Source organism: Tamandua tetradactyla, chromosome 2, assembly GCF_023851605.1.
Source record: "Tamandua tetradactyla isolate mTamTet1 chromosome 2, mTamTet1.pri, whole genome shotgun sequence".
NCBI classification, from domain to species: Eukaryota; Metazoa; Chordata; class Mammalia; order Pilosa; family Myrmecophagidae; genus Tamandua; species Tamandua tetradactyla.
The window spans coordinates 117,143,967-117,288,145 of record NC_135328.1 but is presented as its reverse complement, the minus strand read 5'-3'; the positions used below and the strand labels follow the sequence as shown (position 1 = coordinate 117,288,145).

The following is a 144,179-nucleotide window of genomic DNA, read 5'->3' as shown; positions in this document are numbered from 1 at the left end:
AAATATCCTTCAAAAATGAAGATTTGGGGTACACAGGTGGTTCAGTGGTAGAATGCTCACCTGTTGTCCAGGAGACCTGGGTTCAATTCCCAGACCATGTATCCCCTCCACCCCCTAAAAAAAAGAAAGTGAAATTAACACATTTTCAGCTAAAACAAAAACTAGTAGACCTACACTAGAGGGAGTTTTTCAGGTAGAAGGATTATAAAAACACAGAAATACAGAAGGAAATAAAGTATAAAAGAATGGCTTAATATGTAGGTAAATGTAAATGAGTTGATTGTATAAACTATATTTTTTGCACTTAAAATATATGGAGAATAAATATGTTTATATATATGTTTTATATAGTATGTGTAGAAAATATATGTAATATATGTAGTTTATTTTGAAGTACATCTAAAACACACACATGCACACATATAATGCACACAGCATTATATAGTACAAAAAGAGGGAGGGAAGTAAATGAAGTTGGAATATTCTAAAGTTCTTGCATTATCTAGGAAGTGATTAAAATGCCAAATTATGGCAGACTATAACAAATCAAGGATGTGCATTGTAATCCATAGAATATCCATTAAAATAACATAAGAATGTGTCACTAGCAAGCTAATAGAGGGGACAGAAAATAAAATAACACAATATATTTGATTAATCCAAAAAAAAGTCTTAATGTAAAAAGGAAACAAAAATAGATGTGACAAATAGTATGGTAATAGTTTAAACCCAAATATAGCAAGAATTCTATTCAAAGGCCTGGAGGCAAGATGGTTTTGCTGACATGTGGAGAGAGATCGAGAGAAAAAAGTGGGGCTAGATGGGAAGACAGTTCAGTTGTGAGAACAATGATTGTTAAAAGAGGCTAGAAAATAGAAAAAAGTATTAAGTTCAATTTCAAACGGACTTTCTTTTGTCTGCAAACCCGGAAGTTTTTAAAATATTATGTAATGTTCTAGTTTGAAAGCTGCCAGAATGTGATATACCAGAAATGGAACAGCTTTTAAAAAGGGGAATTTATTAAGTTGCAAGTTTACAGTTCTAAAACCTGTGAAAATGTCCAAATTAAAACAAGACTATAGAAATGTCCATTCTAAGGCATCCAGGGAAAGATATCTGGGTTCAAGAAGGTTAATGGCATTCAGAGTTTCTCTTTCAACTGCAGAGGCACATGGCAAACATGGCGGTGTTTGCTAGCTTTCGCTCCAGGCTTCTTGTTACATGAAGCTACCCTGTGGGTATTTTTCTTCTTCATCTCCAAAGGTCTCAGGCAACATGAACTCTAAAACTTTTTCCAAAATGGTTCCCTTTTAAAGGAACCAGTAAGCAACCCCACCTTGAATGGGTGGAAACACATCTCCATGGAAACCACCTAATCAAAAGTTACCGCCCACAATTGGATGGGTCACATCTCCATGGATAATCAAAAAGCTCCCACCCAGCAATATTGAATGCCAAAACATTAAAATATAACAAAGTTTTAGACTGACATAGGATTCATGGAATTAAGATTATTTTCAAACAATATGGCTTTATTTCCAAAATGCACATTACTTTTCAGAAATGTTCACTCCTCATTTATTTAGCTATTACATTTGCTTTAATCTTTTTATTAAAGATTTTCTCTCAATATTGAACATACAACTGCGTTTTGCTCCATCATAAATCAAAGAACAATGAAAAAGTAGAAATGTCACTGTCATTCCTTTATAATAGTTAAATATTTAAATTTATAAATTAAAAATATTTTCCTAAGTGGAAGAGAACAGTAACTATTTACTTCTCTTATTACCTCTTATATAATTATTAAGTACAAAAAAGGCTTCTTTATATAACAATAAATTCTAGCTCAGCCTACCAAATGGCTTGTCAAAGACAACCAGTAAAACCATGTTAAACTTTTAAACTGCCTAGATTTATATATACTAGAGCTAGCAATAACTAATCACGTGTCCTTCAAATTCCTTCACCAATGTTCATTAAATGCTAATTATTTTACATTAATTACTTTTAATAAATTCTCTGGTCATGTTTTAGTGGGATTTTAGGGAAGTGTTTATAGCACTTTACTAACCAAAAATTTTGGGGAACATTCTCCCAGTATTTGCTCTCTCCTTCTTCCAAAGTAACAAGAATTTTAGCCAGCCATAAGGTCACCTTGCTGAACATTTTCCAGCCTCATTTTAACTTAACATGCAAATTAATACACGCTAAACCAGAAATTCTCAAAAAAATTGGCTTCATGATACTATCAAACTCCTAGAAGAAAACAAAGAAGCATCTTCAGGAGCTTGTGTTAGACTTTACACCCAAAGCACAAGCTTTAACAAAAGAAAACAAGACAAATGAGAACTCATCAAAATTAAAAACTTTTGTGCCTCAGAGGACTCGTGCTGGTTTGAAAGGATGTATGTACCCTAGAAAAGCCAGATTTTAATCCTGATTCCATTTTGTAAAGGCAACCATTTCTTCTAATCCCTATTCAGTACTGTATGTTTGAAACTGTAAATAGATTACCTCCCTGGAGATGTGACTTATGGAGTCAAATCTTGATGTGCTCTTGCTGTGATCTTGAGTTAGAAGAGTGGTTGTTAAAATGGATTAGGTGGAGACATGTCTCCACCCATTCATGTGGGTCTTGAGTAGTTTACTGGAATCCTATAAAAAGATGAAACTTTCTGAAGAAAAGAAGAGATTGAGAGAGAAGAGAATGCTGCAGCACCACGAAGCCAAGAGTCCACCAGCCAGCAACCTTTGGAGATGAAGAAGGAAAACACCTCCTGGGATGCTTCATGAAACAGGAAGCCGGGAGAGAAAGCTAGCAGATGATGTGTTTGCCATGTACCCTTCCAGCTGAGAGAGAAGCCCTGACTATGTTCACCATGTGCCTTCTCACTTGAGAGAGAAATCCTGAACTTCATTGGCCTTCTTGAACCAAGGTATCTTTCCCTGCATGCCTCTGATTGGGCATTTCTATTGACTTGTTTTAATTGGGATATTTTCTTAGTCTTAGAACTGTAAACTAGCAACTTATTAAATTCCCCTTTTTAAAAGCCATTTCATTTCTGGTATATTGCATTCTGGCAGCTAGCAAACTAGAACAGGATTCATCCTGAAAACTAAACAACAATTTATACGATGGAGAAAATATTTGGAAATGACATATCTGAGCATGTGTATTATCAAATTTCCAGAATATAAAAAGAAATTCTTTTATTCAACAATAAAATAACAACCCAATTTAAAAATGGGCAGGGACTTAATAGACATTTCTCCAAAGAAGATAAACAGATGACCAAAAACACATGAAAAGATGCTTAACATTATTCATAACTGTAATGCAATCAAAACTACAATGACATACCATTTCACACCCACTAGAATGACTACTGTTTAAAAAAAGCAGAATTACAAGTGTTGGAGAGGATGTGGAGAAAAAGGAACACTCATTTCATTGCTGGTGGGAATGTAAAATGATGCAGTGCTGTGGAAGATAAAGTTAAGCATAGAATTACCATACGACCCAGAATTACTTGCAATTGCCAAAAGACAGAAGTAACCCAAGTGTCCATCAAATAATGAATGAATAAACAAAATATAGACTATAGCACAATGAAACACCATTCAGCTGTAAAAAAAAAAAAAAAAAAGAATGAAGCTCTGATAAATGTGATAACCTGGATGAATCCTGAAGACAGCATGCTGAGTGAAGTAAGCCAAACACAAAAGGACAAATATTGTACGATATCACTGATAGGAAATAATTATAATAAGCAAATTCACAGGGTCAGAATCTAGAATACAGTTGACCAGGGATCAGGGTGTGGATAGGGAATAGGAAGTTCTGGCTTAAAATGTATATAGTTCCTAATTAGAACAATGGAAATGTTTTGGTAATGGAGGTGGTGATAGTAGCAAAACATTGTCAATATAATTAACGGCACTGAAATATATATATATCTAAAGATGTAACTGTAATTTAAGGGATGACTGAGATTACTGAATCAATATATAGAAATTGCTTTTTTGCTTTCTGGGATATTGGAGTAGACAGAGGGAAATTCATAAAATCTCTAAATTGTAATCCAACTGCCTTGATCTCTGATAATGACTGTATAGCCTTTACCTTCTGCCCCTGTGACTGTAAAAACCTTGTGACTAACCTTCATTTGTACCCAGTTTTACGCAGTTCTTCAAACCTAAGCATCTCATAATCACTAAAGATTATATCCTAATGTTTATTAATGAAAGGTACTGACTGGTTCAGCCCAGAACTAACCCACCCCAAGTTCAAAGTTATCTTGTTAAACAAGACTGGATCCAACTAACATGGGCCCACCTGACATGCACAGTAACTTAGACTTTAATCTACAAGTCACGCCCATCATCATATTAGGGCCGCTATTTTCTTACATACGTTCTATGACTAAGCATAGAATCAGTTTGCACATGCTCAATAATTAGATCACATCTAATCATCTGGGGCCACTGTGCTAATTATCCTAAACGCTTCCCATCTTTTTCTCTAATAAAGCTATCAGAATTACTGCAGTTCAGAGAGATCAATTTTGGGCCAACAGGCCATCTGATCTCCTGTTAACATGCCTAATAATAACCTTTTTCTGTCTTTGAAACCCTGTTATCTCAGGAATTGGTCATTTGAGCACATCAGGCAAAATAATCCACCTACTTTGTCAAGTAACAAAGGTGGTTAGAAAGGGAAATTGCATATATGGTACTAGAATAAAAATTTTAAAAACAACCCATGGAACTACACAACACAAACAGTGAACCCGAAGTAAAACCATGGACTATATTTAACAGAACAATTATAAAACTGTGCTTTCAACAATTATAACAAATGTACCACCCTAATGCAAGGTGTTAATAATAGGATGGTATACTGGAATCCTGTACTTTATGCATGAATTATAAACCCACAATTTCTCTAATAAGAAAAATCAATAGAGAGCTGATAGAAACTATGGAAATGAGAGGAAAGGATATTAAAATAATTATTGTAACTGTATTACATAAGTGAAAAAAGTTAATTAGTAACATATAAAATATAACAATAACCTAAATCAAACTACAATGTCTAAAATGAAAAATTCATTGCATGAGTTAGTGGCAAATTCAACATTTAAGAATAAAAGACACATGAACTTAAAGATACCGCAATAAGAACTATCCAAAATGAAATGCAGAAATGACAATTAAGGAAAAAATAATTAACAGAGTAGTAAGCTGTGGAATAAATTCAAGGAGATAAACACATATGTAATTCATGTTCCAAAAGACAGGAAAGGGGGGAGAGAGAAAAACTTTTAAAATATAATGGCAAAACTTTTTCCTATTATACCCAAGAAGCTTCAACAAGCCAAAGTAAAAGTAACCTAAAGGAAAAATACATCAAGACACATCATAATCAAATTACCTAAAACCAGTTATAAAAAGAAAATATAAAAAAGCAGCCAGATTCAAAAAGACAGGTAACGTACAGAAAAACAAAAGAATGACAATTGAATTCAGAAAAAAAGTAAGTCATAATACAAATGGGTACCATGTTATTTACATCTGTTGAAAAGATCAGTGAATGAGAAGTTAATTCTTAAATTGTACACTGTTTCTATTTGGGATTATAGAAAAAATTTTGGTAACATGGTGGTGATGGTAGCACAACATGGTGAACATAATTAATAGGACTGAATTATATATTTGAATGTGGTTTAAAGGGGAAATTTTAGGCTATACATATGTTAGCCTAAAAATGTTCTTTCATGAATTGTAATAACTGTACCACACTAATACAAGGCTAATAATAGGGTGGTGTGCCGGGTTGAATTGTGGTGGACCCCAGAAAAGTCATGTCCTTTAATCCTCATTTAATATTGCTGGCTGGGAGCATTTTGATTATTTCCACAGAGATGTGACCCACCCAACTGTGGTCACAACTTTTGATCAGATAGCTTCCAGAGAGTTGCAACTCTCCCCATTCCAAATAGCTCTTGATTAGTTTACTGGAATCCTTTAAAAGAGGAAGCATTTTGGAGAGAGCTCAAGAGTCACGAGATACACAAGAGCCCACGCAGTCAGAGACCTTTGTAGATGAAGAAGGAAAATGCCCCTGGGGGAGCTTCATGAAACAAGAAGCCTGGAGAGTAATCTAGCAGACGTCATCATGTCTGCCATGTGCCTTTCCAGTTAAGAGAGAAACTTCATCAGCCTTCCTTCAGTGAAGGTAACCACTTCTTGATGCTTGAATTTGGAGATGATTATAGACTTGCTTTAAAATTGGGACATTTTCACAGCCTCAGAGTTGTATATTTGCAACTTAATAAATTCCCCCTTTTAAAGGTGTTCTGTTTCTGGTATATATCACATTCTGGCAGCTAGCAAACTAGAATAGGTGGTAATAAGCTTCCTAGATCTCACCCCTTCCCACTCCTGAGTCAGGGCTCATCCCCTGATCCCCTCCCAGCTGCAGCATTCTCACTCCAAAGCCCCTTACTGAGTTCTGACAAAGCCCTCACTTCCTTTATTGTAGAAGGAGGGTCCCCTGAGATGCCCAGAGGAGTCAGCTGGACTTGCAAGGGGCAGGCTTGGGTGGAAAGAGAAAAAAGACAGTGTGGTCTGAGGGGAGGAACCACATGAGACAGCACCACTGGGGCCGCAGCGCCCACCCAGAAACCCACACGAGCCCCGGGGCCAAGTTCCCAGCTTGCAGCAAGTGTGAGGAAGCGCTGCCTTCCTGGGCCTGAGGAGGCAGGAAGGCAGGCAGAAGGACTGGCCCTGGCAGCATGCGACAGTGGTGGGTGGGGTAGGGGCCAAGCAGGACTCCGAGAGGGCCGGCAGTGGGTGGGGGCATGGGAAGCATTACCCCATGAAGCTCCTACGGAAAGTCCAGCCACAGGAAGACAGAGAGAGCACAGTCCGCAGAGACAGGAGGGGAGCACCTGGAGGGCTCAGAGAAGACGAAGACCCTTTCCCTGGTCCCTGCCATCTGTCGGGGGCCATCCTCACATCTGGACTCACCCCACAATTTCCCAGGAGTCTCCCCAACCTGCCCAGCCTCCTGGTGTCTTCCCATCCCCAGCTACCCCCGAGGCCCCAGATCCCGGTCTTGTGAAGCTCCCCCTCTGTGAGGGTCATGATGGCGCAAAATCCTGGCCAGGTGATGGGGAACCCAGCCTAAAATCCCAAAGGGGAAGGGTGTGCAGCTGACCATGCCGTGCAGAAGAGTGGAGGGCTCCTGGGCCAGGTCCTCATCTTGGAGCTGCTAGAGCTGCTCCAAAGGACCCACATGACAGGCCAGTGGAGGCCCAAGACAAGTGTGGCAATTCCAGGACCAGGGACATGTCAGGGACTGGTCTGGGCACCCCCTTCCTCAAGCACAGATGGCCTCTCAGAGCAGGGGAGCCAGGACAGCCAGGGAAGCCCACGGGGTCCCCCTCTGCCCTCCTCCCATCTCCTGGACCTGCAGCCTGGCTGGAGGCCAGCGCAGACGTAGGTACTTACAAGAAAGAAATGCCACGAGGGACCCACTGACCACAATGAAGTCCAGGATGTTCCAAGGGTCCCGGAAGCAGGCCCCAGGGTGCAGCAGCAGCCCCAGGTCAATCATCTTTAGGAGAGAAACATGCCCTAGGGAGAGGAATATCCCAGAAAAGAGGCAGAGCCAGGCTCCACAGGGGATCTGTGTGGCCTGCGTCACACCCAACAGGGGAAGGGGACATAGCCTCTGAGGCCTCTGGGGAGTGACAGTACCCCACAGCCGCTGGTACACACATCCCTCAGAGGTGCTTGCTTGGCGAGATCCACTTGGGCCAGCTCACGGGACAGACCCTCAGGGGGACAGTGGTCGGAGGGACAGCCAGCAGGCTCTGATGGACCTGTGCATATCCTGCCCTGCTGGCCCTGGCTGGTGGCTCTGGCAAGCACAGAAACCTCTCTAGGGCTCAGGTTCCCAGTTCATAGTGGGGGAGCCGCCACGTCCACCGCAGGAGCTGTGGAGCACAGGGGCGCCTGCTCACTGTGCTGCACAGGCACCCCACCCTCAGGCACACCGAGGACCACCACGGAGCTCACCTTTATCACCATCTCGAAGGTGAAGACGCCTGTGAAAATGTAATCCAGGTATTTCAGAGCCTGGAACCAAAAGGAGGCTCTTCTCAAAGGCTGAGCCCGAGGGCCAAACCAGGGGCCCAAGGGCAAAGGTCTCGGAGTGGGGCGCCTTGGCTTAGGCGTCCCGCTGGATACAGACCCCTCCAGCCTCAGCCCCAGCTTGACCAGTAGCCCCCCGCCGCCCACAGGCAGCCCTCCAGGCAGAGTCCACAGGATGGGGTCCACACGCCCAGCCACGGGTCCTCCTCACATTGTTCCTGAGTGAGTCTGTGTGTACAGGGTCCTCGGCGGCCAGGGCGATGCTGCTCAGGGTGATGAGCACAAAGCTGACCATCTCAAAGTACCACAGGCTCACGATGTAGTGGCAGCAGTGATGGAGCCTGGGGCAGGCAAAGTTGGTCACAGCCCCAAGGCGGACCAGGCAGGGTTCGGGGCTGCACCCAAGCCCTGCTGCATACTCCCGACCCAAGGGATCCATAAGGAGTCCCCAGAAGAGGTGGGAGAAAGCTGGGGCCAGCTAACTCTACCTGCCAGCCAAGTCAGACAGGCCACTGCTTTGTGAATAAAGCTGTACTGGAATGTAAATACACCTTCCCATATGCTCAGCCCGAGGCTGCTCCCATGCCTGCAACAGGAGAGACCTCAGGGCGAAGTGACCAGCTCCCATCCTTTTCAGAGACAGGCGTCCAGAGAGGAGCCTTTGGCCAACGCTGTTGTGGAGAGCAGGTCTCACCCTAGGGCTTCCTCTGGTCCCACTGGGTGCGGCACCCCGCATGTGAGCACAGCCGCTATTTCAGCTGCCATCCCCTCCAGCTGCTCGCCCAGCAGTGGTGGATCAACCGCTCGCGCTGGACAGCTCTCCTGCTCAGTGGCCCCTTGGACCACCACCATCACATCCCAGGCCCTCACTTCCTTTGGCCACTGCCCTCTCTCTCCTGCTGCCCCTTCCCACCACGCTCAGCTCTGACCCACTGATCACCACCTGGCACTTCAGCTCAAGGCACTGCCCACGGTGCCAACCACTTCACCCTCATGGGAACACACTTCGCCTTCAGCTTCGTTCTGCTGATACAGAATGCATTCTGGGCTGATGGTCTTTCTCGCGGCTGTTTCCATCTCAAGCTCAGCTCTACCCCAAACTCAAACTCCTGCATCCACCTCCCCAAGTCACCCCCACTGCTCCATCTCACAATCTGCCCTTCTCTTATTAAGGAGACATTCTGGATGTGCCCTTGACATCTTCCCCTTCCACAGGTAATTTATCATCAAATCCTGGAGTTTTTGCCTCAGAAATTTCTCTCCAAACCTCTCCATCACCGCTGCCCTGTGCAGCCCTCTACCCTCTCTAACCTGAGACTGTGACAGCCGGCCAACGCCCCACCCCCCCACCCCCACACTGCATGCCTTCATCCTTGCAGCTCCTTGCTCTTCAAGAGTCATCCCAATCCCTGCTTCCTTCTTTGCATGTCCACCTTGCTGTTCCCTCTGCAAGAGATGTTCTTTCTCCTCTTTCACCTGAACCCCATTCACCCTCCAGGTTTCAGCTGGGAGAGCCCTGCCTCTAGAAAGCCCTCACCCTCAGTCTGGGTGATACACTGCTGCCCCCAGCACAGGCGCCTGCACACACCTCCTCACCTGCATGCCCTTCACTGCATGCCCTCCTCACCTGCTCCCTCCACACTGCAGTCAGTGCTGACAGCACACCATCTCCTTTCCAGCACTGCCCCACTTCCCACCTAAGTGGGCCAGCAGCAAATGCACGATGGGCACACCACTGATGAATGCAGATACATGGATGTATGTGCAATGTGAATACGATGCACATGTGCATGCCCGGGGTGCTGGTGCAAGAGGAAAAGGTGTGTGCGAAGGGTGGTGTATGCAGTGGGAACATGCCTGGGGTAGGACTGGCATTGCGGCTCAGGGCCCTGGAGCAAAGATGGATGAGCAGGTTCTGTGTACCTCCCAGAGGCCCCTGCATCGTGACCTTGGGTGCAACCACTGGGTAAGCTGAGGCTGAGATGGGGGCGCCTGCGGGTGTGGACATCAGGAGGAGCAGACGGATTGACCAGCACGTGGTTGCGGGCAGACCAAGGATCAACTCACAGGTTTGTGGGGCTCAAACAGAACATGGAGCTGTACGGGACGATTGACCGGGGGCCACTCCTCATTGCATCATCCGCGTCAACCTCCTTCCTCCCCTCTGCCTGGCTGTCCAGGTCCACGCCTCCACCTGCAGAGACACAGTTCACCCGGGGGAATGCTGTGTGGTGCACCCAAACTCCCGCCCCACAGGGAAGCAGCCCAAGTCTCACTGTCCACCCATCGCAGGGCATGTGGCTAACAGCCAAGCAGCACTGGGAAGCCCCCCAATACTGTCAGTGCCCCCTGGGTGGTGATGGCCAGGACTGGCCATCAGAGACCCAGTAATGCACCTGGCGAGTGGCTGCTGTGCTGGGAGGGGCAGCCAGGTAGCAAGCCCAGCACAGGGCACCTTGGGGGACAGAGGCAACAGCCCTCCTCCTGGACAGGCCCAGGGTAGGGGAAGGATGCACAGAGAGGAGGCATCTGCTGCAGCAGGGGAGCAGGTGGCCTCCCAGGCCCCATCTTCCTGTCCAGCCTGGCTGGACCTGCCGGTTAGGACCCTGAGAAGGGCACTATCATGCCAGGGAGCTGAGAGGGCTCTGACCCAGCATGCCAGCCCTAGGAATTCTCACTCCTTTCTGGCTTCCCTTGTCCCACACTTGGGCCTCTCAGCAGCTCCAGGCTCTGCTCCCCACAAACCAAACTCCTGAAAGTAAAAATGGCTGTGGCCTGAGCCATCAATCTTGGGGGTTGTTCCTATGAAACTTAACCCCGCAAAGGATAGGTTAAGCCTGCTTAAAATTAGGTCGAAGACTCACCCCCAGAGAACCTCTTCTGAGGCTAGGATGTGGCCTCTCTCAACCAACAGTCCAGCAAACTCACTGCCCTCCCCCTCTCTATGTGGGACATGACTCCCAGGGGTGTAAACCTCCCTGGCAAAATGGGACAGAAATCATAGAATGAGCTGGGACTCAGCATCAAGGGATTGAGAAAACCTTCTCAACTGAAAGGGGGAAGAGAGAAATGAGACAAAGTTTCAGTGGCTGAGAAATTTCAAACAGAGTCGAGAAGTTATCCTGGAGGTTATTCTTATGTGTTATATAGATATCACCTTTTTAGTTTAAGGTGTATTAGAGAGACTAGAGGGAAGTGCCTGAAACTATAGAGTTATGCTCCAGTAGCCACGTTGCTTTAAGATGATTGTATAATGATACAGCTTTCACAAAGTGTGTGATTGTGAAAACCTTGTTCTGATGCTCAATGGTACAGACAGATGAGTAAAAAATATGGATTAAAAATAAATAAATAATAGGGGGGAACAAATGTTAAATTGAGTAGAGGGACATACTAGTGGTCAATGAGAGGGAGGGGTATGGGGTGTGGTATGTATAAATATTTTCTTTTTTCTTTTTATTTCTCTTTCTGGAGTGATGTAAATGTTCTGAGAAATGATCATAGTGATGAGTATACAACTGTGTGATGATATTGTGAGCTATTGATTGCACACAAAGTATGGAATGTTCATACTTTAAGAATATTCGTGTTGATTGCTGATTGGTTTTATTAATAAAAAAGTTTTTAAAAATGGCTGTGGCCTTTGTTTTTTTAAGGTAGATTTTGTTTTCCCTGCCTAGCTTTTTTCTCACAATGATTTTAACAACCTGATACATACTTTAATTCTCATGGATGACAGAATTCTTGTGACCTTTTCTAGAAACTTCCAGCTCAGGGACACCAGGGAGACAGCACTGAAACTTACAGCACTTCCCAAGACTGTCTCATTTTCATTTCTTTAAAGAAATATGCAAGCACGGGTGCACAAGTGGTTCACTGTTAGAATGCTCACCTTTCATGCTAGAGACCTTTCTGAACCATGCACCACCACCCCCTTCCCCCCCAAAAAAGGAAATATGGAAGCACAGGGACTGCTCAGGAACTTTGGGGAAAATGGTGATGACCACTGGAGGCTGCTCAGCCCAGCACCCACTATGGGGACCAGGGCTACCAGCCTCCCCAACCTGTCCACCAGCCATGCTGAAGTCCTGCAGAGGGCAGCAGGGGATGAAGGGACAGGGGGGCTACAGAGAGTGGTGGGGGGCTGCAGAGGGCAGCTGCAAACAGCAGCGGTCACAGTGGCCCAGGCTGTTGTCTCCAGAGAGACAGGCACCTCCCCCCAGCACAGAGGCATTAAAATCTTCATTTTTGAAAGGGATGCCTTCAAATTTCTCTACGGAAAGTATGCTTTATATAACCTCCTGAGAAAACAATTTGGCAAAACTTAAAGTCCCCTAAAAGTATTCTTTGGTCTATTCATTTAATTTCTAAGACATTGCCTCCTAAGGAAATCAACTATGCACACAAAAATATGAATTCATGTAGATGTTTCTTATACGTTCTATTATGAAAACCAAAAAATTATAAAATGTACAGCCATAAAGACTAAGTAAAGAATGCAATATTTATATGAAGCACCATAATACAAAAACTGAAAATGCTTAGATTTTCAATGATACAGGAAAGGCTTATGATATGAGAAGTTTAAAAAAAGGATAGACTACATGCTTGTATAGCCTAGATGATCCAATTGTCACTATACCTTCAACATAAAGAAAAAAATTTCCACAATGATCATATTTTACTTTTAATTAAGGAACATTTATTATTCAAAAACAGACTTTTTCAAAGCCAATTCAAGGATAAACAAATAGGAAAAAAGAACAAGTCTGCACCCAACAAAGAACTCTGCTGCTCAAAAGAAAAGGGACAGGGGTACAAGGGTAGCTCAGAGGTAGAATTCCTCAGACATAGAATTCCTAAGAGGTAGAATTTCCACCTGCCATGTGGGAGACCGGGGCTCAATTCCCAGTCCATGCACTTCCCCCAAAACAAACAAACAAAACATTCAACAAATGGTGCTGCAATAACAGGATACTCACATGGGAAAAGAACAAAATGTAACCCAGGCAATACAGCATACCAAAAAAAAAAAGAGAAGAAGAGGGATAAAGATGCCAGACCTGAATGGAAATACTTCTCATGAAATAGATTTACTATCACAAAATCAAAGACAATTTATTGATTAAATCAAATCAGACCAAAAAAAAAGAGAGAGGATCAAAATGAAAACTGCAACAGACTAAATAAAATTCAATTTTCTATTCAATTCAACCTATTGGAAGTAGGTTATATAATTAAAAAAAAAGACTTGGCAGTAACAAAAATTAAATCACTGAAATAGAAGGCACTCTGTCAAGTTAAATAGGCAGAATCAGAGGGGGCAACAGAGAAAGGAAGTGATATTCCCTAAAAACAACCACATGTTCTGGATGCTTCATTCTTGTAACAACATTGGGTGAAATGTATTATTTTCCCAATTCTCCAGATTATGAAACTGGGAAGATGCCCTTCTACCAGCCCATAACACGAGTGGTAGAACCAAGACTCGAGTTTAGGTCAACATGACTTTCCAGGCCATAGTGAAGTTTAAAAAAGAAGCAGATGCCGGTCTTCAAGTCAGTCTCAGACTCCAAGGCAGCCGCAGTCCATGAGCTCCTTGAATGAAGGGCTGTTTTATTCAGCATTGAAACCCTCAACTCCAGCACAGAGCCTGGAAAAAGTATATATGTTGCCCTGAGCAGACTGACAGCAAAACCACAGAAGAGATGTCCTAGAGGACAGACACAGAAAGCCAAAGGGAGTGACAGGGGTATTTGAATGACAAAGAGAAAATAAGCAGAACAGATATTCAGAGACATACAGGGAAAGGTTTCTCAAAGTCAAAAACAAGGAAGGTTCCCCACAAGCCAGGTAAAGTTAGTAAGATGCAACATAATACCAGGACTAAACTTATCACAATCTTTTAATCCAAAAGGAAAAATAAATGATCCACAACAATAACTTTGGTGGAGAGGAAAAAAGGACTCTCACAGACCTGCCAACCCTCAGATCTCCCACCACCACAAGGGAACAGGCATCACTGCGGGCTCCAGGGTAGGCCCCCCACTCCAGGCCAAACACCGTCTCTATCGAGGCCCGTCCATGGCCCATGAGGAGGCCAGGCTAGAAGAGAAGCAAGTGGCATCCCGAGACACAGGTGCACTGCCACCCCGCCAGCCACGAGGAAGAGGCAACGGTCAGACAAGGCCACATACACCTGCCAGTGGCCGTGACTGACCAGTCATGCAGCCCAGGTCAAGAGCAATATGCATGACAAAAACTTGCTCTTAACTCTACTGTTAGATGCCAGAGGCATCCAAGTTGTTGTACTTATTCTTGGGGAAGGTACAATAACTCCACAGAGCATTTAAACATAAGTAGTGAACAGCCTAGGGTGACCAGGCTACCTTGTTCTAATTGCAAAGTTCTTATTTCTTTAATGTACATACAGTAAAGGTATTTTCCCTTCAGTTTAACAGCTCTGTGAGTTGAGACAAATGAAGTCAGGTAATTCAGGTCATAACCAGGATACAGAAGAGCTGTCTCACCTGTCCCCACCCCAACCCCTGGGAGTTACTGTATGATAGATCATACACTATCTATCCTTTTGTGTCTGGCTTATTTCACTCAGCATTATGTCCTTAAGTTTCATTCATCTTGTCATATGCTTTCGGACTTTATTTCATCTTACTGCTGCATAATATTCCATCACATGTATAAACCACATTTTGTTGATCCACTTGTCTTTTGATAGGAACTTGGATTGTTTCCATCTTTTGGCAATTGTGAATAATACCACTATGAACATCAGTGTGCAGATGTCTGTTTGTGTCACTGCTTTCCGCTCTTCTGGGTATATACCGAGTAGTGGTATTGCCAGGTCATAGGGCAACTCGATTTATTTTTCTGAGGACTCACCAAACTGTCTTCCACAGCGACTGTACCATTATACATTCCTACCAGCAGTGAATAAATGTTCCAATTTCTCCACATCCTCTCCAACATTTGTAGTTTCCTGTTTTTTTAATACTAGCCATTCTTATAGGTGTGAGGTTGTCTTGATCTGCATTTCCATTATAGCTAATGAAAATGAGGATCTCCTCATGTGTATTTGCTCTTCGGAGTAATGTCTGTTCATGTCTTTACCCATTTTATAATTGGGTTGTTTGTTCTTGGTGTTGTTGTTTAGTTATATAATTTCTTCATGTATGTAGGTTCACAAACCTTTGTCTGTCTGATACGTGATTTCTAAATATTTTTTTCCATTGAGTTGGCTGCTTCTTCACCTTTTTGACAAAGCCTTTTTAGGCATAAAAGCACTTTATTTTTAAGATTTCCCATTTATCTATTTTTGATTCTGTTGCTTGTGCCTTGGGTGTAAAGTTTAGGAAGCTACCTCCTATTACTAGGTCTTGAAGATGTTTCCCTGTGTTTTCTTCTAGAAATCTTATGATGCTAGTTCTTATAGTTAGTTCTTTGACCCACTTTGAGTTAATTTTTGTATTGGGTGTAAGGTAAGTGTCCTCTTTCATTCTGTTGTCCATTGCATATCACAAGTTTTGATATGTTATACTTTCATTAAGCTCAAGATATTGCTGTATGTATCAGAACATCATTCCTTTTTACAGCTGAATAATATTCCATCGTGTATATTTTGTTTATCCATTCATCAGTTGATGGACCCTTGGGTTGCTTCAGTGTTTTGACAGTTGTGATACTCTCTCTGGTTCTGTCTTTGCCAGAATGCCATATAAATGGAACTATACAGTAAGCAAACATTTTAGTCTGGCTGCCTCCACTTAGAATAATGCATTTGAGATTCACCATGTACTGCTTGTACCAACAGTCATTTTTTACCTATGAGTGGCATTCAGTGCATGAATGTTCCACATTTGTTTATCCATTCACCCACTGGAACACATTTGGATTACTTGCAGTTTTTTGGAGATTATAAATAATGTTTCCATAAATACTCAGGTCAGGTTTGTGGGTAGAAACAGGCTTTTATTAATTCAGGGTGGATTCTCAGGGGTAGGATTTCTGGAGCATATGATGTGTTCATGATTAACTATCATTTAAATTAAGTATAACTTACTTAAGTAAAATTTACCTGTTTCTATGAGTTTGGACAAACATGTACAACCACATAAACACAACTCCAATCATGATTCACAACTGTCAAAACACCGAAGCAACCCAAGGGTCCATCAACTGATGAATGGATAAACAAAATACACACGATGGAATATTATTCGGCTGTAAAAAGGAATGATGTTCTGATACATACAGCAATATCTTGAGCTTAATGAAAGTATAACATATCAAAACTTGTGATATACAATGGACAACAGAATTTAAGAGGACACTTACCTTACACCCAATACAAAAATTAACTCAAAGTGGATCAAAGAACTAACTATAAGAACTAGCATCATAAGGCTTCTAGAAGAAAACACAGGGAAACATCTTCAAGACCTAGTACTAGGAGGTAGCTTCCTAAACTTTACACCCAAGGCACAAGCAACAGAATCAAAAATAGATAAATGGGAAATCTTAAAAATAAAGTGCTTTTATGCCTAAAAAGGCTTTGTCAAAAAGGTGTAGAAGCAGCCAGCTCGATGGGGAAAAATATTTAGAAATCATGTATCAGACAGACAAAGGTTTGTGAACCTATATACATGAAGAAATCATACAACTAAATAACAACACCAAGAACAAACAACCCAATTATAAAATGGGTAAAGACATGAACAGACATTACTCCGAAGAGCAAATACACATGAGGAGATCCTCATTTTCATTAGCTATAATGGAAATGCAGATCAAGACAACCTCACACCTATAAGAATGGCTAGTATTAAAAAAACAGGAAACTACAAATGTTGGAGAGGATGTGGAGAAATTGGAACATTTATTCACTGCTGGTAGGAATGTATAATGGTACAGTCGCTGTGGAAGACAGTTTGGTGAGTCCTCAGAAAAATAAATCGAGTTGCCCTATGACCTGGCAATACCACTACTCGGTATATACCCAGAAGAGCGGAAAGCAGTGACACAAACAGACATCTGCACACTGATGTTCATAGCGGTATTATTCACAATTGCCAAAAGATGGAAACAATCCAAGTTCCTATCAAAAGACAAGTGGATCAACAAAATGTGGTTTATACATATGATGGAATATTATGCAGCAGTAAGATTAAATAAAGTCCGAACGCATATGACAAGATGAATGAACCTTAAGGACATAATGCTGAGTGAAATAAGCCAGACACAAACGGATAGATACTGTATGATTTTGCTATTATGATCTTGGTAAAGGTAAACTCAGAGGCTTATGATACAGAACATAGGGCACCTAGAGATACACGGAAGCTAGAGGTAGGTGAATGGTTAGCTAATGAGGTTGAACTTAAATGTAAGGGAATGGATAAAAATGTAGGCAAGTTTGTTAGTGGGTCCATAAGTAATATGGACATATTGAGGGTGAACATGATTGAAAGGGGTTGTATAGACCCATGTGCCCCACCAATTAATACTACAAATGTAAATAAGTTCTTGCATGAATTTCTTCAAAGATATAAATTTTGTACAAAGAGACAACAATAGAGAGGTAGGGGGGAAAGCTACTATTGGATGCTATGGCCTATATTTAACAGGAAGACATCAACAGTAACACAGCAATACCAGGGTAAATAATTGTGAGGTGGGACAAGAATTAAGGGGAGGTTTGGACTTTCTTTCTGATCAGGGTGTGTTCATCAGTTACTTTTCTCTTTGGAGCAGTGAAAATTGTCTAAAATTGAATGTTGATGATCATACAACTAAGTGAGGATATGTTATGTTTTTGATATGTTATGTTTTTGATATGTTATGCTTTCATTAAGCTCAAGATATTGCTGTATGTATCAGAACATCATTCCTTTTTACAGCCGAATAATATTCCATCGTGTGTATTTTTATCCATTCATCAGTTGATGGACCCTTGAGTTGCTTCGGTGTTTTGACACTTGTGAATCATGATTGGAGTTGTGTTTATGTGGTTGTACATGTTTGTCCAAACTCATAGTGCTTTTATGCCTAAAAAGGCTTTGTCAAAAAGGTGTAGAAGCAGCCAGCTCGATGGGGAAAAATATTGCTACTTACCATAGTTTGCCAAGCCCCAACCAACACCATTCCTATTAACCCTGAAGAATACCTAGGGCTCTATTTGAGAGTCTACAAAAGTTTCACGTACTAAAATGACTTTCCAGAAACCTACCACTCCCAGATGGGTTCCTAGGCCAGATGAGTCCTGAAATGAAGAGGGGTCAGCCTCTCCAGAACATCAACCAGCTCCATTCCCCTACCCCATATCATTGACCACCCTTTCCAACAAGAAGAAGTTAGAATAGGTATAGTCCAAATACTCCTACAGATTGGGAGAAGGATCAGAGGAGAAGGAGGAGTTATACAGAGAAGTACGATTTAACAAATCGTTTAACAAATGAGTATGATTACTGTATCATTATACTGATACTTCTTTTAGTACCAGTGTCTATGAACAGCTAGAAGGAAAACCTAAAATTGTGGAATTGTAACCTATACCAAACTCTGAAATCTGTTCTATAACTAATCATTATAATGTATTTGGAATTTATTGCTTTTTTGTATACATAGTATATTTCACAATAAAAATATTTTAAAAAACGTATTATATGCAGTAAAGTTTGTTACCTGCAAACTTAACCCTAAGTTTGGAAGTAGGTAAATGTGTAGCCCTAAATGCTTACATTAAAAAAGAAAGCCATATTCAAAGACCTAAATGCATACCTGAAGGAACTAGAAAAAGTATGGCAAACTAAATCCAAAGGAAGCAGAAAAAAGAAATAATGAATATTAGAGCAGAAATAAATTAGAGAATATAAACAATAGAGAGCATCAATAAAATCAAAAGTTGACTCTTTGAAAAGATCAGTAAAATCAATAAACCCTTAGCTAGACTGGCAAAGAAAAAAAGAGAATATATAAATAAAATAAGAAATGGGAGGAAGACAGCACTATTGACCCCATGGAAATAAAAAGGACCAAAGAGGATACTATGAACCACCATATGCCAACAAATTAGATAACCTAGATGAAATGGAAAAAATCCTAAAAGCACACAAGCAATCTACACTGACTAGAAAAAAACAGAAGCTCTGGACAGAGCAATCACAAGTAAAGAGATTAAATTGATCATCACAAAAACCTTCCAACAAAGCCCAGGACCAGATGGCTTCACAGGTGAATTCCACCAACATTCCAAGGAGAAGTAATATCAATACCCCTCAGTCTCTTCCAAAAACTTGAAGATGAAGCAACACTAATTCATTCTATGAGGTCAACATCAACCTAATATTAAAGTTAGAGAAAGATACTACATGAAAATGAAATTACTGACCAATTTCTCTGATGAATATAACTGAAAAAAATCATCAACAAAAATATTAGCAAATCAAATCCAACAGCACATTAAAATAACTGTACACCATGATCAAGTGGGATTTATTACAGGTATGCAAGGTATGCAACATAAGAAAATCAATTAAAGTAATACACAACATTAACAAAATGAAAGGAAAAAAACCACATGATCATCTTGATTGATGCAGAAAAGGCATGTGACAATATCCAGTAACCTTTCTTAATAAAAACAGTTTCAAAGATAGGAACAAAAGAAAACTTTCTCATCATGATAAAGGGCATTTATGAAAAAACCACTGCTAACATCATAGTCAATGGTGAAAGACTGAAAGCTTTTCCCTCTAAGATCTGGAACAAGACAAAGATGCCACGCTCACCACTTTAATTCAGAATTATATTGGAAGTTCTAACCAGAGCAATCAGGCAAGAAAAAGAAATGAAAGCATCCAAATTGGAAAGGAGGAAGTAAAACTTTCACTATTTTAGATGACATGATCCTATATATAATGAAAGTCCAGAAAAATCTAGTACAAAGCTCCTAGATCCTACAAAATGGGGGAAAAGAAGTGTAACAAATAAAATATCAGTGGATGAGAGATTTCAAATAGAATCAAGAGGCTACACTACAGGTTACTTGTACGTATACTGGAGTTGGACATTGCTACCTATCATAACTTGCCAACAACAAATTTAAAGAGAAGGAGGAGTCTAACAGAGAAGACAGGATTTAACAAATGAACAAAGTGCTGAATTATTATATTGATATTTCTGCTGGTCTCTAGTGTCTTAGAGCAGCTAGAAGAAACAACGAAAAATTGTGGAACTATAACCTACACCAAACCTTTTTTAAAAAGTTTAAAAAAAATCCCACCCAAAAAATCTCCTAGAGCTAATAAAGAAATTCAGCAAATTGTCAGGGTACAAGATGAACACATGAGAATCATTAGTGTTTCTACACACCAGTAATGAGCAAACTGAGGAGTAAATGAAGAAAAAATTTCATTTGCAATAGCAACCAAAGAGTCAAATATCTACAAATAAATTTAGCCAACAATGTAAAGGGTCTTATATATGGAAAACTACAAAACTTTGCTAAAAGAAATTTAAAAAAAAGAGTTAAGTAAATGGAAGGACATTCTAGGCTCATGGATTGGGAGACTAAATATTATTAAGATGTCAATTCTACCCAAAATGATTTACAGATTTAATGCAATCCCAATCAAAATGACAACAGTCTACTTTGCAGAAATGAAAGCCAATTATCAAAATTATTTGGAACGTTAAAGAGCCCTAAATAGCCAAAAACATCTTGAAAAAGAATAAAAGTGGAAGACTCAGACTTTCTGACTTATTACAAAGACTTTCTGACTTATTACAAAGGTTATTACAAAGCTGCAGTGGTCGAAAGGATAGACATCTAGACCAATGGAATCAAACTGAGAGGTTGGAGATAGACCCTCAAGTCTATAGCCAATTGATTTTGACAAGGCTGCCAGGTCCACTCAATTGGGAAAGAAGAGTCTCTTCAACAAATGGTGCTGGGAGAACAGATTATCCATATGTAAAAGAATGAAGGAGGATCCCTATCTCACACCATATACAAAAATTAACTCAAAATGAATTAAAGACCTAAATGTACAAACCAGGACTGTAAAACTCCTAGAAGAAAACATAGGGAAGCATCATAAGCACCTTAAGGATCTTGTGTTAGGCAATGGTTTCTTAAACTTTAACACCCAAAGCACATGCAACAAAAGAAAAAGATCAGTGGAACCTCATCAAAACTTAAAACTTTTGTACATCAAAGGACTTCATCACAAAAGTGAAAAGATAACCTATACAACAGGAGAAAACACTTGGAAACCACGTATCCAATAAGGGTTTAATATTCTGCATATATTAAAAAATCCTTCAACTCAACTATAAAAAGAAAACAATCCAATTTAAAAATGGGCAAGAGACTTGAATAGATATTTTCCCAAATGACTTAAAAGCAAGTGAAAATATACTCATCAGCATTAGCTATTAGGGAAATGCAAATCAAAATCATGAGATACCATTTCACACCCACTAGAATGGCTACCATTAAAATAACAGATAATTACAAGTGTTAGGATATAAAGAAATAGAACACTCATTTATTGCTGATGGGAGTGTAAAATGGTATAGCCACTGTGGAATAGTTTCGAACTCTTCAGAAAGTTAAGTACAGAATTACCATATGGCCCAGCATATATACCCACTACTAGGTATATATACCCAAAAGAATCAAAAGCAGGGACTTGAACAGGTATTTGCATGCCAATATTCACAGTGGAATTATTCACAATTGCCAAAAGATGGAAGAGACCCACGTGTCCATCAAGTCATGAATAAACCCAATGTGGTATAGGCATACAATAAAATATTATTCAGGATTAAAAAGGAATGAAGTTCTGATTCATGCAACAACACGGATGAACCTTGAAGACATTATGTTAAGTGAAATAAGCCAGATACAAAAGGACAAATATTGTATGAGCTCATTGATATGAAATAATTAGAACAAGCAAAACTAGTCAGAATCTAGAATATAGGTTACCAGGGGCTGGACTGGGGGTAGGGAATGGGTAGCTAATATTTAAATTTTATAGAATTTGGGAATAGATGATGGTGATGGTAGCACAGCATTGTCAATATAATTAACAGCACTGAATTATAAATGTGAATGTGGAAAAAAGAGAAATTTTAAGATATATATATATTACTAGAATGAAAATTAAAAGGAAAAACAAGACTGTACAACACAATGAACCCTATTGTGGATGATGAACTATAGCTAACAGTACAAGTATAAAACATTCTTTCATGAATTATAACAAATATACTTCACTAAGGCAAGCTGTTACAGGGCAGTGTATGAAGATGTCATTTTTTATGTATTTTATGCATGATATTTTTGTAAATCTACAAACTAACAAAAAGAAATCTATAAAAATACATAATTTTTTTTAATGTATAGCGTTTAGACCTCTACCTACTGTATGAGATCAAAAGCAGAAAGCTTTATTATGTGTAGAACCTAAATTTTCTGTTAACATTCAATCTAAATCAATCTGTCTGGATAGCTCATTTAAACAACCCAAACTCCTGGAGTCCAGAACAGGAATGAGACCTTGTAATTCTAGACAGCTTAATATAATACCAGGATACATCTCGGACTGTGGTGGACTGATAATTAAAAAGTATTGGTAGAGCCTCTTGAGGGTCTGAAGGAGAAAAAATGAAACTATTAAACCTCCCAACTGGGAAAACCCGGGTACCCTCTCAACCACTGAGGACTCCCTAGAAAATAGGCCAAGCCCTGGATTTTAAGGCTTGCCCTTAGGAAACTTATTTCTGTAGGGAAGAAGCTAAGACCACCTATAACAAGACCTAAGGGTTACTTCTGAAGGACCTCTTTTGTTGCTCAGATATGGCCTCTCTCGAAGCCCAACTCTGCAAGGAGAATCGTTGCTGTCCCCTCTCCATGGGACATGACATTCAGGGATGAAAGTCTCCTGACAATGTGGGGTGTGACTCCCAGGGATGAGTCTGGTCCTGGCACTGTAGGACTGACAACGCCTTCCTGACCAAAAGGGAGAAAAAAAGTGTAAGGAAATAAGGCATCAGTGGCTAAGAGATCAAATAGAGTTGAGAGACTATTCCAGAGGCTACTCTTATGCAAGCTTCAGTTAGACAGTGCTAATTGCCATGGTCTGCCAACCAACATGACATCTGTCAACTCTTAAGAACACCTAGAGTGCAAACTGAGATTATGAAGGTTTCATGTACAAAATTTGCTTTCCTGGAACACATAATTCCAAAGGGTTCTTAGGTCATAAATCCTGAAACCCAGAGGGACCAGGCTCTCCAAGATTATCCATTAATTACATCCCCCTATCCTTTAGTGTTGATACCCCTTCTCAATGTGAAAAAGTCAGAACATGCATTCCCTAAAGATCCTATAGGTTAAAAGAAGGATCAAAGGAGAAGGAGTTATAACAGACAAAATAGGATTTAACAAATGCATATAACTGATGAATCACTACATTAACACTCCTTCTAGCTTCCAGTGTTTTGGAGTAGCTGGAAGGAAAAACCTGAAATAGTGGAACGGTAGCCCATGACAAAGTCTGAAATCCGTTATGTAAATAACTGTTTAAGAGTACTCTGAAAATTATTGCTTTTTCTTTCATTTGTATAAATCTTTTATTTCACAATAAAAAAACTTTTTTAAATGTACAATTTGTATTTGGGATGATGGAAAGTTTTGATAACAGATGGTGGTGATGGCAGCACAACGATGTGAACATAGTTAACACACTGAGTTACGCATCTGAATGTGATTAAAAAAGAAATTTTGTCATACATACGCAACTAGAATAAATTTTTTTAAAAATCCACTGAACTGACAATGCAAACAGTGAACTATATTAAACCATGAACTATGTTTGATAGTGATTATGATAATATTTTCTCATCAAATGTAACAAAGGTACTACAATAATGCAAAATGTTAAAAATGGCAGTGAGAAAAATAAATAAATAATGGGGGATAAAGGGTAAAATAAATTGGGTAGATGGAAATACTGGTGGTCAATGAGAGGGAGGGATAAGGTGTATGGTATGTATGAGTTTTTTTCTTTTTCTTTTTCTTTTTTTCTCTGGAGTGATGCAAATGTTCTAAAAAATGATCATGGTGATGATGTGATGACATGTGAGCCGCTGACTATACACTATGTACAGAATGTCTGTGTGTGTAAAGATTAAACAATATTTTTTTAATGTGGGTGAGTATATGGGAACTCTGTATTTTCTCCATAATCTTTCTGAAAACTGACAAGTTCTCTAATAAAAAAAAATTATTTGGGAAGGAAAAAAAGGTTTTTTTTTTTTACAACTTTAGACAACCTTGTAACTCTAGAGCACAACTCTAAAGACCTATGACTGTGGTGCATCTTCAGCTGGACTGGACACCCACCTGGCACCCACTGCTCCCTCCTGCTGGGCCCCCAGCACCTCACCATGCACCTGGCACTTAGCCGGTAACCTACAAATCTTTTGGGAAGAGAAGAATAGAGCCTGAGTTATTTCTGGGCACCTGGAAGCAAGGGACAGAGGGACAGGCGTTGACAGCAAAGGCCTTTCTCTCTCCAGCTTGGAGTGACCACATCAGTTCACTGGGTGCCCAGGCAGCTGCCAACGGAGGAGGATGGGGGCCCTGCTGGAGCAGGGAGATACTCACTGGGGACAACTGTGCTCTCTCCAAGAGGGCCTGTCAGCATCACTGGGGTGTGCACAGTAGCACTCGGATCCGAGGACTGGCTGCCCATCCAAGAGATGTTCCGTTGATTGTCAGCATCCTCCGCCTGCTCCACCACCTTCTGGAGAGAGATGCTGGGCAGTGCGTGCACAGGGCCCATACCCATCATCCCATTGGCCTCCACGTCGCAGTGCAGCTCCCTGCAACCAAGAATGACATCCCAGAGTCATTCTTGACACTGCCCCAGACTCCTGTTCAGTCTGCAAACCCAGCTCCTTAGTCCCTTACCCAGACTGAGAAAACATTGACCACCTCCTCTGCCCCTCTGGCATTTCATAAAATTCTTATCATCTGTGCACTTCTGTGCCTTTGCATGTGGAAGGTGGCAAGAGTGGCATCGTCACACACGTGAGCAGCAAAGCCATCTGCAGGATGAAGAGGCCTAGAGTTTGCTGCTTCCTAAAGCCCAGGTTAGGCCTTACACTGACCTCCCAGCTATGCACGGGGCTTATAAGGACGGCTGGCTTAGCCAGGTCTCCTTGACCCAAAGTGCTCACAGCCAGGACCAGCCCACTGAGGCTACCTCCCTCAGGCTACTTCTTTCCCACCTATCGCTCCTCCACAGTGTTCCCTCATTTTCTCTTCTCCCTGACCACTTTATTCTCCTCTCCTACCATTCCCAAGTCAGGGCCTCCCAAGCCAGTCCCAACAATCTCTCCACAAGCCCTCTTTTCCTCCCGGGCTCTTTGCAATGATCAGACCCTTCTGCCAAGCTCCATACCTTAGCCCTGAAAGGTACCCGCAGACCACCGCAAGGGACAGGGCGGGCTGCCTGGAGGTCTCCACCCCACACCCGAGCTGCCCCACTGTCTCCCCGACTCGCCCCTGTGGGCCCAGGGGCTCACCTGGGCTGATGGTTCCGGCCGGCGTCTTGCTTCTCGCCCAGAGCCTCGCCTTCCTTCTCTGCGACCTCCTTCTCCAAGGAGTCATGCGCGGACAACGCCTTGTGCTGCGACCGGTGCCGCCGCGCGGGCTCCTCGGCGCTCTCCGCCTCCCTGGTGCCCGCCCGCGAGCCGCCGGGGTGCCGCGCCCGCCGCTCGGCCTTGGCCCCGGCACCGGGGACATCCTCGCCCCGCTCGGGCGCGTGCCGGTGGGGGCGGTGGCGCCGCGGCTCCTTTTCGGGCGCTTCCTCCGGAGAGCCCCTGCGGTGGTGGCGCCGGCCGCCCTCCAGGCCCGGGCCCGAGCCCCGCGCGCGCTCACCCCTGCGGTAGCGGGAGCCCGCGGCCTCCTGGCTGTGGCTGCGGCGCGGCCGAGGCCGCTCCTCCCGGGCACCGGGCTCCCCGCCCTCCGCCCTGGGGCCTTCGCTCCGCTCCTGCTCCCCCGCCGCGGGGGTCGGGGCCTTGTCCTTGTCACGGTGGCGGTGGTGCCTGCGGGGCGGGTCCGCCGGGGTGCACGGCGGCCGGGCGTGCTCGGCAGCGTCGGAGCCATCGGCACCAGGCCGGGCCGTGACCCCGTGGGAGCGCGCGGACCATCGCTGCTCGGCTCCACCACCAGGGCCCGGTCCAGGTGCGTCTTCATGTCGGGCCGCAGGTGGAGCGCGGTGGCCAAGCGCAGCCGCCCCTCAGGGTCCAGCTCGCTGTGGAGGCCTCGCAGCTGGCGCGCAGGTTCTGCAGCCGTAGCTGGCTGGCGCGCTGTTCCCACACGGAGCGCACCTTGGCCGAGTTCTGCTGCCTGCTGTGGGGAGGACGACGGGTGAGCGACGGGCACCTGTGCCTGCCGGCTGCCCCGCCGCTCTGCCTAGCGTAGAGAAAGCCGCAGATGGACACACAGCAATGGAGGGAGGGAGGGTGGTGCCAGGGAAGGAGGGAGGAGGGGCAGCAGGAGCCCTCAAGACCCCTCCTCAGAGTCGAGGCAGAAGAAGATCTAGAGAGGCCCACCCAGAGCTCTGGGGAACCGGCCTCCGAATGCCCTTCATGGAGTCCCTCACCACCCCCCAGACTGACTGCCTGCCTCTTCATGCAGCAAAATGGCACAGACTGGCTCCCAGGATTCACACCCTCAGCCCAGAAAAGACAAAAGGGGGGAAGGAGGGAGAGCACCATGCAAATGGGGCAGAATGATGGAGAGGCAGGAGGCAGCTGCCCTTTCCCAGCCTGCCAGGGGGACCTGAGTGGAAGGGCCCCAAAACGCAGCTATTTCTCCAAAAAGCACTCCCCCATATCCACCCCCCAGGAAAAAAGCCACAAGCCAGAAGCAGGAAGGCATTTGTGAGGGGGTCAGAGGAGAGATACGTCCTGATGTGAAGGAAGCCAGGACAGCCAGTCCCAGTGGAGCTGATGCGAGGTATGTGGTGTACCAGGGCACTCAGCACTGCCTGGTAGCCACCACTTTCAGGAGCCCAAAGTTGGGACTGGGGCAGGGATGGGGACATGGACATGCCCCTCTTGGCCACCGACGCCCCCTTTCTTTGGCCCACATAGAGCCAGCAACACCGGGTCAGCCCCACTTCCAGGCTAGTAAAGGTCCTTACCCCCTCCCTCACCCCATGTGTACTCTACAGCCCCAGTGGGCAAGGGAAGCCTTTGGCATCTGGCTCCTATTGAATAAGTCCCCCAGGTAGGCAACCCCAGCCCACGCCCCCCTTTCGGCCAGCATCACAGCCTTCAGCCTCGCAAGGAACTCTCCCAACTGGCACGCAGGCCTCAGTTCCCCACATTTCCCTTCGCCCAACCGTCGCAGCAACTCCAAGCCCCAGGCACTGCTGCTGTCCCCATGTTACAGAGCAGGGGACTGAGCCTATGGAGGGGGTATGTGCTCAGGGCCCCTCAGCAACGCAGTCAGGGAGCCGGGTTCAGGCGAAAGAGGAGAAGAGTATCTGACGGAGATGTGTGGTCTAGCCAGACCTGGCCACGCTGGTCAACAAGGCAGAGCCGCAGCCCAAGGAGGCCACAGGCAACCTGCAGAGGGCTGGGATAAGCTGGACCTCCAGCTGGCCCCTCCGAGGCTAATGAGCACCAAGCCTGGCCTTTTCTCAGAGAAGTCTGGGCTGCAGGGGTTTGGGAGCCTATGTCAGAGGGCACCTCACATGTCTGTACAGAACAGAGGAGTCCAGTCTGGGGGCCAGGCAGGGTAGTGTGTGGGTGGCCTCTCCGGCCATCTGACCACAGCCCTGGCAGGCATGTGCCACCCCAGGCCAGGATCTACTCGTCTCCCTCTGGAAGTGCAGCTGGGCCAGTTCCAGAGACTTCCTGCAACTGACCCACCTTCTGTTTCTCTGGCTTCAACCCACAGTCTGTCGCCAGTGGGAACCAAAACAGAGAGTCTGACTCAGTCATTCTGAACCTTGTGAAAACAGGCGGCAACAAAGAGGACAGTTCATCAAGCTTAAGGAGTGCCGAAGGGCTGGAGGCCAGACATTGCCTCAGGCCACTGAGTCCAGAAACCCATGACTATCTTTTGGGGAGGTGGTCTGCACGGATGTGGATACAAGTCCTGGGTTCAGCCACAGTTTACTGTGAGGAGCGGCGATGGGGCAACAGACAAGAGGCTGGAATCCCAGGGGTTGTGTCACAGGGCAGGCAGGGGCAGCCCCTCAACCCTTCGCCTGACTCTCCCTCCCAGCAGCACCCATAGCCTGGAGAGGCTGGGCTCTCAGCTGGACCGAAGGGTGCACAGCCTGGTAGGCTCTGGGGCAATTCCCAGGAAGCAAGAGTTGAGTGGCGTGAAGTGCTACAGCCAGAGCAGACACAGCTATCCCCACCGGGACCACACCACAGCTACCCTAGCCCTGCTCCAGCTGCATCCACCAGCCTCTTGGTGCCCTCACATCCCCAGAGACTGCCATCCAGATGCATCTCACTGGACATTTCTGGGCACACAGAGCTCCTCGAGCATCTCCCAACACTCTTGAATCCGCACGCCCTGCCTCCCTCTGTGGTTGGTATCTCAGTATCAGCCCAGGCCTACCCACTCCTGCCTTCCTGGGACTGCTCTGCCTGTCCTGGTGCTTGCTCTGACATAGGGCCTCCCATTCTCTGCCCCTGTCTAGCCAAGCACATGTCTCTCACCCTCTTCCCCTCCCCACCAAGTTCACCAGCAGCACAGAACAGACAAAGGCAGTGGGTCGCCTGCCAGCCTGTGGTACCGAGTCCCCCTTAGAGCCTCTTTCCAGAGGTCATGTGGAGGAGCCTCTCCACACCTTCCCAAGGCATGACATGCCGTATGGTCAGCTGTGCCAAGGAGGACAGCACCATGGCTAATGCAGCAACCTTAGGGCCTTGAAAGAAGCTGCAGCAGTTCCAAGCATGGCCCTGCTCCAAGGTCTCTTGCTGGGACAGCCAGTTCCCCTCCAGTGCTGACCACATGTGGCAGCTGCTGTGTGACCCACTGACACCAATGCCTGCGTCTTATTCAGCCATGTGAATTAGCTATTCAGGATCCAACACATGTCCTTACCCTGGGAGGGCACCCGGCCCCTCTGTCCAGGAGCCTGACCCTCCAACCACTCCTCACCTGAGCACCTGGTCTCCTCCTAAGCAGTCAGTCCTGGGGGATGAGCCAACTAGGAGCAGCTGCCCAGTAGGAGTGTCTAAGCAGGCAGCTTGCCAGCCAGGCTGGGCCACTGCCAGGGGGGCACCCCAGGGCACCTCTGGCCCCAGCTTGCCTAACACTAGCCTTCAAGTTGCCCAGCTGCTCTATGCCTCTGAAACAGAGGCTTCCCAAGAACCACAGGTGCAGTTAGGGAAGGAAGGTAGGGCAAGCAGGGCTGGGAGGGCCCACAAGTGTCACCAGTGAGACCCTGGCCAGTGCTATCTGCCACCACTGCCCTCTGAGGGCCCTTGGCAGGGCAAGCAGAGTCTCCAGCTCCATGTGAGCTACAGAGAGATGATGAGGCCAGCGGCAGCCTGAGCAGTCAACTCAGGAGAGGCAGACATGCTCAAGATACGAGTGATGGCACACGGACAGAAAGCAGACACAGGACAGACAACGCAAGTGAAAGAAGAGGAGGGGCTGAGCCAGGGGCATCAGGATGCCAGGATGCGGGAAGGCTGCCCGGGAGCCGCCCCGTTAAGCAGATGAGTCAGGGGAGGAGGGAAATGTTTGCAGTGTGTTCACAAAGCCACGTTGGGACATCGCAGCAGAGCGACTCATGGTGAGTTCACGCTGGAGACGGATGAGCTGTGAGATACAGTACCTCAAGCTTGCTTTACAAAACTGCACATGCAAGAAACAAAACAGAACACAGGTGAGAAGACAGAGAGAAAGTCCCAGGAAACACGAGGGGCATGCGCCATGCTGGGCTGGGCACATCCGTGAGAAAACACACTGCTGTGTCCTCTAGGCCAGAGGTGTTCAGAGGGAGAAGGCAGCCAGCTTCTTTCCCCACCTATGCAGAGAAGTTGAACAAAGCAAGTGAGCCCCACGTGTGCCAGCCAGAACACACAGCCAGCTCAAGCCTACCCCTGACTACGTGAGACGTGACTCCCAGGGGTGTGGACCTTCCTGGCAACATGTAACAGAAATCCTGGAATGAGCTGAGACTCAGCATCAAGGGATTGAGGAAACCTTCTCACCCAAAAAGGGGAAGAGTCAAATGAGACAAATTAAGTGTCAATGGCTGAGAGATTCCAAACAGAGTCGGGAGGTCATCCTGGAGGTTATTCTTATGCATTAAATAGACATCACCTTGTTAGTCAAGATGTACTGGAGAGACTGGAAGGAACAGCCTGAAAATGTGGAGCTGGGGAAGATGGCGGCTTAGTAAGACGCGCGGATCTTAGTTTCTTCTCCAGGACACCTACTAGGGGAGTAGAAACGATACAGAAAGCGCCCAAAGCCACAACAGAGATAAAAAAGACAGCGTACCCCATCCTGGAACGGCTGGCTGGCTGAGAGAAGCAGCTCGGGTGAGATCGCCGAGGCGCGCGGGCCTTACCGGGCGGGGTGGCAAGCGGCCGGAGTTACTCCCTTCCCCCTTCCCGGGCCGGCTGGGAGAATTGGAGAGGTGGTCCCCTGAAACCAAGGCGACTGGCGCCCACACCACGCACAGCCCCTGGACCAACTGAGAGAATTGGATCGGAAACCCCCAGGCCGCGGAGAACGGTGACCCCGTGACTCCCGGGGAACGTGCACTCTCTCGGGCGGGCCGCTGCCGCTGGCGCCCTCCCACCACGCTTGTTGCCCAGGGCCGACTAGGAAATTCGGACGGGCTCTTTCCCTGGCTGCAGCGACCAGCAACCCTCCCTGCGTTCGGATCCCGGGCCGGCTCAAGCCGCTTCGGCTAGCGAACCCCCAGGACGGCGAGAGTTTTCCAAAGTTTAAGGTCCCACAGCACCTTTTACTGGTGGGACCCGCAGACAAACGTGTGCCACGAGCGCCACCTACTGGGCAGGATAAGAAAAACAGAACCCAGAGATTTCACAGAAAAATATTACAACCTTGCTGGGTCCAACACCAAGAGAAATCTGAATAAATGCCCAGACGCCAGCAGCAGAAGATAACTGTCCACGCTCAAAAGATTGAGAATATGGCTCAGTCAAAGGAACAAACCAATAGCTCAAATGAGACACAAGAGCTGAGACAACTAATGCTGAATATACGAACAGAAATGGAAAACCTCTTCAAAAATGAAATCGATAAATTGAGGGAGGACATGAAGAGGACATGGGCTGAACATAAAGAAGAAATAGAAAAACTGAAAAAACAAATCGCAGAACTTATGGAAGTGAAGGATAAAGTAGCAAACATAGAAAAAATAATGGATAGCTACAATGATAGATTTAAAGAGACAGAAGATAGAATTAGTGATTTGGAGGATAGAACATCTGAATTCCAAAAAGAAACAGAAACTGTAGGGAAAAGAATGGAAAAATTTGAACAGGGTATCAGGGAACTCAAGGACAATATGAACCGCACAAATATACGTGTTGTGGGTGTCCCAGAAGGAGAAGAGAAGGGAAAAGGAGGAGAAAAACTAATGGAAGAAATTATCACTGAAAATTTCCCAACTCTTATGAAAGACCTAAAATTACAGATCCAAGAAGTGCAGCGCACCCCAAAGAGATTAGACACAAATAGGCGTTCTCCAAGACACTTACTAGTTAGAATGTCAGAGGTCAAAGAGAAAGAGAAGATCTTGAAAGCAGCAAGAGAAAAACAATCCATTACATACAAGGGAAACCCAATAAGACTATGTGTAGATTTCTCAGCAGAAACCATGGAAGCTAGAAGACAGTGGGATGATATATTTAAAATACTAAAAGAGAAAAACTGCCAACCAAGACTCCTATATCCAGCAAAATTATCCTTCAAAAATGAGGGAGAAATTAAAACATTCTCAGACAAAAAGTCACTGAAAGAATTTGTGACCAAGAGACCAGCTCTGCAAGAAATACTAAAGGGAGCACTAGAGTCAGATACAAAAAGACAGAAGAGAGAGATATGGAAAAGAGTGTAGAAAGAAGGAAAATCAGATATGATATATATAATACAAAAGGCAAAATGTTAGAGGAAAATATTATCCAAACAGTAATAACACTATATGTCAATGGACTGAATTCCCCAATCAAAAGACATAGATTGGCAGAATGGATTAAAAAACAGGATCCTTCTATATGCTGTCTACAGGAAACACATCTTAGACCCAAAGATAAACATAGGTTGAAAGTGAAAGGTTGGGAAAAGATATTTCATGCAAATAACAACCAGAAAAGAGCAGGAGTGGCTATACTAATATCCAACAAATTAGACTTCAAATGTAAAACAGTTAAAAGAGACAAAGAAGGACACTATATACTAATAAAAGGAACAATTAAACAAGAAGACATAACAATCATAAATATTTATGCACCGAATCAGAATGCCCCAAAATACGTGAGGAATATACTGCAAACACTGAAAAGGGAAATAGACTCATATACCATAATAGTTGGAGACTTCAACTCACCACTCTCATCAAGGGACAGAACATCTAGACAGAGGATCAACAAAGAAATAGAGAATCTGAATATTACTATAAATGAGCTAGACTTAACAGACATTTATAGGACATTACATCCCACAACAGCAGGATACACCTTTTTCTCAAGTGCTCATGGATCATTCTCAAAGATAGACCATATGCTGGGTCACAAAGCAAGTCTTAACAAATTTAAAAAGATTGAAATCTTACACAACACTTTCTCGGACCATAAAGGAATGATGTTGGAAATCAATAATAGGCAGAGTGCCAGAAAATTCACAAATACGTGGAGGCTCAACAACACACTCCTAAACAACGACTGGGTCAAAGAAGAAATTGCAAGAGAAATTAGCAAATACCTCGAGGCGAATGAAAATGAAAACACAACATATCAAAACTTATGGGACGCAGCAAAGGCAGTGCTAAGAGGGAAATTTATTGCTCTAAATGCCTATATCAGAAAAGAAGAAAAGGCAAAAATTCAGGAATTAACTATCCATTTGGAAGAACTGGAGAAAGAACAGCAAGCTAACCCCAAAGCAAGCAAAAGGAAAGAAATAACAAAGATTAGAGCACAAATAAATGAAATTGAAAACATGAAAACAATAGAGAAAATCAATAAGGCCAGAAGTTGGTTCTATGAGAAAATCAATAAGATTGATGGGCCCTTAGCAAGATTGACAAAAAGAAGAAGAGAGAGGATGCAAATAAATAAGATCAGAAATGGAAGAGGAGACATAACTACTGACCTCACAGAAATAAAGGAGGTAATAACAGGATACTATGAACAACTTTACGCTAATAAATACAACAATTTAGAGGAAATGGACGGGTTCCTGGAAAGACATGAACAACCAACTTTGACTCAAGAAGACATAGATGACCTCAACAAACCTATCACAAGTAAAGAAATTGAATTAGTCATTCAAAAGCTTCCTAAAAAGAAAAGTCCAGGACCAGATGGCTTCACATGTGAATTCTACCAAACGTTCCAGAAAGAATTAGTACCAATTCTCTTCAAACTCTTCAAAAAAATCGAAGTGGAGGGAAAACTACCTAATTCATTCTATGAAGCCAACATCACCCTCATACCAACACCAGGCAAAGATATTACAAAAAAAGAAAACTACAGACCAATCTCTCTAATGAATACAGATGCAAAAATCCTCAATAAAATTCTAGCAAATCGTATCCAAGAACACATTAAAAGAATTATACATCATGACCAAGTAGGATTCATCCCAGGTATGCAAGGATGGTTCAATATAAGAAAATCAATTAATGTAATACACCATATCAACAAATCAAAGCAGAAAAATCACATGCTCACCTCAATTAATGCAGAGAAGGCATTTGGCAAGATTCAACATCCTTTCCTGTTGAAAACACTTCAAAAGATAGGAATACAAGGGAACTTCCTTAAAATGATAGAGGGAATATATGAAAAACCCACAGCTAATATCATCCTCAATGGGGAAAAATTGAAAACTTTCCCCCTAAGATCAGGAACAAGACAAGGATGTCCACTATCACCACTGTTATTCAACATTGTGTTGGAGGTTCTAGCCAGAGCAATTAGACAAGAAAAAGAAATACAAGGCATCAAAATTGGAAAGGAAGAAGTAAAACTATCACTGTTTGCAGACGATATGATACTATACGTCGAAAACCCAGAAAAATCCACAACAAAACTACTAGAGCTAATAAATGAGTACAGCAAAGTAGCAGGTTACAAGATCAACATTCAAAAATCTGTAGCATTTCTATACACTAGTAATGAACAAGCTGAGGGGGAAATCAAGAAACGAATCCCATTTACAATTGCAACTAAAAGAATAAAATACCTAGGAATAAATTTAACTAAAGAGACAAAAAACCTATATAAAGAAAACTACAAAAAACTGCTAAAAGAAATCACAGAAGACCTAAATAGATGGAAGGGCATACCGTGTTCATGGATTGGAAGACTAAATATAGTTAAGATGTCAATCCTACCTAAATTGATTTACAGATTCAATGCAATACCAATCAAAATCCCAACAACTTATTTTTCAGAAATAGAAAAACCAATAAGCAAATTTATCTGGAAGGGCAGGGTGCCCCGAATTGCTAAAAACATCTTGAGGGAAAAAAACGAAGCTGGAGGTCTTGCGCTGCCGGACTTTAAGGCATATTATGAAGCCACAGTGGTCAAAACAGCATGGTATTGGCATAAAGATAGATATATCAACCAATGGAATCGAATAGAGTGCTCAGATATAGACCCTCTCATCTATGGACATTTGATCTTTGATAAGGCAGTCAAGCCAACTCACCTGGGACAGAGCAGTCTCTTCAATAAATGGTGCCTAGAGAACTGGATATCCATATGCAAAAGAATGAAAGAAGACCCATCTCTCACACCCTATACAAAAGTTAACTCAAAATGGATCAAAGATCTAAACATTAGGTCTAAGACCATAAAACAGTTAGAGGAAAATGTTGGAAGATATCTTATGGATCTTACAACTGGAGGCGGTTTTATGGACCTTAAACCTAAAGCAAGAGCACTGAAGAAGGAAATAAATAAATGGGAACTCCTCAAAATTAAACACTTTTGTGCATCAAAGAACTTCATCAAGAAAGTAGAAAGACAGCCTTCACAATGGGAGACAATATTTGGAAATGATATATCAGATAAAGTTCTAGTATCCAGAATTTATAAAGAGATTGTTCATCTCAACAACAAAAAGACAGCCAACCCAATTACAAAATGGGAAAAAGACTTGAACAGACACCTCTCAGAAGAGGAAATATGGATGGCCAAGAGGCACATGAAGAGATGCTCAATGTCCCTGGCCATTAGAGAAATGCAAATCAAAACCACAATGAGATATCATCTCACACCCACCAGAATGGCCATTATCAACAAAACAGAAAATGACAAGTGCTGGAGAGGATGCGGAGAAAGAGGCACACTTATCCACTGTTGGTGGGAATGTCAAAGGGTGCAACCACTGTGGAAGGCAGTTTGGCGGTTCCTCAAAAAGCTGAATATAGAATTGCCATACGACCCAGCAATACCATTGCTAGGTATCTACTCAAAGGACTTAAGGGCAAAGACACAAACGGACATTTGCACACCAATGTTTATAGCAGCATTATTTACAATTGCAAAGAGATGGAAACAGCCAAAATCTCCATCAACAGAAGAGTGGCTAAACAAACTGTGGTATATACATACGATGGAATATTATGCAGCTTTAAGACAAGATAAACTTATGAACCATGTAATAACATGGATGAACCTAGAGAATATTATGCTGAGTGAATCCAGCCAAAAACTAAAGGACAAATACTGTATGGTCCCACTGATGTGAACGGACATTCAAGAATAAACTTGAAATATGTCATTGGTAACAGAGTTCAGCAGGAGTTAGAAACAGGGTAAGACAATGGGTAATTGAAGCTGAAGGGATACAGACTGTGCAACAGGACTAGATACAAAAACTTAAAAATGGACAGCACAATAATACCTAACTGAAAAGTAATCATGTTAAAACACTGAATGAAGCTGCATCTGAGCTATAGGTTTTTGTTTTGTTTTGTTTTGTTTTGTTTTGATTTTACTATTATTACTTTTATTTTTTTCTCTATATTAACATTCTATATCTTTTTCGGTTATGTTGCTAGTTCTTCTAAACCAATGCAAATGTACTAAGAAATGATGATCATGCATCTATGTGATGATGTTAAGAATTAATGATTGCATGTGTAGAATGGTATGATCTCTAAATGTTGGGTTAATTTCTTTTTTTCCGTTAATTAAAAAAAAAAAAGAGAGAAGGGATAATTGGAGATGAAGGGATACAGACTGTACAACGGGACTGGATATAAAAACTCAGAAATGGACAACACAATACTACCCAATTGTAATGCAATTATGTTAAAACACTGAATGAAGCTGCATGTGAGGTATAGGTTTTTTGTTTTTATTTTTTTTGTTTTTTTTCTTTCTATTATTGTTTTAATTCTTATTCTGTTGTCTTTTTATTTCTTTTTCTAAATCGATGCAAATGTACTAAGAAATGATGAATATGCAACTATGTGATGTTATTAAGAATTACTGATTGTACATGTAGATTGGAATGATTTCTAATTGTTTTGTTAATTCTTTTTTTAATTAATAAAAAAAAAAATGTGGGTTCCACCATAAGTACATGGAACCTTGAGCAGGGAATGAAATTTTGTTGGTTTCTCCAGAGTGATGTTCCAATAAATCCCAGAGTGATTTGAACAGTGAATAAAAAGTATTTGCAAAGTCCTCTTGGGGGAATGGTGAGAAAGGGGGAAAATTCAACTTTTCCAAGTTGAATTCTTGATATTCTCACAAGCAGTGCAGACAACCAAAGCTATAGGCTGAGCCCCCAATCTCGGGGTTTGTTCATATGAAACTTAACCCCACAAAGGATAGGTCAAGCCTACTTAAAATTAGGCCTAAGAGTCACCCCCAAGAGAACCTCTTTTGTTGCTCAGATATGGCCTCTCTCTCCAGCCAACACAACAAGCAAACTCACCACCTCCCCTCTGTCTACGTGCGACATGACTCCCAGGGGTGTGGACCTTCCTGGCCTCATGGGACAGAAATCCTAGAATGAGCTGAGACTCAGCACCAAGGGATTGAGAAACCCTTAGAATGAGCTGAGACTCAGCATCAAAGGATTGAGAAAACCCTTAAATGAGCTGAGACTTAGCATTGAGGGATTGAGAACACCTTCTCAACCAAAAGGGTGAAGAACAAAATGAGAAAAAATGAAGTGTCAATGGCTGAGAGATTCCAAACAGAGTTGAGAGGTTATTCTGGAGGTTATTCTTACGCATTAAATAGGTACAACCTTGTTAATCAAGATGTAGTGGAGAGGCTGGAGGGAAATGCCTGAAAATGTAGAGCTGTGTTCCAGTAGCCATGTTTCTTGAAGATGATTGTATAATGACATAGCTGTCACAATGTGACTGTGTGATTGTGAAAACCTTGTGTCTGATGCTCTTCTTATCTACCTTATCAACAGATGAGTAAAACATATGGAATAAAAATAAATAATAGGGGAAACAAATGTTAAAAAAAAAAAAATGTGGAGCTGTGTTGCAGTAGCCATGTTTCCTGAAGATGATTGCATAATGATATAGCTTTCACAGTGTAACTGTGTGATTGTGAAAACCCTGTGTCTGATGCTCCTTTTATCTACCTTATCAACAGACAAGTAAAACATATGGAATAAAGATGAATAATAGGGGGAACAAATGTTAAAATAAATTTAGAGTGAAATGCTGGTGGTTGGTGAGGGCAAGGGGTGGGAGGGTAATGGTATGTATTCATTTTTTTCTGCTTTCTTTTTATTTCCTTTTCTGAATAGATGCAAATGTTCCAAGAAATGATCATAATGATGAATATGCAACTATGATGATATTGTGAATTACTGATTATATATGTAGAACAGAAGATCAAAAGTTACGAATGTTCACGTTTGGTATTTTTTTTTGGTATTTAAAATAAAAATTAATAAAAATAAAGTACCAAAAATGGTAAAAAGAAAAAAAAAAAGAAAGAATTCCTCTCTTCTGAGCAGAGAATAAACATATATTTGCAAAGTCCTCTTGGGGGGCTTGGGAGAAAGGAGGAAATATTCAGCTTCCCCATCTGGGGAATTTCTGATATTCTCACAAGCAGTGGGGACAGCCAATTCAACGGGCTGAGCCCTTGATCTTGGGGCTCACCCTGATGAAGCTTATTCCTGCAAAGGATAGACTAAGCCTACTTATAATTATGCCTAAGAGTCATACCAAGAAAACCTCTTTTGTTGCTCAGGAGTGACTTTTCTCTCTAAGACAACTCAGCAAGAGAATTCACTGCCCTCTCCCCTAGTAGATCATGACTCCCAGGAGTATAAATCTCACTAACTACATGAAACATGATTCTCAGGGATGAGTCAGGACCCAGCATCATAGGATTGAGAAAGACTTCTTAAAAGCAGGAAGAGAGGAATGAGATAAAATAAAGTCTCAGAGGCTGACAGATTTCAATCACAGTCAAGAAGGTATCTTGGAGGTTATTCTTATACATTATACAGATATCCCTTTTTAGTTTACACTATACTGGAGAGGCTAGAGGGAAGTACCTGAAACTGTTGAACTGTATCCTGGTAGCTGTGATTCTTGAAGATGACTGTATAACTATACAGCTTTTACAGTGTGACCATGTGATTGTGAAAATCTTGTGTCTGATGTTCCTTTTTATCAAGGGTATGGACAAAAAAAATGAACAAAAAAAATAAGGACAAATAAAAGTAACAGAGGGGGACTAGGGCTTAAAAAAATGGGGTGGATTACAATGCTAGTGGTAATGAGAGGGAGGGGTAAGGGATATAGGATGTATGAGTTCTTTTGCCCAACATTCAATCCACCAGGAAGTCCTAATAGTTGTACTTTCAAAAGACATCCACAATCTGATCACTTCACCACACCTACTACCACCACTTGGTCCAGGCCATTGTTGTCACTAATCTCCCCCTGAGCTGGTTATAATCTGTTCTGTACCCCAGAAAAGCCATATTCTATTAATTCTAATCCTATTGTGTGGGGGAAGACCCATTGTTTAGGGTAGAACATTTTGATTCGGTTGTTTCCACAGAGATGTGATCTACTTAGTTGTGGGTGTGACCTTTTGATTAGATTATTTCCACAGAGGTTTGGCCCCACCCATTTAAGTTGGGTCTTAACTTACTACAGTCATTAAAAGAGCTGACACAAAGAAATATTTGAGTAAAAGCTCAGACACAGATACTTGGAGATGCTTGGGATGCCGACAGAGATGCTTATAGTACCAACAGAGATGCTTGGAGAGATGTTAGAAACCACAGTCCAGCAAGTGTCGCTCTATACCTTCCCATGAGATGCTAAGCAAGCCAGAACCTGGAGAAATCCCGAAAGAGTAGCTAAGCGAGGTCCCACATATGCTCAGAGAGGAAGCCACTGAAATCAGAAACAAAGAAATGAACAGGGAACAAGAACCTCAGGTGCCAGACTTATGCCTTCCCAGCTGGCAAGAAATCTCTGATGCCATTTGGCCATTATTTGGAATCAAAATATCTTTCTTGAATGCCATAGTTTTGACATTTTTATGGTCTTAGAACTTCTAGTTTGCTAGCTGCCAGAATGCAATATACCATAAACAGAATGGTTTTTAAAAAGGGGAATTTAACCAGATGCTAGTTTACAGTTCCAAGTCTGAGAAAATATCCCAATTAAAACATGTCTATAGATATGTACAATCTAAGGCATCCAAGGAAAGATACCTTGGTTCAAGAAGGCTGATGAAGTTCAGGGTTTCTCTGTCAAGTGAGAAGGCACATGGTGAACACAGTCTCATCTGGAAAGGCACATGTTGAACACGGTCTGGGTTCCTCTCTTATCTGGAATAGCACATGGCAAACATGGCATCATCTGCTAACTTCTTCTTCTGGCTTCCTGTTTCATGAAGCTCCCTGGGAGACATTTTTCTCCATCTCCAAAGGTCGCTGGCTGGTGGACTCTGTTTCTTGTGGCTTTGTCATTCTGATCTGCTCTCTCTGATTCTCCCATTCTCCAAAATGTTTCCTCTTCTATAGAACTTCAGAAACTAATCAAGATGCACCCATATGGGTGGTGACACGCCTCTACCTAACCTAGTTTAACCACCACTCTTGATTAAATCACATCTCCAGGGAGATGATCTCATTACATTTCAAACATACAATACTGAATAGGGAATAGAAAAAACAGCTGCCTTTACAAAATGGGATTAGGATTAAAACATGGCTTTTCTAGTGTACATACATCATATCAAACCAGCACAGAACTGTGAACTTCTGACTTAATTAATCCCCTTTATTAAAGACAATTCATTTCTGGAATATTGCATTCCAGCAGCTTGAACAAACCAAAACAGACTTAGACATATTTTGGTACCAGAGAAGTGAGATGCTGTGGTTTGCAAAAACCAAACATGTTGAAAAGGCTTTTGAAATGGAAAAGGGGAAGATTCTGCAACAGTTGTGAGGAGCTTGACAGAGAAGGCCTAGAATACTTTTAAGAGAATGTTGGTAGAAATATGGACATTAAAGATACTTCAGATGAGGGCTTAGAAATGAGCAATGCACCACTACAAATTGGAAGAAAGGTGATCCTTGTTTTAAGGTTGCAGAGAATTTGGCAAAATTGAGTCCTGGTGCTAGATGGAAGGGAGAATTTGAAAGCAATGAGCTAGGATCTCTAGTTGAGGAAATCTTCAAACTAAATATGGAAATGCAGCCTGGTTTCTTGTAGCTTGGGTTAAAATCCAATAGAAAAGGGATAAGTAGAGAACTGAACTCTTGCGTACAAAGTAGCCAGAAATTGATGGTCTGAAAAGTTCTGAGTTTTCAGAAACAGAGACCCAAGCAGTAGCAGCAATGGCACACATGAGAATTGAACCAAACATGGAACCAGTCAGCCATGTCAGGACAAGTCAGGATTGGAGATTGGAGTTAAACAGAAAAGATCTCTGTTAAGTCCTATTGTCTGATGGATTTATCCCCTGTACATGCTAAACCAACATATTTTTTTGTGAAATCTGTATAAACAGAACCACTGCCAATCTGGACTAAAAGGGACAAATTGAAGGAAAAAAAAAAACTTTAGCAGTAAAACCATGGAAGCTAAGGTCTGAAGCCAAGAAATCTCAGACCAGGAGAAAGGACCTGCACATCCACATGGAAAGGGTGAGTGTACCCTGGAGGCAGGGGATATGTAGAAGAGTTTCATTTCCTTGAGTCTCAGAGGAAGTAGAGCACATTCCTGGAGCATTGGGCAGAGCCTCACTGCCACTCCAGTGATCTGAGAGGGTTGAGCATGTGCCTCAGAGACGGAAGAGAGTCAGAGTGCTGCACCAATGCTTGAAGGGGGTGGAGTTGATAAAAAAGTGGTCTTTGCAATGTTTCCCAAGGTTGCAAGCATCATTCCCACATTGCAGAGAACAGGGCCACTGCAGAAACCCTTGTAAAGGGTAGGAATGCTCCTTTCCCAAGCCCTGAGGATGATAAAGGGTCTGCAGACTTTGAAATCTAAGGAAGTCTGCCCTGCAGTTTTTTGGAAATGTTTGGGTCCAGTGACCTGTTTTCCTTCCAATTTCTCCCTATGGCAATGAGGATGTTCATCCTATGAGTGCCCCTCCATTTTGTACAGGAAGCAGACAACTTCTTCTAAGCTTCACAGGTCCACAGCCAGAAGAGAATTTTGCCTCAGGACAAATCATGCCTGTAGCTTATTTTGATGAGATTTTGTACTGTTTCTGACTTTCTATTATTACTGAAATAGTTTAAGGCTTTTGTGATATGTGATGAATATATTCTGTATATGGAAATAACATGCTTTTTTGGGGTTCAGAGGGTGTAATGTGCTGGTTTGAAACTGAGGGTAGAATGTGCTGGTTTTCTATTCTGTTAAAAAAAAAAAAGAAAAACCATGCTCTTTTAATCCTAATCCAATCTTCTGGGGTAGACCTAACATTTAGGATGGAATCTTTCATTGGGTTGTTTCCGTGGAGACATGTCACACCCAATTATGGGTGAGGCTTTTTTTTAAAGATAGTACATAATTTATTAAAATAGATATGTGATTAATCAAATTTTAACTCAACATATCCAAACATTCTTAGAAAACATTTTAAATGCAATGTCTAACTATGAAGTCGTAAGACTGACTTTTTCCTTTTTCTCATTTATTTTTTTGTTTTTGTGTTTCTAATTTTCATGCAATTTTATTGATAAAAAATAATTGTATATATTTATATATAAATAATATTATATATTCACATACCATGCAATTATCAAGAGTTCACAGTCAGAGACGTTTGAGATGAAGAAGGAAAATGCCCAGGGGGGAACTTCATGAAACAAGAAGCCTGGAGAGAAAGCTAGCTGATGTTGCCATGTTTGCCATGTGCCTTTCCAATTGAGAGAGAAGCCCTGAACTTTATTGGCCTTTCTTAAGTGAAGGTAACCTCTTGTTGGTGCCTTAATTTGGTGACAGGTGGCGGTCTGCAAGTCTACACAGTTTGGGTGCCTTAATTTGGACATTTTTATAGACTTCCTTTAAATGGATTTGCTGGCCTGGAAGAACAAAATTGAACAATAGTACAGTATTTTCCCTCTCTTTGCAAACAGGTGCAAAACTGGGTAAGAAAACCTCTCTGACTCTTCTACTCAGGCTAAGAAGGAAAAACATATACTCAAGATGAGATTTAATGATCTCCTCCTGAAAAAGTTCTGGATTTCTGTGAAACACTAATATCCTATGCCAACCATAGGAGAGTAATGAAATTTTGCAGCAGGTTTTTAACTTCCTATGTGCACAACCAAGCATCAAGAACCTTGATGCTTCCTAAAACAGCATCAAGAACAAGGTGGAAATCATCTTGCATCAGCTTAATATGAAATCTGTACATAGTTATCTACAAATTCAACAAAGCAAAAACAGGTTAACCTGGAGGTTATTCTTACACATTTTACAGATTTTCCCTTTTTACTTTAAGGTGTGTTAGAGAGCCTAGAGGGAAGTGCCTAAAAAATGTAGAGCTGTGTTCCAGTCGCCATGTTTCATGAAGATGATTGTATAACGATATAGCTTTTGCAATGTGACTGTGTAATTGCAAAAACCTTGTGTCTGATGCTCCTTTTATCTACAGTATGGACAGATGAGTAAAAAATATGGATTAAAAATAAATAATAGGGGGACAAATGTTAAAATAAAGTGGTAGATAGAAATACTAGTGGTCAATGAGAGGAAAGGGTAAGGGGTATGGTATGTATGAATTATTTTCTTTTTTCTTTTTATTTCTTTTTCTGGAGTGATGCAAATGTTCTAAGAAATGATCAATGATGAATACGCAACTATGTGATGATATTGTGAGCACTGATTGTATACCATGTATGGAATGTTTGTACGCTAAGAATGCTAGTGTTTGCATGTTGATTATCAATAAAAATAGTAAAAATAAATAAATAAAAAACAAATAAAAATAAAAGTAACTATAATTGTTTTCATTTTAGTTAACTGCTGTCATTTAATTGATGCTACATTTCATGCTTTTATTGAACTTTGTTATTTTTATAATGTCTAGGAAAATATTTTATATATACATATGTTTAGTATAGACAAACTGAAAAATATCATTTCATTGAATCCTCTGGAATTAGATACTTTCTTACTATTGTGTTTTGTTTTAGTTGAAAAAAGATCTAGCAGTTGTTTTGTTTATGGTAGTCTTTGTCTCATGTCTGGTGTTGAATTTTGTTTTTATTTGGTTTGCTTTTGGAAAATAAAGCTCTTAGAAATCATCACTTTAATTAAATATTCTAAATTTTTTAAAAAAAGAACACCTAGGGCATTATATAAGATTCTACAAAGGTTCCATGCACTGTGGTAACTTTCCAGAACCTACAATTTTCAGATGGGTCCCTGGGCCGGATAAGCCCTGAAATGCTGGGGGCCCATCCTCTCCAGAACATCAACAAGTTCCATCCTCCTATCCCATATTATAGACAGCCCCCTATTACATGAAAACGTTAGAATGGGCATAACCCAAATACCCCTAAAGAGTGGGACAGAAAGATCAAAGCCGATGGTGCAGTTAGACAGAGAAGGTCAGGTTTAACAAACAAGTATGATTGCTGAATTAGTATACTGCTAATTCCTTTAGTTTCTAGTACCTTAGAGCAGTTAAAAGTAATTACCTAAAATTGTGGAATAGTAACTCATACCAAATTCTAAAATCTGTTCTACAACTAACTGTTGTGACATATTTTGAAATTTATTGTTTTTTTGTATATATGTTATTTTTCACAAAAAATCAATTGTGATGATAAATTTCATATAACAGCTATATGGTGATATGTGAATGACTGATTGTATACTTTTTTTTTGGCTTTTAAAAAGGAGAATTTAATGAGTTGCGAGTTTACAGTTCTAAGGCCAAGAAAATGTCCCAATTAAAACAAGTCTATAGAGACTTCCGGAGAAGATGGCGGCTTAGTAAGACGCACGGATCTTAGTTCCTCCTCCAGAACAGCTACTAGGGGAGTAGAAACGATACAGAACAGCTCCCGGAACCATGACAGAGATAAAAAAAGACAGCGTACCCCATCCTGGAACGGCTGACTGGCTGAGAGAACCCGCTCCGGTGAGATCGCCGAGGGGAGCGGGTTTCCCCGGGCAGGGCGCCAAGCGGCCGGAGACCCTCCCTTCCTCCTTCCCGGGCCAGCTGGCAGAATTGGGCAGGCAGTGCCCTCAAGCCGCGGCGGCTGGCGCCCCCACCACGCGCAGCCCCCTGGACCAACTGAGAGAACTGGATCGGAAATCCCCAGGCCGCGGAGAATGGTGACCGGGGGGGTCCCTTCCAAACACGTGACTCCCCGGTCCGGCTGGGAATGGTGCACTCTCCCGGGCCGTGGTGGCTGGTGCCCTCCCACCACGCTTGGTGCCCCGGGCCGACTAGGAAATTCAGACGGGCGCTCTCCCGGGCTGCGGCGGCTGGTGACCCTCCCTGCGTTCGGACCCCCGGGCCGGCTGGCACTCTTCCAAGCCGCTTCAGCTGGCGAACCTCCCCCACGGCGAGAGTTTTCCAAAGTTAAAGGACCCACAGCACCTTTTACTGGTGGGACCCACAGACAAACGTGTGCCACGAGCGCCATCTACTGGGCAGGATAAAAAAAACAGAACCCAGAGATTTCAGAGAAAAATCTTTCAACCTGTTGGGTCCAACACCCAGGGAAATCTGACTAAATGCCCAGATGCCAGCAGAAGATAATGGATCACGCTCAGAAAATTGAAAATATGGCCCAGTCAAAGGAACAAACCAATAGTTCAAATGAGATACAGGAGCTGAGACAACTAATGCTGAATATACGAACAGAAATGGAAAACCTCTTCAAAAACGAAATAGACAAATTGAGGGAGGACATGAAGAAGACATGGGCTGAACAAAAAGAAGAAATAGAAAAACTGAAAAAACAAATCACAGAACTTATGGAAGTGAAGGATAAAGTAGAAAAGATGGAAAAAACAATGGATACCTACAATGATAGATTTAAAGAGACAGAAGATAGAATTAGTGATTTGGAGGATGGAACATCTGAATTCCAAAAAGAAACAGAAACTATCGGGAAAGAATGGAAAAATTTGAACAGGGTGTCAGGGAACTCAAGGACAATATGAACCACACAAATATATGTGTTGTGGGTGTCCCAGAAGGAGAAGAGAAGGGAAAAGGAGGAGAAAAACTAATGGAAGAAATTATCACTGAAAATTTCCCAACTCTTATGAAAGACCTAAAATTACAGATCCAAGAAGTGCAGTGCACCCCAAAGAGATTAGACCCAAATAGGCGTGCTCCAAGACACTTACTAGTTAGAATGTCAGAGGTCAAAGAGAAAGAGAGGATCCTGAAAGCAGCAAGAGAAAAACAATCCATCACATACAAGGGAAACCCAATAAGACTATGTGTAGATTTCTCAACAGAAACCATGGAAGCTAGAAGACAGTGGGATGATATATTTAAATTACTAAAAGAGAAAAACTGCCAACCAAGACCCCTATATCCAGCAAAATTGTCCTTCAAAAATGAGGGAGAAATTAAAACATTCTCAGACAAGAAAGTCACTGAGAAAATTTATGACCAAGAGACCAGTTCTGCAAGAAATACTAAAGGGAGCACTAGAGTCAGATACGAAAAGACAGAAGAGAGAGGTATGGAGAAGAGTGTAGAAAGAAGGAAAGTCAGATATGATATATGTAATACAAAAGGCAAAATGTTAGAGGAAAATATTATCCAAACAGTAATAACACTAAATGTTAATGGACTGAATTCCCCAATCAAAAGACATAGACTGGCAGAATGGATTAAAAAACAGGATCCTTCTATATGCTGTCTACAGGAAACACATCTTAGACCCAAAGATAAACATAGGTTGAAAGTGAAAGGTTGGGAAAAGATATTTCATGCAAATAACAACCAGAAAAGAGCAGGAGTGGCTATATTAATATCCAAAAAATTAGACTTCAAATGTAAAACAGTTAAAAGAGACAAAGAAGGACACTATATACTAATAAAAGGAACAATTAAACAAGAAGACATAACAATCATAAATATTTGTGCACCGAATCAGAATGCCCCAAAATACGTGAGGAATACACTGCAAACACTGAAAAGGAAACTAGACACATATACCATAATAGTTGGAGACTTCAATTCACCACTCTCATCAATGGACAGAACATCTAGACAGAGGATCAATAAAGAAATAGAGAATCTGAATATTACTATAAATGAGCTAGACTTAACAGACATTTATAGGACATTACATCCCACAACAGCAGGATACACCTTTTTCTCAAGTGCTCATGGATCATTCTCAAAGATAGACCATATGCTGGGTAACAAAGCAAGTCTTAACAAATTTAAAAAGATTGAAATCATACACAACACTTTCTCAGATCATAAAGGAATGAAGTTGGAAATCAATAATAGGCGGAGTGCCAGAAAATTCACAAATACATGGAGGCTCAACAACACACTCTTAAACAACGAGTGGGTCAGAGAAGAAATTACAAGAGAAATTAGTAAATACCTCGAGGTGAATGAAAACAAAAACACAACATATCAAAACTTATGGGATGCAGCAAAGGCAGTTTATTTCCCTAGATGCGTATATCAGAAAAGAAGAAAAGGCAAAAATGCAGGAATTAACTGTCCACTTGGAAGAACTGGAGAAAAAACAGCAAACGAATCCCAAAGCAAGCAAAAGGAAAGAAATAACAAAGATTAGAGCACAAATAAATGAAATTGAAAACATGAAAACAATAGAGAAAATCAATAAGGCCAGAAGTTGGTTCTATGAGAAAATCAATAAGATTAATGGGCCCTTATCAAGATTGACAAAAAGAAGAAGAGAGAGGATGCAAATAAATAAGATCAGAAATGGAAGAGGAGACATAACTAATGACCTCACAGAAATAAAGGAGGTAATAACAGGATACTATGAACAACTTTACGCTAATAAATACAACAATTTAGATGAAATGGACGGGTTCCTGGAAAGACATGAACAACCAACTTTGACTCAAGAAGAAATAGATGACCTCAACAAACCAATCACAAGTAAAGAAATTGAATTAGTCATTCAAAAGCTTCCTAAAAAGAAAAGTCCAGGACCAGACGGCTTCACATCTGAATTCTATCAAACATTCCAGAAAGAATTAGTACCAACTCTCCTCAAACTCTTCAAAAAAATCGAAGTGGAGGGAAAACTACCTAATTCATTCTATGAAGCCAACATCACCCTCATACCAACACCAGGCAAAGATATTACAAAAAAAGAAAACTACAGACCAATCTCTCTAATGAATATAGATGCAAAAATCCTCAATAAAATTCTAGCAAATCGTATCCAACAACACATTAAAAGAACTATACATCATGACCAAGTAGGATTCATCCCAGGTATGCAAGGATGGTTCAATATAAGAAAATCAATTAATGTAATACACCATATCAACAAATCAAAGCAGAAAAATCACATGATCATCTCAATTGATGCAGAGAAGGCATTCGACAAGATTCAACATCCTTTCCTGTTGAAAACACTTCAAAAGATAGGAATACAAGGGAACTTCCTTAAAATGATAGAGGGAATATATGAAAAACCCACAGCTAATATCATCCTCAATGGGGAAAAATTGAAAACTTTCCCCCTAAGATCAGGAACAAGACAAGGATGTCCACTATCACCACTATTATTCAACATTGTGTTGGAGGTTCTAGCCAGAGCAATTAGACAAAAGAAAAAGAAATACAAGGCATCAAAATTGGAAAGGAAGAAGTAAAACTATCACTGTTTGCAGATGATATGATACTATATGTCAAAAACCCAGAAAAATCCACAACAAAAATACTAGAGCTAATAAATGAGTACAGCAAAGTAGCAGGTTACAAGATCAACATTCAGAAATCTGTAGCATTTCTATACACGAGCAATGAACAAGCTGAGGGGGAAATCAAGAAACGAATCCCATTTACAACTGCAACTAAAAGAATAAAATACCTAGCAATAAATTTAACTAAAGAGACAAAAAACCTATATAAAGAAAACTACAAAAAACTGCTAAAAGAAATCACAGAAGACCTAAATAGATGGAAGGGCATACCGTGTTCATGGATTGGAAGACTAAATATAGTTAAGATGTCAATCCTACCTAAATTGATTTACAGATTCAATGCAATACCAATCAAAATCCCAACAACTTATTTTTCAGAAATAGAAAAGCCAATAAGCAAATTTATCTGGAAGGGCAGGGTGCCCCAAATTGCTAAAAACATCTTGAGGGAAAAAAAAAACGAAGCTGGAGGTCTCATGCTGCCTGACTTTAAGGCATATTATGAAGCCACAGTGGTCAAAACAGCATGGTATTGGCATAAAGATAGATATATCAACCAATGAAATCGAATAGAGTGCTCAGATATAGACCCTCTCATCTATGGACATTTGATCTTTGATAAAGCAGTCAAGCCAACTCACCTGGGACAGAACAGTCTCTTCAACAAATGGTGCCTAGAGAACTGGATATCCATATGCAAAAGAATGAAAGAAGACCCATCTCTCACACCCTATACAAAAGTTAACTCAAAATGGATCAAAGATCTAAACATTAGGTCTAAGACCATAAAACATTTAGAAGAAAATGTTGGGAGATAGCTTATGAAACTTACAATTGGAGGCGGTTTTATGGACCTTAAACCTAAAGCAAGAGCACTGAAGAAGGAAATAAATAAATGGGAGCTCCTCAAAATTAAACACTTTTGTGCATCAAAGAACTTCATCAAGAAAGTAGAAAGACAGCCTACACAATGGGAGACAATATTTGGAAATGATATATCAGATAAAGGTCTAGTATCCAGAATTTATAAAGAAATTGTCCAACTCAACAACAAAAAGACAGCCAACCCAATTACAAAATGGGAAAAAGACTTGAACAGACACCTCTCAGAAGAGGAAATACAAATGGCCAAAAGGCACATGAAGAGATGCTCAATGTCCCTGGCCATTAGAGAAATGCAAATCAAAACCACAATGAGATATCATCTCACACCCACCAGAATGGCCATTATCAACAAAACAGAAAATGACAAGTGCTGGCGAGGATGCAGAGAAAGAGGCACACTTATCCACTGTTGGTGGGAATGTCAAATGGTGCAACCACTGTGGAAGGCAGTTTGGCGGTTCCTCAAAAAGCTGAATACAGAATTGCCATATGACCCAGCAATACCATTGCTGGGTATCTACTCAAAGGACTTAAGGGCAAAGACACAAGCGGACATTTGCACACCAATGTTTATAGCAGCATTATTTACAATTGCAAAGAGATGGAAACAACCAAAATGTCCATCAACAGACGAGTGGCTAAACAAACTGTGGTATATACATACGATGGAATATTATGCAGCTTTAAGACAGAATAAACTTATGAAGCATGTAATAACATGGATGGACCTAGAGAACATTATGCTGAGTGAGTCTAGCCAAAAACTAAAGGACAAATACTGTATGGTCCCACTGATGTGAACCGACATTCGAGAATAAACTTGGAATATGTCATTGGTAACAGAGTCCAGCAGGAGTTAGAAACAGGGTAAGATAATGGGTAATTGGAGCTGAAGGGATACAGACTGTGCAACAGTACTAGATACAAAAACTCAAAAATGGACAGCACAATAATACCTAATTGTAAAGTAATCATGTTAAAACACTGAATGAAGCTGCATCTGAGGTATAGGTTTTTTTGTTTGTTTGTTTGTTTGTTTTTTGTTTTTGTCTGTCTGGTTGTTTGTCTTTTTTTTTACTATTATTATTACTTTTATTTTTTTCTCTATATTAACATTCTATATCTTTTTCTGTTGTGTTGCTAGTTCTTCTAAACCGATGCAAATGTACTAAGAAACGATGATCATGCATCTATGTGATGATGTTAAGAATTACTGATTGCATATGTAGAATGGTATGATTTCTAAATGTTGGGTTAATTTCTTTTTTTCCATTAATTAATAAAAAAAAAACAAGTCTATAGAAATGTCCAATCTACAGCATCCAGGGAAAGATACCTTGGTTCAAGAAGGCCAATGAAGTTCAGGGTTTCTCTCTCAAGTGAGAAGGCACATGGCAAACACAATCAGGGCTTCTCTCAGCTGGAGGGGAACATGGTGAATACAGCGTCATCATCTTCTAGCTTTCTCTCCTGGCTTCTGGTTTCATGAAGCTCCCCAGGAGGCATTTAACTTCTTCATCTCCAAAGGTGACTGGCTGGCAGACTGCTTCTCATGGCTATGTCATTCTGCTCTGCTCTCTCTGAATCTCTTTCATTCTCCAAAAATTTTCCCTTTTATACGACTCCAGAAACTTATCAAGGCCCACCCAAATGTGTGGACACAAGCCATCACCTAATCCAGATTAACAACCACTCATGATTAAATCACATCTCCACGGAGATGATCTGATTACAATTTCAAACATACAGTATTGAATAGGACTTATTCTGCCTTTATGAAATGGGATTTTGATGAAAACATGGCTTTTCTGGAGGACATGCATCATTTCAAACCTGCACAGGTATCATTCCCAGGATCTCCTCTGAGCTGTTGAATGTCAGACAGCTCAATTCAGCCATCGTAGCCCAGATGTCAGGATTAAGTGACTTTAGAGCTGTGATGTCTGTCTCAGGATGTTTCCTGAGCAGCAGTTTTGAAAAGTAGTCGACTCTGGGCATTCCAGTGAGCCTTTCCATACGGGAAGAAGGCAAATGGTTAGCAAAATACATGCATTGTGCAAAATGAGGGCATGGAGGTATGCCTGCTCTCCCATGGGTGAATGTCAAGGATCTGGGCTTCAGTGAGGTGGACATGTGCCCTCTAGAGTTTCTACAGCTCTGAGGCTGTCATGGGACCACCTGGACTGTGTCCTGTTGTTCAACCTTTTCTCTTCCTGTATGATATATCCTGACACCTGCACACCACCTTCTTCGAGTTCTTCTCATAACATGCCCCCTACCATGATTCCTCCATGGCCAGCCTCACTGGAACATTTTATGCTTTGGAAGAAGGACAAGAGTTTATCCATCTGAAAGACACACCCTCTCCTAAACCATCTATCCTTGCTTGACTTGTCTTTCAGGCTGTGCCTAGAGAAGATATCCTTGGACTATTCTACAAAGCTCATACTTTAGCTTCACCTTGACCTAGGCTGTAGTTCTAGTTTGTTGGCTTCTTCTCCTGGCTTCCTGTTTCATGAAGCTCCCCGGGAGGCATTTTCCTTCTTCATCTCCAAAGGTCGCTGGCTGGTGGACTCAGCTTCTCATGGCTATGTCATTCTGTTCTGATCTCTCTGAATCTCCCATTCTCCAAAATGTTTCCTCTTGTATACGACTCCAGAAACTAATCAAGATCCACTCAAATGGGTGGAGACATGTCATCACCTAATCCAGCTCAGCAACCACTCTTGATTAAATCACATCTCCAGAGAAATGATCTGATTACAGTTTCAAACATACAGTATTAAATAGAGATTATTCTAGCTTTATGAAATGGGATTTTGATTAAAACATGGCTTTTCTAGGGGATATGCATCCTTTCAAACCAGCACAGCTGTCGACAGGCTAAGCCATTTTTCTTACCTGTGTCTGATTCTGATTATAATGTGAAACCATGGGAAGGTGTCATGCCAAAGAGCCATCCTATCTCAATTCCATTTAATTTCAATTTCTTCATGGTGCTGACCCAGAAATGAGACAAAACAGGAATCTAACTTTCCACGGATGGCAAAGCCATAGCCAACCCACAAGAGTATTACTTCTTATAATGCTGTCATGTCTGTTTGCATGTCAGCTACTCGAAAACCAGCCATGGCTTTCACACTGATTATCTCACATCCACATGTTGACCCAGGAAGTAGATGGGAGAATGACCCTGTCGTGTAGGTGTGGGAACTGGGGAGACTCTGAGATGAGAGTAACAATGACTACACCATGGTCACAAGATTTCTAAGAAAGTTCATCTGTGTTAGAATTAGGTTCTCCCTCCTCATGGTCGGGGCCCAGTCTGCACCCAGGCCTTCCCAGGTAGCTGTGGGGAGTGATGTGTTGAGGAACCTTGGTCCAATGAACAGGATAGCATGTTTAAGGAGGATGAGCAGTTAGGAGTCAAGAGGGGCTTTCATGGAGGACATAACGGTTGAGAAGTTTCAGTTAAGTGGCTTAAGGAGATGACCTCACTTCCCTTGAGCTGCAGTCCAGTGGAACATAGAACCCTGGTAACCAGGCACCTAGATTCCACAACAGCCCACCACCAGGGTCATTTAGCCAGAGATGGTCGACAGATCAACATGTTCTCGTGTTGCATTTGTAGAGCACAAGTTTCTGGCATGAGAAAAGCTAGGAAGGAGACATTTTTCAATAGATGCAGGCGTTGGCCGAACCCTCCACCTCGTCGCCACTGTCAGTTAGTCAGGGAGTTCCCGAAGGTAAGTCAAAGTGGCCCAAGGTCAGACAATTCAGGAAATACTAGCATTGTCATCCTGCCTCTGCAGCCCCATATCAGTCCTGCTTTCAGTGTGAGGAGGAGTGAAGAACGGGTTCATCCACGGTCAGGTTGGAAAACCTCATGGGCATTTTTTGGTCACACCTGAAGTCATAGATGGCTGTTGGGAAGGCAAGTGGTGATGGTGAGGTAATCCCCATGCAACACATTAATCCTGGGCCCAAGAGTTGCCATCTCCTATCAGTGTGGACTGGGCAAGTGTGCAGACACCTGTCCACCTGATCAGGGTGGCAGGGATGGCTGGGGCGCCCCCCTGTGGTGATGGCCAAGAGGGCCCTTAACCTGGTCATCAGTGTGATCAAGTGAGAACAGAACCTCTTCTGTGTGTCTTAATGGACTGGGCACCCATCCCACCCCTCTGGTGAGAACCCCTGTACTCAAATGGGTATGTCACACACATACAGGGAATACTAATAGCTGGAGCCATGGAATTTCCATAAGTGTGCAGCAGTTCAGTGCCACCAATAGTCTCTTACCATGGCTGCTTCCCTGTTTTCTCCTGGCCCAGCTGTGAACATGCTGTTCTTTGGCCAGACTGGTGTCAGGGGGGCTAATGGAATCCCTTTAGTGATTTGATTTCCAGATGTCCAGTGCAAATTGGATTCCCATCGACATCAGGTGACCATTTGGGTTTGCTCTTTGCTGAGACTTCTGTTCAAGTCACAGTCTATGGGGGTCTTTCTCCCACCTGGCTCCTCCTGGCATTTGGCTTTTGCCTGAGCAGGGGTCACCATGGTTGCAGGTTCTCAGAACTCCCTTTAAGGCAAAAGACATTCAAATCTGGCTGTTGGTGTGAAAACAAAGATGTTTCACCATCTCTGTCTTCTCCATGCACTGCCTCTAAAGTGGGGAAGAATGAGAGGGGAGCAGACCCTTCCCCTCCATGTCTGGAGCAGAGCCTCCGCCAGAGGATGGAGGGAAGATCATAGACGTCCAGTGTGAATGGTTATGGCTTCTGTCCTGCAAAAAGTTGAGTCCCCCCTTGAAGTTTCCTTATCTCATGAATGGGGGTGGTTGGTGAGGATTCACAGGAATAAAGCGCTTTCCACACATTGCTACACAGCTTCCACTATTACTCAGCCCCCTGAATGATGACAAGTCTTCATGACTTCATAATTCCTTCACCAGAATTTTTATTTGGATTGTGGGATCTTTTTCTACTAGATGAATTTCTGCCCCACTTCTTGTGCCTAGGCAGGGGGTCCACGGAAAGGCAGGTCTGCATTCACCTCCGAGCCCTGCACCTCTCCTGGTTTCCCAGCTCCTTGGTTAACTACCTGCTACTGCTCTTCCAGTCTCAGGATGCAAATGTGTCACCAGTCCAGAGTGACCTGGAGGAGTACACCGGCAAAGTGGGAGCATGGGAAAATTTCCTGGAGCGCATGGTGGCAGCTGTCGAGGAGGGCAACCAGGCCGGCGTATCCCTCCTCGTGTTCCATTACTGGCCCTTCCGTTCTACCCAATGGGTCCTGGACCGAGTGTCCAAAAGGTGAGCACATGTTCATCCTCAATCTCGCAACAGCTCTGGATTGTATGAGCTGAATATCTGAAGGAGGTCATTGCAGCATCTTGCCTCCGTTTCCTTCTCTTGCTAGTGGGGTCATAGCAGGACCAACCTGCTGAGGTCAGAGTCAGAATTGCATGATGCAGACCTTGGAAAGTGCTTCCCCATGCCAGTCTCTCTGGAAAGGAAGCTCAGTGGGGAGGGCTTCTCAACATCTAGAAATTTCCTTTCCACGTCAAGAGGCTCTGCTCCTCCAAAGTGATCTTTGGAGTCCTGTATTCCCATTCGAAGGAGGTTTGAGATTGCATCTCAGTGCATTCGGTCCTCAGTGTAGCCTGAGTCCGGAATGCTGGGGGCTGGCAGAGGTGCCCCAGGCCTCACCAGTTATCTGGGAAGATGCAGCTCAGGGATCATTCATATATCTTCATCAAAGATCTATGGAGAATAATCTAAGGGCAAGCAATTTGAAAGGCACTTAGCCTACTTCATTGAAGGAAACTGCAAAGTGCTCGTGGCCTTGTGTTTGCCTGAGTCGGGGGTCCACAGTAGTGGTAGACGTCATCAGTCGGGACACAGCCAAGAAGGTACATGTGACACACCCATAACCCCTCTAGGTATGGCGATAGCTGCACTTTGCGTGACAGGGATGGAGGAGGCCAAGAATGCCTAAAAAAGTGAGTGAGGTCCGGGTGAGGAGAGAGGGGCTCCTTCCTGACAGCCCAGGATGGGACGTGGGGGCCGGTGCCAAGAGTGACTGGACAGGTCCCTGAGTCCATCTCATGATTCCCACGGGAGTGCAGAGATCTGGGCTCCATTCCCTGTAGGGTGACAGAACTCAGACCCATGGGAGAGTTCCTGGGGCACTGGGTGTAGAGTGCTCCCCGGGGCTCAGAGCCCACTCTAGACGCACCCAACTCTGCTGCCCCTCCACCACGCCAGCAGCACACAGACAAAGATCAGGAGGTGTGGGGAGAATGCAGCTCACACATCCACCTCACTACCCAGTCCTGTGAGCCTGGCTGCAGGTGGCTGCAGTGGGCTGTGCCCGTGCCCTTCAGGGACCATGACAGTGGAAGAGGAGACCCTCACATGGCTGGCAGAGAAGGAGGCATGACTTCAGGGCATGACTGCAGACTGAGGTGACATGATGGCTCAGGGGGACCTGAGGCAGGGGACATGCTCTGTTCCCTCATCAGGCAGTTGATGAAGCTCCTTCTGTGTACAAGTGCAGTGCCATTGAGTCAGCAGACACAACCCCTCCTCCTTCTCATGACAGTTCTGTTTCAGTGGGAGGGTGCCCAGCAGAGACAGACAGAAATAGAATGTCTGGCTGGTCTTGCCCAGGAGCCCCGCACCCGAGAGGGTGGTCACCAGAGGGCAGTGTGGCAGAAACGGTTGTTCCACACTCTGCGGCCCCGTCCACCCCCAGCATCTTCTCCTGCCTCCTGCTCACCTGGCTCCATGAGTTTCCTGATGATTTCTGCGAGACCTCACACTTTCCCAGTCTCAAACAGCTGGTGGCCTTCACCCAGATGGCACTGCCTGGGTCTACCCTGGAGAGGCAGGCTCAGCTCCTCCTCTCTGAGCTGGAGCCATCAGGGCCCAGTGAGACCCAGACACAGGGTGAGGAGCATGGAGGTAGGGATGGGTGGGGTGTAGAGGAGGAGGTGGGGGTCACAGGGGCAGAATCCCTCTTTTGCCTGTGGGCAGGAAGTCAAGGGGGACATTGGCCCCCTCCCCTGAGCACTTGCAATCTGGAAGACTTTCTGAGGGTGGCGTCCTTGGGGAAAGTGGTGCAGGTAGAGGCGGTACAGGCTTTTCTGGGTCGAGAAAGCTCCATAGAAAGCCAGTTCTGTTGGTGCATTTCCACCTCTTGGGGCTCTTATGTGAGACCCAGAGTTTCAAACCACTGTAGTGCCCCTTCAGGGCCAGTTCCATCGTTGGCAGCAGAAATCCTGTCACCTACAGAGCAAAAGGCACCTGTAACAGCGCCTCCAATGCCACCTACTGATGTGGAGCCACTGTGGCCTCCAGAGCTCCTTCCACCTTCTCCGACAATCATCACTCCAGCTCCAGAGAGGGAGGCAGCTCTGATATCACCTACCTGGCCACGTCCAGAGGCTGCATCATCCCCAGATCGGGAGTCGAAGCTGGAGACATCACCTGCTTTACCAGCAGAGCTGGCGGTGGCTCTGATGCCAACTCAGTTGCCACCCTCAGACCAAAAACCTGTGACTTCTCTTGATCTGGCACCTGCTGCCTCACCGCCTGAGGCACCCACTGAGCAGCAGGAGGCAGACCAGGTACCACCTGCAGTGCCATCTGTTGAGCTGCAGTCAGTGCCAGCTGTCACTGCACCAGAAGATCACTCTTGCTCCTCACGTGGGCGCCGAGAACAGGGGTTGAGGGAGCGGAAGGTCCCCGTCTTGGCGTTCCCTCCCAGGCTGCTGGCAGAGCAGCTCACCAAGATGGACGTGGTGAGCAACTGGACTCCTAAGGGGGGAATGCGATGGACCTTTTCTGGCATCTGCTGTCCCTGAAATGGCATTCGCAGACCTGGGGTCCAATGATCTGGGTCCAAATCCAACTCCACCATTTTCCACCCTGGTGATGTGGGCAAGTTCTTCATTCCTAAGGCCTCATATTCCCAGCTGGAGAGAACATCACAGGACACTGCCCTGACCATGCATGTCAGAGCACGGGAGTGCAGACAATCAACATCTTAGGACCAAGGGGAGCTGGTCAGAGACTGGCATGTTGCGGTTAAGAAGGGAATATCAGATGTGCAGCAGAGCCCAGGGCTAGCCCAGCCGTCTGTCCCAGTGGCCTCCATGGCCTCCACATGCATCAGACATGATGTGTCCTGGACATGAGGACAGGCTCCACACTAAGCTCCGGGATGTAGCAGCAGCAGGGGACATGCATGTGAATGAGATTAGAGGGAGTCAGGCAGCTGTCAGGAGCACAATGTACTCCCTGGGCTGCTTCCTCGGCATGTGGAATTGGAGTCCCCATCGTGATTGGCGGTGGTGAGGGAGGACTTGAGGAAAATGTAGCTCTCTCCTCCCAGCCAGCATAAGGGTCCTGGGTTTTGCAAATGCTGAGCACCTTCAAGGAGCAGAGAACCAAAGCCAGAGGCCCCTTCATGGCCCAAATCACAATGTCCACCTGCAAAGCTGCTGCTTAGAACACTGAGCAGAGGCCTGTGGATGGTGGGCTTTGCGTTGGGTGGCTCAAGGCAGTGTGACACTCCTGTTCTCCCCAGGAGCTGTTCAGGAAGGTGGTAGCTTTCGATTGTGTGCAAGCCATCTCGACCCTGTGCTCCGAGAAGGGTGAGGAGCACCTGGCGCCCACCATCTGCGCTGTCATCACCCAGATGCACCGTGTCTCCAACTGTGTAATAACCACCTGCCTCAGCGGCCAGAGCACGACAGCCTCGGACAAGGCCAGGATCCTGGAGCACTGGGTAGAGGTGGCCAGGGTACGCTGTGGGCGAGCAAGACCTCCCAGCCTCCTGGATCCTTGGTGTCACTCTTGGCTTTGATCAGCTCTCAGGATTGGAATCTGTGGTCTAAGTCACTCCGTGGACCCCAGCCCTGGGAATTTCCTGGCACAGTCCTTTCCTTGCCTGTCCCAGGAGTGGGGCACTCACTTCCTACCACTTCTCCTTCCTCAGCTGGAGCTAAAGCTCTCCTCCCTGAGTTTTGTCATGGGCTGGGCACAGGCTGTGCCCTTGGGGTGTTTCTGCATGTCAGGGTCATCCAGAAGTGGAGATGCCAGTTCATTCCCCCTTCTCAGCTCATTCCTTTCTCCTTCCCCAGGAATGCCAAGTGCTCCTGAACTTCGCATCCCTGGATGCCATCCTGTCTGCTCTATGGAGCAACTCCATCCAGCACCTGAAGCAGACATGGAAAGAAGTTTCCAGGTGGGCTGGCCCTCTCCATAGCAGCCCCTGGGGGAACCAAGGATCTTGCCAAGGGCAGGGCATTGTCCCACCAATGGCCTTAGCCCTGCTGGATGGCAGCACCTCCTGTGGCTGACAATGGAATGGGTGGGGGGTCTGAGTCCCCTTGTGACCTCAGCAGTCCTACCTACAAAGAGAGTGGCTGACCTGTCCGGTAAAAGCCAAGCTGTGGGGGAAACTTTTGAGGGTTTTCTCCAAGGCACTGCATTGCTTTGCCCAACCAAAATCAAAATGAGATAAGAAGCCATCTCATTTGACATGGGAAATGGGTCCCATATACTTTGGAGGGTTTATAGACCCTCAGTTTCCAACCCATTCATCCAGGCCATTGGGATCCCTGAAGTCTAAAATCAAATGGATTTGCACTCACACACATTCTTACCATCCCCCAAACATTCTGTTCTTTCTCCTCCCCAAAGGGACAGCATTGATCATTTGGAAATGATGAGCAAAACCTCCCAGAAAAGAGAATTGCCAGGCCAGGTAAATTGGAGGCAGGTGGTGGCATCATGGTGGGAATATTCCTTGAAAAATTCCAGGCCAGTCTTGTCTAGACTAAGAGGGAGAGGTATTTGTTTGGCTAGCCACTGCTCAGGGGCAGTTCGATGGCAGGAGGCACTGGTCCTTGGGTATGGTAGAAGTAGCTAGGCCATTTCAGGAACAGATAATAAATGGAAAGGTTTAGCCTGTGTCCTTCTCACCTGTAGGATTCTCCTCTGTTCCCACATGGGCAGTGACATATGTCCCAGCTAGGGATGAGAATTGCTTGGAAGATTTATGAATTTATGTCCATTGCTGTGTGGACATAAACAGTTCTGGGAAGAGGGAATTTCCTAAGGGGCTCCTTGGTGAGAACAACATCTGGCATGGCCTTGGGGAGCAATGGCGGTCAGAGACTCCAGTGGACTCAGGATGGCAGGACTGGACACCCACAGCTCCAGAGCCACCTCCACCTTCTCCCTGCATGACTCACCCACTGGGTTGTCGCTCACAAAGCATGAGGGTGGGAAAACCAATCAGTGGGCAGTGGTGCTGAGTGCTGAGTTGACTTCAGCTTGGACTAAGCTGGGCAGAGCCATTCACTCCTCCGACTCCCAGCAGGACCAGGGGCAAGTGACAGCCCTGTGGGGCCTCTGTTCCTCATGTGCAAATGCTGTGAGACCACGCTGTGCTGCCTTCCTCACAAGGGAGCCCACAGGGTTCAAGAGAGCACAGGAATGTGGTTGAGCTTTCCTCTGGTTCTGATGGGAGAAGGTGCTGGAGACAAGCACCCTTTTAACATTATGGAACACTCAGTTATCTGAGGCACATTTCATACCTGCACTTGGCACACAACACAGGAGACTCAGGGTGGCCAGCCAACTTGGTCAATGTCACACCACAGGGAGTGCTGCTCCTCGGTTGCCTCGCAGTCAGGGCTGACAATTGGTGACAGCAGCATTTCTGTCAACTGACACCTCCAGGCTGCACAAACCCCAGTCAAGTTGGTGGGCTGATGGGGTGAGGGGAGGATGGCTTCCCTGACCTTGTCCACCCTGGTAGGAGGGGATCTCTATGGAGTCCAGCAGGGAGGTGATAGCAAGGAGAGAGCAAGAGAGGCCACTATGGGAGAGAGTGAGGGTGCCTGAAGACACCGACAGTCAGGGTGGGGTTGGCATCCATGACTGTACAAGGCTCACTTCTTCTGGCACCACTGCTTTCTGTGCCACTGAGCCTGGGGAGCCTCCATTAGGTGTGCCATCGTCTGGACCCTGAGATGGAGGCTTGACCAGGTAGTATATAGGAGGCCCTGATTGTTTGCAGTCAAAGGAAGGCCTTGGCAGAGCCCAGTTGAAGGTGGATCTGGGAGAGATGGTTGAGCAACCTCATAGTGTTTTGTGATTTGCCAAGAGCCATCACTGGGAGGTGACAAGCAGTGCTCTTGCAGTCCAAGGGGTTGGAGGGGAACTCGGTAGGAGGTGGCTGGGGGCACCAGATGTCGGCTGGGTGAGGTCTGGGTGGGGGAAGGGGAATGAGAAAAAGAGGCTTCAGGGTGGGGGCCTTGGGTGGGTTCCAGCGGGCTTGGGCACTCCATCCCACACCTGATGCCACTGTTTTCCCCCAGCCCACTGTTCCCGACCTGTGGACGCTCCTGTCAGAGCTGGCCTCCCTTCAGTTAGCTCCCACGGACTCTCGGGAAGTGAGTAGGACTTCGGGCCAAGAGGAGGGAGTCGAGTCCCATTAGCATAGGGAAGAGAGCCCCTCCCTGAGCGCTGTGTTCTCAGCCCAGGGCCCAGCTCATCTATAGGAGCCCTGGGAGCTAAGGCATCATGTCCCCCTTCCAGCCACGGAAGCAAAGTTTCCCAGAAATCATAGGCCTTGTCCTTCCCCCGCATCCCCTCCTGGCTGAGCAGGACACAGACTGTCCCTCAGGTGTGGGCATGGGGAGAGAGTGCAGTCGGCCCCTCCATTGTGAGACTGCTGCTGAGTCCCTTCCTTCCTGATCCACAGTCTCCCCATCTGCATTCAGAGATGGTTAGGCTGGAAGGTCCCTATACCTCTGCCCAGGGCCCCCTGTTCTGGTGCCCAGATCCTTGAATAGGTCTGAGCCCTGTGACGGCTGGCCTGGCCCTGGTGACCCTTCCCAATAGTGCACAGAAGAGGGTGAGGGGGTGGGTCAGGGCCTTTTGGGGCCTCTGCTGATGGATCTGGCTTTGTGTCTTGCAGGGGAGATTGAGAAATTATGACATAGGATTGAAGGTAAGGAGCTGGGGGCATCACTGCAGGGTTGAGGTATGGGACAGATGATCTGAGGCTCACAGGGCATGACATCTCATTGCTCCATCCACCTTCAGTTTCTCACCAGGAGAGTGTTTCACAGAGACCAGGTAGAACTTCCCCACGGGGGCTGGGGCGGTGCTGGCATCAAGGACATTTCCCTGTAGGAGGGTCTGTGAGAATCCTGGGCTGAGATCAGGGAGGCCTTGGATGAGAGTGCAGGGCAGGAGGCAGCTCCTGTGACCAAATCCACAGATCCCAGCTGCAGCCCCACTCCCACCCAACAAGGCCACCCTGGCCTCTTCTCCATCTTCTCTTTCCCTCTGCCCCAGGAATACAAGGTCATCCCCAGGATCGAGCGCCTCCAGGCAGGATGCATCTATATCTACTTTCGGCCCATGGAGGAATTTAGGGCCTGGTTTGGGGCTGTGGAACAGCTCAGCATTTCTGAGTGGTAAGGCCAGGGCAGAAGGTAGCAGCAGCAGGGCCCCGCCATGAGCTGTGGCTTTCTGTAGCCTCACAGCAGCCCTCTGCCCTGTAGCTTCCATCTGTCTTGTGAGCAGGAGCCCCCGGCCCTGTCAGCCAGCAACATCCTTGATGCCCCAAACCTCCCAGAAGTTGGCAAGCCTTGGAGCACAGGGTGAGTTCCCTTTCCAGGCCGGCAGGTGCAGCTGCCTCGGAGCTCAGTGTCTTTTTGGACTCAGCATCGCCTCAGGGTGTCTACACTTTAGTATTGGGGACCCTCCTCCTCTCCTGACCAGCCCTGTGACAGCATTATGGCCCCATCGTACAGGGCCAGGTTGTGCCATGATGGAAATAGGAAATGCTGAGTGATCATTCTAGTGTCTGGGCTTCAGGGTTCCCGTGGCCTGCAGGAGCCCTTGGCAGGGTGGCCAGGGTGCCAAGGGCAGTAGCCATAGGAGGAAAGTGGATGGGTCCCTGACATCAGCCCCAGCTAAGGCACCCTTCTATCCAGCCCCCAGGAACTCAGTGCTGAGCCCAGCTGCAGCAGTGCCTCCCTGCCCAGTGTCCGGCTCCAGCTTGGGCGTGACCGCAGCAGTGGAGTCACAGCTGTCTCACTCCCCGGACATGAGGCCGATGCCTCCAAGTCTGACCAGGAAATGAGTGTGGGCCTCATCTCCAAATGCCCTGATGGCCAAGAAGAGCAGGTATCTGCCCATTTTTCTCCCTCAAGGTCTGTCTTCTGGGCCCCTTTCAAGTGCCGGCCTTCCCCTCTCCACACCCACAAAAGGGGTCAGGAGTCCTGACTTAGAAACAGATTCTCAAACCCCCTAAAGCTCGTCTTCAGCTGAAAGTGTCCCACAGGCTCTGGGGTTGACCCTGCTCTCACCGTCCTCCCACAGATTGGTGACTCGACCTTCAAATCAGATCACCCACAGCCCGGGGCCCCTCTGAGTGCCCACAGAGCCTCGAGCCCCCTGCAGTCCTACAGAAAGCAGGTGGACGACTCCTGCATCATCCACGTCAGCCTGGATGGGGACCATGTCAACATGCCAAAGAGCATAGTGGTGAGCTGGGTGGACAGCTGACCCCGGGGTCCCCTTGCCTGAGAGGCAGGAATGCAGAATGATTGACATGTTCTTTCCCTGCCCTCCTGGAACCACAAGCCTAGTTGGTTGAGAAGGACAGACAGCCACACAGATCCACAAGTAGTAAAGAAAGGTGTTCGGTGTCAGTCAGGGCCAAGGACAGTGGACATAGATGTGAGGCTTCCACCTTGAGGTGGGCCAGCCTGGGAAAACCTCACTGAGGCAGCCCCTGGAAGAAGGGAGGGAAAGAACCGCATGGAGAACCCCAAGCTCCACATGGGCCTGGCCCAACGGAGGCCACTCATGGGTCAGAGGTGAAGAAACAGGGCCCAGGGGATATGATTGAGGTCACGGAGGCCTCAGGGATTGAATTCCATCTAACTGCATGTAGGGGAGAGGCAGGGAAGCCAGTTAGAGGGTGCTGCCACCACCCAGGAATGGAGTGTAGGGACTGATGCAGGTAAGAGGCCATGAGGGGAGCAGATTCTGGATAGATCTGCTGATGGAGCCACCTCATCCCGACCTGCACAAAGACTGCCTGAAGTGCTGGATTAGACATATGCCCAGCTCTGCAGTTCAGTTTTAGACTGGAGTTTGGGTGGGTGTATTGAGATGTCGCTAGTATGACTCTTTATCTGAGCCCTGCCCAAATTCAGGGCTTGGCACTGGAGTGGGTCCCCTCAACCACCACATGCCTGGCACGCAGTAGACTTCTGGGCATCCAGCTCCTCTTTGTTGCTGCCACCCAGGCTTAGATTAGATGTCTGTTCTCAAAGTCACTAATTCTGTCATCTTTGAGTGGCCTGTTCAAGAGGACAAATCTCAGGGAGAAAAGAGATGCCCATGGAGTGGTGGGAGGAACTGGCCCCAAGTGACCACATCTGTCCCCAACACCCTGTTATAGGGTGACCTCTGGAAGCCAGTAGGAGCTGAGCAGGCCAAGGATCAGAGGCAAGGGGCTCAGCCCTAGGGCAGTGACCTGTAAGGGAGACATGCCTTTCTTGTAGGAAATGGGATGGAATGATTGGAAAGGGCCTTCCTTCCATGGAGGCCTATGAGGGGAACAGCAGAGGGCAGTGGGGCTACTCTACAACGAGACCCAACTGGGGTGGGTCTTTGAGCCCTGTGCTCCCTGCTGAGACAGCTCCAGCAGGGCCCTTGCCACTGCCCTTGTGGGAGCCAGCCCCAGAACCCATGTCCTGATGGCCTGTCCCCCGACATGCCCAGATCACCTGCCATAACAGGGCTCCGGCTGTGATCCTCAAAGCCCTGGACGAGTACCACCTGGATCTGGAGGCAGCAAAGGAATACAAGCTGGTGCAAATCATCTCACCAGATCGAAGTAAGTCAGAGAGCTGGTCCAGGAGTTTCTCTGTGAGGGGCTTCCTCAGCACTCTCCTCCTAGCCCCCGCCACCTGGGGTGTCTGCCCAAGACAACCTCCAAAAGGGAGATGTTCAGCATTTCAGGGTCCTCAGGGTCTGAAGTGTCTCCCCCTGTGACTTGCATCTCCTCTCCATGTGTCATCCCTGGGTGTGGCCCAAGCACTGGAGCCCTAGTGCAGACTGTGGGATTGAGATCCAAGACAAAGGCCTCTCTTCTTGCCCCAGGAGCTCTGCGGGCAGGGCACCCTCTAGCCAGGATGGGCTGAGTTGTGCATTGCAAGCAATCATGGGTCTGTGGACACCAAGAGCAAATATTGAAGTCCATGTTTTATGATGCCAAGGCAAAACAAAAGCCTCTTGATCCTCTTTGGAGTCTCCAGGGACCCAATTCAATATTCCCAGCAGTGACACGGAGCCAGGCAGCCTGGGGTCTGAGCCCATACAGCACTTATTCACGTGCTCTCTGCCTGTTTCTTGTCCCCAGTGGGAGAGGGAAATACTCCATGTGAGAGCACAGAGCCTCTCCATACCCTGTAAGGGTAACTTTATTATTATTTTTATTTTTATTTTTGGTGAGCTACTCATGGCTTCTCACCGATTAGCCCAGGGAATCAGTTCTGACTCCCAGATCATTGTTTCCTATGTCCTACCTTATCTTCCATCAGCATTTTGTTGAGATGAGCAGAGTAAATGGGACTGTGTCTTTCAGAAAAGGAAATCTGAGTTCCCACAGAAGTAGGCAGATAACAGAGGCAGGAGCAGGAAGTCTGATGAGCATTATGGTGCAGCACTCTCGAGGCTGGAGCAGTCAGGTAGCAAAGAGAATCAGAGCAGAAGTCAGTGCTCGCTTGAGGGACCTCAGGCCGTGGAGGACTCCCTGGTCCCATCAAAGGCCTGTACTTGGTCTGCCATGCCTTGGGCCTCAGTTACCCTTTCCCCAAGAGTGCAGTATTCAGGGACATCTGCATTCGAGAATGCTTCTTATAGCACCTACCTCCCCATCAGTGAAGGCATCAAGCACTTGGCCATAAGATGTGCTGGTGGGAGGACCCTCTGTTAGCTCTAGGCTGAGGTTGCCAGGGGTGCAGTCAGAGTCACGTGTTAACAAGATTTGTTGGCTTCAGTGCTTCTTGAGTTTTGCCCTTGGGCAGGCATCAGTCCAAGGACTCTTTGGTGGCCCTGGAGCTAATTGGGGGACTCATGTCTGTGGGAGAGTCTGACTTTGTGTGCTGCCCAAGGGGTGGAGTGCTTTGGGAAACCCCATAAGCACAGCTGACTGTGCCTCTGTCTGTCCCCACCAGGGCTCATCATTCCTGATGACAGTAATGTATTCTACGCCATGGACCCTTCAGGAAATTACCACTTAGTTCTAACAAAACCGACCTTCTGCGTGGTGAAGAAAAGAACACGCTCCACCCTTTTTCGCAGGAAGAAGACGGGGCTCAAGTGGTCAAGGGGCTGCTTCTAAGTGGCCCTGATGCCTGTCGGCCTTAGGGTCACCCTGCCTGTCTCCAGCTGGTCAGGTGGCTTAGCTGTCCCCAGTGGGAATAGGCCAGTCCAGGCAGCCTCTTCCCTCCCACCAGTGACCCGGGGCCTCCCAGCCCCAGGCAAGTTCCAGCCCTGAGCCTTTCCTCCTTCCTGGCATGACCCTGCCCCTTGACAGGTTCACCTGGACTCCAGATATTATATTGCCACCCTAAAAATAAAAGACGTAATTTTATATGAATTTTGAAGTCCATGATGGTATTTTGTTTTCATACTTTTATCAAAACCTTCCGGGGCATGTTAGCCTGCAGTATAGGGGCATCTTCCTACTAGTATAGGGCACTGAATTAGTGTAAAGCAGGGAGTAGCTCACAATTTTGCATCATAGTTATCATAGTAGAGAAGTTGACAGGGATTCCTAATGTCTTTGTCCTCCTTTATGCTCATTCTTTTAATGTAATCATAAGGCAATTTCCTCAGCAGATGTGGAAATTTTGGGCACATACAGGCCAAAATGTCTTATTCTTGGCTAGTAGAGAAAGTTGTTCCCGATTTAATGAATTCCCCAGCAGAATATTCCTTTACAATGGTAGTTTAACTTGCTGGCTAAGTAGGGCTTTTAGAGAGCACGGGTATGACTGTTTGCCCTTTTGCTAATACTTTAATTGCATTGGTTATTTATCAATGTTCTTCCAGAGATTTCAGGATTTTGGATCCTCATTATTTATTTATTTATTCATTTTTTAGCTAACATAGCTGTCACATTTGGTTTGGTCTCTCTCTCTCTCTCTTTCTCTTTCTCATTTTACTTTAGTTCATCATTTTGAAAACTGTCAGCCTACCACCTCTATATTATTATCTTATTTAGTTTTTGTACAAGCTTGTTATTATACTAGAGGTAGAAATCTGCATACTTCTATTTTCCTGCAACTTTAAGTCTTTTGTTTTTGTACCATGTGCTCCATTTCCACCACCATTTCAGGTAGTTCCTTTACATACACACTTAAAGGTCAGTTTGCACAGTTAAGCAATCCAGTGTCCTCTCCTTACAGCAAAGAAGCAGGCCTCCCAGATTACTCCTGCTGGACCCTACCCTCTCTAATGCTGTGGACCCAAGAAACAGAGGAGTAGAGAGCATCTGTGATTCTCTGCTGTTCTTAGTTTCACTTCCCTTAGATTTGAGCTTGAGGTTGGGGAGAATATTGGGGCTGGGTCTGATGGGATAATATTTAAAGCATTAGGGGGTCTGGGCAGGAGGTCGAGCTTGAGGAGGGGATGTGAGAAAGCAGAAAGGGTTTTTAGCAGCACTGCCAGAAACAGAGAAAAGTAGCCAGCACAGTAGAGGGGAGGAAACTAAAGCAGCCAGTGGAAACACAGGCTTTTCTTTCATTTTGCTGAACTAGTAGCTATTTGTCAAAATATCTCATTTAGCAAATAATATTTTTTATACAGAGAAGAATCTATTAGAGGATATCAGATAGTTCACAGAATCCCTGGGAGGTCTATAGAAGGCCATTCTGAAGTGCTGCATCAGGAAAAATGTCCAACCCTATGATGGGGACAGTTTCTGAGCCACTGCCATGGCTATCAGCCCCCTTGAACATGCAGAGCCAGTGCCAGGGCTCCTTCTCTGCAGCCCCTGCCAGGCAGAATACCTTGACCACCATGCTTACCAGAAGAGCAGACTGTCTTCATGTAGTCACTTCCTCATGGTGCCCACTTCTTAATACAAGGCTCCCACGGATGCACCTAAGTTGCAGAACCCAGGTCATGTTCCAGAACACAAGGGAGCCTAACACTGTGAATCTTCTTCCTACTATCTTGATAGGACAGGACTCAAATGTGAGAAATTATCCAAAATGTAGGGGCAGGGTTCCAGGGTGATGGGCAGCTTCTAATGGTCAATACCTGCTCTGAGCTACACTGTCTCTTAGGATTTGGGTACATTTGGCTTAATTCCCTGTGTCCCATCCTGTGTGATTCCAGGCCCCTAACCCCAAATTTGGTGCTTTACCCACCTTCTCCTCCTGTGTCTACTGTACCAGTTCAGTTGGCCCATACGTGGACCCTCTCTGCCCCTATCCCTTGCCTCACAAGAAATCCTGTTACATGTGTAGATTTCATCTTCTGGAAGCCTTGAGGAGTCACTGGGAAGGGCGGCCCTGTACACAGCCAGCCTTCCAGTCTCTCACTTCTATTACCTTCCAAAAGCCCAGGCTTCCAACCTATGCACTTCCTGCCTCAAGCAACCCTGTTGAAAGTAATAGCCCAGTCTCCCTCAATATTTAATGGAGAGCAGTCCACCTGGCTGGCTGCCCACCCCCATCCCCACACCCAATAATTCTGGCTGATTCCATTTTCTCCATCTTATAAGTTGCTGCCATTATTTCATTCATGCCATCATCTTCCCCTAACACATTGGGTCATTTTTTGAGAGCCTTGATTGTCTTCAAAGTTTCCCATTTGGTCTGAGACTAGCTAGACATCAGACCTTCCACTTGTGATCACATAAAGGAAGCAGCAGGAAGAGAGAATGGTTGCCATCTGACTATCATTTCATTTTAATTTGGGGACTGTTAACATTTCTCCTTGAGATAATTCAATTTAACTTGACCAAAACATCCCCACAGGGGCTAAGTAAATTTGGGGTTATTAGAGCGCACCCCTTTCTCTTAGAACAGAATGAGAGCTAGGACCAAAATCAGAAAATGTCAAGTGAAAAGCCATTCTTCACAGATATGCTTCCTCAGGGTTGACGGCCTGATTATTTTTCAGAATATCATCAGAAGAACCGGAGAGGAATAGTAGAGAATTCTTTTACCTGATGGCCAGAAAACTCCATATCAGCAGGCCTGACAAGATTTTAGCTTGACAAACAGATATGACATTCAACACAACTCGGTGGGAGTTCAAAGATCCTAGAAGGGCTAGCCAAGGCAGTCAGACATTAAACAGAAGATGGAACACAAAGAATCCCTGCTGGCACCAAGCCCTTCCCCAAGCTGCCATCCTGGTGTCATCCCGGTGTTCCCCTTTGAGACTCACTCTTCACATGCCCACTGAGTCCTTAGTTTTGGAGTTAGTTTTTGATTGCTGTGTAAGAAATTACCACCACATTTCAAACAACACAAATTGATTACCTCAGCATTTCTGCAGGTCAGAAGTCTGAGCAGAGTGGTCACGTACTCTGCTCAGGGTGTCACGAAACAGATCAAAGTGTTGGTTGGCTGAGAGCTAACTGTAGAGTTTAGGAGGGAAGCGCCCACACCTTCTCAGGCTGTTGGTAGACACAATTCTTGGTGGTTAGACAACTGACATCTTCCTTGTGTTGCTACTTATTGAACAACTTCTGCTTTTGGCCCCTAGAGGCCACTCTCAGAGCCCTGCCATTTGGTCCTCTCTATATGACCTCTCCTATCTCCAAGCTGTGACTTCACAAAGGATCCAGTCCCCTTTCCAGGCTCACCTGATCAGGTCAAGCCTATTCCAGACATTCTCCATACTGATGAACTCCATGTCAAATGAGTAGACACCTACTCATGGTAGTGACATCCCATTCAGTCATAAGTTTCTCATGCAGTAAAGGTTAGGAGACCATACAAGGATCAATCACCAAAGGATGTAAATAATGATGCCATATTAGATTTCTGTTTCCAACAGTATTTATAAGGAATACATTCTGGTGTGCCAAAAGTGGATGTCAGGAGACTGGAGCAAAGCATTGCTGGGATTATTTAAGGAAAATGGGGCAAATGTATTTTGCTGAACAGAAAAGTTGTTAGAAGAACAACAAAAAACAGTAGTAAGATCGTTAGGCTAAACTTAATTTGATGAGAGGCACTCTGAGGAGTGCTTCTTAGGAGCTCACTGAAGAAGCCTTCAGGATTGGATTCAGACACAAACTGAAAGGGCAGGTGAAACCTCCAATTACCAACCCCCCTTAACACTGAGGTGACCACTCTCTTACCAGTCTGGAAAAGTTTTCATTTCTTTTATGTGAACTCTCACCTCCTCATGTTTATTCAGAAAACACTTGCTTCACGGCCAGAAAAGTGGGTTCCTATGACTCTGCAGTTCCTACCTTGGCCAGTCCTGTTGGGTTCTAGCCACACTGAGCATTCTAAGCCTCTATTTAAGATGAAGCATTTTTGGCCAACAGATGCTCTGCTTAACACTCTCCCTTAGGCCTGCCTTCTCCTAGACTGATTAGGCCACAGCCTCTCCCCAAATCTGTCACCACCTCTTTTGCCGGCCTTCTCCAGGCAGTAGAAAAGCCCAGACTCTATTTTGTTCATGGAGCTGATCTAAGGTTTCCTCCAGTCTCCTCATTAGTCAATGAAGCAATAAACCTTTTCTTTTCTCAAAATAAGTTGTGACTAAAAGTGGCTTTGGTGCACATCAGGCTGATGAGCTCACTTTTGGCAACAATACAGGTCCAGAAAGTGCAACCATGGCTGGTTGAGAGTATTAGGGAGTATTTACCTATGTGAAAGGTGCAAAGGGTCAAGAGCAGTTACATATTTGGGATAACTTCACCACCTCTTCTGCCCCAAGGTAAATTCCTTGAGGGCAAATCAGTGTCCCCACTCACTCTCTAGGACTCACCACAGCACAGTTCTTACTCTGCACAAAGCAAAATCTCAACAAATAACTGCTATATGAATAATCATATGTGTACCTGAAATAGCACCTTGAGACACTATTTTGGCTTCAGTTGCTTTATGATTTGGACAAAACATCAAACGTAGGTGCTTTCTGAGGAGTGGTGTGTTCATGAACCTGCTCCTTCAATTTTCTCATTGCTCTTATACTTCCAAAGAAAGGATTTGTCATGTATTTCAAAGGTTCAAGGCCTCCCCTTTCAAAGGATGGTTTGTACCTCATCGTTCTTTCCTCCTTTCTCTCTCCGATTTCTCTTATTGTCCTAGCCCTCTAAGACTGTCTGTGCATGAGAATTCCCGAGTGCAGAGCACCTGGAGGCCTGAGTTAGAGATTCTGGGTCAGCAGTGTTCATGGTCCAACTACCAGGACCAGGGACAGGGCGGCAGGCACGGGGCCTTCCTGCAGGGACTGACTGAGCCCGCATCTGTGAACTGCCACCTCACCAGCCCAGGAACCTCTCAGGCCCCCCACCGCAGCCCGCACCCCCTCCCGCCCGCCCCCTCCCCAGCGCCCCCAGAGTCCCCCGCGTCTCCCCTGCACGGGAGCGCCATTGTCAAGATGGCCACAGCCGGGAGACTCCACAGAGGCGCCGCCATCGCAGCCGGGGGACCCGCTGAGGCCTCGCTCCTGGAGGCTGCCCAGGGGCCACCGACTGCCACGGGGGCCTCCCACTGGGGTCTGACGAAGCAGAGACCGGGCACCGGAGCAGGAGGCAGGCAGCACCGGAGAGGCCGGGGTCCCCGTGCCATGGCGGGAGCCTGGGGGCAGCGCCGTGTGGAGACCACAGCGGGCCAGGGGCGGTTTGGGGGTCAGAGCTGGTCCCCCAGGGCTCAGGGGCTGGGGGTGGCTGTGGTTGGCCGGGGGCGGCACTTTGGAAGTCAGTGGGGTCCCTGCTGTGGGCTTTTTGGGTTTAGAAGGTGTTTTATAATTGGGGTGTTTTTGTGGGCCCCATTGTTTTAAAAAACAAAGGTTACACATTCCTAGTTTCTAACAGTCTCTTACAAATTTATCAGAAAAGGATGAACGTATCAATGAAAAAAGCTTGGCAGAAGGAAACCTATCAGTAAAGAAGATTTTGCCCTAACCAGTAAATCCCAAAGAATGCGTGAATGATCCAAGGAGAAGTGAAAGCCAAAATGAGGTAACATTATTTTACTTACTGATTGAAGTAAAGAAAACTCAATGGTCATTGGAGATGGTGTGAATACAGTAAAAAAGATGCTTCCAGGTGCATAGGTCTGTGATAGATGCTTTTGGTAGCCCCTTGAGGGAAAGCAGCTGAGTGCATGAATCAAATAGGTTTGCTACCTCTTCTAATGAAAAATGTCCTCACAGATACATCCCTAAATGTGCCATGTCACTGTTCATTTCAGTAGTGCGTTAGAGTAACACAAAAGGATTGGAAATCTGAATATGAACTGTTAGGTTTTAAACTGTAGCCAACTGAAAAAGCAGAGAAACTGAGTCTGAGTTTAAAAAGTTTATTGTCCTGGGGCGAGGTTCCCGGGTCCGGGTGCTTAGGATGCGGGCCAGGGAAGTCTCGCCCCCCTAGGAGCGTCAGGGCTAGATATAGGCTGGCTAGTGGGGTGCTGATGATGCCTACAGGGCCTCCTGTGGTAGGTTAGGAGTTTCCCGCACTTTAGGGCCGGGGGCATAGCTAGGGGCCATGTGCAGTGGGCATAGCTAGGGGCCGTGTGCAGTGGGCATAGCTACGGGCCGTGTGCAGTGGGCATAGCTACAGGCCGTGTGCAGTGGGCATAGCTAGGGGCCGTGCACAGTGGGGGCTTTTGTTTGTCAGGGCAGGTCCTGATTGGCTGAGTTTGCACAGCTGTGTGCCCGGATGTTCACGGGTTTTAGTTTGGGTGGGGGCCTTCCAGCCAGAGGCTACCGGACCAGGCCTTACACAAACTAGGGAGGAAATTTGTATATAAGTTTTCTTAAGATGGAATCTTATGAAAGTATATTTAAAAGAGATGGCTTTTGCAAACTATTTTAATGTGTAAGAACATGCACATACTAATAACGTTTAGGTGAATTTTGTGCCATAAACAGCTGGATTCAAATTGTAAATCTTAGATGTTTTAAATGACATATAGTAAATACTATGTCCACATGTAAAATATCTTATTTGTTAATCAAAATATGTTGAAAAATAAGAAACTAAATATTAATAGTAGATGTATTCAATGATGGGATTGTGGGTTACTTTTAGTTTCTGCTTTTTGTTTCACAGATAAAGTATCTGTAGTGCTCATAGAATGCATTTGTGAAGTGAAAAAGATCTGTCTTTAGAAACATAATCGAACAAAATTGAGGTTAATTTTAACCCCAAAATACCATGCCACCTGGGCTTGAATTTATTTTTCTTTTCATAAGAAATATCTGGAACCCATTGTACTTTTTTATTATTATTGTTTTTGTATCAAGTAAACATTTTGCTTTAGTCTCACACATAAGGTAAAATTCTAAAATATTAATTACCATCTATTTTCGGCACCCTGAAGTAATGACATTCCTTTGTTCTTCCTCATGCAAAAACATTTTTTATATTTGTACATTTAGTCACTATCATTATACATTCTAGGCATTCCTAGATTATAACATCTCAGTCTTTATCGTCTATCTTTCTTTCTGATTTCATTTGTGCTCCCAGCCCTCCTCCCTCTATCATTCTCACATTCAGCTTCATTCAGTGTTTTAACATAATTGTATTATAGTTAGGTAGTATTGTGCTGTCCATTTCTGAGTTTTTACATTCTGTCCTGTTGCACAATCTGTATCCCTTCAGCTCCGATTACCAATATCTTACCCTATTTCTGCCTCCTGATGGCTTGTGTTACCAATGAAATTCTCCAAGTTTATTCACTAATGTCAGTTCATATCAGTGAGACCATACAGTATTTGTCCTTTTGTTTCTGGCTAATCCCACTCAGCATAATGTCCTCAATTTATTCTGTTTTACGGCTGCATAATATTCTATAATATGTGTACACCACAGTTTGTTTAGCCACTCATTTGTTGATAGACATTTTGACTGTTTCCATCTCATCGCAATTTTAAGTAATGCTGCTATAATCATTGGTGTGCAAATGCCTGTTTGTGTCCTTGCCTGCATGTCGTCTGAGTAGATACCTGGCACTGGTATTGCCGGCTCATATGGGAATTCTATATTTAGCTTTTTGAGGAACCGTCAAAATGCCTTCCACAATGGTTATACCATTTGACATTCCCACCAACATTGGATAAGTGTGCCTCTTTCTCCACATCCTCTCCAGCATTTGTCACTTTCTGTTTTATTGATAATGGCCATTCTGGTGGGTGTGAGATGATATCTCATTGTGATTTTGATTTGCATTTCCCTAATAGCCAGGGAAGTTGAGCATCTCTTCATGTGCCTTTTGGCCATTTGTATTTCTTCTTCTGAGAAGTGTCTGTTCAAGTCTTTTGCCCATTTTGTGATTGGGTTGTCTGTCTTTTTGTTGCTGGGTTGAGCAATCTCTTTATAAATTCTGGATACTAGACCTTTATCTGATATATCATTTCCAAATATTGTTTCCCATTGTGTAGGCTGTCTTTTCACTTTCTTGATGAAATTCTTTGATGCAGAAAAGTGTTTAATTTTGAGGAGTTCCCATTTCTTTCTTTCTTTCTTCAATGCTCTTGTTTTGGATGTAAGTTCTAGGAAACTGCCTCCTAGTATATGATTTATAAGATATTTCCCTACATTTTCTTCTAACAGTTTTGTGGTCTTAGGTCTAATGTTTAGTTGTTCATGCATTTTGAGTTAATTTTTGTATAGGGTGTGACATATGGATCCTCTTTCTTTTGCGTATGGATATCCAGTTCTCTAGGCAACATTCATTTATTTTCTTTAAATGTTTTTTGTTTTAAAATGTAACATACATACAAAGGAAAGAGAAAAAAATCAATGAATTTTGAAGCACACTTCAACAAGTAGTTACAGAACAGATCCCAAAAGTCAAATAATTATAAATATGAGATTCTAATAAGCAGAAATAATATTTTAGGATACCTAAACCAACTGTGATGTGACAGGAAAATATCTGGGATTCCTACTGGTGATAAAGTCACACATACTGTTAATACTATTGAGGTTTATTTCCTATGTTTTATATTTCAATTAGAGGTTAGTGAAAATAAAGATGCAATTTTTATCCCGTTCAAATTCATGGATACCCTGAATCCTTGGATCTCTTAGGGATGGAAAGAAAATTTTTGTGGACCCTAGGTTAAGAATACATGAATTAAAATTTGAAAGCAGGCTTCTTTAATATCAGCAAGAACAACTGGCAATCTTGATATTCATTTCCATTATTTCTTAGAGACACAAGGGTAGAGAATACAGTGATCACTTATTTAAATTTTGTATTTATAAAGAATAGAATTCCAATTAATGTTTTACTGCATTTAACTCCTACACTGATATACATAACAGTGGATGGCAATAAATTAACAACTCTCATGACAAGTCAATACTGAACAACAAAAAGCATAAAAGTTCTATAGAATGAGACTATTCATGTCCTTGTATATTAAACTACAGAATGGTTTATGATCATGATTATGAATCATGATACTGAATTCTCTCTGAATTCATAATTAATTAAATTTTATGTATACTGAATTTTAGAAGAAAAGGACTACCTATTTAGAAGAATACATTTGGCAGATGTAGTTAAATAATCAAATTTAACTATAAGGAGGTCTTTTAAATATATGTAACCAGAGTTTACTGATTAGCTATTTAATGTGTGTAGACATCAACAAAATAAATTTTTTTTGAAACACAAATTCTGATTCTAAACCCTCTTAACCTAGATAGCTGATGCAAGTACTATAGTAATTCACTTTGCTTATGGCTGAGTTAAAAGTAAATCATTATTCTTTACATATAATAGGAATTAAGATTACTAAAAATAGCACTCAAAATATGAAGATATTTCACTAAAATTTTATCCAAAGTCAAAATGAAAAGAATCAAGATTTTTACAATGTGAAACAAATAATATTAGATGTGCAAATTAATTAATTTTTAAAATGCTCTTGGATGTCAAAATCTGTGTCTTAACCCTAATTAATTTAATTGAGTTTAATAGTAAGCTATAACTTAACAATAGAAGAACAGAAGTTTATCCCACCTAGTTACTTTGCAGCTTGATTCAATTAAGTCATTTTCAAACTCAAGAAGGCTGGAAGGCAGATCATATTCCAATGGGGATGTCAGTCTTTTCAAGCATAATAAACCAACACAGAATTTTGCTCCCATCTCTTCCAATTCTTGAGTACCAATCTGTAAACCCTAGGAATAAAGCAGTATTACAGATGTAACTAGAAAATTTTCTGTCTTTTGGCTGCATTTCATTAAAATTATATAAAAGAAACATAACAACATTAAAAAAATTTAAAGTTTGGTATTTTGTATGGAACTAGGTCTCAACAAGTACGATGTCTTAACAATATACAATTATTTTAGGTCACAAAGGAAACCAAATGTCCTCAAAGACTATTTCTAAAATGTCTGTTCTCATTCACTAGAATGCAAACTATTTTCACTAACACTCTGGGAAGAAACAAAAGCCACTTAACTGTGAAAAAGATCTTTGTTGGTGGCTTTAAAGATGACACTTAAGAGCATCACCTAAGAGATTATTTTGAGAATTATGGGAAAATTGAAATGATTGAACTCATGACTAACTGATGCAGTGGCAAGAAGAGAGGCTTTGCTTTTGTAACCTTTAAGAATCATAACTCTGTGGATAAGACTGTAATTAAGAAATACCATAATTTGAATGGCCACAACTGTGAAGTAAGGAAAGGCCTGTCTAAGAAAGAGATGGCCAATGCTTCATCCAGCCAAAGAGGTCAAATGGTTCTGGAGACTTCAGTGGTGGTCGTGGAGGTGGTTCTGGTGGGAATGACAACTGTGGTCGTGGAAGAAACTTCAGTGGTCGTGGTGGCTTTGGTGGCAGCCAAGGTGGTGGTGGATGTGGTGGCAGTGGGAACAGCTGTCATGGGCTTAGTAATGATGGAAGCAATTTTGGACGTGGCAGAAGCTACAATGATCTGGGCAATTACAACAGTCAGTCTTCAAATTTTGGACCCATGAAGAGAGGAAACTTTGGAGGCAGAAGTTCTGGTCTTTATGGTAGTGGAGGTGAATACTCTGTGAAAGCATGAAACCAAGGTGGCTATGGTTGTTCCAGCAGCAGCAAAAGCTACAGCAGTGGCAGAAGGTTTTAACTATTTCCAGGAAACAAGGCTTAGCAGGAGAGAAAAGTCAGAGAAGTGACAGGGAAGCCACAGGTTACAACGGATTGTGAACTCAGCCAAGCACAGTGGTGGCTGTGAAGAAGACATGTTTTAGAAAATATTCATGTGTATGGGTTTAAAAAAAACCCCACAAGGGCTGTATTTGTGACTAATTGTATAACAGGCTATTTTAGTTTCTGTTCTGTGGAAAGTGTAAAGCATTTCAACAAAGGGTTTTAATGTAGTTTTTTTTTTACATCCATGCTGTTGATTGCTTAATGTAATAGTCTGATCATGATGCTGAATAAATATGTCATTTTTAAAATGTGCTGTGTAAAATTAGTCTACTCTGAAGCCATCTTGATAAACTGCCCCAACAGTATGAAGTTAGACTTCCTTCAGGGTGATGTCGGGTTCTATTCAAAATTCATTTATGATCTTAGAAGACTGCTCATGTGCAGAGAAGCCTTTTTGTCTTCAGAAACCTTGGTGTAGTTGAATTGACAGTTACTGTTGTGACCTGGAGTTCATCAGTAAAAAGGGTCACCCAATCAAACTTACAGAATTTCATTTGGTTATAAAAATGATTGTTGGCATATCCTATGCAATGTATCTAAACTGAATAACGGTACCAGTTAAAGTTATAGATGGGAAATGAGCATTTTGTATCATCCATTATCACATGTAATAAATAAACAATACAATATCCCCTTTAAAAAAAAAGCAGTCTCAGTGAAGAAAAGATTTAAAGGGTTATACATTTAAAAATCACACACAATATTCTAAATTTAACAAACTAGGTGCTTTAGGAGCAAATATGATGTGTTTATTTTTAAATGCACAAATGTATATACCTACATCTAATATGTTAATAACAGAAATTTTTTTAATAATGTACTTCTTGAACAGTTCTTTGTAAATTGCTAATCAGTATTTAAATTTATGTACTGGAATGCACATTCCTAAAATGATGGCTGCAGAGACAAGGTCGGGAAAGTGTACTGTGTTGGCGTCACCATTTCTCCTGCCTTCAGTCTCTGAGCTTTCTGCACGTCTCCACCAGGACCATGTTGGGGCAGAGCATCCAGAGGCTCACGACTTCTGTGTCCACAGGAGCCACCGTGAGGAGGGGCCTGGGAAGAATTTGCCATTTTCAGTAGAAAACAAGTGGCGGTTACTAGTTATGATGACTTGGTACTTTGGATCTGGATTTGCTGAACCTTTCTTTATAGTAAGAAGCCAATTGCTTAAGAAATAAGAATATTTTAGTTTTATTCATGAAACAGCTATGAAGAGGAGCATTTTTAAAAAGCACAGTCCTGAAATAGGGCTCAAACTCTGTTAAACGCATAGCATGTTGGATATGTTTATAAATAAACTTACTATATGAACCAAAAGAAAAATTATGACCTTAAAAAGACTCAAATAACTACGAATTTTGTAAGGAGTTTAGGCAAACTATTCACATTCAGATGATTAAATTCATTATTGCAAAGTACATATAACTAAGTATAACAAACCTATCATTTATTAAATACTTGAAAATGCTTTTAGTACTTACGGGAGGAAAGTCTTCAAATATTTTTTGTGGGTAGAAGTTCTGAGATGGTTTACCTTATACTTTCCTTGAACACAGCCACACAGAGTACTTTCCATGGTATAGCTTCTCTGTACTCCTATTTCTCTCCATACTACAACACGGGCTGTTGACTCTTTAGATTTTTCTACTACAAAACTACAGCTGCTCATGCAAAATGCTGGTGCAACATGACTCAGTATCTTAGGCAAAGTCTGTAAAGATAATAATGATAAAAGTAATTTTTTTTTCATTTTAAAAAATGCAATAAAACCACAGAGCAGGGCCAATTATAAGATGGGCTAAAGATATGAATAGGCATTTTCCTGAAGAGCAAATACAGATGGCTGAAAAGCAAATTGAAGGGAAAATTTTTTTGAAGAGAAAATTCAACTTCACTCATATCTCTAATTGAAGTCTGATTTGTTTATCAGTTTCTTTGACAATTGCTGTATGGAGTAATGCTGAGTTTCACATTTACTCTAACTCTGAGTCTTAGGCATCACTAGGTATCCAAAGTTCCATGGAGATACCAGGGTACACACATAGAGCACAGCATCCCTGAATTTAGAAATAACACTTAAAACTCAAGAATAACTTACTGCCCTAATTTTCTTACATGTATTTTCTAAAAGAGACCATGCAATATTTATCCTTTTGTTTCTGGTTTATTTTGCTTAACATAATGTCCATAAGGTTCATTCAAATCGTTGCATGCCTCATGGCTTCACTTCTTTCTGTAGCTGCACAATATTCCATCGTGTGTGTACACCACAGTTTGCCATTCCACTCTTCCATTTGTACCCTTCAATCACCTCCATCCTTTTACTATCATGAATAATGCTACCATAAACATCAGTGTACAAATGTCTATTAGAGTTCCTACTTTCAGTTCTTCCAAATATATTCCTAGTAACAGGACTACCTAATCATAGCATGACCCTGTAGTTACCCTGTGAATGTGCTACTTTACTGTGTTTTTTTTAAAGTCTTATGTACCCCAGAAAAGCCATGTTTTAATCCTGATTCAGTCTTTGCAGAGGCAGCCACTTCTTTTAACCCTAATTCATCATTGTAGGTCAGAAACTTTGATTAGATAAACTCTATGGAGCTGCAGCTCCAACAATTCCAGGTGGGTCTTGATTAGTTTATTGGAATCCTTTAAAAGAGGAAGATTTTGGAGAGAAACTCCAGAGCCAACAGAGAGACAGCCAATAGAAACTTCAAAGCAGAGCTGACACAGATGCCAACACTTGGAGAACAGAGACACAGATGTTTGGAGAAGCTTGGAGCCCCTCAAACGTGGCCATGAGATATTAAAATAAACCAGCACATGGAGAGAACCACAGGGAGCCAAGAGCTGAAAGGCAGGCCCTGAGAAGTGAAGTGAGGAGCCCCCACAGGATGAGAGACTGAAAAATGGGAGCCCAGGAGTAAGGGACCAGCAGATGCCACCTACATGACTTCTCCTAGACATAGTGACTTGCCATCTGACAGAGGTGTTTCAGATCCATTGGCCTTCCTTGAATTAAGATTATCTTCCCTGGATGACTTCCTGTGGACATTTTATAGGCTTAGAATAGTAAATTTGCAACTTATTAAATTCTCTTTTAAAAAGTCATTCCATTTCTGGTATCTCACACTCTGGCAGCATTTAAGAAACAAATACAATTACCCTCCAGAGGGACTCCACCCTTCTGCTACCCTCTCAACATTGAATAAAGATGACTCTCTCCACAGTTTCTCTTGGATTTGAATCTTTCTGTTTGTTTTATGTATTTTGTATTTGTAGATATCACTGAGATATAACCACATACCACATATTCTGTCAAAAATAAATCATCAATTTCTCACAGTATCCTCACATAGTTATGCAACTTAAGCATTAAGATTCCATTTCCTCCCCCACCCTAGACCCTGGTAACCTGTGTTCTAGATTCTGCCTCTGAGTTCATTTGTTCTAATTGTTTCAAAGCTGTGAGATCATGAAATTTTTTGTGTCTGGCTTATTTCAGTTGTCAGGATGTCTTCAGTGTTCATCCATATTGTCACGTATATCTGGACTTCTCTCCTATTCACAACTGAACAATATTCTATTGTATATATATACTGCATTGATCCAGTCATCATTTGATGGACACCTGTATTGCTTTCACATTCTGGCAATTGTGAATAATTCCTCCGTGAACATTGGTGTGCAAATATCTGTTCTAGTCCCTATGTCCAATGTTTTGGGTGTACACCTAGAAGTGGGATTACTGGGTCATATTGTTATTCTATACCTGACTTACTGAGCAACCACCAAGCTGTCTTCTGTACACCTGCATCATTTTTCATTTGTATTTATTTTTACTGAACTGTTTATCCCTTACCTATTCTTCTATCGATGTGCTCATCTTTTAATTATAGTGTCTACTATGTCCTACTACCTCTATTCTGTGAGTGTGATATAAATTGCACAATTTTCCTAGGGTTTGACACTTACTATTTGTCCCATGCAGATTTTTTTCCCATACAAACATTTGATGTTCATTTTTTCAAATATAGCAGTTTTCCTTTATGATTTTGAGTCATAGTAACATTGTAACATAGTAACATTGTAAAGAATCATTCTGTGTAGTCTTCTAGAATGTGATAGACCTTATTTTATAGATTCATATCTTTGTATGCATTTGAAATTTGTCCTATTCTAGGGGGTGTGGTATAGATGTAACTTTCATGGCCCATAGGGCCATCTAGTTATCCCTGTGACATTGACATCAGCTTTTCTCTGCTCATTTGAGATGTCATCTGTATTAGGAAATTGTACATATTTGTAGGATTAAGTCCCATCCTGGACGAGGTGGGTCACACTTTTCCTGAAGTAGCTCCACCAAATGTACCTACTTAACAATGGGGTTACACCCACAGGAAAGAATTAGATTTAAGAACATGTTTTTCTGGGGCACATTCAGCAACCTTTTTAGGAGTTTGCTTGAAACTCTCAACAGTAAACATACTAAGAGTCAATTTCCTAAGATATTTTCTATGTCACTTGTTCCTGGACCCTTCAGATTGACCAGAAATGTGCTGTCACAGGCCTCAGTGTCATTCAAGGACGTGGCTGTGGAGCTCACCCAGGAGGAGTGGCAGCTCCTGGGCCCTGCCCAGAGGACCCTGTACAGAGGCGTGAGGCTGGAGAACAACAGCCACCTCATCTCAGCGGGTAAGCACATTGTAGCCCCCCATGGAATGACTTCTCTTTTCTTCTTCTTCTTTTTTTAATATTAATTACATATTTTAAAAATTCTGTGTTCCTATTCACCAGCCTCTGCATAGTGAAACATAGGGGTCAGTGACACACAAGTCTCATTAAAGACACCCTCAAAATCTTAATGTTGTCTCCTGTTTCTCATCAAAACAGAAAGGAAATTAACCCAGGGGAAACCACGGGACTCTGAAAGTGATAGAAAGTCCAAGATCAAAATTTACAGAGTGAAAGAGTCACTGTGAATGAAGTTTTTCCTCCATGTGCAGTGGCTCTTACTGTGATGAGGAATATTGTTCTTTGCTGAGCATCTGTAGGTTAAATGTACTTGATCCTGAAGTAAACTCATCATAGTTTAAAAAAACTTAAAAATATAAATTCTGTGTGGTGAGCAAACTCAATGTGTATCAGAAAATTTACACAGGGATAATCCCTCATGACACCCTAAATGATCATAAGAACTTACTCAGAATTATTCTTCATTACTTAAAAGGTTAGTATCAGGAGATAGCCAACATTTCAGTATATATAAGAAATAATTTACCAAAATGAGATCTCTTTGACTATCTCAGAATATTTATCAAAATCAAGAAATTAACATTGATAAAATGCTAGGATTTAATAAGTGGAGCTTATTAATTTTTTACCTATTTTCCAAATAACACCCATTGCAGAAAAGAAAATCCAGAGCATTGCATTACATTCCGTTGTCATGTCTCCTTATTCTCCCTTAACCTCACACATCTTACCATTTCATTGTGTTTTACAACCATGTCATATTTCAAGAGTTTGGAGCATATTTTGTTTGGACTTTTCCTGTTTCCTTATGTTTAGGCATAGTAATGCACCTCTGGCAGCAGTAGCACAGAAAGGATGCTGACCAGGAGCAACATGCTGTCAACTCATCCTGTTGCAACTGATGTCAACTGGTAAGGAGAGCACCATTTTACCTTTTTTTTTTACATGGGCAGGCACCGGGAATCGAACCCATGTCCTCGGGCATGGCAGGCAAGCACTCTCACCTGCTGAGCCACCGTGGCCCACCCTATTTTACCTTTTGTATCAATAAATATCAGGTGATGAGATACTGTTGGTTAGACATCCTGCTGATTCTCAAACTTTCACCTCCAGAGCTAGCATCTATTCCTGACCCTTACCACGGTTGCCTAAGAGTGATCTTTTAAAATGTATTCCTTCTGCATTCATCAGCTGGCATTCTGTCATAAAGAAGAGTTTCTTCAGTTATCGCAAACACCATGGGTGTGAATACCAGGATATAATGTCATGAGGGTATATACAGTATAATTATGAGAGCTGTTATGTACAATTACTGCATTCCTCAATCTACTGATTAAATGAGCCCCTACTACTTTTAAAATGCAGGGCTTTTTTTTTCTGTTAAAAGCATTTGTGTGTATGAACAAACAAAATCAATGTTTGTAACTTTATTGGTAGGTTCCACCAACATTCCCAATTCAGACAAAAGCCTTAGAATTCAACAGTAACTATTTCCTTAACTACCTCCAAACATATATTATTTTCTGTTTTGTCTTCTAGATCCCAAAATATCTCTTCCCTTCTCTTTATTTCTGTGGCCACTGAGTCCCTCTCCTGGGTTTATTTCAACAAGATTTTAACTTTTGCAATCTTTGCACCTTTAGTCACACTCTGCAAAACAACCACAATGATCTTATGACCTTTTGTTATTTTCCAGTGTTGATTCATGTTTACAAAAAAAAATAATGTGAAAGGTTCAGAATTCCGACATACCCCTTCCCTCACACAAACTGTTTTCCCTACTGGTTTATTTTTCCCTTTTTTAATGCAGCTTCATAGAGCTATCCAAAATATACAATCACTGGCTCACAGTCTCAGCACATAGTTGTGTATACATTCCAATGATCAGTTTTAGAATATTTTCATTTAGTGTGGTACATTTGTTATTTTTTAAAATTATTTTTATTGAGAAATATTCACACACAGTTCATCCATAGTGTACAATCAATGGTTGCAATATAATCACATTGTTGTATATTCATCACCATGATCATTTTTTGAACATTCACATCACTTCAGAAAAAGAAACAAAAAAGAAAAATTTGATACACATCCCAGATCCCTTACCCCTCCCTCTTATTGACCACTAATATTTCAATCTACCTCATTTTTTTTACCCCTTATCCACCCCATTATTTTTTATGTGTCTCTCCATACCCAGGATAAAAGGAGCAACAGATGCAAGGTTTTCACAATCACATGGTCACATTGTAAAAGTTATATGGCTATGCAATGATCTTCCAGAATCAAGGCTACTGTAACACAGCTCAACAGTTTCAGGTTTTTCCCTCTAGCCACTCCAATACACCATAAACTAAAAAGGGTTATCTATATAATGGATAAGAATAAGCTTCAGTACAACCTCTTGACACTGTTTGAGATTTCTTAGCCACTGAAATTTTATTTTGTCTCATTTTTCTTTTCCCCCTTTTCATCAGCAAGTCTTTCTTAATCCCATGTTGCCGGGTCCTGACTTCATCCCTAGGAGTACGTCCCACATTGGATTCTTTCAAGAAGAAAAGAAATTTCTTCATGTAAGTATGGTGGCAAAGATGTGGCTATTTCCTTAGGTTGAATTGTAGGTGTGCAAGTAAAGCTGTTTAGAAATGAACAGAAATAAATAAATACTAGAGGCAATGTGGTGATAAAGAAGTACCTATTCACTGTTGGTCGGGAAGCTGAGAGGTGCAGCTCCTCCAGGGGGCAGTGTGGTGGCTCTGCCGGGGCTAAGGATGGGGTTGCCCTATGACCCTGCAACCCCATTGCTAGGTATTTTACTGGAGGAACTGAGAGTGGGGACAGAAATAGACATTTACACACTGTTATGTTTGTTACTGATGAACCAATATTGTTATTTATATTATTAGCTGAAGTCAATATTTCACCTTAAGACTCAATCTTTCTGTTGTAAAGTTCTATTTTTTAAAAAAATTTATTGTGGAAACATAATAGAAGATGGAATTCTCCATTTTAACCACCATAACCTATAGTATTAAGTGATCTTAATTAGACACAATGATAGTTTATAGGTACATTGCATTTGGACAAAGAGTAACTCGTACAAGCCTGACTTTCTTTCAGAAGAGCTAACATTGGACAAATGAAGTAACTTTTTTGACATTCCACAATAGATATTTCCAGATAATACTCTTTAAGAGAAAAGAAGTACACAATTTTAGCCCCTCAGTCCACTACTTCTTTGTTTTGGGGACATTTCAAGGCAAAACAAAGGAAAGTAAACTCGGTGCCAGCAAAATGAAGGAAAATTCAGGTAGAGGAGGGAAAACAAAATACAGAGTATGAAAAAAGTGAAGTAAGTGATAAATGGTTACAGGTTAAATCGATTCCCTGAAAAAGATATGTTAAAATCCCAACCACCAATCCCAAGACTGAGATCCAATTTGGAAATAGAATCTTGGAAGATGTGATTAGTTCAGATGAGGCTACCCTGAATTATGCTGGGCCCTTCATCCAATATGACTGGTATCATGGTTTGAAACACATATGTACTCCAGAAAAACCATGTTTTCACCCAAATCCAGTCTTGTGGGGCTAGACCTATTGTTAACACTGGGATACTCTGATTGGATTGTTTCCATGGAGATGGGACACAATTGTGGGTGTTGGCTTTTGGTTAAATGGAGACGTGACTCCACCCATTGAAGGTGGATATTTTAATAGTTTGCTAGAGTCCTTTAAAAGGGGAAACACTTTGGAGAAACCTCAGATGCAAATGCTTGCAGTGCTGACAGAGGAAATACTTGGACACAGGAAGAACCCAGAAGATATTGGCATGTGCCTTCCCATTTGATGCTAAGCAAGCCAGAATGCAGAGTTGTGTCTGGGAGGAGCTAAGTGAAGGCCCACATATGCTTAGAGAGTAGACCACTGGTATCAGAAGCTGGAAGCAACAGAACCAGGAACAAGGACCAGCAGACACCACCCACGTGTCTTCCCATGTAACAGATATCAGTATTTCTTGAGTCAAGGTATCCTTTCCTGTATGCCTGAGTTAGGTATTTTTCTGACCTTAGAATTGTTAACTTGTAACATAGTAAATTCCCTTTATAAAAGCAATTCCATTTCTGGTATGTTGCATTCCAGCAGCTTTTGCAAATGAAAACTGCTGGTGACCTTATCAGCAGAGAAACCTTAAATAGAGTTAGTGTGTTGGTTTGAAGCTTCAGAAAAACCATGTTCTCATAATCCAGTCATGAGGGGGCAGACCTACTGTAGGGTGGGACCTTTTGTTTAGGTTGTTTTCATAGAGGCATGACCCACCCAATTGTGGTGGGATCTTTTGAGTATATTATTTCCATTGAGATGTGACTACACCCATTCAAGGTAGGTCTTAATTAGCTTACTGGAGTCTTTAAAAGATCTGACATAGTGAGCAGAGAGATGCAACTAGACAGACATTTGAAGATGCTAAGCTAAGAGATGAAATCCAGAGATTGCCCCAGAGAAGCTAAGTAAGGTCCCACAGGCACTATGGAGAAAGTCACTGGAATCTGAGGCTGAAAGCAGCAAATTGGGAAGGAGTAGCAGATGCCAGCTATGTGCCTTCCCAGCTGAAAGAGTTTCTCCAGATGTCACCATCCTTTCTTCAAAGGCAAGGTATCTATCTCTGGATGCCTTAATTTGGACATTTTCATGGCCTTAGAACTATAAACTTATAACTTAATACATTCCCTCTATAAAAGTGAGTCCATTTCTGGTATATTGCAATCTGGCAGCTTGAGCAAACCCAAGCAGCCAGTAAGAGGGAGGCAGGGAGAGACGTCCATGGCATAGACCTAGACTTGGATTTCTGCTTCCAGGAGCCAAGGAAACCATGGAATCCAAGCCACTCATCAGAAGCCAGGAAAGAGGCCTTGGGATGGTTAGTTAGTGTATGTGTTAACTTCGACAGGTGATGGCGCCCAGTTGTCTGGCCAAGCAAGCACTTGCCTGATTGTTGCTGCATGGATATTTCATAGACTCGAATCACCAGTGAGTTGATTGCATCTATGCCCTATTGCATGTGAAGTCAACTAAGGGGGGTGTCTTCCACAAAGAGAGACGTTTAATACAATCACTTGGATGCTTTTAAGGGAGAAGTGATGAACTCAGCAGTCAGAAGAGAGAACTTTCATCTCTACTTCAGCCAGCAGGTAAATTCATTGAAGACCTTCAGAGTACCAGCTTACAGCCTTCCCTATGTAATTTGGAATTGTACCTCTGCAGTGGCATGAGGCACTTTTTAAAACCTCATACTATTACAGATATATTCTGTTGGTCCTGTCTCACTAGAAAACCCCCAGGGAGTAGAAAGTATTTCCAAGGAGCTCAGAGCACAGGTCATTGATGGAAAAACCAGGACCAAAGATATTTATCTTAGCCTGAGAACCCTAAGGGTCATCTACTCAAACAAAGCATCACAATTTATGGAGGTGGAAATTAAAGCCTTTCCTGTATCCTCCTTTGAGAGTGGAAGAGGGAGGAAGCTCTACATTTCTATGTCCACTTCAGGACCTCAAACTGGGTATCATTTAAATGTGTTCAATAAAGTAGAAGCCCTCAATTGTCACACTATGGAGAGCCATTAGATTCAGGACCAGCTTCTACACCTTGTGGCTGAGTCATATGAGTCACATTCTCCTGAGCAATGCTCTGCCCTTGACATAGGCTAATGCCGTGAAGGGCTTCAGCAAGACGCATGCCATAGAGAGGAGTGAACTTTCTGAACTCCAAACCCACACAGAAAAGTGAGTGCACTTATGAAGACAAAAACCCTGCATGTCATCTGCTCCTTCCCTGCAAGTGTTGCACACAGGTCACCACTACCCGTGAGAGACCCCATTTCAAGTCTAAAGCTGGTTGGGTTTCATGCAGACTGCAGAAATTCCTCAATTTCCTTTTTCTTGCCCTAGAAGAAATCGACATGGAACAGGAAGCCTCCTTAAAAGACTGCCTGGTATGATGGTAGCACAACATTGTGAATGTGATTAACAGCTTTGAAGTATATTTGTGAATGTGGTAAAAAAGAGAAATTTTAGGCCGTGTATATGTTACTAGAATAAAAAATAAAAGAAAAAACATACAATTGTCCAACATGGTGAACCGTATTGTAAAGGATGGATTATAGTAGAACAATTATAACAGTGTTCTCTCATGAATCATAACTGTGCCACACTACTGCAAGGTGTTACTAATAGAGTGGTACATGGGAACTGTATTTTTTTTAAAGTAAACATATTTAAAAAAGGACCACCTGGTAGGTACACCTGAGACATGGTGGGACTTCCTCTACAAAACTGATGTCAGCTCTCTCACTCCATGTTCCTCATCCCCGCCAGTCTACCATTTATTTCAGGGACCCACACATGACATGCTGCTGGGTTACCTCACATCAGGGCCTGATCAACAGCTTTAGTTAAAAACACTCTGGAAATGACATGGACTCTTGAAATCCCCAGTACAATTCTAAAATAGGTTTATTGTTCCCACTGTTAAAAATAGTGAAGTTGAGGGGATTTTCTCCAGTGAGGAAATAGCTCCAGTATTTTGATAGGGGTGTGAATGGCAGGGATGGATAATCAGGTAAAATTCAGCTAACTGTGGATAGATGCGTGAAAAAGTGGAGCAAAACGTTAGGGCTAGACTCTAGGTGGTGGATATACGGTGTTCACTGTTAAATTCTTCCAGCTTTTCGGTATGTTTGAAAATATTATGTAATGTTGGAAAAATTAATCAAACTCTGCACTTTAGGTTTGTACGTTACGCTATAGGTAATTGATATCCCAAAAAAGGAGTATTACCAGAGCTGAGGAGGGGATGGGTCAATAACGGAATGAAAAGAAAACAATACTCCTATTGGTTGACACATGTGATTGTTTAATTTTTTAAATATTTTTTAAAAGAAAAAAATTCCTTTTAATTTCCTGGGCAACTCCGGTTCTCTTGAGTAGATAGGTAAAAATTATCCTCGGTCTAGACGACTTTGAAGTAAAGGGCTGCTTTCTCCTTAAAATAAGCTTTTCTCGCCCGAAACGTCTCGCTCCTCCTACCCTGAATCCCGAGGAAGAAAACCCCCGTGGGCTGAGAGTTCCTGAAACAACCAGGACTGTGGAACCCACACCTCGACGCGGCCCGGGTGCGCCCCGCTCGGCCCCCAGTGCCCAGCCCGCCTGGACCTCGTTCAGTCCCCGCCGCTCCGCGCCCTGCGAACCTCCCGGCAAGACCCCGGCGCGCCCTGCACCCCGCCCGGCTCCAGCTCTGCTCACACACCTGCGCCCCGCCCCCGGGGTCCCATTCCCGGCTTTGCGCCGACCCCGCGAGCAGCCGGGAGCCGCTCCACCCCGTGCGCCCGGCCCCCCGGACCCGGTCCGCCCCTTAAGCCCCGCCAGAACCCCCCCCCGCCCCGCCCTGCGCCGCAGGTCCGCGACCCCGGCCCCGAGCGGCCCTGAGCGCCGGCAGCCCCTGGGTCCGCAGTGGGCGAACTGCCGGCGCTGGACGCCTCCGGGAAGCGGGTGCTGTTGGGCGCGCTGTTCCGGGAGCGCCGGGCGTCGTGGTCTTCGTGCGGTGAGTGCGGGCGGCAGAGAGAGCGCAGCGGGGCGGCAGGCTCAGGGTGCCTCCCCCGCCCGGGGTGCGCGTCGGGGCCCTAGGAGGGTTCGGAGCCTGTGAGGGAGGGTCCGCCGGGCCGGGCCTTTCCCGCCCACTAGGGGCTTGCGGGATGGGAACTGCTCTTCCCGTTTCCTTTAACAGGAATGGGAACCAGCCCCCAGAGCCGAGGCCCTTTTGTCAGGCAGAGGAGGAGCTCAGCCTGGATTGGGTGCAACCGGATTTTAATGCAAACCGGGCGCCTCGGGCACTCACCTCCCCCACTCCCCACCCTGTCTTGGCTATTAGCATCAAGCATGAAGAAATACTTGGTCCCTTCTGATCCTGGAGGATGTTATGTTGCTAATTTACCCTCTTTGCTCTGTTGTAATTTCAGCATTTTCAGTTTAATATCTGTAAGGAATATGTAGAAGATCTGGCCGAAATCTCCAAGAGTTTTTTAATAAGTTTTCTGAGAGCGAGGGGTCTCATCCCTCCTTCAAGGGAACCTTCTGAAAGTACCTGTGGTTTATAAGAAGGGCTGTGGATGTGTGTGGAGTGCACAGACACCCAGAGAGCCAGAGTTTTAGCTCCTCACCCCCTTTCACCTCTCCAGCACCTCCATAAAAGAGGAGAGACACCTTAGCAATGGACGTCTGTCCTAATTTATTCAAGGCTGCCTGCTTATAAACTACTAACCATGATAGTCCTTTTCATCTTACTTAACAGTGTGTTTTCAAATGTCAAAAAATAATGATCAAAAATATAAATTCTGGAAATTGCTGATGTACTCTTCCTTTTGCTTCTTTTTTTAATTTTGTTTCTTTTGTTATGCTCCAAATACTTGTTCACTGTAGGAAATATTATTTTATCTTAAAGGTGAAAATGTGTAGTTGTAAATAGATGTGCATATACCTTATCCTCATGACAGCTAGGTATCTATAGTTTCCTTCAGGCACATATATAAGTTTATCTCCAGGTAAGTTTTTGTTTTTTGTTTTAATATTTTTATTGAGATATCTTCATGCACATGCAGTCCATTCCAAAGTAAACAGTCAGTGGCACAAAATACCATCCCATAGTTGTGTGGTCATCACCATGATCATTTTTAGAACATTTCTATCACTCTAGAAAATTGCAAAGAAAAAACTTATACATCCCAGACCCCTTAACCCTCCCTGTCATTGACCACTAGTATTTCCATCTACCCAATTAATTTTACCCTCTGTTCCCCAATTATTTCATGTTTTATCCATTTTTTTTTACTCATCTGTCCATACCCTGGATAAGAGGAGCAACAAACACAAGTTTTTCACAATCACACAGTCACATTGTAAATGTTATATGTTTATACAGTCATGTTGAAGAATCAAGGCTACTGAAACACAGCTCAACAGTTTCAGGTACTTCACTCCAGCCACTCCGATACACGATTAACCAGAAAGGGCTGTATGTAATGCATAAGAATAACCTTCAGAATAACCTCTCTACTCTGTTTGAAATCTCTCAACCACTGAAACTTTATTTTGTCTCATTTCTCTCTTCCCCCTTTTGGTCAAAAAGGCTTTCTCAGTCCAATGATGCCGTTTCCTGTCTCTTCCCCAGGAGTCCTGTTCCACATTGCCGGGGAGATTTACACGCCAGAGAGTCATGTCCCACACAGGGGTGAGGGCAGTGAGCTCATCCAATTGAGCTTTGTGTGAAGGGACTGGGTAGCGTTTCTGAATCTAAGATCTGTGTCCAATAGAAGATGTCAACTGGAATGTAAAAAAAGGTAAAATTGTCTAATTAAATAACCCAACTTTTATAGCTTTTATTCTTTTTTATGTATACCTTTGGGGGAAGAGAAGAGAATTATTATCTATATCATTTTGAAAATCTTGGCAAAAGAATTGTCTAAATTAATTGAACATTTTAGCATATAATTCTTTGCTCTGGCTCATGCAATTTTGCTGCTTTAAAAGCCTGTAGGTAGCATTAGAATGGAATAAAAAACTTGGGTTGAGGGAAGTTGTATAAAACATATAATTTCTTTTCTATTTTTTAGTTTTTAAACATATATAATTTCTAATCATCTGTGTCTGTCCTTTTTTTTTCTTTGAAGGAAGGAAATATCACCATTATAGTGATTGGACAGTCATCCTGACATTATACTGAGGTAAATATTAACATTAAATCTGTTCCAGAGATAAAAATTTTATTTGAGACACTAAATATAGGTAAAATTTGCACAAATTGCATTAGAGGTTGTTACTTTTCTCTTATTTGTTCCTGTAAAAAATCCCAGCTGTTTTCTTTCTTTACCCTGTCTGCAACCTGACTGGATATTCTCAAGAAATCTGTGTTGATCCTGAGAGAGGAATTTATAAAAGATTGCGAATGAAAAGAGGTGAAGAAATTGCCCCTCAGGTAAGACATGACGTGTGTTACTTAGAAAAGCTGATGGTGTGTTTTCATGTTATACTCATAGGGGAGCAAATTCATAAATCAGACTTCCTTTTGTGATTCTAATAAGTGGTGTAGACAAATACACCAGGCTCTTAATAGGTTCCATTTCCTGGGTGTAATGACACAGAAGGCTGTTGTGAAGTTTAGTACCCCATTGTGGTCAGTGAGAGGGAGGGGTCAGGGGTTTAGGATGTATGGGTTTTTTCTTTTTATTTCTTTTTCTGGAGTGATGCAAAAGTTCTAAAAATGATCATGAGGATGAATATACAACTATATATAAATATATACATATATATTATACATATAAATAAAATACCAACTGTGCCAGAAAGGTGAGAGCAAGAAGGTCTGGGAAGGCTTTGCAGAGGAGGTAATGTCTAAGCTGTCCCCAGAAGGATTTAGCTGGGTGAGGACAAGGGTGGGGAAGCATGACAGAAAGTAGTATGTGCTAAAGCACAGAGGCATGAAAAGATGGGACTCGTGGCAGGTGGTGTCTCTGGCTGGAGTCTGGGAGCCAGTTGGGAGGTTGATATGAAACAACGGAGAGGTTGTGACCAACTGATGTCAGGTCTGGTGTGACAGGTCAAGAGGTTTGGGTTTATTCTGAAGGCTGTGAGGGAGTCAGACAGTGTTTGAAGTGGAAAAGAGATAGAGTTACATACACTCTGTGGAGGAGGAATTGGAGCAGGTGAAACGCAAGCCAGTGAGTTGGGTTGTGGTAATAGGCTAGAAAGAAATCCCAGGGCCTGCAATGGACGTGGAGGGAGGAGGTGGGTTTGGGGCCTATTCATGAAATGAAGTTGGCATGGTCCCTTGGCAGATTTTGTTAAAGAAAGCAGTCTCAACTGATGATGAGCTGGTGTAAACACAGTGTTTGCGTTCTCTCTGTCTCTGTCTCTGTCTCTCTCCCCGCCTCCTCCCCCTACTCTGTCTCTCTGTAACAGGACACATTGCCAGCCTTAGTTTTCTGTTTGTTATTCTCATGTGCTATTATGGAGACTCAATATTTGTAGGTTCTGCATATTGTTTAGTGATTTAGATATAAACTGCGAGTTTTCACTCTAATTAAATCTCACTAGTCATTTCCAAAATAAAGTTATAGACTTGTAAAGAAAACAGATGAATTCTAAGCAAAATAGGTGCTTATAATTATTAGAGAGTATATAGTAAAATCTTTTAAACTCTGTTGGCTTGTATTAAAGTACTGTATTTCCAAACAGAAAATTTTAGGTTTTCATTGAGTAGTTTTTAACAATACCTCAATGAAAAGTATAAAGGCATAATCCTCAGGATTAGTCTCAGAATAGTCCTACTTGAAAATTGAGACAGTGAAAAGATATTACATAATTATTATTTAAAATAACTATTTTGCAAAGACAGAGAATGAGGAAATAAAGCAGCTACAAGTCAGTAATGAATTTGAAAAACAGGAGTTTTGCACATACATAAATTCCAATTGGCAAAATTAGATTGTGCTCAAAAAACAAAGTGTTAAATTCTGGGTTGTGGGATGTTTTTTCTTAGATTTCTAAAATATCTGAAATGCTACATGATATCTTCTTTGGATATAGGAGGAGAATGTGTATTTCTGGGTTTTCCCTTCAGATATAGAATCCCATAAAACAGTACATTTTAGCCTTTTACTCAGGTCTCTAAGCTAATGAAGCTGTATTTGTTTATTGGTTTGATGATTGCCCAGCAGAATGTAGAATTGAAAGCAATAAAAGGGTTGGAAGGATGAAGGAAAATAATAGTTGTCTGGAAATAATAGGAAATCAGGTGAAAGTTTGCATTATCATCAAAATAAAAGCTAAAAGCAAGTCATGATCAGGGAGAGATAGGAGAAAATAAGGGTCAAGGAAAGTAAAGAAGTTGAGTTTGAAAGGAGCAGGGAGCTTTGTTCTGGACCTGACAATTAGAAGTGGAAGTAAAGTGAAATGTATTAGTTGCTGGGAGAACAGAAATAGAAAGACCAACAGATAAGGAAAACTAGAAAGGTAGTTATTCTAGTTTCCTAGCTGCTGGAATGCAACACCCCAGAGACAGATTGGCTTTTAATAAAAGGGGATTTATTTCTTTAGTCTTTCAGAGGAAAGGCACCTTGCTTTGGACTGAGGTTCTTTCTTATGTGGGAAGGCACAGGGCCATCTCTGCTGGCCTTGTCTACAGGCATTGTCTCTGGGTTTGTCAGCCCAGGCCTTTGGAGATGCAGAAAGGAATCACCCCTGGGAAAGTTGATAGAACCAAGATATTGCCAAATGTTCCTTGGGGACCAAAATCGTGGGTTCCAACAGCTTTCCCAGGGTGATTCCTTTCTGCATCTCCAAAGGCCTGGACTGAGCTGCTAGTGCTGAGATGAGGTATGCTGAGCTGCTTTGGCTGAGCTACATTAAGCTCCCTCTTTTAAGCACCAGCCAGTTCAGTCAAACATCATTCATTAAAGCAGGTATGCCTCCTAGCTGACTACAGATGTAACCAGCAACAGATGAGGTTCATGTACCATTGGTTCATGTCCACAGCCACAGAACTAGACATGTTCACTTGGCCAAGTTGACACCTGAACCTGACTACCACATGTCCACCCCTTGTCAACTTGGCAAGTATATGCATCACCCTAAATGATATTAAAGTGGCACAAATTCTCTTCTGGCTGTGGACCTATGAATCCCAAAAACAAGTTATCTGGTGCCAATATGCAAAAGAGGGATAGTCACAGAATACAGGTTTTCATTTCCATAGGGAGAAACTGAAAGGATAACCTGCAAGACATACACCATTGGATTCCAAAGTCTGAAAGTCATTAAACCTTCAGCTTTAGAAAGTGGCAGTCCCACCCTTTCCAAGGGTCTATTCAGTGGTCTACCTCTTTTCCATTCAACCTTGGGGTACATTGAGGAGACCACCTTCTTCTCAGCTCCACTCTCTCCAGGCATCAGGGCCATCCCTGGGCTCTCTGCCATTTCCGGAGCACCCGCTCAGCCCCTCCATGTGATGGCAGCCAGGCTCTCCCCAGTCCCCAAGGAGGCCTTTTCCAAGGCCTGAGGCTGCACAATTCTTCCACTGCAATGAGATGGGAGTCTCATCCTCTGCCCTCAGGGCAAACTCACCCTCTCCATGTATATGGGTGGGTCCACTCTCCTGGCCAGGTTTCTTGGCTTCAGATTCGAGCTTCCATGATTCTCACTGGCTCACGTCCACAGCAACAGAACTAGGCACATTCACCTGGCCACGTTGACACCTGAACCTGACTACCACAGTGGTAATAGTAGCTGTTGTAGTAGCTAAAGCCCAAAGCCTCAGTAGCATAACATGATAGAAGTTTATTTCTTATTCATTTTAAAGTTCAAGATGGTTGTTTCTCTTCAGTGAGTGTTTTTGCTCCAAACAGTGATTCAGGCATCCAGGCCCTTTCCATCTTGTGGCTCTGCCATTTTCAGCCCAAGGCTTTCAACCCAAGAGCATGGAGAATTGCTCATGGAGGTATTCAGGAGCTGGCGTGTAAGTGGCACACATCATTGCTTTCACATTCTGTGGGTTAGAACATAGTCACATGGCCGTTCCTAACTGCAAGGAAGACTGGGAAATAGAGTTTAACTTTGTGCCCAGCAAGAGGAAACAGATGTTGACCAAAATATAGCAGTCTGCTGTAGTGTCTCTTGAAAGGGAGTACAGACATCTATTAGTGGGTTGAGAGGTTAAAAGAGTATACATGAGGAATTTAGAAGGAAACACTGCCAATTTGAGAAATCTGTTGCAGATTTTTTTTTTCCTGTGGCAGAAAATGACCTGGATCTATTATTGCTTCTTCCTTTAAAGTACTGGTTCTTAACCGGGAATGATTTTGCTTCCTAAGGAACATTTGGTAATGTCTGGAGACATTTCTGGTTGTCACACTGAGGGTGACAGTGCATGCACTGCAGGAATTTCATGAGTAGAGGCCGGGAATATGCTAAACATCCTACAATGTGCAAGAATTAGGTGGCCCAGAGAAACCCTGCAGGAAGGGAAAGACAAGGAGAAAGTAAAATGGCTTACAAGAAAAAAAGCATTTTGTAAAGATACTAATGTCTTAACATCTTACAGAGTATAAAATAGCATTCAAGTAACATGAAAGTATAAAAACATTTAAAGTATAAAATTCCTAATATTTCAGGGCAGAGCCCCCATGTGAAGTCAGACATGCTCTTGGGAAGCGTTCAGAGCCTGTGGCGGGTGGTGACTGGCCCTCTTTTTGATTTTCAAGGAGACCCAGCTCAGCTAGGTGGAACCATCATCTTAGGTCCAGGTAAGCATCACAGCACAGGTTCAGCAGGTACATGGGCTGTGCATTTTAAATGTCCAGAGGCCACTCATTTCCTCCATGAAATAGCCACCCTAAGAAAGTGGGGACCTTGACATTCTAACAGCCAGGGTGTTGTGATTTCATAGGGGGCACTTTTGCTTTCAAAGATGTCTGTGTACTTTGATGTCTGTTTATTTAATGTAAGGTGCCTGTCATTCTGTGCCTGAGTGATTTTGAGTGTTTGAGAAAGGGAAAGGCCAAGTTGTGATTCTGTTGTGATTTATATATGGTTGTATATATAATATGTATATTTTTTAAGTTTTATAACGCTTTTTAAAAATGTTCAGTGAAGGTGAAGATTTCAAAATAGGGAAGAATCATCAAGAGCTTTTTTTTTACATCAATAGAATAATGTTACATATATATTAACTTTTTATTTGGCATTAAATAATTTGGCAATAAATAATAATTTCAAAGTTATAGGACAGCAGCAAAATGAATACAAACCCTATACAGAGAACTCCAGCAAACCCCCTCCGCCAGGTACCCAAATCTGCCAGTTTTAACATTTTGCCTCCTTTGCCCTGTTTGTCTGTCTGTCCATGTATCTATCTATTTTCTGAACATCTGAGAGCAGGTTGTCCACATTTTACTCCTTGGGACATAATACTTCCATGTATATTTCGTATAAACAAGCATATTCATTTATGTAACCTTAAGTGTACTTTATCAAGCTCCAAAAACTTAAATCTATAAAGTTAAGATATAAAGGTTACAATCTATATTCCACTATTTTCTTATGTCCCACTAATGTCCCTTTTGAGCCTTTTTACCTCCATTCTTAGCTCCTATTTGGTATCGTGTATTACATTTAATTGTCATTATCTCCTAAGCTTTTCTTTTTTTTTTTGTAGACTCATGTATTCAACATAAACCTTCCCATCCCAGCCCCCCCAGTACACAATGCAGTAGGATTAATCACATTCACTGTTGCAGGGTCTCCACCAGTATCCATTTACTGTAACTTTCCCTTCACCCCAGATGAAACCCTACACTCACTTTGCATTAACACTTATTGCCCTAACTCCCACCCCTGCTAACCTGTGCTCTACTTTCTGTCACTATGAGTTGCCTGTTCTCTAATAATTAAGCTTCTTCATGGTTACCATGATCTTAAATTTAACTCTCCAAGTTTCTAACAGTCTCATTTGCTTAGCTACCAATTTAACAACTTCAATACCATCATAAACTATGCTCCCAAACCCCTTCACCCACCCAATTCTGTGTACCTCGTATTACAAATTACATAGTTACACATTATGAGTCCCAGACATTGATTTATCATATCTTATGCATGTGCCTTTTAGATCCCATAGGAAGTAAAAAGTGGAGTTACTAATACAAAATACAATCGTACTGGTATTTATATTTGCCTATGATATTAATTTACTGGAGATTTTTATTTCTTCTTGTGGCTTTGATTTCATATCTAGTGTCCTTTCCTTTCAACCTACAGGACTCCCTTTGGCATAACTTGTAGGGCGAGTCTGATGGTGAAGAAGTTCCTCAGCTTTTGTTGTTCTGGGAATGTCTTAATTCCTCCCTCATTTTTAAAGACACTTTTGAAAGATACAGACTCATGGTCAGCTTTGGTTCCTTTTCATAATTTCCATCTCACTATTGATACTCTCTTTTTGCTCATCTGTCATTTCCCTGATTTCCTGTAGTTCTTTGTTCGTGTTTTCCTTTATCTCTTTGGGCATATTTAGCACCATTTTTTTAAATGTCTTTGTCTGGAATGTCCCAGGTCTGAGCAGCCTCGCTGGTGGTTTCCAATGCTTTAATCTTCTCCTTTGCCTGGGTCATCACTTCCTGTTTCTTTGTGAGTTGTACTCTTTTGATTAAACTTGGACATTTTGATGTTTTAATGCATTATTGCTGGAATTTCAACTCTGAGGCATGCATTCCTTAAGCTTATATCCCGTTAATGTTATGGCAGAGCTTTCCTTGAATGCCAGAAACTGACAAAAGAAATGAAGTAAGAAAGAGAGGAAAAAGAAAACACCTTCCCCAGTCTTTGCAGAAGGCCTGGGCAGGTGCTCTTCTTCAGTTTTTTTCCATACAGTGAGTCTGGAAATAGTTCCAGGCCAAGCCCTCCCTGGTCCTTTCTGCAGGTGTGTCTTGTCCTGGGAATGCTGGTTTGGTCCTAAGAAATCCCATCTACATGGATGTGAATGTCCTCTCTTCCCTAGGAAATATTTTCCTCATGGCCGTGGACACTGCATTGCTCATCCTACAGTCAGCAGCTCCTCATCCCAGGCAGCCACTTGCCTGCTCTCTGTATGGGGATCAGTGAACCACCTTCCATATGCAGAACCAGCTCTGGGAGGGTGAGCCCCATGGGCCATGGCCAGGCACAAATGTTCCCAGTGTGTACATGAAGGCTGCTTTGCTCCCTCTGAAACTGGGCCCATGGATCTGCCCTGGGTACCTGAGTGGCTCCACGCTAAGCTGGTGGCAGAATAAGGGATAGGCTGGCCTGGGTGCTGTGAGATCCCACCACTTTTAAGCCTTTTTTCTTGATTCCTGGCTGGCTTGCCCTGATACTGCAATTCTTTTTTTTCTATTGTATAGTATAACATATATGCAAGCTAAGAAATAAAAAAGCAATAGTTTTTAAAGTACTCTTCAACAAGTGGTTACAGAGCAGATCCCAGAGTTTGTCATGGGCTACCATATGATCCTCTCATATTTTTTCCTTCTAGCTGCTCCAGAATATAGGAAGCAAGAGGGCTATATTCCCATCTCTAGCTTCTATGTATCTCTCAGTCCCCTGTATTCCATATTATAAGCTTCTGATTCTATCTTTATGCTAGTCATAAAAGTGGACTCATATGGTATCTATCCTTTTGTGTCAGGCTAACTTCACTCAGCATTATGTCCTCAAGGCTCATGCATCTTGTTGTGTGCTTCAGGATGTCATTTTGTCTTACTGCTGCATAATATTCCATTGTATGTGTATTCCACATTTTGTTGATGCACTCCACTGTTGGTGGGCATTTGGTTTGTTTCCATCTTTTGGCAATTATGAATAATGCTGCTACAAACATTGGCGTGCAAATGTCTGTTTGTGTCATTGCTTTCAGCTCTTCTCGGTATATACTGTTGCTGGGTCATAGGGCAACTCGATATTTAGTTTCCTAAAGGATTGCAAAACAGTCTTCCATCATGGTTGCACCATTATACATTCCCACCAGCGGGGCAGAAGTGTCCCAGTTTCTCCACGTCCTCGCCAACATTTAATAGTAGCCATTCTTATAGGTGTGAGGTTGTATCTCATGGTAGTCTTGGTCTGCATTTCCCTTATAGCCAATGAAAATGGCCACCTCTTCATGTGCTTTTGAGCCATCTATACTTGCTCTTTGGAAAAATGCCTATTCATATCTTTAGCCCATTTTATAATTGGGTTGTTTGTTCTTTTGTTGATGAGTTTTATGATTTCTTTGTATATACAGGAAACCAAACCTTTGTCCAATATGTGATTTCCAAATATTTTCTCCTGTTGAGTTGGTTGCCTCTTCACCTTTTTGACAAAGTCTTTTGAGGTGCAGAAGCATTTGATATTGAGTTCCCATTTATCTATGTTTTTTGTTGTTGTTGTTGTTTGTGCTTTGTGTGTAAAGTTTAGGAAGCTGCCTCCTATTACTAGGTCTTAAAGATGTTTCCCTACATTTTCTTCTAGAACCTTTATGATGCTAGTCTTATATTTAGGTGTTAACTTTGAGTTAATTTTTGTGTAAAATGTAAGACAGGGGTCCTTTTCATTCTCTTGGCTATTGATATCCAGTTCTTCCATGCCCAATTATTGAAAAGACTATTTTGTCCCAGTTCAGAGCATTTGAGGACCTTGTCAAAAAAGCAGTTGACCATAGATTTGGTGGTCTGCTTCTGCAGTCATGATTCCATTGGTCAGTGCTTCTATCTTTGTGCCAGTACCATGTTGTTTTGGCTACTGTGGCTATATAATAGGTTTTAAAGTCAGGTAATATTAAACCTCCCACTTTATTCTTCTTTTTTAGGATGCTTTTAGCTATTCGGATTCCCTTTCCCTTCCAGATAATTTAGGTTGTTGGCTTTTTTAAAGTATTCAAAGTAGGTTCCTAGAATTTTGATTGGTACTGTGTTTAATCTCTAGATAAATTTGTTCCAGAAATGGAACAAAATGAAATAAGAATGACTGAAAGATAGAACCATTGATGTCACTGTCTGGCCCTAAGGACATCCTCAACTCATGAGGTCAATACCAGCCTTGTGACTGAAGAGGTGGGGTCAACTCTTCAGACCTTAGAGAGGATGTGGCCACCACCTGGTATTTCAAGAGGATGAGTCCTGGGGTTTGAATGGGGCAAAATAAAATATGATTGTTGTTTTAGGAAGAGTGAACTTGTACACAGTAAGAGTGAAATAGAGAGACGGCCATGTGATGGAGTCAAAGATTGAATCAGACTGCCAGAAGCAAAGGAATTTCATTGCCACCCATTAGAAGCCAAGAGAGAGGTATGTAATGCATTCTCTGCTTTAGGAGGAGACAAGGCCCTGATAACACATTTATTTTAGATGTCTAGCCTCCAGAAGTGTAAGACACAAAATGTGCTGTTTTAAGCCAGTCCATCTGTGGTACTTTGTGCAGCAGCCCCAGCAAACTCAGATGAATACTAAAGGTTTGTTCTTTGAAACAGCAATAATATTGGTGAACTTTTACTACAGTAACCATAAAAAAGAGACAATTCAAATGACTAAAAGCAGAAATGACAGTGAGAATATTACCCTCAACTATAACAACTGCGAATTAGATAACCCAGATAAAATGAACAAATTTCTAGGAAGACACAAACTACCTAAACTGACCCTGAAGAAATAGAAATACTGAACAGACCCAAACCAAGTAAGGAGATTGAATCAGTAATGTAAAACCTTCCAAAAAAGAAATGTCTGCAATTGCTTGACTTCATTGGTATTTTTCCTAACCTTTAAAGAATTAGCATCTGGCCCTCTCAATTACTTCCAAAATGTAGAAGATATGAGGGAACACTTCCTGACTCATTTGTGGGAGACCAGCCATTTGAAGATACCAGTACAAGCCCAAAATATTAGGATAAAATACAGACTAATATTTCTTTGAAATATTGATCTAAAATGCTCCATAAGTAGCAAATTCAATCAAGCTTCATTTTTAAGATATAATACACTGTTGTAAGGAGAATTTACTCCAGGAATAAAGGGTAATTCAGCTTATAAAAATAAGCTAATATGTACCATGTAAATAGGATGCAGGGAAAACACGTGATAATCCTAATTGAGACAGAAAAAGCATTTGATAGAACAACACCCATCCATAATAAAATCACTCAACATACTGGAGCTATAAAAGAAATCTCTCAACATCAAGAAGGACCTTAGTAAAAAACACATAGGTATCATTTAAAACAAATATTTTTATTGACAAAACTTCACACAGATACAATCCACACATGGTGTACAAGCAGTGGCTCATGATATCATCACATAGTTGTGAATTCATCACCATGATAATTTTTAGAACATTTTCATAACTCACAAAAAGAAATAAAACTAAAGGAAGAACTCATAATTCCATACCCCTAAACCCTCACTCTCGTTGACCACTAGTTTTTCCATCTACCCAATTTATTTTACCCCTATTATTAATTTCTTTGTATCCATTTTTCTTTACTCATCTGTCCATACCCTAGATAAAAGGAGCATCACAAACAAGGTTTTCACAATCACACAGTGACATTGTAAAAGTTATATCTTCATATAATTATCTTCAGGAATCAAGCCTTCTGGAACCCAGCTCAACTTTTCAGGTACTTCCCTCCAGCCACTCCAATACATCTGCAGGATAACCTCTTAACTCTGCCATGGAAAGTGCATTTTGTTTCATTTCTGTCTCACTCCTTTTGGTCAAGAAGTGTTTTTCAAACCCTTGATGCTGGGGCCCAGCTTTTCCTGGGATTTTTGTTCCACATTTCCAGGGAGATTTACACCCTGGGAGTTATGTTCCATGCAGTGGGAAGGGCAGTGAGTTCACCTGCTAGTTGGCTTAGAGAGAGAGAGGCCACATCTGAGCAACAATAGAGGTTCTCTGGGTGTGAAACTTAGGCTCAATTTTAAGTAGACTTAGCCTAACCTTTGCAGGAATAAGTTTCTTAGGGGCTGTTCTAGTTTGCTAGCTGCCAGAAAGCAATATGCCAGAAATGGAATGTCTTTTTAAAAGGGGAATTTAATAAGTTGCTAGTTAACAGTTTTTAGGCTGTGGAAGTATGCCAATTAAAGCAAGTCTATAGAAATATCCAATCTAAGGCATCCAAGGAAAGATACCTTGATTCAAGAAGGCTGAAGAGCTTCAGGATTTCTTTCTCAAGTGAAAGGGTACATAGTGAACATGGCATCATCTGCTAGCTTCCTTTCCTGCTCCCTGGGAGGCATTTTCCATCTTCATCTCCAAAATTTGCTGGCCAATAGACTCTCTGCTTTGAGGTTCTGTGACATTCTGTCATCCTTCTCTGCTTTCTCTGAATCTCACTTTTATAGGATTCCAGTAGAGTAATCAAGACCCACCTAGAATGGGTGGAGACACATCTCCATTTAATCCAGTTTAACAACCTCTCTTGATGGAGTCACATCTCCAGAGAGATGATCTAATTACTATTTCAAACATACAGTACTGAATAGGGATTAGAAGAAACGGCTGCTTTTACAAAATGGGATTAGAGTTAAAAAATGGCTTTTCTAGGTTACATACATCCTTTCAAACCAGCATAGGAGCAAACCCCAATGTCAAGGGCTCAGTCTGTTGATTTGGTTGTCTCTATTGCTTATAAGAAAAAAAAAGCACAGTGGTCATCTTAAATGGCAAAAAACTAAAAACTTTCTTACTAGCAAGAAGATGGCAGAATAAGAGGTTGAGTTCACCCCAGCTACAATGAACAGCTAGGGAAGTGACAGAAAATGACTGGGACATCGATTCCAGGGTGTAAGTGACCTGGGAATGTATTCTATACCACTTAGGATGGCCCTGGTTGCAAAAACTGAAGAATTGAGACACAGAGAACCAGAGACCAACCAGCTAGTGCAGAGTCTAATGTGCCCCTTTTCAAAGAAAGGCCCGGATCCCTGAGGAATGCAGAGACAGGGAGCAGGGACTAGGAAGTAAGCCAAGCCATGTTTCTTGAACATGCTGCACCACACATGCTGTTGCTGCCCTGCTCTTCCCCCACACCCAGGCATCTGAACCCATCACCTGCCCATTCATCGCCCACAAGCATGCCTACCTCAAAGACCCCACACATCCTTACCCCACACAAACCTACTCACCTGCCCCAGAATGACACACCTCTCCCATGCAAGTGCACAGTCTCACCCCACCCCTCCTGGGAACTGTGAACCTGCCCCCATCCCCCTCCCTACCCCTGTAGGTAGTCACCTGCACATCAAGTCTGCATGTGCTCACCTTATAGCCGGACAATATCTGCCCAGAGACCGTAGAGTTATGCGACCCCCCCAAACCATGTACATGCGTACATCAGTGTCTGGCCTCCCCTGACCCACACACATGCATGCGTGTATCTCTGCCACACCCTCCCAATTCTGGGCAAGTTCAGTCCTGTGCCTCCAGCCCCACCCCATGTGAGTGTAACCCCACCCCACTGGCTGTGAGCTCTGCACACATGCACATAAGGACTCCATTCCCAGATGCATACACACTACCACCCTGGCCCCCAGACACATGCATATGCATAGCCACATCCTGCTATGCACCCCCACATCTGTGCACCAACCTCTTGAAACCTGCACACCATTAAATCTGCCCTGCACAAGTGAAGGACTTTGCCCCACCCCCTGGCACAAGCGCCCTGCTCCCACACCTGGCAGATCCTCATGTGCATATCTGTGCCCCATAGCCCCTGCCCTGCACATGCATGACCTTCTTCCCCATCCTCCTGCAGCTGTACACCCCTGTTAGGGACCCGCCCACCTGATATCACCAACACCTGACCCGCATCCTGCAACCCCCATGACCTGTGCCCCCACCCTGCACACTTGTGCATCCACATCCCAGCCCCCCATGGACCCCTACCCCTGTAGAAGGACACACCTGTACCATGTACTACCTGGGCCTCATGCCAAGCCCTGTGTTACCCACAATCCCCACACTCCATGTACCCACCCACATGCTGCCCATGCACCAAACCCCATGTGTCCACAAAGCCCCCCCTTCTGCCACCCTCCACACCCTACCTCTGTGTCCCCCATGTCACACCCTGCTGGTGTGTGCCAAGGCCCCCACAGCTCCCACACTCACCTCCACAGCCCAGTGCCCTGCACTCCAGGCTCACAGGCACCAGCATAGCATCCCCAAACCATACCTATGCATGTGCTGCAACCCATAACCACATGCATGTGCCCCACATCCTGCTGCACATCCATCCTGCAAATGCAAAGCTTTAGACTACTGAATGAAATCAACTTCCAAAGGAACCCTATCAAGATATTTGCACGTCTCAAAAGCCACAGAATTTCACTAACCATATGAAGATGCAGAAAGATAGAGCCCAGCCTAATGACCAAATAAGACAGCAGAGGAGATACCGACTTTGGAACAACTAATCAAAGTTGTTCATATAAATCCACTATATAAAGTAAATGGGAATGACATAAAGGAGATCAAGAAAACACTAAAAGAGCATAAAGAGGAATTTGAAAGAATGAATAGAAAAATAGCTGATATCATAGAGGTAAAAGATGCTGTAAACCAAGTAAAAAATATAGTAGAGATACAAAACAGCAGATTTCTAGAGGCAGAAGAAAGAACAAGCAAACTAGAGGATAGGAGAACTGACTTTGAACATACGAGTACATGGGGAAAAATGGAAAGATGTAAATTGGAGTTCAGGGAAATTATGGACAAAACAAAGTGCACAAATAAATGAATCATCAGTGTCTCAGAAGGAGAAGAGAAGAGTAAATAGCTAGAGAGATTAGTTCAGCATATAATGGGGAAAAACATCTCAACCCTTTTAAAAAACATAAATATGCAAATCAAAGAAGCCCAGTGAACTCCAACTAGAATGAATCCAATTAGGCCTACTCCAAGACACATACTAACCAGTCTGTCAAATGAAGATAAGCAGAAAATCCTGAAAGCAGCAAGAGAAAAACAATCTACTACATATAAAGGAAAACATACAAAATTGAGTTGGGACAACACAACTGGTGCTGATGGTGGCAAGATGGTAGTGAATGATGTATTTAAGATTCTGCAAGACAAAGACTTCCAGTTAATAATTCTCTACCCAGCCAAATTGTCCTTCAAAAGTGAAACACTTAGAATGGGCATAGCTCAAATACCCCTAAAATGTGGGTGAAAAGATCAAAGCTGATGGTGGAGTTATGTAAAAAATGTAGGGTTTAACAAATGAGTATGATTGCTGAATTAACATATTGATTTCTTTTGGTTTCCAGTATCTTAGAGTAGCTAGCAGTAAAAACCTGCAATTGTGGAATTGTAACCTATACCAAACTCTGAAACCTGTTCTATAACTAATTGTTGCAATGTGCTTTGAAATCAATTGTTTTTTTGTATATAGGTTATTTTTCAGAAAAAAGAAAAAAAGTTGATTGTGATGATAAATGCATAGCTATATGATGATATCGTGAACCATTTGTTGTGTATTTTGGGTGATTATATCATATGTGAATATGTAATATATGTCAATAAAAGTAAAATAAAAAGTTATGAAAATGTAAAAAAACTTTCTTACTGAAATTATAGAATACACATGGATGCCTGCTCCTGCCAATTCTATTGAACATTGTATTGGAAGTTCTGGGACAAGGAATTAGGCTAGTAAAGGAAATATATGGCATCCATATTGGAAAGGAGGAAATTAAACTTTATTCCCCAATGACATGATCCTTCTCATAGCAAATCCAAAGAATCCACAAGAAAACTAACTATTAAAAAATGAAGTCAGCAAAGTTGGAGCCTACAAGATAAACATGAAAAAATGAGTTGCGATTCTGTACACCAACAAAGAACAAATTAAATGGAAATAAAAATTCCTTTCACTCTAGCAACTAAGAACATGCACCAATGAAAGACTATCTTAAATAGATAAAATGAAAGTGAAACCTGTTTAAGGGAAAGTAAGTTTGTTTTTTCTTCTCCAAGGAAGCTCATATGATACTGAGTAGGGCCCAATTTGCCAGAGACTGAAATTTGCATCTATATAGAGGTCAAATCCACAGGACCTTCAGAAATCCAACAACTTAGAAGACTCAGTCCCTGCCTTCAGCTCCCCCAGCTCTGCTTGTGATCCCAACACAGCCCTGGTCAACTGAGCCCGGAGGAGAACTGATTGTGTACCTGGCCCTCCCTTTCCCCTGCCCCCTGTCCCCACCTTCTCCCCTCCTTTCTCCCTCCATTCCCTCCACCTTCTCTGATGCTGCATCTCCAGGACCTCCCAGACTTCTGTATGGCCCTCTATAAGAGCAGCACTCTATGTCAAAGAGGCAAAGTATAGTAAAATTTATAAAGGGGACCGTGAGTGCACAGATAGGGCAGTTCCAGGAAAAGTAAGCTCTACAGCCAGAGAGACACCAGTAAATACCAGTGCTTCCACAGGAGCAATGGGCATGTTCCTCATCTGAAAAGGAGGGTGTCAGTAAAACTGCCTCATGGTGTCATTCTCAGAGCAAAGGTGATGCCTGTACGTCATTCAAAAAGCAGCATCCATCAGCCAGTGAGCTCTGGAGATGAAGAAGGAACATGCCTCCCATGGAGCTTCCTGAAACAGGAAGGCAGGAGAAGGAAGTAGGAGATGAGGCCATGCTTGCCATGTGCCCTTCTAGATGAGAGAGGCACCCTGACTGTGTTCACCATGTGCCTTTGCAGACGAGAGAGAAACTCTGTGTTCACCATGTGCCTTCTGACTTGAGAGAGAACCCCTGAACTTCATCGACCTCCTTGAACCAAGGTATCTTTAGCTGGATGACTTAGAATGGAATTTCTATAGACTTGTTTGAATAGGGACATTTTCTGAGCCTTAAAAGTATAAACTAGCAAGGTTATACTTTTAACCTTTTGAAAAGCCATACCGTTTCTGGTATACAGCATTCCTGCAGCTAGCAAACTAAAACAGATTTTGGTACCGGAGAGTGGGGTGCTGTTGCTGCAGTTTGCAAATACCAAAGATGTTGGAACGGCTTTGAAATGGATGAGGGAAAGGATCTGGGAGAATTGTGAGACCCTTGAAAGAGAAGGCCTATAATGCTTTTTGAAGAGACTGTGGGTAGAAATGTGGACTCTAAAGATATGTCTGATGAGGCCGTAGACAGAAATGAGGCATGTGTGATTGCAAAGTGCAAGGCAGGAGATCCTTGTTTTCAAAGAGCAGATTATCAGGCAGAATGAATGAGTGGCTTGGTCTGGAAGGTAGATTTTAAATGCCGTGAACTAGGATCTTTAGCGGAGGAGATCTCCAAGTGAATGGTCAAAAATGCAGCCTGGTTTCTCCTCACCCCTTATTGTGAGATGCGACCGGAGAGAGATTCGCTGAGACCTGAACTCTTGGGTATGAAGCAACCAGAAGTTGATATTGTGGAAAATAATGGGCTTCCAGGAATGGAGACCTCTGAGAATAGTGCTCCCTTGTGAGGATGGCACCAGTCAGGCTTTTCAGAGAATGCCAGGATCGGACATGGAGTTATCCAGGAAGGATACGCCTTATGTCTGATGGGCATGGTCCAAGGCTACTGCCTAGAAAACCAACGAGAGGGTTGTGGGACCTGTATCAAGAGAGCCACTGCCAGGCTGTAATGTGGGGTCCAGACAAGGGACCTAATGGATGAAAGAAAACTTCAGAGGCAAAACCATGGTGGCTGAGGTTTGAAGTGAAGCAGCCTTGGGCCAGGAGAGTGGACCCACCCAAGCCCATGGAGAGGGTGTGTTTGTCCCAGTGGCCAAGGATGGGCCTTCCACCTCATTGCAGTGGAAGTGTCAGTCAGCCTCAGGCCTTGCCGAGAGTGACGCACATTCCCTGGGGTTTGAGGAGAGCCTGGCTGCCACCACATGGTGAGGTTGAGCATGAGGCGTGGAGACGTCAGGGAGCCCAGGTGCAGCCACCATGCTGCGAGAGGGTGGTCCCAAAGAAAAGGTGTTCTCTCCAGTGTTCCCTATGGTTGCATTTGGAGAGAGGCAGACCTCTGCATAGGCCTTTGGAATGGGTGGGACTGCTGCTTTCAGAAGCCCCAAGAGGAATGACTCTCAGACTTTGAAGTCTAGTGGACTTTGACCTGTAGTTTTCTGAAACCACTTGGGTCCTGTGTCCCCTGTGTTCCCTCCACCATATGGGAATGCATATGTGTATCCCAAGCCTGTTCCTCCTTTGCATGTTGGCAGCAAATGACTTGTCTTGGGTTTTACAGGTCTGAAGCCAAAGGGTAATTTTGCCTTTGAGAGACCGTGCCATAACTCACTTTGATAGGAGTTTGTTCATTTCTAACAATGTATTTCATGTCTGTTGTTATCGAAATGGTTTCAGGTTCCTTAATATTGTTATGAAATGAATGTATTTTGTATATAAAGAAAACATGTCCTGTTTAGGGTCCAAGCAGTGGAATGTGCTGATTTGAGATGATGTATGTGCCCTAGAAAAGCTGTGTTCTAATTTTAAATCCCATTTCATACAGGCAGAATAATCCCTATCCAATGCTGTGAGTTTGAAATGGTAATCAGGTCCTCTGCCTGGAGATGTGATTCAATGAAGAGTGGTTATTAAGCCAGATTGGGTGACGACATGACTCCAGCCATTTTGGTAGCTCTTGGTAAGTTTCTGGAGTCCTGTAAGAGAGGAAACATTTTGGAGAATGAGCGATGCATGGAGTGCAGAGGAGAATGACATGGTCACTAAAAGCAGTGTTCCCCAGCCAGCTTTTGGAGATGAAGAAGGAACATGCCTCCCAGGGAGCTTCCTGAAACAGGAAGGCAGGAGAAGAAACTAGTAGATGAGGCCATGCTCGCCATGTGCCCTTCCCTTCCAGATGAGACAGGGGCCCTAACTGTGTTCACCATGTGCCTTTGCAGATGAGAGAAAAACTCTCTGTTCACCATGTGCCTTCTCCCTTGAGAGAGAACCCAGGAACTTCATCGACCTCCTTGATCCCCAAGGTATTTTTCCCTGGATGCCTTAGATTGGAATTGCTATAGACTTGTTTTAATTGGGTCATTTGTTCAGCCTTTGAACTGTCAACTAAAAACTTATAAAATCAGCCTTTTGAAAAACCATTCCATTTCTGGTGTATTGCATTCCTGCAGCTGGCAAAGCAGAACCGATTTTGGTACTGGAGTGTGGGGTGCTGCTGCTGCAGTTTGCAAAGACCAAAGATGTTGGAATGGCTTTTGAAATGGATGAGGGAAGGATGTGGGCTAATTGTGAGAACCTTGACAGAGAAGGCCTGGAAGGCTTTGAAGAAACTGTTGGTAGAAATGTGGCCTCTAGAGTTACCCCTGATGAGGCAGTAGACAGAAAAGAGGCCTGTGCGATTACAAACTGGAAGAAAGGTGATCCTTGTTTTCCAAGAGCATGTAGTCGGGCAGAATGGCCTAGTGGCTTTGTCTGAAAGGTAGATTTCAAATGCCATAAACTTGGATATTTAGCATGAGAGATCTCCTCATGAAATATCGAAAGTGCAGCCTGGTTTCTCCTCACGTTCTAGTCAGATGTGACTAGAGAGAGATAAGCTGAGGCCTGAATTCTTGGGTAGGAAGAAACGAGAAGTTGATGTTCGGGAAAAGTATGGGAATCCAGGTATGGAGACGCCAGAGAGTAGTGCTCCCTGTGAGGACGGAACCAGTCAGTCTTTTCAGAGAAAGCTAGGATCGGATGTGGAGTTCTCCAGGGAGGGTTTGTGGACACACCGTTTGTGTGATGGGCATGATGCAAGGCTACTGCCTTGAACGCCAACGAGAGGGCTGTGGGACCTGTACAAAGAGAGCCACTGCCAGTCTGGACTGTAGGTTTCAGAGAAGGAACACCGTGGAAGAAAACTGAGTTCAGAGGCAAAAGCATGGAGACTGAGGTCTGAAGTCAGGAGGCCTGGGGCCAGGAGAGCAGACATACCCAAGTCAGTGTAGAGGGTGAGTTTGCCCCAAAGGCCAAGGATTGGCCTTCCACCTCATGGCAGTGGAAGCGTCATTCGGCCTCAGGCCTTGCAGAGAGTGGGGCCCATTCCCTGGGGTTTGGGGAGTACCTGGCTGCCACCACATGGTGGGGTGGGCATGTGCCACAGAGATGGCACAGAGCTTGGGTGGACCCCCATGCTGGGAGAGGGTGGTGCCAAGAAAAATTGTTGTCCCCAGTGTCCCACAAGTTTCCCTTTGGAGAGAGGCAGACCTCTGCAGAGGCCTTTGTGTTGGGTGAGCCTGCTGCTTTCAGAAGCCCCACGGACTAGTGACTGTCAGACTTTGAAATCCAATGGACTTTGTCCTGCAGATTTTCGAATCTGCATGGATCCTGTGTCCCCATGTTCCCACCACCCTGTCGGACAGCACATGTGTATCTCAGGCCTGTTCCTCCGTTGTATGTTGGCTGCGAATGACTTGTCTTGGGTTTTTAGAGGTCCCAAGCCAGAGGGTACTTTTGCCGTTCAGAGACCATGACATAATGAGCTTTGAAAGGACTTTGTTCATTTCTCATTTTGTGTTTCATGTCTGTTGCTAGCAAAGTGGTCTGAGGTTCCCTGATACTGTTATGGAATGCATGTATTTTGACATGGGAGGAACAGGTCCTTTTTCAGGTCCAAATGGTGACATGTGCTGATTTGAAGGGATGCATGTCCCCTAGACAAGCTGTGTTCTAATTTCAATCCCATTTCAAAAAGGCAGAATAATCACCATCCAATGCTGTATGTTTCACACTGGAATCAGATCCTCTCCCTGCAGGATTTCATCAGGTGTTTTTGTTTCGCTCGATTAGGTGACGGAATGACTCCAGTCATTTCAGTGGGTCTCGGTATGGTTCTGGAGTCCTGTAAAAGAGGACACATTTTGGAGAATGACAGATGTACAGAGAGCACAGCAGAACGACCTGGCCATGAGAAGCAGAGTCCACCAGCCAGCGATGTTTGGAGAAGACGAAGGAACATGCCTCCCAAGGAGCCTCCTGAAACCGGAAGCCAGGAGAGAAAGCTGGCAGATGACTCTGTGCCCACTGTCTTTCCATCCAGATGAATGATGCACCCTGACCGTGTTCACCATGTGCCTCTCCAGACGAGAGAGAAAGTCTGACTGTGTTCCCCATGTGCCTTCTCACTTGAGAGAGAAACTGTGTACTTCATTGACCTCCTTGATCCCCAAGGTATCTTTCCCTGGATGCCTGAGTTTGGTATTGCTATAGACTTGTTTTAGTGGGGTCATTAGCTCGGCCTTAGAACTGTAAACTAGCAACTTATTAAATTGGCCTTTTGAAAAACCATTCATTCCATTTCTGGTGTATTGTATTCCTGCAGCTGGCAAAGCAGAGCCGATTTTGGTACTGAAGCATGAGGTGCTGCTGCTGCAGTTTGCAAACACCCAAGATTTTGGAATGGCTTTGGAGATGGATGAGGGAAGGATGTGGGCTAATTGTGAGAACCTTGACAGAGAAGGCTTAGAATGCTTTGAAGAAACTGTTGCTAGAAATGTGGCCTCTAGAGATCCCTCTGATGAGGCCGTAGACAGAAAAGAGGCATATGCAATTGCAAACTGGAAGAAAGGGGATCCTTGTTTTCCAAAAGCATGTAGTCAGGGAGAATGGACTAGTGGCTTTGTCTGGAAGGTAGATTTCAAATGCCATGAACTTGGATATTTAGCATGAGAGATCTCCCCATGAAATGTCGAAAGAGCAGCCTGGTTTCTCCTCAGGTTCTCATCAGATGTGACCAGAGAGAGAGAAGCTTTGGCCTGAAGCCTTGGGTAGGAAGAAACCAGAAGTTGATGTTCGGGAAAAGTATGGGTGTCCAGGAACGGAGATGCCAGTGAATAGGGCTCCCTGTGAGACGGAACCAGTCAGTCTTTTCAGAGAAAGCCAGGATCGGACATGGAGTTCTCCAGGGAGGGTTTGTGGACACGCCGTCTGTCTGATGGGCCTGATCCAAGGCTACTGCCTTGAAAGGCAACGAGAGGGCTGTGTGACCTGTAGAAAGAGAGCCACTGCCAGTCTGGACTGTGGGTTTCAGAGAAGGGACACCATGGAAGAAAATGAAGTTCAGAGGCAAAAGCATGGAGGCTGAGGTCTGAAGTCAAGAAGCCTCGGGCCAGGAGAGCGGACACACCCCAGCCCTTGGAGACAATGAGTTTGCCCCAAAGGCCGAGGATGGGCCTTCCACCTCGTGGCAGTGGAAGCGCCATTCCACCTCAGGCCATGCAGAGAGTGGGGCGCATTCCCTGGGGTTTGGGGAGAGCCTGGCTGCCACCACATGGTGGAGTGAGCATGTGCTGCAGAGATGGCACAGAGCCTGGGTGCCGCCCCCATGCTGGGAGAGGGTGGTGCCAAGAAAAAGGTGTTGTCCCCAGTGTCCCACAGGGTTCCCTTTGGAGAGAGGCAGACCTCTGCAGAGGCCTTTGTTATGGGTGGGCCTGCTGCTTTCAGAAGCCCCAAGGTCCAGTGACTGTCAGACTTTGAAATCCAATGGACTTGGTCCTGCAGATTTTCGAATCTGCTTGGGTCCTGTGTCCCCTGTGTTCCCTCCACCCTATCGGACAGCATGTGTGTATCTCAGGCCTGTTCTTCCTTCATATGCTGGCAGCAAATGACTTGTCTTGGGTTTTTAGAGGTCCCAAGCCAGAGGGTAATTTTGCCATTCAGAGACCATGCCATAATGAACTTGGAAAGGACTTTGTTCCTTTCTCACTTTGCACTTCATGTCTGTTACTAGCAAAGTGCTCTAAGGTTCTTTGATCCTGTTACGGAATGAATGTATTTTGCACATGGGAGAAACAGGTCCTATTTCGGGTCCAAACGGTGACATGTGCTGATTTGAGTGGATGCGTGTCCCCTAGACAAGCTGTGTTCTAATTACAGCCCCATTTCAAAAAGGCAGAATAATTCCCATCCAATATTGTTTGTTTCAAACTGGAATCAGATCTTCTCCCTGCAGGTGTGATTTAATCAGACGTTTTTGTTTAGCTCAATTAGGTGATGACATGACTCCAGTCTTTTCAGTGGGTCTCAGTATGGTTCTGGAGTCCTGTAAAAGACGAAACATTTTGGAGAATGACAGATGCAGAGAGAACAGAGCAGAATGAACTGGCCACGAGAAACAGAGTCCACCAGCCAGCGATGTTTGGATATGAAGAAAGAATATGCCTCCCAGGGAGCCTCCTGAAACAGGAAGCCAGGAGAAAAAGCTCGTAGATGATGCCGTGCTCACCGTGTTTCTGTCCAGATGAGAGATGCACCCTGACCATGTTCATCATGTGCCTGTGCAGATGAGAGAGAAATTCTGACTGTGTGCAGCATGTGCCTTCTCATTTGAGAGAGAAACCCTGCACTTCATCGGCCTCCTCGATCCCCAAGGTATCTTTCCCTGGATGCCTTCGTTTGGACATTTCTATAGACTTATTTTAATTGGGACATTTTATTGACCTTAGAACTGTGAACTAGCAACTTATTAAATTCCCCTTTTTATAAGTCTTTCTGTTTCTTGTATATTGCATTCCAGTAGCTAGCAAACTAGAACATTTATCATTTAGAAAATATTATTTAGTATTAATAATGTCACATTTATTTCTGTATTTTGACTAGAAATTAAGAAATGATTGAAGTCAATATGTAAAATTATTAACAAAGATATTTTCATATTTTCTGATTTTATTGGTGAATAGAATAAGTTCATATATGGAAATAAAATGATTATCTAATATCTTAAGATCTAATTATCTCTCCAGCATCATATATAAACCATAACCATTTTTGGCACAATTTAGAGCAGAATGTTTCCAAAATTTACTTCTGTAGAATATGAAAAATATTAATTGCAAGTTCTAAAAGAAAAATATGAAGACATGGAGAAATATGTGCTTGAAAGGATGGAAAACTAGTTGTACCATAAAATGGCATAGGGAAGATAATCTGGTAGCTATCATTCAAGTAGTTTAATTCTATTTTTCTTCTGTTAAATGACATCCATTATTTGCACCTTCTTTAGTTTGTTTGAGATTTACTTAATTTCACAGATAGTATTTCTACTAAAGACAAAGAAGTTTCCAAGTGTTGTAAGATGTATGAATGTGAAAGATGAAAGGATTTAGTAAACAAATGATTTTCAGAAATGCAATGACTTGTTAATACAGTAAGTAAAGCAACAACGTCAATACCAGTGTAAGTATTGATACTGTGTGCACACCTACCTGCTTCAGAAAATAACTGTTTCTTCCCTTCCAATCCTCAAAATCATGGGGAAGACCCTCTCTTTGAAAGGAGATATACATGAAATATAAAGAGAAGAGTATTCTAGGAAATGTAGGTTCCAGTTTCCATCCGCCAGAAAACTACTGAATGAGACTTGGTTGGAAGTGATCGGACCTGGCAAAAGATAACCCATCTCATGAAGATACATCCTTATGTTACCTGTGGTGTGTTTTGTAGAATTTTTATGCTCTCTTAATATAAAAGAATCATCAATGGAAAATTCTCCATGGAATAGAAAAACAAAAAACTTTCAGTGTTTCTCAAGAAAATTCTAATTTTTTCTTGGAGTTTTTCTATTCTAAATCCCAAGGTTACTTAATTACTATATAGGGAATGCTGGATATAACTGAATAGAAAAGGACAAATAAGTTCAAAAATTGCTTTCAAACCCTACCTTTGCTTTAGTAAATATTGTGCTGATAAATTGTTTCAGTTTTTCTAGATATGTTAAATAGTTCTCGCATGACAAGCTCAGATGGAAAAGAACAGAGAGACTGGTTTCCAAGCACATCATGTAAAATACTCTTAGCATATTACAAAAATCTTTGGTGAAGTCTTAAATGTGTAGCTAGCTATAAAACATGGCTGACAGAAACCCAGGCACTGTAGTGGATACTTATCAATTTTTGGCTCCCGTACTTGCTTTCTGTTTGAAATGAGGTCATTTTATGTTTGAAAAATGCAGTTATTATTCCTAGTATCTCCTTAAGAGGGCAATGGGTCATCTGAGAATTTAATATATAGATAAAGCACTTATAACTCATTGTGGCACATGAAAAGCACTCAGTGAAAGTTTTTCATTTATATCACATAATCTCAAAGACCTTAAAATCACCCCTGCCCAAACTAAACCCCCATCATCCCATACACAGCCAGAGAGTTCATTAATAACCAAATTCAATTCTTAGGAATGCCATATTTCTCTCAGTTCTCCAATATATAGAAAAAAATGTCTAGGTATATTTTTGGGATTAGAATGCTCATAAACCTTTAATAAAATGTGTTCAATTACAAAATGTACAAACAAAGAATAATTGTGATGAATATTTCGATATGAGAAAGACAAAAGCACTTTCTTTTTTTTTTTTTTTTTTTTAAAGAGAGAAGGAGGAAAGGAAGGAAAGACAGAGAAGGAAGGAAGGATGGAAGGAAGGAAGGGAGGAAGAAAGGGAAACATTTTTAAACATTTTCTTGTTTTATTATATTTTGTTTGTTTGTTTGTTTTTTACATGGGCTGGGGCCGGGAATCGAACCGGGGTCCTCCGGCACGGCAGGCAAGCACTCTTGCCCGCTGAGCCACCGCGGCCCGCCAAGCACTTTCTTTATATATTTAAAGGATGTCTCTGTGTGAGTATATATATGTGTGTGTATTTTACATTGCATGTGAAGTATATGCATGTATATCGTTTACATATATCTTGTCAATTTTAAAAATGAGACCTGATATTCAGTAAATTGATGGAGTCACACACATATAGTTCATTAAATAAAATGTTTCTCCTTATTCATAATTTTCTAATATGATGATTCCAGCAAGAAAAATGAAACTGTGCATTATGGATCAAGTCACACCCCTCATTATACTAATGTATAAAATTCAGGACACTTATCCTCAAAATATGAAGCATTTAATGTCTGCCGTGGACCTGGTACTGTTCCCCAAGACTTATATTACTCAATTCACTTTATACTCACAGAACCCTACAACATGCTTGCCTTTATCATGCCCATTTTGCAGATGAGGAACCAGAGGAAAGAAAAAGTAAGTAACATATCTGAAGTCATTGATAAGTGGTGACCCAGAAGAAAACCCACTTACTCTGGATTCAAGGCAGCAGCTGTTGAATTTTGCCATGGGATTTCACCAGTGCAATTTTCCAGCTCTGATGGAGTTAGCTGGGGTTGGTAACTGAGTGCTTATGTGACTGATTGTTATTTTTGTTTGCTTGCTCTCAAGTGAACAGATTTGCTAATTCGGGCAGTTGAAGGACAATGTAATAATTTTGCTCGGCATACATAAGGGAACAGAGGAGCAACAAGGGGCTTTTTCTCTGAGGACAGTGTAGGTACAATGATAAATTGTACCAAACCTCTGTAGTAGGGCACTTTGTACTTAACCTCCTTAGTTCATTGGTAATGTAAGACCTTAACAGTAAAGGAAGATGAAACTGTCTGGATAATAGTTGTGCAACATTTTTTTACATAAGTAGAATTTTGGTGATATTTTGAGGTAAAATATTAGAGGTAAGCTAGACAATGTCTAGTATTTCTGAAAAGGAAATAGAGTATAATTCTAAGCCAGAAAGTTTCAAATGATAATAGACATGATGATAATGCTATTCTTATGTTAATACCTAATTCAATTGACATCATCAGCTATTCTTCAGCAGCAACTAAAGGTAATGCGATATATTACTCTCATAATTTTTGAGTCAGCATAAATATAAGTGCAATTGATCAGATCTTTAATAATAGTTTTTTCTATTTACCATATCTCTTGTGCTTGATACCATGCATTTTTCAATTTCTTCAATAACAAGAGAAGAAAAGTTGCCTCAAATAACATGGGAATACAAAATATATCATATGCATAGTCATGGAATACCTTCCAAATGGACAGAGATGAGATTTATTTCTTTAGTTCTCTATTCTCTCTGTGGTTTCAAAATAGAATTACACTGAAAATACTTAGTAGCAAGAAGTTTGAATTTATTAAATTAAATATTTCATAAAGTTGTTATGTTCACATGGAGAAAATAGATACTTCACCTCAGGGGTGTTTTAACATCAGTGAATGGATATTTGATAGATTTATTATGCACAGGATTTAAAATGTACAAATTAATTAGTTGAGATGAAAATTGATAGCCTATGAGCCTTTGATATTCAGAGATCCTACCAGTTATTGCAAATGAATAAATTGACTCTGCGGATCAATACAAATATTGTTTGAAAAAGTACTAAAATATATTAATTGTATATCAATAAATTGATGAGAAAAATATTTTCACAAAATTATTGGGCAGTATATGAAATATAATTTGTGAAAATCATTTGAACAACATAAAGTCATATTTTTAGTTAAAACTGAATCCACACTGTGTGACTATGCTTACCCATTCACATTTGGAGTTGCAGTTTCACACACTGCCAAGAACAAAATTTTCATTTTCTAAAACCTTGCCACTCTAGAGGATGGTATATCAAGATAGTTTTTGAAAAGAATGAACAGGCAATCAAAAGTAATACAAACTCCAAAATTCTTATTGATTGTCAAAAGACTCTTCATGATTCTGCAAAACTATTTTTGTAGGGAAAAGAACATCAAGCTCACAAATGACTAAGGATATGATGAGAGTCTTCTAATAATAAACAATTTTGTATTCCTTGTATTTTATCTAGTTTGCATCTGCATTTCTCTCATTGTCACAAGTGCCACTGATTCAGAATATCTGACACCATTCCTTGTACAAAACTCTAGACTCATTCATTTCCCAGACCATGTACCCCCTCCCAAAACAAATGACTCTACTCAATAAAGCAAGTTTACTTAGAGGTAACAAAATTAATTCATTCTCAGGAATCCAACTGTGCTGTATGTCTGCTGTTCTGATTTTCTTGTCTAATGCACTTTATTCTCTCCTTCCTTTACTTTGGAAACAAAATGCATGTAGCTTCATAAGTACTGGGAATAAAGACACAATATAAGAACAAATTTCAAAGGAATCCTGAGTCAAGTACTTTTTTATCTTTGATTGAGTTGACTTCCTGTTAGAAACTGCTCCAATAGGTGAGATAAGTTCTCAATTTTCAAACCATCATCTGAAAATAAAATGGAAAGAAGTCATGTATATTGTTATTTCTAAAATAATATTTGTTTTACATTTTAATTGCATTTTATCTTAGAGTATTTAATATGAATTTTTCAAACCCAATTCTGAGTAAAAAAACACTTCATTGAAATACAAATCAGAACTCACAGATTTTGAGCAGTCAAGCAGAAAAATGAGTCCACCATGGTTTGAACAATTTTCTAGTGATAAGTTATTTTGTGTTTCAATCTGTTTTGTTGGAGGACTAATAATTGATATATAGGCTTTCATGAATTGAAATAAATATGTTTCATATAGTGCAGTAATCTTATAACCCAAAGGACTTCCTCAATGTCATTTATTTGTAACTATATAGAATGTCTTCAGTAGGGCATCAGTAGAGCATCTTTCCAACCCTAAGAAGGTAGTCAGTCTAGTCAGCGGAAAACAGTGACTGATTACACTTTTCAGGAAAGAGGCTAGTGTTCTTTTGTGTTGAGTGAAATTCATTTTTTTAATCTGTCTTAGATGTTGTGTTTTATATAATCCAATTATTTGAGAAACATCTTGAAGAATGTTATGCCCATACAGTAGCAAAATTATCCAATCTACTCACTTCATTCTTACTTCCAAAAACTAGCATATGTGTCAGTACAGATTCTCTCATTTTACCCCTCTTTAGACTAAGCTATTTCTCCTTGGACAAAGTAATTTTCTCCCTTTCAAACAGAGCTCTTTTGAATTAAGCACAGATGAAGTACATAACCAAGCACTCTGAACAAAGTATATCACTAATAGCAGATTTTGCTTGTCTATTTGTTTATATTGTTTTGTAGTTTGTCATATTATCAACAGTTTTTTGAGTATGTGGATTCAAATTACTGACCCTCACACAGCAGGCATCTGGTTTGATACTGGGCTTTTCCTATCCCCATTTGATGGTCTTGTGTTTTCAACAGACAAGTTACAAAAACTGTAAAGAAAACATTATACATCTTTATTTCAAAGTAACAAATGCTTGAACAAGCTTTCTCTTTTAAAGTGCACATTAGAGAAGATGCTGAGGAAAATGGAGGGAAACTTAGAAACATTTAGATGTGATTGTATTTCTGGTTCCTTAACTTGCTGTCTAAATATGCAAAATTACTTGATCTCCCTGAAAAGAATGAAGTTGGCACATTGTACAATGAGCATTGAACCAATATGGGAATGAACTAAAGATTTTGTCTGATCTCTCTAGGATAATGAATTAGGAAGAAGAGAATGGGGAGATGGACTAATCAAAGCACTGGAACTGACTTTGTTCTCCTGGGGCTATTTCACCACACACAAGCCCCCGGTCTCCTTTTTTCTCTCATCTTCTTGATGTTTCTTGTGGCTCTTTCTGGGAATATTATGTTGATTATTCTCATTTGTCTGGACTCCCAACTCCATACGTCTATGTACTTCCTTCTCAGCCAACTTTCCATCATGGACCTCTTGTACAGCTCCACTATTGTCCCCAAGATAGCTACTGACTTCCTCTCTGGGAAGAATACCATTTCCTTCATTAACTGCAATTCAGCTCATTCTCTTCACCCCCCTTTTTGGATCAGAGTGCCTTCTCTTATCAGTCATGGCTTATGACCACTATGTGGCTATATGCCACCTTCTCCATTACTTCGTTCTCATGAGTCCTACAGTCTGTGCCTCCATGGTGGCTGGGGCCTGGTTGGGTTCTCTGCTTAATGCCTTGGTCCATGTCATATATACTCTGAATCTCCCTTACTGCACCTTCCGAGAGATCCATCATTTCTTCTGTGAGATCCCAGCTCTCCTGAAACTTGTCTGTGCTGACATGACTCTTTATGAAAATGTGATTTATGTCAGCTGCATTGTGTTCTTACTCATTCCAATATCTGCCATTATGGCCTCATATGGGAAGATTCTTTCTTCTGTTTTGAGATTAGGATCAACTTTAAGGATGAGAAAAGCTTCAACAACCTGTTCCTCCCACGTGATTGTTGTTTCTTGCTTCTATGGAGCAGCCATCATCAAATACTTTCTCCCTAAAACCTATCATACCACTGAACAGGATGAAATTGTTTCTGTCTTCTATACTATTGTCACCCCCATGCTCAATCCTCTCATCTACAGTCTTCAAAACAGAGATGTGGCCAGAGCCCTCAGGAAAATTCTGGGGAGGTAAATCTCCTTAAAAAGATACCTATTAAGAAAAAAAACCCTGAAAGAATGGGCCTCATATACAGAACGCTATTACTGTAACAGATAGCCAACATAGAAAAGTTAATGCAACTATGTTATAAAGGCAATTTAGAGATGAATTCACAATCTACTCTGAGTAAATTTATATTAGGCCAGGCCCCTCCTTCTACCTGAGCCTCATTTGCACTTCATAGAACTATTAAATGGAATAATTTGTGTCAGAAGATACCCAAAATTTGCAGGTGCTTGCAAACATTAGGGAACACAATTTTTTTTTTATATTAGACAAGAAGAAATATGCATAACCAAGGCAGTATTGGCTCTGCTGAATTTTACACTTCTTTCTAAATACTACTTTAAAAAATTATGACACTGCTAAAAAAACACTAAGAATAAAGTGCTCATGAAATAATTTTCAAACTCTTCATGTAACTTAATTTTGAATATGGCAAAAGACAGATATTTCTTCTGTTCTCACTGTTTTTTTAAAAATGATATCATACTTTCTAAATAACTGGTAGGAGCACACATTTTTATATTATTTAATAATACTTTTCTAATCAACTACAGAAATTTAGCTCAATTATAAATAGCAGTCTACTTAAAATATTTTCTATTGATTGTTCATGTTGTTTCTAATTTTTATATAATAATATACTCATACACATGCAATATGAGTATCATATAAAATTATACATGTTTCCCTATATGTATATAGGTGCAAACTAATATACATGTACATATACACGTGTTATATGTATGTATGTATAGCACTCCAACTTTTAATGTAATTTTTCCTAATAAATATTGTAAAATGAAAATAATGGGTCCAAGAATATCATTTTTTCTTGATATACATTTCCCAATTAAATTTTAATTAGGTACATTTAACATGTAATAAATAGATGTATGTATGTAAGCATGTGTGCTTATGTTAGACTATGTATGAGTAAATTCAGTTCATAACAAAATAAAAATATACAGATTTACACTTATAATTTTCTTTATTAATTTTTTAAGTGAAAATGGACCATGTTAGAATTGTAATGAATATTTACTCATATAGTTTCTTACCATTTTTAATAAGCTCTTTCATCTTTGTTTATGTCTTCTAGCATCCTTCTTTGGGAATCTTTTCATAATTATTTATATTTATATGCTAATTCTGCTCTTCATATTTTCCTGTATATTTTGTGATTTATTTTAATTTACTTTTAAAGAAAAAGTTCAATCCATTATCTCCCTTATATTTAAAATTTTTAATGTCTATTGTACATCTGAATTTATGCAAAATTAATTTTTACATTTTGACTATAAGGGTATCTTACTGTTCCTCACTTTTGTTTGATAGTTCTATTTTCTCATTGCAATGGTCAGACTTTTCCTTTTAAATTTATCTTTCTTATCTATCACCTTCACCCAACACTAAGGTATGAATTTCTATATCTAAATAACCACTTAGTTTTGCAGCATGTATTCAGTAATCAATAAATTGCCTCTCATTTTAAAAAGACAATTATAGGATTTTATGTTCACAGGTAGAAGTGGATCACAACAATATAAAAGTTGTAGAAATGTTGTGCAGTTTTACCAATTTTTTAAATTTTTACATTTTATATTCTTTTCAAATATTTCATATTGCTCATGTCTTCTTCTATGTTTCATCAGATTCAATCAATGGCTCACTACATGTGTGATAATTGGTCCTGTGGGAATTTTGCAGAAAATGATTTTTCAATGCATGACTCCAATAGGAGGTGATTTTTAATAAATAGGAGCAAAAATAATTTGAAATATATTTAAAACAGTGTCTTTGTAAAAAATTATCATACTATCATCTTTGGCTTCATTAAATCATTATCTTTCCTCACATTCATCAGATAGCCAATATCTTAAAACTGTAATGTCATTCAAGTAATAATAGCCCAAATTACATCAAATGATGTGGATTACATATCTCCTATTCTTCTTTCTATCATACCACAGAAAAACCTTCAACTCATGTAGCAGGATATCTGGATCCTCTAATTTAATGCAATAAAAAGAACTAACTGGGAACATTTGAACATATGACATCTTGTTGCTGCATCTCTCATTATTCAGAAAATGCCTCTCCTCTGTTTCCATGAGGGGTTTTGGCAAACCCGTTCATAAGAGAAACCTAGCCCATAGTGAAAAGCCAAAACATGTTACCTAGGTTAGCCAAAACATCTATTCTATCAATCTAGCCACAATAACTGGTCTAATAGTGGGTATATATTCAATTCAGGATGATTTTTTATGCTTCCCTGGAATTTTCATAATTTAAGCTATATGGCAAATTGGGGGTTATAATTTCATTACCAGGGGAAGATCTCTTGTTAAAGACTTTGTTTAGCCCTTCAAATTATTTGAAAACCCATTAAGCCAGCATTTATAATTGTCAGTGTTCACATACAAATATAAAATTTTTAGTGAAAAGTCCTCCAAATCTTGCAAAAATGAATGATGAGTAGACATCTGTTACTCATTCAGGAGAGGCGTCCAACCATTCAAGACCCTCCTCCACATTTTGTTCATGCCTATCATGAGCTGGGACTCTGTGGACATGGAATTTCCATTTTTTATCTTTAATAATAATTGCTTCACTATTTCCTGAGGAATAATTCATGAAGTTTAACCCAATTGTGGGTGTGGCCATTTGATTAGAAATGTGACCACACCTATTCAAGGTAGGTCTTGTTTAGTTTACTAGAGTCTTCTAAAAATGGAACATTTTGGAGAAACCTTAGATGCAGATGCTTGGAGAGGAGAAACAACAGAGCTCGCAGAGCCAACATGAGACCCAGATGTTTGGAGATGCAGGGCCCAGCAGACTTCATCTTGTGCCTTCCCATGAGATACTAAGCAAGCCAGAAACTGGAGAGAGCCAAGGGAAGAAAAGACGAAATCCAGCCTGGAGTTGCCAAGCAAGGAACCCACTAAGGAAACAGAGGCAGAAAGCAATGGAGCCCAAGAGAAAGGGAGTAGCAGATGCAAGCAATGTGCCTTCCCTGGTGGCAATGTTTACCCAGATTATATCAGGCTTTCTTGAGTAAAAGTAGCTTGTTGTTTGTGTCATAGTTTGGACATATTTGCTGCCTTACAAATGCTAATTTGCAACTTAATAAATTCCTTTTCAAAAGCCATTCCATTCCTAGTATATTGGATTCCAGCAGTTTTAGCAAACTAATACAATGCATGATACTAAGTTTGATAATGTTGCCACTCTAATGGGCTCCTCTGTCTGATGCACATGAAAACCAATATGTGACATTAGGATTTTGGGAAGAAAAAGCATGTATTTGTGAAATCAATGAGCAAGGAGATTTGATGCAAGTCTCAGATCTCTCTGAGTTGCTAAATTCATGGCTTTTATCTGCCAATTTGGGGGTTGGCTTGGGGACAAGGGAAGTAATTGGATAATATGATGGGGGTCTCAGGGACAGTTTCTAGGAGGCCACACACAATTCTGTCATGCTAAAACATACTTATATTTGCATCACATTTCACAAATATGGTGGTTAAATCTCTGCCGGGGGTGTGATTCTTACTATTATAATGTAGCAAAGGAACTTTCATGTCAGGAATGTAATTACTACACCTGTACTTGGGGTTAAAGGTAGATAGAGCTGTTTCTGCTGGGGTGGTTAAAAACAGAAACTCATCCTGTAGTGAAGCAATTTCTTATAAATGTACATAATGTTGTGGGGGTTCTAAGAAAAGGGAAGTAGAAATTTCTATCAACCAGAGAATAGAGTATGCTACCCTGAAAATTGGACTAGCAAATGTCAGTTTAAGTGGAAATTATGCAAGTTAGCAAGGCATGGTTTTTCTATTGCTGTTGCTGTGTTCTGGAAAGGGGTGGTTATACAATACCTACTGTATTGAATTTTTTCCCTTAAAAACTATGATTAAGTTTTAATCCCCAAACATCATGAAAGTAGGGAATTACTGTATTTCCCAATGATTCTGATGCTAGGTGTGTACCCCCAAAAAACTGAAAACAGGGATTTGAACAGATATTTTCACACTAATGTTCATAGTGACCTTATTCACATTACTGAAAGATGGTAGCAATCCATCAATCAGTGAATGGATAAACATTGATTGATGGACAGATGATGGAATATTTTTTCAGGCATAAAAAGTTATGAGCCCTCTAGCATGTGTCATCAAGATAAATTTGAAGACACTTTGTTGAATGAAACATGCCAGATCAAGAGGACAATTATTGTGTGATTTCACTAATATGAAGTAATTGTAATAATCAATCACATAGAATTAGAATCTAGAACATAAGTTTACTAGGAGATTGTGGTTTGAGAATGGGGAGTTAATGCTGAACATGCACAGAATTTCTACTTAGGCTAATTGTCAAGGTTTAGACACAGGTGGAAGTGATGATACCACTTTATTGTGAGTGTAATCAACAGCATTGAAATGCATAGGTGAAAGTGGTTAAAATAAGAAACTTTAGGATGCATATATTACTAGAATAAAAATTAAAAGAGGAGACAAATTTGATGACACAGTGAAGCCTATTGTAGCTGATGAATCATAGTTAGTAGTATAAGAATGTTCTTTCATGTATTGTGACTAATACTACTAATACACGATGGTAATAATAGCATTGTAAAGGGGAAAAATACACCTAAATGTAAACAATAGAGATAGAACTATTTTATAATCTTTCATCAGTTGTAACAAAGGTATCTACTGTTAAAAAAATGGTGCAACTTATAAAAAATTGTTACAAATATTTCACACCAATGCAAGGTATTGGCCATAGCGTGGTGTATGGGAATTCTGTATTTTATGTGTAATTATTTTGTAAAGTCACATTTTTTTCTAATAAAACAAAGATAGCAAAATTATGCAGTTGAAAGTTGGCTGCCTTTCCTCTGGAGAACTATACATTTTTAATGAAATAAATTCCCTTTTATTAAGAGCAAATCCATCTCTAGTGTTTTGCATTCTGGCAGCTAGCAAACTAGAACAGATTTGGTACCAGCATGGGGTGCTGCTGCAGTTTGCAAATACCAGTCATGCTGGACAAGTTTTTTGGATGGATAAGGGGAAGATTTTGGAGGAACTGTAAAGAGAATTGTGGTAGTTAGATTCAGTTGTCAACTTGACCAGATGAAAGTGCCTAGTTCTATTGCTGTGGACATGAGCTAATGGCAGGTGAGCCTCATCTGTTGCTGATTACATCTGCAGTTGGCTAGAAGGCAGGCCTGCTGCAATGAATGACATTTGACTTAATGGGCTGGTGCTTAAATGAGAGAGCACAATGTAGCACAGCCTAAGCAGCTCAGCATTCCTCATCTCAGCACTCGCAGCTCAGCCCAGGCCTTTGGAGATACAGAAAGAAGTCACCCTGGGGAAAGTTGTTGGAACCCAGGGGCCTGGAGAGAAGCTGGCAGAGACCATCCTGTGCCTTCCCACATAAGAAAGAATCTCCATGGAACATTAGCTGCCTTTCCTCTGAAGAACTAACAAATCCCCTTTTATTAAAAGCCAATCGGTTTCTGATGTGTTGCATTCTGGCAGCCAGCTAACTAGAACAAGAATGATGGAGAAGTCCTGGAGTGCTTGAAGAGACTGTTGGTGTAAAGAGAATCACTGCCAATCTGGACAAAGGAGGACACAAAAGGGACAAGTTGGGGTTTGCAGGATGAGAACCATGGAAGCTTGGATCTGAAGCCAGGAAGCCTTGGGCCAGGAGAGTGGACCCACCTGTGTACACGGAGAGAGTGAGTTTGCCCTGGAGGCAGAGGATAAGTCTCCCACCTTGTTGCAGTGGAAGAGTTGTGCTGCCTCAGGTCTTGGAGAAGGCATAACATGCTCCTTGGGGACTGGGGAGAGCCTGGCTGCCACCACATGGAGGGTTTAAGTATGTGCCCCAGAAATAACAGTGAACCAAGGTGTGGCCCAAATACTTGGATATGGTGGAGTCAAGAAAATGGTGGTCCTCTCTATGTCCCCCAAGGTTAATTCTGAAAGAGGTGTGCCACTGCATAGGCCCTTGGAAAGGGTCATTCTGCCACTTTCTAAAGCCAAAGGATAAATGACTTTGAGATTTTGAAATCCAATGGAGTTTGCCCTGCAAATTTTTTGAACTGTTTCAGTATTGTGACTCCTGTGTTCCTTCCAATTTTTCCCTATGGGAATGAAAACATGTATCCTGTGACTGTCCCTCCTTTGCATATTGGCAACAGATAACTTGTTTTGAGATTCATAGATCCACAGCTAGAAAATAATTTTTTGCACTTTAATATTGTTTAAAGTGATGTGTGTAATTGCCAAGTTGACAAAGAGAGAACATGTGATAGTTAGGTTCAGGTGCCAACTTGGCCAAATGAAAGTGCCTAGTTCTATTGCTGTGGACATGAGCCAATGGCAGGTGAGGCTCATCTGTTGCTGATTACGTCTACAGTTGGCTAGGAGGCATGCCTGCTGCAATGAATGATATTTGATTTAATTGGATGGTGCTTAAATGAGAGAGCTCAATGTAGCACAGCCCAAGCAGCTCAGCATACCTCATCTCAGCACTCACAGCTCAGTCCAGGCCTTTGGAGACGCAGAAAGGAATCACCCCAGGCAAAGTTGTTGGAACCCAGAGGCCTGGATTGAAGACCAGCACAGATCACTTTGAACCTTTGTGTGTAAGAAAGAGCATCAGTTGAAAGTTGTCTGCCTTTCCTCTGAAGACCTATATGTTTTAATGAAACAAATCCCCTTTTATTAAAAGCCAATCCATCTCTGGTGTTTTGCATTCTGGCAGCTAGCAAACTAGAACAATCACCATGATCATTTTTGGAACATTCGTGTCACTCCAGAAAAAGAAATAAAAAGACAAAGCTCATACATCCCACACCTTTTGCCCCTCCCTTTAATTGACCACCAGTATTTCAATCTACCCAATTTTTACCCTTTATCTGCTTCCCATTGTTTAATTTTTATCCTTATTTTTTGCTCATCTGCACATACCCTGGATAAGTATATATAAATATATATATATATATACTATGAAAAAATACATGAAATTGTAGCCAAGTGTGCGTAAATACATGTCTTGTAATTCATGATAGATGTGTTTAATTGCTAATAATGTATAATGAAGTTTGATCATTTTCCTTACCTTCTAGAATAATTGTGTTATATTTTGGGATTGTCCTTAAGTTAATGACTCTAAATTTAAAATACACATACATGCAAATGTATTAATTCTAATATTTATAGCAGCATTTAGACTAATGAGCAAATGGAGAAGTAAAAATAGGACAAATATAAAATATTTCAACTGTAAAATGAGGGAAATATGCTATAATTACTTTGTCAGTTCAGATTCACCTAAAACACATTGTTACCCCAAATGGAAGAAATGCTTTTCCTTCCTGCCTCCTTTCTTAAGATCTAATGCCATTTATGTAATTAAGACAGACTTCCAAATTAGAACTTCAATTGAAATTAATTTTCAAGAAATATGTTGAGGAATGACAGTTTTTATGCAAATTATTTTACTACTAGATTTATACAGAATGCAAATTCCTTTCCTAGTGTATTATAATTATAAACAACTCCAATATATAAAGGAAAGTCCTTAAATATGAGGGAATTTTAAATAAAATTCATTCAAACTATGTTATGAAGTGATCCCAGGAACTTTGGTATATTTAAGAACTAGTTTAAAATCAATACATACATAAATTGAGAGCCCCATATTTTTTCCTTAAAAAAATTATCAATTCAGGAATTATTTTTATAATTATTTCCATTATAATATGAACTCCTCTGGTTTGTATCATAATCCACACATATTTCATTCATTGTGAGGCTCCACATTTCCCTTTTATTAAGTTATTTGCATAAAGTTGATTTAATATGTTATGTTTATATTTAATATATTATATGAAGAACATTTATCAGCATGGATTTAAATGGTGAAGTATGTAGATTTTACAAAATATTTTAAAACAGTTGCAGAAAAAGGTACAAACTTGCACCATTCCAAAAATGTTCTTGAATATTACTTTGTGTCACACATAATATAAGTTGGTAAGATTAAAATAAGAAACAAATGGATTAATTCCACCCTCTCGATTAATAATGAACATAGTTACTCCAGGATCATTCTCCTTCATGGAGCTAATGCATTAGACTGTCAAACCATGGAACTATTTCATTGCAACGTGGTAGCTTCTTAGCCCCATTATCCTTAGAAGACTTATAAGATTCAAGCTCAATATAAGAGTGAATAAATCTTGTGTGTGTGTATATATATATATATATATATATACTTCATACTATTTTATAGAAAGCATTCAAATGAAATGATGTATTTTATTATATTATATTATTTACCCCAGAAATACCCCAAATCAAGGATATAAGCATGAAGAAAAATTAAACAATGCACTATCAGATGGCACCGTGTTCACCATGTTTGCTTCCAGATGAGAGAGAATCTCTGTGTTCACCATGTGCCCTTCCACCTGAGAGAGAAACCCTGAACTTCATCAGACTTCTTGAACCAAGGTATCTTTTCCTTGATGCCTTAGATTGGACATTTCTATAGACTTGTTTAAATGGTATATTTTCTCAGCCTTAGAACTGTAAACTAGGAACTTATTAAATTCCCCTTCTAAAAGCCATTCCATTTCTGGTATATTGCAATCTGGCAGCTAGCAAACTAGAACACCCACCCAAATGTATATTTTGTCACCTCTGGGCCATCAACAGCCCTGACACTCACAGATACTGGTTTTTATTTCCTATGTAGGAACACTGCATACTTAGAGTACCTCTTCAGGTATGGACAGGAACCTGTACTGTAGCATTCATCATTCCTAACAACACTTAAAGCCCCAAGAAATAGCCTCTTCCAGGCAATTACCTAATCCTTTCTCAAAACCTCACTTCAACCTAAAAAATGGAAAACAGGAAGTTCTTAGAAGGTCTGGAATTTGGATTTCATGCTCATGATAATCCTATCCAAGAGAAACCTGGCATAGGACACACCATCTACTGTAGTCTGTTTTGGTTTGTAGGAATTCCAACATTATAATGGTCATTTTAAATATCTCCCTCACACTATCTCTAGTGACTTTTACTTGGATGGCCGATTCTGGTAGTAGGGTTCCCCTGGAGGAGCCATAACAATGTCATTTTTTCCCCAGAAAATACAATTCCTGCACTCACAAAGGAGAGGTAGATCAGTATCATATTTCCCTGAGGAGACACAAAAGATGTCAGTCTTTCCAGGGAAGTCTTCTTTTTTGACCTTCTCCTGCCCTACTCAGCAAATGACACTGTTCAGCTTACTGTTCCTTACAGGTCTCAGTTGATATTGTCATTTAATTCTCAGTAGACTGCACCCCTGCCAGGGTCATGATTGATACAGAGGCTGCAGAGAAAGCAGATTGAAGTGATTTCTGTTTTACCAGAATTAAGAATAATGTTCTTAATTCTTTAAATAACAGTCTCAGCTTGTGCTGTCCTTGGCCCCCACATTTCTTGGGAAGGAGCAACTCTTCATTCTGTTCTCTGCAGACTGGAAAAATTAGGTACTCTTAAGCAGCCCTACTTCTACCCCTGCCATGTGAATGTTTAAAGCAAAGCCTGAGGGTTTGTTTTATAGATAGTGTCTATATTCTAGAACCACACATACTCTTTGAGGCCAATGGAATAAAAGTTTATTTGGTCTGGAACTGAAATTTTCTGTAATGCATAAACTAACTCAACCTATCTGTATAACTCATTTGAACAGTTGAAACACAGGGAGCCCAGAATAAGTCCTTTAATCCTATATAGATAATTGTATTTCCTGGATACATCCTAGAGTACATTAAGCAGATAATCAAAAAGTGTTAGCAAAGTCCCTTGAGGGACAGGAGGAAGAATATGGAACTATTAAGCCTTACTGTCAGTGAATCCCCTGATACTGTGCCAAGCTTAGCGACACCCAAATCAATAGCCCAATCCCTCAATCATGATGCTTAGTCTTGTGAAGTTTATGTACATAGCAGAGAAGCTTAGACTACTTATAGGCATGCCTAAGAATTAATTCTGGAGGACCTCCATCAGAACTCCTGGTTTTGTTCTTGGCTACATTGTAAATTTCTCTGTTTGGAGCTTGTATTCACCAGTCCAAATTTGTTAATGAAAAGTCACAATTGGTGCCTGGCCAAGTTCCCCTCCACTTGTTCCTAGGAGAGAGAGCTTCTGCTTCCCACCAGAGAGTGACTCCCATGTCAACCTTCAAAACCCTTGGGGGAGGGGAACTAGCCTACACAGCATTGAAGTATTTACTCACAGCTCTTCACAGTGATTTATCATTCTCTTTCTTACAGTCATTCCTGGCTGATGTGCTTCTGGTCTTTGAAGTCCCCTAAATGGTTGTTTCAGACACTTAATGAATAGTTGCTATCTATGTTTAGAGGATAGAGTAAATTCTAGAACTCTCTACACCACCATCTTCATAGTCTCTTCTGAATCTTGACGATCTGTTTTTCCAACACTATCATGTGTAAAGATCTTTAGGGTTGGGACTATATATATATATCTTTATATCATCCATACTTAACATTCTTCCAGGAACTTAATTAGTAATTTTAAAATGAATAAAAATAAATTATTTAATGAATAGTTAGATAGATGTAAGTTGGCTTTCTCTGTAAAATACAATATGTAATTACAATTTAAAACATAATATCAATTACAGTTATTGAATATCAAATTTGAATTCTCTTCTTTGGATTGTATTTAAATCAGAAGAATAATTTCATTGCTGTTCAGCTTCTGTTTTTTCTAATATTAAACTTCAAATCATCATGCATTTTAAAGAACAAAATGCCAGAGAGGTTACAATTTGCCTTATGGAAAAGTCATCTGCCTTATGCATTCATCTAAACAGTTTTCTTAATAACATATTAACTTTAAATTAATTCTCATTAAACTTGAGCATACTATACAGGATAATCTTTTATGCTTAATTTTCCTTCTGATTTGCATACTGTAAAAGCTGAAATTCGAGGTAAAGAAAATTCCAGGCTCTTTCCTGCCCCACCCCTTTGTTGTAGCCTCCCATATTTCTGGGATTGGTGTGTGGATTGGTGAACTGGAGACAGGAATGTGGGGGTTGGGGTGGGGTGGCATTAAGCCCTGAAGAGGGACCAGGTATTTGGGTTGGACCATGATTGCAGGCAATGTGGAAGTGGCTTTATTCAGACATTCAATTTTGTTATTCCTCATGAGGAGAATTAGTTCTTTTATGCTTGTGTTCATTGTTTGAAATTAGGGAACACTTTGATTTGGATAATGTTGAAATATATTGTTCACAATCAAGCAAAGCAGTGAAGGGGTTGACTACATTCTGAATTCACATCATTTATATGTAGCATCATAATTTAAGAAACTGTGATAATAGCAACATATAAATGATCATCTGTTGTGGGGTGGAATGTTTCAAGAATGTCTGTTAACCCTGATTAACATAAAACAGAGATTATTCAAGATCTCTGTTTCTTTATTGACCCTGTGTTTAGATATTCTATTCATTATAAAGGTTGCTGTACTGGAGTCTCCAACTACTACTGTATTGGTGTGTATTTCTCCCTTCAATGTTGCCAGTGTTTGGTTCATGTATTTTGGGGCACCCAGGCCAGGTACATAAATATTTATGATTGTTATTTCTTCTTGATTAGTTTTTTTCTATTAACTCATAGCGTCCTGCCATGTGTTTTTAACTCCTTTACACTTTAAGTCTTATTTTCTGATTTTATTATACCTACACTCATCTTTGCTCACTGCTCTTTGCATGGAATGTATTTTTCCAAACTTTCACTTTCAGCGTATTTTCATACTTGGGTCTAAAGTGAATATCTTGTAGACAGTATATGTATGGATCCTGTTTTTTAAATCCATTCTGCCAGACTTTTGATATTCAATGTAATTATTGTTAAGCCAGTAATTTATTCAACCATTTGTTTTTTGTATTTGATATGTCAAACTTTATTGTTTTTCTTTTTACCCCTTAGTTACACTTACAAATAATCTTCATTTCTACACTCTACTCCAAACTTCTCCTCCATCTCTTCCTGTCACCTTCTAGCACTCTCTTTTAATATTTCTTAAACAGTAGATCTCTTGTTTATAAATTCTCTCAGTTTCTGTTCTGTGAATACTTTCAAACTCTCTCTTTTTTTTCTTCAGGCAATTTTATTTCAGGAGGAAGCAGAGCCACCTGGGCAGCACTTCAAGTGGGTGAGAAATGTCTGCCCTGAGATGTCAGGGGATACGGTTTTTATGGTTTCAGGGTAGGGAGTTGGGGGTAGGAGTTAGGCAGGTTTTCATTGGTGGGTTTTGGGGAGTTGGGAGCCTTCTGTCGGTGAAGTTTAAAATTTAAGTGCTGCCTTAGTTATGAAGGGTTGTGGCTTTCAGAGGGTGGATATGGAGTAAGGGAGTTTACTGCAAGAATGTATCTGCCAGAAGGTGGAGGTTGAGTAAGGAACTTTACTGTAAGAATGAATCTGCTGGGTGCATCTGTTAGAGGGTGGAGGTTGAGTAAGGGAGTTTATCACAAGAGGGCAATTTATGGAGCATGAAGGAGATGTGAACTATCATGGATTGGGGTGGGAGGAGCTTTCTGAAATATTTGCCGGGGGTAGCTCACATAATGGGGAAAAGGGTCTCTTCCTCCAGGACTTTCTGGTCTTTGGTAATGGAGGAGTGGAGGTGACAGTCCATTTTCTGTAGCTGCTTCTGGCTGATAATGGGGCATAGTCAGCCTAAGGGGAAGAATTTGTGGGGTGTCCAGATGTGCCATAGCACAGGAGAAAAAAAGTTTCTACTACTTCTCATATTGGGAGATCTAATTCATGTATTATTGAGGAGATGCCTTGGGACAGGAGAACAAGTTGTTTCTGCTCCTTCTCATATTGAGAGACATCATTCATGTTTTTTTGAGTTATTGACCAGATGACTTGGCATATGAACTTGGAGAAGAGCTATAGGAGACAAGGATCAAAGAGAAGAACTAAAAATATTACTAATGGTGTTATAAGGGATACAAGAAATAATTTTAGCAGTGAAGTGAAATAGGAAAGAAATGAAGATAGCCACAGTTTGTTCCCATAATTAGCACCTTGGGCTTTTTTAATGGTTTCTATGTTTTCTCTTAAATTTTTAAGATTTTCTTTTACCTACCAAGTTTTATTAACATAGAAACAACATGTCTCATTTATGATTGCACAGGTACTTCCTCCAACCACAATGAGAACATCTAATGCTCTCTTGTTTTATAGAACAACTAAAGATAGACTATCTCTTGTTGCTGATTATTAATAGCCCCTATACTTGCATTTCAGGATACTTGTATTGAAAAGAATGTTAATAACACACAGAGGGCAGTGCAACAGTGGTTCAGTGGCAAGAATCCTCACCTGATGAGCTGGAGACTTGTGTTTGATTCCCTGAGTCTGCCCATGCCAAAAACCAAACCAAAAAAATACATTGTCATGGTCAGGTTCATGTGTCAACTTGGCCAAGTGGTGGTATCTGCTTGTCTGGTTGGGCAAGTGCTGGCCTGTCTGTGGCAATGAGGACATTTCATAGAATTAAATCATGATCACGTCAGCTGCATCCACAGCTGATTCCATTTGTAATCAGCCATTTTTTTCACGCAGACCACATAGTTCTTCATGCTTACCCATTTCATAATTTCAAAGCCATTTCCACATTTTTATGTGTTTGGATAGCCACTACCCACTTTCTAATATTAAAAAACTGTCTTAGTTTCCAAGCTGCTATGCCATTACCACATATCAGGACAGTGTAACAAAAGTAATTTACTGGTTTATGGTTTCCAACTCTAGAAGTATTGCTTCCTTAGGTTTCCTGTCACATGACAATGTTTTCTCCTTTCTCTTCAAGATTCTTTTGGCTGCCAGCTTTGTCTCCACTACATGTTCTTTCTTCATTAAACCTCCAGGGATAGGTTTCATTCCCAAACTTATTCAGTTGGATTGCACATTAACTAAAAATAACATCTCCAAAAGGTCATATTTATAATGCTTTCATATCCACAACAATGGATTAATAATTATGAACATCCCACATAGGGGGAAATGATTTAATCTTTCACAAGTGTGAAGTTTTATGTTTATCTAGATAGGAGTTAGATTATGTTTACTGTTCCTGTAGTTATTAGAGGCTAACATTTCCTCTGATTTCCTTGACTTTGGTAACCTTATTTTCTTTGAGTTTCCCTAGGTATTTCTCAATTAAGGACTGAACTGTTATTTTACAGGAGCTCACCAAAGTCCAATTATCATGCCATAAATAAGTCAGGGGTATGTTTATTAAAACACAGAATCAAAAATAAGCAACACCAAATATTAGCAAAATATTTAAAATAAGAACAAGTTTGTATTGCTGAGCAGTATTTCAATAAATATTTTATTGTACTTGTGAACCACTTTTATTCAGTTAATTAACTTTTAGAAAATGAAAGAAATTTATTGATTATTAAATTCAAGCTTCAAAACTGAGTAGATGAATATGTTGATACAGAATTGCATACATTAGAGCAGGCTGAGGCTGGATATGGAAGGTAAATTTATAAGAAAAAGACAAAAATCTGCAAAGAATTAAAAAATGAACAAATGTGCAATGATGAAAAATTCTTATGAAAAATGAAAATTACATAAATTCAAATATGTAACAGATGATATCATTAAATTATAAAAGAGCTAATGCATTGGTGATTTTTTCATAATAAATGAAAATAAATCAGTCAAATATACATGAAAATAAGAAAAACATAAGTAATACATAGATAAAAGTCATTATGAAAAGAGTTCCATAGAAGAATGTTACAATGCATAAAATTTCAATGATACATAACTGGATAAGTAAATATTTATTACAATTCTAGTGAGCTCAATTTTTCACTTCAAAATTAATTTTTAAAAGAATAAGTATAAAGGAGTATATCTTAAAGTCTGCTGTGAACTCAGTTTGCAAACACAAAGTCTTACATAAACTTTCATCCTTAAAAACAGTAATCTATTTGATATCTTAATTGTACATAATGCATAAGATTTAATTTGGAAAAATATAACATGAGAAACAATGATTTTCTTATTTTTTCACATTTGAATATTTTTCTGGAGAACTTACAAAAGAAAGGGAGTGATATTTATACATACATATATACAAACACATGTATGTACATTTACATGCATATTTGAATATTGATTAATATAAACATGCATATATATCTGAATAAATTTTTACATGTATACCTATGTCTTTGTATATATAACAAAATATTTACAAATCTGAAAAGATTTGAACAATGAATGATGCAATATTTTAAGTAGATTACTGTGTATAACTATACAGGGTTATACACAGTATAACCAGTAGATCAAGTAAACACTATTGAATAATAGAATATGTGTGCTTCCAACAATTAGTTAAAAAGCACAATATCACTTCCAAAATAATTGGTAAGAACAAAAGAAAAATATACATTTCTGGAACACATTAGAAAAATATATTCAAAATTAAATTTTACCTTAATAGCTGCAAAATTATGTGCAAGTTATTACTAATGTTTAATTTTAATGATGTTGCAATGTTGAAATTTTGCTATTTAGGAAGAAGGGGTGTGAAATTCAGCATAGATTCAATATTGCCTGGCTGGTGCATTTTTCCTCTTGTCTAATATCAATATTCATTTTTGCTCCCTATCTCTGCTGTTCTCCAGGGAATTCCTGGAAACTGGCACCTGAACAGGGATCTGAAGAAGGGAAGGTTCCAACTGATTGGAGAGGATTGTGTCACACCACCAAGACCCAAAGGAGGGAGAGTCTGGACTCCAAGAACTTAGTAAAGTTTTGTTCTGGGAATTTGTTAATCAGGGTTACAATGGGGCAAAATACTTTGCATGCTGAATATGAAACTTTGTTGTATGCTTTGTTAAGGGCAAATGGAGTGAAAGTTAAAAAAAGAATAAAATCACAGAATTATTATGCTTTATTCAGAAATATTGTTACTGGTTGCTGGAAAGAGGAACCTTAAAACTTAAACAATGGCATGAAGTGATAAAGGAATTAAAAAAAGGTTTATACACAAGAGGAAAATATCCCACTTGCTGTCTGGTCCTTATGTAATATGATTTCTGCAATATTAAAGCCACTACAGGATAGTAGCTTAGGAAATGAGAGCGATAGTGAACATAAGAGTGATAGGCCAGCTAATGCTGCAGATGAAATAAAATGGGAGGAAAGGGCAACTTGTCTTCATTCTGATGAATTCCCACTTTTACCATCAGTTGAAATGTTGTCTAACAAAGACATTTATGTTGGTCAAAAGGGGTATTGAGCATCCTCCTCCTTTTGTACCAGCTGAGTTCACAGGAAGCAAATGCCCTCTGTGAGTTTCTATAGTAGTACCTCATGAACCTGTAGTTTATTTCAGAATTAGACAGCAAAATTAGAAGGGGATGCTGAAGCTTATATGTTTCCTATATAAATTACTGAAATTCATCCTAATGCATGGTACCCTGAAGGTGGTCACCAATTTAAGCATAAAATTTATTTCAAAAGAATGAAAAGCTGCCTGTTTTCAATATGGAACTTCATCCCCATTCATGATTGGATAGTTAAGGGGATTAGAGCAGTCTGAAAGATTAATTCCATGAGATTGGGAAGTGTTTGCTTGTGCTGCCTTTACTGCCTCACAGTTTTTACAGTAGAAAGCATGTTTGCTTGATGAGGCCAATCAACAGAATGCTAGAAATGCTGGTGCCCGACCTCCTGCTCCTGTAATGGCAGACCAAATTATGGGAACTTGTCAGTGGCAGGAATAGGAGCTCAACTGCAATTTACTGATATGGCTATTGTTCAGACATGTCTTGCTTCAATTCAGGCATGGGAGCAAAGTATTCCTCCTGTTAAAAAGAGGGAACAGTTACTCCCTCTTTTGTGAAAATATTGCAAGGGAATAATGAGCCTTGTATAAGAATAGAATTAGCAGCAATCATTCAACTAATAAGAGTTAAACCAGAATCACTCAATTTTGTAGCAGATTCACAATATTCTGGTTACTGTCACTTGTAACATTGAAATGGTAATGCTAAATACTGATGAGTCAGAATTAGGCCAATTGTTTAAGCAATTACAAGACACTATTCAACAGCATATCAATAAAATTTTTATCATCCACATTTGATCTCATACCCATCTGCCCAGAATAATATCAGAAGGTAATGATAAAGTTGATAAATTATTAATTGGAACTGCAGAAGCTTCTAAGTGGCATAATCTTACCCATTGAAATTCCAAAAGTTTACAACAAAAATTTCACTTAACTCATGCTCAACAGGTTATTCAACATTGTCCCACTTGTTGTCCCTTACGCTCTATACCATTCACATCTGGAGTAAATCCATGAAGATTACAACCAAATGAAATTTGGCAAACTGATGTCACACATGTCCCTTCATTTGGGAAATTAGCTTATGTTCATATTTCTATTGGTATGGACCACTTTCTGTTCTGGGTGGCTTCCACCTTTTCAGTACTATGGGGAACATACTTAGTAGCGGAAACATCTGGTAGTTCTGTGTTTGACCAGCAGGACTGCTTTTAGGTCACCCTTACATGTTTGTACTTGCTGAGTTGGAGGGAACCCGAGCATACTTGTCAAGGTAATGGCTGGCCATCGGTGCCCTGTCTACCACCCATGCACACCCTCTCCTCCTGCCTCGTTAAGTGGTTGCCTAGCCACCCGCAGCCTCTGCAGCAGCCGGGAGGTCACCACCTCATGTCCATGGCTCCCAAGCTCACTACATCCTGATTAGGCTCCAGCTTGCCAACATGGCTGAGCAAACAGGGCCTTCCTGTACAACTGACAGCTGAAGTTTTCTCCCGACAGAAACATACTGTGTTCCATACTTCCACAGCCTGGCAGGAAAATTGAAAGGGAAGATTTGTGCAGGAAGCGCCTCAGTGTCCGAGCCACTGCTGTGGCTCATTCTACCAGACCTTGGTCTCCTGATGCCGACATCACTCCTCTCCTCCCCCACAGCCACTGCCATCTAGTCCTGGAGGCTCCATGCCAGTTGGGACTGATGGCCAGGCATGACATTCTAGATGCTTCTCTCTCTACATTCCTTCATTATTCAAAACATAAACCAAATTCATGTTTTTCCCCCGAAAGAGCTCTTTTCCATGAATCGGTCTCAAGATTCTAAGGGTCATCTTTTAATTTTCCTTTATTTCCATCTTGCACCAATGTTAGTTCTGTGGATTCTTTCTCTATAATATGTTTAGACTCAGCTGTGCAGCCTGTCTCTGCAGCCACTACCCCAGACCAGCCTTGAAGTCTGTGACAGGATGGCCTGATAACGCTCCCCAAAGATATCCAGGTCCTAATTCCTGAAATCTGTCATTGTTACCTTAAATTAGAATTTAAGATGTGTTAAGAATCGAGCAGGGGAGGGATCCTGATTTTCTGAGTGGGCCTTAAACTGGATCACAAGTGCCACTGTAGGGGAGAGGCGGAGGAAAATGTGATGCAGAAGATAGCAATGAGACCATTGATGTGAGGCATCACACCGCAGGCCTTGATGATGAAGGTGGGGCCACAAGCCAAGGAATGCGAGGAGAAGCCAAGGAACAGCTCCTCCCCTAGAAGCTGTCCTCTGGGGGAACTGCAGCCCTGCCAACACCTTGATTTTATACAAGTGAAATTGATTTTGGACCTCTCACCTCCAGAATTGTAAGAAAATAAATGTGTGCTGTTTTAAGATAACAACTGTGGTAATTTGTTACAGCAGGCATAAGAAACTAATAAACCTGTATTACTAAAATGGCTTTTCTGATTGTCCAATTGCTTGACTTATCCTACTCACAGCTCCCTGACAATGTTCCAAAAGCACTGTTACTTTACTTCCCTGATGAACTCTTACTTTCACCAAAAACCAACCATCCAACCATCCATCCATCCATCTAACAAACCAATCATTCAACCAATCAAACAAATAAAATCTTCAAACAGATCCTTTCTTATTATTCTTTACTATCTCTAAAGGGTCTCCTCTCCTATTATTCTGTCACCCCAGCTCACACTTCTTATTGAGGTAAATTCTTTTTATATTCTCTAACTTCCTTAACAGCTGTTGAAGTATGAATCTGAAGGATGAGCCTTAGAGAGGTTATGTCACTTACTAAGCCTCAGAGCAAGTAATCGCCACAGGCTGGGTCTGTGCCCAGGTCCATTCTTTTCCAAAGTCTTGGAGTTTCACCACTTTACGGTACCAATTTCCTAAGCATGTCCTCTTCCCAGACAGTTTCTCTAATTGATTCCACATCCACCCACCCATCCGCTCAAGCGCTGCGCTGGGCAGCCACCACCTCAGCACACAGTGGGAAGGCGTCGCCACGGCACATGCAGATGAGGTGGTCTGCCTGGACAAAAAGCACAGCCTCAGACCCCTCTGTGACACTGAGCAAATCATCTGGCTGCTCCTCAGGCTACTCAGAGGAAAACAGGGCTAAGATATCTACACCTGAGGCTGCTGTGAGGGTTAAAGGAGATAAATGCACAAACAGCAGTTAGAAAAATGCCTCAAAACCATTGACTATTAATACAATTATACACAAAGGAAATCTGAAAATAATGCAAAAACACAATACCCTTAAATGGAGAATGAGGCAAGAACTGACTGTCATATCATTATTATTTATTGGTTCAGAAAATACATTTGATCATCTGGAATATAAAGTATAAAAGTGTGAAAACGGAGAAGCATGATGCCATGGAGTGGGTCTCCAGGGACAGCCAGCATGAGTTTAGCATCATCCCTGCAATTTTAATTCTCTGATGACCAGGAATGAGGAGTTTCTTAGATGTTTTGCATATGAGGTCTGGCACCTACAGAGATGCAAAACTAAACATCAGGTTCAATGTGCTTATAAGATTTAAGATACGAACTAAACTAAATAGAATTGTGCAAGAATTGTGCAGCTTACAGGTGCTCTTCAAATGTGTACCTTTAGGTCTTCCTGTTTACAGCATCTTCATTTTCTGTACACAAGTGTGTCAGCTCCTCTTTTTGAGGACACTGACCTGTGCATGTAAACTGTCTAGCTGTATCCCTGGCCTCTATTCATGGGCTGCTAACAGCACCTCTCAGCCAGTGGCCAGCAAAACTGCCTCCACACACTGCCTAATGCCCATGTGGGCACATAGCTCCCAGGTGAGAGCCACGGTTGGAACTCTTCACCAGGCTGTGCTTTCCTAAGGGCCCCTTCTTGAGTTCCTCCTGATGTGGTCCATGAAGCCATAAGCCTCAACCTGCCTGGGTTTTCACCCATTCTCTCTGCCATGATGACCTCCAGGTTTTGGGCTCTAATGTCCCTTCTGCAGTGGAAGAAATGCCATCAGCAATGTTGGCGTTGCCTTGGTTTGTTACAACTGGGTCAGCCTCAATGGCTTTAGCCTCTCTGGGACCATGGGAACATGGGTTCTTCAAATGTTTGTGGAGGTGGGTGGAGAAAGAGGCCTTTGTACTTGGCTGGGCCAGGCCTGGTGGGGCCAGCCATGGGGCTTCTCATCAGCTGCTCTCTAAGTCAAGTCCTCTCCTCCCAAGTCCCACTTGGTCCCTGTGATGAGCTTCTGAAGCCAACCCCAAAATAGTGCTATTCAAGCCTCCTTAGCTGATTGCAAGCACCTATAGAGGGGATTTTTGTTCTTACCTATTGGGACATGGAATTTGCTCCCCTATTCATTTACCTGGCAGCACAGTCTCACAACACAGCCATGTGTCCTTTGGCTTTGAAGTCAGGTCTTGGCTTGCTGAATCTGAAATGTATGCCCTGGGGGAGCTTTGTTTTCTCCCTAACAGTCCCACCTCATCAGCTTTAGAAATCATCTGAAAGGGCCACCCTTTTCCTGGGATTGTCCCCCGCTACTCTGGTAGGATCTGCTGCCTCTCCACTGGCTGTTGTAGCATTGCCAACAGTTCCTACCTTTTTGAATGGGAAGCAGATAATAAAGCTGAGAAGCCCCTTTGGCTGGCTTTCAATTTCTAGTCATCAAAAACCAGTGACTCAAACTCGTAGAGTCAGAATCTAGAATACAGGTGACCAGGGGACGGGGTGGGGACAGGGAAAGGGAAATTAAGGCTTAAAATGTGCAGGGCTCCTGCCTGGAATGATGGAAATGTTTGGGGGATGAATGGCGAAGGCAGCACGACATGACGAGTGCAATGAGCAGCGCTGAGATATATACAGGTCTGAACGCGATTATAAGGGGAAATGCTATAAATGGTAATAATATATATATTTTTAATCCATGGAATGACTGGACACAGTGAACCCCAAGTCAAACCATGGGCCACAGTTAATAGCAAAATTATAAAACTGCTTTCATGAATCGGAGCAAATGCCCCACACCGGTGCCGGGTGTTGGCAGCAGGGTAGGCTGTGGGAGCCCTCTGCTCTAGGTGCCATGCTGTGTAACCGCACAGGTTCTCTAATAAAGAAAAAGCACCAGACGCAGTCCCGGCTACTCCCGGGTGAGCACAGAGACCAGGAGCCTTTCCTGGCAGGCGCCCAGGGTGGACGGCCCCTCGCCCGCCGCCCGCTCCCTCCCCTCGCGGCCGCCGGGTGCCCAGTGCCATGGGCACCCCTTTTTCCCTCAACCACTGAGGTCACCGCGGGACCCGCGAGCACCCGCTTCCCTCCCACGCCGCATCACCCCGGCTTCAGCCGAGCGCCAGGTGAGGGGTGGGCAGGAGAGGAGGGGCGGGAGGTGGGCGGCGCGCTCCACGCGGCCCCTGGACTCAGGGCAGCCACCGGGGGCGGTGGGTATGGCGGCGCCTGCACCCCAAACTCTCCTCTCCCAGGCCCTGTGCATCGGTTTCTGTGGCGGCTGGAACGACTCACCATGCAGGGGGTGGCTGCAGCAGCTGAACTCTGCTCTGGCAGGGCCCTGGAAATCGGAGCCCAAACTCCAGGCATCAACACACTTGCACTTCGTCCCACGCTCTCGGGAGGAGATGCTCCTGCCCCTCCCGCCTCCTGGGAAAAGGTACTCCTGCCTCCTGGGAGGAGGTGCTCCCGCCCCCCCCACCCCCACCCACGGCTTCCCAGGAGGAGGTGCCCCCGCCCCTCCCGCCTCCTGGGAGGAGGTTCTCCCTGCCTAGGCTCCCAGGCTCCTTGCCGCTGCTCCAAGGAGGCATGTGATGGTGTTTAGGTCCACCCATGTGGCAGTCCCGTCGTCTAAAAGCCTTATCTAATGATTTATCTGCATCTGCAAGGGCCCCTTTTCAGAGTATGGGGTCATTATGTGTTCCAGGGACATGGATGTGATGTATTTGAGTGGCCGTGATTCCATCTACCACAGAACAGGCGGCACAATTTACAGGCTAGTCTTTCTTGGAGGGTGGAACTAACAATCCTCCAGGGTTTCTCCGGGAACTCTGCCATCACCCCCTGCTTAAGGTCTCTCTGCAACCCCATCGCCCTTTGGGAACATGGCCTGTAAGGAAACTTCCCCTCAGCTCTGCTCTCTTCTTTCTTTCAGCCACATTATTCCAGTTTCTTAAGTGTCCCAAGTATCTTCCTGCTTCTGGGCATGAGGACAGTCCCTCCCCACTAATTCTGCTTAACTTCTGCTCATACTTCCCATCTCAGCTGAAATTCATCCTTTCTGCAAATATTTGCCAAGTCCCAGCTGTCTCATGCTGGGGATACAGCATCAATCAGTAGACAGAAGACGTGCCCTCATGGAGCTTAGCACTGGTGAGGAGAGGTCAACAAGAGCAGGAGAGCTCATGGGCGCTCTGTGGAGGATGGAAAGGGGGCGTGGAAGTGAGAAGCTTCTTCATCCTGGTGGTTGGAGAAGGTCTCCTGGGGGGCATGGCCCTGGGGCCAGTTGTGGGCAGGCCAGACAGCAGGGAAGGTGGCGCGACTAGAGCCAGTCAGGAGGGCAGACCGAATGGGAGTTGGGGGCTTACTCTGAGAGTGGTGTGTGCTGCTGAGGGGGTGAAGCAAGGGCACTGGTGTCATCTGATTCATGGCTTTAAAGGCCTCACTAGCTGCTGTGTGGAGCAAGGTTTCAGGCTAAAGTAGAAGTGGCAACCACTGGACCATCCAGGTGAGAAAGGCTGGCAGCTTGGACGAGGGGGTGGTAATGGAAATGAAAAGGAGAAGGATTTGGTGTATGTTGTGGGGAGAAAGTACACAAATCTTGGCGGCGGATTGGACAGGGTGGTGAGTGAAGAAGGTGATGCTGGCTCAC

At 42.2% G+C, this 144,179-nt stretch overlaps 1 protein-coding gene, 4 long non-coding RNA genes and 1 pseudogene across 23 annotated transcripts; 5 read left to right on the top strand and 1 right to left on the bottom strand.

Annotated features, from left to right (window-relative positions):
• The first annotated feature begins 53,245 nt into the window (after positions 1 to 53,245).
• LOC143673728 (ral guanine nucleotide dissociation stimulator-like) lies at positions 53,246 to 66,394 on the top strand. Of its 8 annotated transcripts, none has more exons than XM_077148607.1 (16): positions 53,246 to 53,449; positions 54,822 to 55,015; positions 55,645 to 55,704; positions 56,460 to 56,653; positions 56,999 to 57,507; positions 58,296 to 58,511; positions 58,852 to 58,955; positions 59,414 to 59,477; positions 61,099 to 61,173; positions 61,701 to 61,733; positions 62,084 to 62,205; positions 62,293 to 62,391; positions 62,728 to 62,920; positions 63,116 to 63,280; positions 64,546 to 64,643; positions 65,394 to 65,976. In XM_077148607.1, exons 1-16 carry the CDS (start codon positions 53,312 to 53,314, stop codon positions 65,713 to 65,715), a joined length of 2,586 nt encoding a protein of 861 aa, XP_077004722.1. In that variant the 5' UTR covers positions 53,246 to 53,311; the 3' UTR covers positions 65,716 to 65,976. The 8 variants fall into 8 exon arrangements, with proteins under 8 accessions (XP_077004722.1, XP_077004721.1, XP_077004724.1 ...); XM_077148606.1 differs by having other exon boundaries at positions 54,373 to 55,015; XM_077148609.1 differs by having other exon boundaries at positions 53,246 to 54,495.
• Positions 66,395 to 71,863: 5,469 nt separating this feature from the next.
• On the top strand, positions 71,864 to 89,145 carry LOC143661648 (uncharacterized). 5 transcript variants are annotated; one of them, XR_013164770.1, is made up of 8 exons: positions 71,864 to 71,972; positions 81,756 to 81,882; positions 82,759 to 82,853; positions 84,420 to 84,515; positions 86,802 to 86,973; positions 87,075 to 87,134; positions 87,897 to 87,937; positions 88,998 to 89,145. It is a non-coding gene; the product is annotated as an uncharacterized LOC143661648 (long non-coding RNA). The 5 variants fall into 5 exon arrangements; XR_013164773.1 differs by having other exon boundaries at positions 81,731 to 81,882; positions 86,894 to 86,973; XR_013164768.1 differs by having other exon boundaries at positions 81,731 to 81,882.
• LOC143661634 (uncharacterized) lies at positions 75,899 to 80,576 on the bottom strand. Of its 3 annotated transcripts, XR_013164763.1 has the most exons (4): positions 80,353 to 80,576; positions 80,137 to 80,232; positions 78,663 to 78,892; positions 75,899 to 76,151 (listed from the first exon to the last, which is right to left on the bottom strand). It is a non-coding gene; the product is annotated as an uncharacterized LOC143661634 (long non-coding RNA). The 3 variants fall into 3 exon arrangements; XR_013164765.1 differs by lacking the exon at positions 80,137 to 80,232; XR_013164766.1 differs by lacking the exon at positions 80,137 to 80,232 and having other exon boundaries at positions 80,495 to 80,573.
• Positions 76,761 to 78,516, top strand: LOC143661626 (cytochrome c oxidase subunit 7C, mitochondrial pseudogene; annotated as a pseudogene).
• A 271-nt stretch (positions 89,146 to 89,416) lies between the features above and the next one.
• Positions 89,417 to 114,128, top strand: LOC143673727 (uncharacterized). Of its 6 annotated transcripts, none has more exons than XR_013170551.1 (8): positions 89,417 to 89,544; positions 91,168 to 91,336; positions 91,667 to 91,720; positions 91,850 to 91,971; positions 100,726 to 100,849; positions 109,067 to 109,201; positions 109,461 to 109,544; positions 111,352 to 112,762. It is a non-coding gene; the product is annotated as an uncharacterized LOC143673727 (long non-coding RNA). The 6 variants fall into 6 exon arrangements; XR_013170552.1 differs by having other exon boundaries at positions 91,126 to 91,336; XR_013170550.1 differs by lacking the exon at positions 89,417 to 89,544 and adding an exon at positions 113,542 to 114,128 and having other exon boundaries at positions 90,509 to 91,336; positions 111,352 to 111,732.
• Positions 114,129 to 129,238: 15,110 nt separating this feature from the next.
• On the top strand, positions 129,239 to 136,886 carry LOC143661618 (uncharacterized). Its single transcript, XR_013164738.1, has 3 exons — positions 129,239 to 129,401; positions 133,077 to 133,123; positions 136,636 to 136,886. It is a non-coding gene; the product is annotated as an uncharacterized LOC143661618 (long non-coding RNA).
• Positions 136,887 to 144,179: the final 7,293 nt, after the last annotated feature.

Excerpts from the sequence above, each read along its gene's own strand:
- LOC143673728 (XM_077148606.1), top strand. The coding sequence starts at position 54,615 with ATGATGACAAGTCTTCATGACTTCATAATTCCTTCACCAGAATTTTTA. Across the intron at positions 61,734-62,083 it reads ATTATGACATAGGATTGAAG|GAATACAAGGTCATCCCCAG; the intron begins GTAAGGAGCTGG and ends CCTCTGCCCCAG. Across the intron at positions 62,392-62,727 it reads GGCAAGCCTTGGAGCACAGG|CCCCCAGGAACTCAGTGCTG; the intron begins GTGAGTTCCCTT and ends CCTTCTATCCAG.